Source organism: Rhinolophus hipposideros, assembly GCF_964194185.1.
Source record: "Rhinolophus hipposideros genome assembly, chromosome: 9".
NCBI classification, from domain to species: Eukaryota; Metazoa; Chordata; class Mammalia; order Chiroptera; family Rhinolophidae; genus Rhinolophus; species Rhinolophus hipposideros.
Genome location: NC_138055.1, coordinates 65895514 through 66039692, shown reverse-complemented (window position 1 = coordinate 66039692; position 144179 = coordinate 65895514). Strand labels below are relative to the sequence as shown.

Sequence of the window (144179 nt, the reverse complement as noted above, 5' to 3'; positions counted from 1 at the left end):
GCAGATTAGTTATAAATAACGAGTAGCCATCATTATCATCATTTCTAGGGATAACATCGGGTGGTTGCTCCATGACCATTTGTGGTCACCACTGGCCATGCTAAATATAGAGGCAAAGCACAGTACCTGTTGAGAGACTGGTTATTATTGCACAAATCAACAAAGCAAGGAGAGGACTCAAGATAACAGCCCTTGACATTCACTGTGTAGAAGGTCCAAGGACACTGGCTTCAGTCGTGACTGAGTAGAAGGCAGGGTAGTGACACGGCACCACCAAATAGCTCTGTAGGATGGCCACAGAATAGAACGCTCTTCCATTCCTCTCTTCACTACAGGCATTGGAGGCGGTTAAAGGGTGTGCCAAGACTCCCCCAAACTCAGGACACTTTATCCAGAGAGCAAGGAGGCTGATAGGTTGTTTCTTTTGGACTAGAGTTTTTAAATTTAAAAGGAATGTATGTCTATAGTTTTTTTTTGGTTTTTTTTTTTTAAATCAAACAGTACAAGAGGGTGTAAATAGCATTCCTATAATTCCTACACCTTCAGGCAGATTCCCCAGAGATAATCACTGTTATTTCTTAGATTCTTTTATGCATATACAGGAATGTAGGCATGTTTTTTCACAGATGGTATCATAAAAGTGGTCTGAAACTTGTTTTTTTACCCACTTTATCCTGAACATCTTTGCACATCAATATATGTAGTTTTACCTCATTTTTAACAACTGCTTTATTCATGAATATAATTTAATAAATAAGCCACCAGATCTGGATGGCTTAACACAATGGAAGGTTATTTCTCATTTATCTAAATCCAGGTAGTGATAGGGAGTGTGTGTGTTGGGAGGTGTGAAGTGTTCTGATCCTATCACTTACTAAGGGATCCAGGCTGACCATGGCCCAGCCAACTTCCACATGTGACTTCCATATACTTGGTGGCTTCTAAGGTCACGCTGGGTGTTGATATCCAGCTAGCAGAGAGGGAAAGAGTGTGGAGGAAGGTGAGGTTTGTTTTAAATGAGCCAGGCCTAGATGTGACAAGTATCCCTTCTGCCCACATTCCACTGGCCAGAATTAGACTCCCTGCCCTAGACTGGTAGTAGGAAATGGCCTGGCTGGACAGCTGCTTCCTACAACTCAGCACTTGTGTCAGGGGAAGCACAAACCTTTGATGAGCAGTTAGCTGCGTCTGCGACAGACGTCCTGTAGGAACATACCCTCCTTTATTTCAGCTTTAGGAGGCTGGCTATCCTCTTCTTTTTTTCTGCTTTTCTATTTTTGTCAAAGGCGAAATTTTAAAGTGTGGAAAACTATTACCTGGGAAAAAGGAAGAAATAAGAAAATGGATACCTATAGAGTATGTATATACTGAACCAGGTTAGGTCGGGGGGTAGGCAGGAGACACTGGCAAAGCCTTAAAAGGATGCATCTTTGACCCAGGAACACTTGTTAGGACGTTCCCTGAAGACATTAGTGGATCACTGCTCCCATTGTATGTTCGAAGATATTTATAATAGTGACACACTTATTTAGGTACTCAAAAATAAGACCTGTTTAAATTATGGTGCATCCATAGAATGGAATACTATGCAGGTGTTTATAATTGCGTAGATACCTGCAAACTTAAAAATATGTCCATATGTTGTGATAAAATATAAGACTCCTAAAAGAATGTAATCTTTTTAAAACAAATTGATTACTTATAGCAATGAGGCTAGAGGACATATGTTAAAATGTTTACAGAATTTATCCTTGGGTAGTATGATTATGAGTGTTTTTCATTTTCTTCTTTTACACCTTTATATAACAGCGCAATGTTTTTCATTTGGAAAAACAGTGAAGCTATTTTCAACTTGAAACAGTTTTTAAAATGTAGATCAAGGGCATTGGGGCTTAGGGGATTGAAAGCAAGTAGGAAAAAAACCTTGTGTTTCAGACCTGGCCTCCTGGACCCTGCCTGCCTGCCTATTGGGCCTGTCACCCGACACTCAAATTGCTATCAGAAGACTTTTCTGTGGAAGTGACTGGCTTTTGTCACGCCACCTCCAGGTTATAATGGGAGGGGAGGGCGGGCGACGGAGCAGTCAGCAGCAACCTCCAGCCTCCGCATGGGGAACACCATCAAAGCCCTTGTGGCCTTTATTCCCGCAGAACGCTGCCAGAACTTCGTGGTCGGAGACCTCCGGGAGATGCCGCTGGACAAGATGGTGGATCTGAGTGGGAACCAGCTACGCCACTTCCCTGTGCACGTGTGCTCCTTCCGGGAGCTGGTTAAGCTCTACCTGAGTGACAACCACCTCAGCAGCCTGCCTCTGGAGCTGGGGCAGCTGCAGAACCTGCAGATCCTGGCCCTGGATTTCAACAACTTCAAGGCTCTGCCCCAGGTGGTGTGCACTTTGAAACAGCTTTGCACTCTCTACCTGGGCAACAACAAACTCTGTGATCTCCCCAATGAGCTGAGCCTGCTCCAGAACCTCCGGACCCTGTGGGTTGAGGCCAACTGCCTCACCCAGCTGCCAGACGTGGTCTGCGAGCTCAGTCTCCTGAAGACTCTGCATGCCGGCTCCAACGCCCTGAGTCTGCTGCCAGGCCAGCTCCGGCGCCTCCAGGAGCTGCGGACCATCTGGCTCTCGGGCAACCTGCTGGCTGACTTCCCCCCTGTGCTGCTTCACATGCCCTTCCTGGAGGTGATCGACGTGGACCGAAACAGCATCCGCTACTTCCCCAGCCTGGCCCACCTGTCAAGTCTGAAGCTGGTTATCTATGACCACAATCCTTGCAGGAACGCACCCAAGGTGGCCAAAGGCGTGCGCCGCGTGGGCAGGTGGGCAGAGGAGACGCCGGAGCCCGACCCCAGAAAAGCCAGGCGCTATGCTTTGGTCACGCAGGAAAGCCAGGGGGCACAGGCACCTGCCTCGCCTCCTCCGCGCCCACCTGCCAACTCCTGAGGAGCTTCAGTGGTAGGTCAATGCCAAGAACCCAACGCTAGCGTCTTCTCTACTAGAGTGCAAAAGATTGCTCTGGGACATTTGGGGTGTCTGCCAGCGGGGGTTGATAGAGTCAGATGAAATCCCTAAATCACACCAAGAAAAAGTAGCTGGCAAACATCTCTCCCAAAGGTTAGTTGTGTGCTATAGGTAGCACAACTTCTTTATCAGAAAATTAGCCTCTCCAAGAAGGTATTTTGAAACAATGAAGAGCAAGGGCTGGAACTCTGTGGCATGCTCCACTCTCCAGAAGTGGCTGGTCATGAGGCTCGTGAGCTCCTCCAATAAGGTACCTTGTTAGGCAGCCTGTCTCCAGCCCTTTGCAGGATTTATGTTCTTACTATAAGTGACCACAAACAGCAATTAGTTAAATATTACTAATCCAGGACACTTTAAAAGGACATTTCTACCTAGTCAATCAGACTCACAGACTGTTGTGGCAAAGGCTTAAGATGAAGCTTTTCTGGTGGAGCCCAGCGACCACTTTACACTTGACAGTGGCTCGTGCTGACTTAGCTGTTTCCCTAAAAGATCTGACCCAAGACCTGCTCTCAACTGCTCACTGTCCCTCACAATATTAGAAGTCACCTAGAGAGTAGAACCTCTGGCATTGTGGTCTCATTAAAATCAAGCCTAGTTGTAACCCTGGTTGCTTCTGTGGAGCACAGCCCTTCCCTTCACTCACATTAACGAACCTGAGGTGAACTGAATCCCCTTTCACGGAGAGAAATCACATTTCAGAATCATACCAGGTTAACGGCAGTAGGTGAGAAACCTGTTCCCTTGAAACAAGCATTTGGAAATCTGAACTGCAGGTTGTGGTGTGCATAGGAAGCTTCTGCCTCTAGCCTCAGTGTCTCTGCCTTTGTTCTGATTTTTGTAGATAGGGTCTTTTGATGGTTCGTGTATAAATCTCATATTTTGGCCATTATTTTTTTGAAGTATGTAAACTGGGAACTTTTCTTCTTCCCATGAAGATATCAACTTTAAAGAAACTGCTATTAGTGGGTGATTTAATAGCACAGTCCTTTGTTCTTGAACCTTTTCAGCAATCAAGGATATCGTGCCATCTTAACTAAAACTAGTTAGCTTTTAAAACGTACTTTTGCCATAAAACATAAAAGCATCTTAACCCAGTAGTTTGGTTCTAAAATGACTACACAGCAGACTGTTTTCAAGTGTTTTCCTACGACAAATAACTCTTGCTAAACCAGAGGAAATTTCCTGTCACATAATCTTCCTATCACCACCTCCCAGTCTGTGGAGTATCTGTAAACCACTGATTAGTGTCAAAGGGTCCCTTCAAATCATTAAATGCAATCGTTTGTCAAACATTTAACTCTTTGAGTAATGAGTCCAGATTTCTATTAGACAGCTAGAATTTAGTCTATTTTCTCATTCGTAATGACTGAAACTACACTCAGTTGATACTAAAAACTTTGTGCCAACAGAACTGCTTTCTGCCCCATATCTACAGCCAGCCATGAGGGCTCTGACTTCCTTTTGACCCGGGTCTTCCCCTCCCAAGATTAATCGGCCCAACTTTTCCAGTGTCGCTGCTATAGCCATCAAACAAAGTGAAGCCACATGACCTATCCAGAGTTCTCTCCTAATGAGCTGATGGGTCTGAATCAAATGTCAAATTATAAACATTTTGGCACACAGTAAAGCTGTTTTCTTCTAAAATAATCAATATATAACAAACATTTTTTTTAAACACTATGGTTAAGAATTCAACACTGCTTTTGCTATCCAAAAATGTTTTCACTATAGGGTTTCAATCAACTTTATAAAGTAACTCTGTAAATGCATATTTACATTTCCATTACCTTCTGATGTTTTCTTAAAATTCTGACACAAAGTTAAAAAGAGGAAAATATTAAAGCATCAAACGTAACTTTACTCATGATTTTAAAATGAAACCTAGTGTTACGCATCACAGGAAAATCTCTTCCAGAAATTTGTACAGAATTTTAGCTTCCAGAAATAGAAATGATGCCAACTAAAATATTTAACATAGATTCTATGGAAATGAACCAGTTTTTTTCTTTTGTCCTAAAATACAACACTGTAATTTCACTTCAAAAGTGGGATTGTGCCCTAAAAATCAACTAGATTCAAATGTTAACTAAAAGTACATAGACAGACAATAACCAGCAGGGTAAAATGATTAAGAGCACGCGTGGCCTTCAAACTACCCGAGTTCAAATCCCAGCTTCGCCATTTATTGGTCAGTTACCATCTGTGCGCCTGTTTTCTCATCAGTAAAATACTAAGTTTCTAGCTCTCAGATCACTGTAAGGATTAAACAAATTACTAAAGTACATAGAACAATGCCTGGCAGGTGACAACTAATGTTTACATACCATGTTATTTTACTGTTATACCACGTAGCACAATACTTATATTTACCCTACAGTATAATTCAGTTTGAAGGTAAAAAACATATGGCAATAGAAAAAAGTTTTTCTTTCAATAAAATTTTCAACAACAGTAGCTATAGACCTGAGTATTAAGAAATATAATTGCAATGTGGTCAAATGCTTCTGGCTTACCTAAATAGAAAAACACATACACATGATTACCAAGGATTCATTTAGAATCTAAATGAATATACTTTGCCCTTCCCATTATCTTAGAATCAGCAAAATCACCAAAGTATAGTACGTTCTCAATATTGTCGATGGGTTCTACAACTTGAAGCGAAATGACAACAAAACCAATTTTAACCATAGGTTATTTGATGTAAACACGAGCTAAGTTCCTACACATCTCATTGTTATAAAGAAATGATGTTGAAACATTAGAGGAACTGCTGTAGTCGAAAACATGAGACTATTATTCCCTGACACTAAATCCATGTATGTGAGGGGCAGGAGGCATCAGATGGAAGACGTGGGTTGGGAACATGGGTGTGTTACCTGCTAGACACTTTACTCTGTCTTTCGTCACCGTACAAAAAAAAAAAAAAAAAAGCATACATCTTGTAATCTCACTACTATAGAAAGGGTATCAATGCTATTAAAAACCAACTAAGTTTACATGCTTTTTTTTCCTTTTGGACTGTCCACTTCTGGAAAACAGGAAGCAGGTGATATTTATCTTTGAATCCCCGATGCCTAGAACAAGTCTACCAAGATACCTGAATTTTGGAGATTTTATCACAAGCCCAGACCACAGACAGGGGGAACACCACTGTAGATCAGGTACTTCCCTCAGGGTTTTGCCCAAGTTAATTCACACCTGTTTCCCCAAAAATGAGACCTAGCTGGACCATCAGCTCTAATGTGTCTTTTTTGCTCCAAAAGACGTATTAGAGCTGATGGTCCAGCTAGGTCTCATCTTTGGGGAAACACGGTACAACCTTTCCAATACCCTTTTGAGAGAGGAGTTAGGTACTGCTCACAGTTTAAATGAGGAATCTGAAATCAGGTTTGCTTTATTCTTCATATTGAGAATTTGAAATGTTCTATAGTAATTCTGATTTTAAAAAGGTTAAGTCCTCTTTACATCCTATGTTCTATGGATGACCTAACATATTAGGTACAAGACAAGGCAGACTTTAGAAAAGGAGTCCGTATAAAGAGTATTCTATTTGACTTTTATCAGTATCAGTCAGGGCTCTGGCAAGAAAATGCATTTACCCCACATGGTTTACATAGAGACTTTAACAAAGAACTATTAGTAGACAGGATATTAAGGGTGGGGTGGGGCAGTGTTGAAGTGGTAATACTGACGTACACAAAGGAGCAACAGCAGCAGCTAACGTGCAGCTGAATGAACAAGGAACAGAAATGTTACCCAAATCCAGTAAGAGCTGAGAGCCGTAAGACGGGCTGCCCAGCAAAGCTATAGTGGTACATCTTGCAGGGATATAGCCACTTCCAGAGACAAAAAGAGCAAAGACAAGAAAATACTGACTCCTCCTCCCCATATCCTGTCTGGGCCTTCTCAGTTAACCAGTCCACAGGAAGCTGCGAAGCAGTCATCAAGGGGAAACCCATGGCCTCCAAGTAGGCAAAGAATGCATCTCCTGGCATAAAAGAATAACCAGCACACTCAAAAAAATAAAATACAACTGAAGGCTACTAGGATAGATTTAAAAATTCTGAGCATTTAGACAATTCTCTATGCAGTAACCATTAATGTTATGTTCCAAATCTCTATTTCCATGTCACAAAATTCTTATTAAAGAATAACACTGCTTCATATTTGCTATTTCTTAGTTAACAGAAACTTCACTCTAAAACTCAGAAATTAGAGGCCTAGGTTGGAACTTCATCTCTGAAACTGAAAACATTTTAAAATTTGTTAACTTGGGATATCTAAGGCTATGACAACAAAACCTGTAGAGCTTCGAAGGATATGAATTCAAAGAGGGAAAGAGGCATTGGTGTATTGTTGGATGTAACAATTAAGTTCCCATGTTTGTACCTCTTTTTAGATGAACATTAACTGGTATATCCTTTTTAAGACCTCTGGAGAAAATGTACCCAAGTATACTTTTAAATTCCTACTCCAGGCTATCTAGTCCCTCAGGATAGATGCTTAAACTCATCGCTCCCATTGAAACCTCTGCAGTGTTTCTTGGTCATATCCTTACCTGCTCCACTTGAGCTGTGGGATGAAAACTGTTACCATGTAAGATAAAGTACTTTAAAAAATTACACAGCGAACAGTACTGCTAGTAATGTTTCTAAAAGTGAAATATCAATATAATTGCTTGATCTCAGAAAGATTCTCCTTCATGTGAATGTTTCAGGACATAAAATAGGATCACAACAAAGAAAACCAAATTTTTCCAGTTTTAATAGCTTCTACATAGTAGTATTAAAATGTTAAGGCAAACTTTTAGACAAAAACAAAAAAGGTTGATTTATCAGTTTCTTTGAAAATCCTTTTGCTCTTCTACGGGAATAAAATGTCTTACTATGGTGCTAGCACAACGATACCCAGTAAAAACTTATAACCTATTGCTGGGCTTTCTCATTTTATTCCTTGTGCATTCTGCTATACACTAATGTATAAATAAACCTCCAAATCTAAATTCACCATTAAACTCAGTACATATTTATATCTATCCTCATTCTTTCTCCAGAATCCATTTGTTAAAAACAAAAAAACCCTGTCAATAATCACCAAAAATGCTGGAGTCTAATCCATCTTTTTTAAGAGAACATTACCCTATAAAGCCTCAGAGGTGCTTGAAGAAGCTTTAAAATACATTTAAAATACGACTCTTTCAAACTTGAAGTAACAGAAACCACCATAAGTTTTTCCTATGTAAGAGAGTACTTAGACTACACAAAATGAGTGCTAAAGACTAGGGTACTTTCACTAAGTAAAAAATAAACATTTCATTAATAAAGGTTATGTATAATTGAGAACCAAAAGATTACTGTATGTTTATCATATCTGACTTGGACTTATATTAATCAAGATAATTATTTCGTAAGTGTATAAGGTCCATCAGTAAACTGGAAGAACTCTATACTTAAAGTATAATCATTCATTCCCATTAAATAGAGTTATCAGAGCAAAAATCACTTAGACAGGTAAGAACTAAGTAATTGTTCAATTTTTTATTTTGATGCACAGTGAGAGAAATGGACTTTTCTATCAACTGAATTTTATGGTAAATGAACAGCAAATAAATTAGACCCATGTTAAAATAAAAGGTCAGCTAAATGAGCTAAATGTCCAAACTTAAGGATATAAGAACCATAGATAAACTTCGATTCCATAGTCTTCTTTAAGAAGTTGAAGTCTTTCAAACACAACTTTGCTATGAACTGGTCCAGAGCACAACAGCATACAGGAATGCTTAACAGGGGTGGTGATCAGGGACACGTTTCCTGCAAGGATTACACAACATACACTTCAGAAAAAAGTCAATGGCGAAACTGAAAAGCATAAAGGTTTATATTAAATACAAACATAACTAGAATCCTAATTTTATTAAGATAACCCAATTTTCTATAACAAGATGTTTCTACCTCATTACTAACATCCTTCAATTGTCATTTTATTAGGAAAAGGAAATTACAAAACATGTGGTATATGAAGGCCTGTAATTATTTAGCAGTTCTCAACTTCTCATCCAAATGACCTACTTAAATACATATTCTCCAGAAAACAGTTAATTCATGTTTTCAACTAATATATGTGTCGGGGAATTTTACTAAATTAGTCAGACAGTTTTAAGCAGAAGTTGTAAAATCACAAGGCTCTGGGTCCTCTAGATGTAAGTCTCTGGATCACTATTCTAAGTGAAAAAATCAAATGCCAATAGATAAGCTGGTGATGGGGTACAGTAACTCATTATAAAATATGCCAATAGCACCTCTCACATCTTAGATGCTAAACTTATTCTCTGGTAACCATATAGTGAGTCGCTCAGGAAGGGGGCATGGTAAGGGTACTAGTGCAATTTTTTTACTTAATGCCTGTTCAAGGAGGTAGGGCTTGAGAAACACTGCTTCTAGACGCAAGCACAACAGTTAAGAGAAGCAGAAAAGGCATCAAAACAGACCCAAAGAGTACAGCATACCGGGATCATACAAATAGAAACCCTTTCGACCTCAGTAGCTTATGGGAGTATGACTAAAGGATGCTAAAAGATGTCAATACAGAAAAAGTTACCAAGCAGCTGTCACAGGGCATTGATCTTGAAAACGAGTCCCCTGGAGGTTATATTCACTAGTATGAAAAGAAGTCCACAGCCCATTATATCAGGATTTCTATTATATTTAATAGACACAAGCCTCTATAGTGTTACCAGATCAAATGAGGTATTATAGTGTATATTTCAAAGGTGATTGAGGGTGCTGAATTATTGCGAAGATTTCTGAGAATAAGTGTGGCTATGTAACCTTGACCCCAAGTCAGAAAAGCTTAATTACAGAACTGTTTCCTTTTGCTATCATTCTGCGGAAAGACAATAGAAAATATAACTGCATTTAACCATCTTTGGTGGCACGACGACTTCCAAGAAAACTTTCTGTCAATTTCTCTCTCCTTCCCTCACCCATTTTCCATTCTAAAATGTGAGTGTTCCTCATTACCCTGTCTTCCCTATACCAGGAGCAGAGCAGTCCTCTTTCCACTACACCACAGTAGATTTAAACACCATTTCATCTGTTCTCTCCACATCCAAATCACTATTTTCTACTTTCCTTCCTCTAATAGTATTAGGATAGCTGACACTCAGAGGAAAGCCAATGAAATGAGTACTGCAGGGTTCTGCACACACACAAAAATCCTTTGTAACTGCTAAGTCAATTGAAGGTGTAATTTCCTAGTAGTATTCCTACTTCATGCCTGCTATGAACTCCCTGCGTTCCTGTCTAAAACCAACTCCTGCCCTTGTTATCTCATCTCCCATTCTCTCTCACAGCTACTTAAGTGGACAGCTCTCCTCTTCTGCATCCATCATTCCCTCTCTCTAGGAAATTCCTCACTTAAACAAACTGAAATTTCACAGTAAAAACTACACCTCCTCTAGTTACTACCGTTTCTCTGCTTCCATTCACAAGACTCCCCCCAAAAGCAATATATATACATATATGTACATGTATATACATATATATGCATGTATATGTATATATGTATATATGCGCACACACACACACACACACACACACACACTCACACACTTTCTCCAAGTTCTCTTTTCCTGTGCCATCCACTCCACTAAAACTGCTTGTCAAGATTACCAATGGCTTCCATTATTAAACCCAATTTCGGGGTCAATGTTCAGTCCTTATCGGAACTTGACCTATCTGCATCATTTTGGCAGTTAATCTCTCCTCTTCCCTAAAGCCTTTCTTCATTTGGCTTCTGGACACACATTCCATTGATTTTTCCTCCCCAACCTTTAAAATGTTGTATTATGGAAAATTTCAAATATATTTAAAAGCAGAGATTGTATCATAAATCCTCATGTAACCATCCCTCAGTTTTAATAATTATCCATATTTACATTCCAGTGTCCTTTGCTGGTTCTGAATCTTTCCAAACTTGTAACTGGAATTCTCCAGTACTCAGTCCTTAAAATCACTTCTTTCTTTAGCTACATTCACTCCCTTGGGGACTCAATCAGTCTAATGGCTTTAAATACCACATATATGCTGACAACTCCTAAGTTGGTAACTACAGCTCCAACTTCTCTCCTAACTACAGATTCAACTACCCAAGCCAATTATCAATAGGCATCTCAAATATCCCAAACTAAAATCCCTTTCTTCCCTCCCAAAGCATTTCCCATATCAGATAAGAGAAACATTTCTTTCTACTGACAAAAACTTGGAATTATCCTCAATTGCCTTTCCTCTCACACCTTATATCCAACCTATAATCAAACCCTGCTGGCTCTACCTTCAACATATGTGTCTTTTACCAACACCTTACCACCTTCCCTTCCCTCCCGGTCCAAGCCACCATCCCTTCTCACCTCCCTGAACCACCACTAACAGGTAAAATAAGTGGTTTGGGTAACTACTAATAAGAACAATTAAAATTAACTTTAGCAATTAAAATTTTCAAGTGTTAAGATTTTCTGGCCAGTTAACTGTTTTTGTATGAATGAGTTTTTAAAAAAATTTGACAACTTGGAAAAGCTTAGATATAGGAACATGTACTCTGCTCATTATATGCTTAAGGATGTTCATATGGAAAAGTATACCCAAGACAGAAAATGACTAGAGCCAACCCATCACAGTAAAACAAAAACATCAGTTCTTACTACACACTTCTGTCCCCAAGCTCTCTGGTTTCTGACTTTTCCAAGTCTGACTCTTTATGAGCCCTTTCAATCCTGAGTGCTAACCTGTGTAATCATACCCTACTCCCTTTTCTGTCTTAAATCTAAGAGTTGTGATTGCATATTTTAAGTAACTTGCATAATACTTTTATCTAAGCAAAAATGGCTACACTTTCTATCAACTACCATTATCAAAAATATGCAGCTACCTATTTTTCTGTTTCCGTATTAATAATTTTTTCTAAGAAATGTTTTATGAAGTGCTACAATACCGTGGTGCTGCTTTGATAATATTGTCCACACGCAGAATCACCTCTGCCGCTTCAGCTGCACTCAGAAGAACTTGTCGCTTCACTTGGAAACTTTCTGTTATACCCAGTACTGCCATATCACCAACGGTACCTTCCTTCATATCTAAAAAGAAACAGTAATTTACTAAACAAACATCTAGTTTTAACTGAAATAGAAAAACACCACTAATGACTTATAACAAATAAAACTAATCCTGTTATGAAAAATAAAATTACAATACCTAAACTTAACTCTCACTCAAGAAAAGCCTTTTAGAAAATCAAAAGGTCAACTACTAATTATTTGTATCAATGGACAGCAACTATGTCAAATAATGAAAAATTTATACATAACACTAAATCTTCATCCATATACATATGTAAAATTGTTACAGAAAATTTGCTGATCACTAATTACCATGGATTCTTTTAACTGGAAGAGAGAATTTAGAAGTCATCTATTTCGCCTATGAGAGTTCTACTTCATCTTCTGATTATCCATCGGCTCTTTCTTGCGCAGTGACTGGACTACCTACCCCCTTAAGACTATTCCTATAATATCCCGGACAGTTTACTAGGAAATTCTCCATTCTAAATTAAATCTGCTTTTTTGGCCACTCTTATCTATGTCAGAGATCTGTATTCAAGAATGTCACAAAGTCAGTTTACTGCGAAATTAGGAGTCACTGCTGATTATAAGAGCTATAGAAAATTTTACACTTATTTCAGAATATACTGTATTGTTTATGTAGTTAAATTCTGTATTTATAACAAACGAATTATAAATCTTCTAACTAGATCTACACTCTTTATGGAAGAACAAAGTTTGGCAGTGTGGAGAATATGAAGTTAAAACATTTTCCTAGACTATATAATGGTTACAAAGCAAGGGCCACAGGAGTCTTTTTATATGGTTATTACGAGAATTCATCTTTAAAAAAAAGTAAAGAACTTGGTACAGAGTTATTCTTAACAAGTACAAGTTTCCAGCTGCTCTCTTACCCAGTCCAGCAGTTGTGATGCCTTCGCTATGGGCAGCTCGGAGCTGTGCCACCAAATCTGCACTGTCATAACCTGCATTGTCAGCTATTATAGTTGGCAACTATGAAGTGAAGAAGACAAATGGTAACTATCTATTGTAGTATAATTCATTTACTCCTAACTAGCATAGCTTTTTAAAAGTATACATTTGGAAACACTGTATAATCTGCTTCCTTTTAATTACTGCTCATAAAGAGAATAAACTCCAGCATCAAATTTAAAAGTGGTATGAACCAGTTCTTTTTCTTAAAGCTGAGAAAATAAACATTTTCTGTCCAAGACAGAAAAATATATTCACTTAAAAGCCATTAATACCGACAATGTTTAAGCTCTTATTTTTATAAACTTACCATTCTCAGTGCTTTAGCGTAAGACTCCATTGCAACAGCTTCTTTACCAGGTGTTTTATTGGCAAGCTGTGTCACAGCATGAGCCATCAGCATCTCAGAACAGCCTATGGATTAAAAATCCAATAAAATGTCATTATGCTCGAAAACACTGAATTACTGACTTCCTTTAAGATACATCAAGCATTTTAAAATTAAGGGCAAAGGTAATAAAGTTTCTGTAAGAACTATTAAAACCACTTACAATTTATACCATAAAGAAATGGAATATGTTTAATGTTTTCCAAATGCTTACCTCCTCCATAAACTGTTCTAGAATCCTTCACAGTTTGGGAAAGAACACAAAGAGCATCATGCAAAGATCTTTCTGCTTCATCTAAAATTTGTTGAGTGGCACCACGCAGAACAATAGTGCAAGCCTCACCTAATGTTAAAAAACAATATGTCCCAATGAGCATTTAAGTATAAAACATAAAAATTTGCCTTCTATTATTTATGTAAGTATTGGTTGTTTTATGTGGTTTTGAAACTGGATATGTCGTCCACTGTTACATTCTCTTGGCTAACAATCCATGTTCACAATAGTTCTAAATTATCTAGAAAACTATGTTGAAAATGCACTGTTCATAAAGGCAAGATTAATATAGGGCTGACCTCAAAAAGAGATTAAAATTAATATACGTCATGTTTCACAAGAATTTAGGCACACCATGTACTAGTAACTACAGTAGCTGTTTCTTTCACTTCAGCAGAGCCTAGCAAAGATTTAGGAACCTAAATCAGGATCTACATGACTACTCACCAAGGGCTACCCCAGAAAAGTGAATGAGCTTATCTTCTCCAATCATGACTTCCTCGATAAGCTTGCAACTTCCAAGCTTCACTAGTTCTGGGTGGTCAAAGGTAGAGGCAATTTCACCACCTGTGAACATATAAATACACATTAATTAAATGCACGACAGGTTTAAAATTTGTTTTTTTACCAAGCAGTAATAGACAGGTAACATTTTTTTAAGTTGCTTACTTACTATATGCCAAGCACTCTTTGAAGCACCTCATATGAATTGGCAAATTAGTCTTCACAACAACCCAACGGGATAAGATTCATTATTCCATTTAGAAATGATAAAATTGAGGCAAAGAGATGTTTAGTTTCTTATCCAAGGTTACACAGCTTGAACAAATACAGTGAAACTGGGATTCAAACCCAAACAATCTGGCTTCAGACCTCTATGCACACACTGTATACTACTACCCACCCATAAAGGTCAAAGGTTAAACTGAAATCTCAACCTTTAAGTATGAATTTAAATTCAGATTCTCTTCTGAATCTACTGGTCTAGAAGACCAGTACTTTTATGACCCAATTTCCCAAAACAAAACATGAAAATATTTGACTAGTACTATTATGTCAGCAGATGCAGATTTCAGGAACAGCTTAAAATAGTAAGCACTTGATATCTACTAAGTATCACAGTAACTGACCGCCAGAAAGCCCCAAAAAGGGGAAACTGAGACTTTCCCAGAGCACATTTAATGAGGCGTCAAAAAAAAAAATTCATTTTATTTGTATGTCTTACTTCTCTTCATATTTCTCTTCCATCTTCCATGCTATAAACTGAAAGGGTCAGCCATTTCCTTTCCTGGTCCTTAATTAAGCAAAAGTTAAGTTTCCACTTTAAAATCCTTTTCTCTAGTTCATTACTCTCTCAATAAAGCCGATTCCCTCTATCATCAACCAACCTCTTTCCCTACTCCTGATAAATCTGAATTGATGCTTTATATCTATCTGACGACAAATTTACAAAAAATCTCTGGTCTTCCCAACTCTACTAATTTATATTCACATCTGTATAGCTGAAGTTCTTTTTGGTTGGCAAATTCCTGAAACTGCTTTGGTTTCTAGGTGTGAGACACAACAGATGTTCAGGACATCGTATCCCAAAAATGAGACTAACTGGGCTTTTGAGAATTTTCTCTTATCCAAGAGTTGCTCATCTACATCTGCTTACAAGATATTTCTTGATATCTGCAAGAACCAATTTCACCTATTTTGACAACATAAAAGCTAATAAGGATGGGTGCTATGAGGTCAACTTCAGTTGGTGTGTTTGGTCAGTAAATTTTCTTCTGAGTATGTGGCAATTTCATGTATCAAGTCCTTATGATACCAACTTACCCCACGAATGTGCTATCATTCACATTTCTTATGTCATGTCTTTTAATTTTATTGCATTAAAGGAGGAATTACATAAATACGAGCATCTTAAGTTTTATCATCTTCAGCATCAAGTATGCAGTGCCTTTTGAAGAACACTAATTAGAGCAGGTAAACCCAATTCAAAGTAATTAATGAAAGGAAAACGTATTTTTAGATCAGAAGATTATGTTCTCAGATTAAAAATGGCTTAACAAGCAATTCTGAGATGTTAACCAATTCTACTCTCTGCGTTAATTAGTATCCTTTAATTTTTTTCTACTATGCATGGCAGTTCCAAACTAAATTCAACATCCTGGTGGCTTTACGCCTCCAATCGCCCTCTCCTTAATTTTCAGTGCCGTGTCCCAGACCAACTTTCCAACCTACTCATTCCAAGGACCTGAACTGGAGGACAAAGGTTTTTGTACCTAGTTTTTCATGGGCTACTTAGAGGTTACTTTAACTCGTTACAGCAGAAAGCAAACAAGTTGCACTCAATGTCATTTTGACGCAGACACCTTATTTGTAAACATTATTCCACACAACTGGATTATGTTCCTCATACCTCTACTGAAGGGTGTTAGACTATACTAACTTTTCAGCATGCATCACTGGATTATTTCATACTTATTTCAACATTTATTACTTTCAGAAATTTAAAAATGTTAACAAAAGTAATACTTAAGTAATTGACCCACTCTTTGGCATATAGTAGTTATGTGCTCAGTAAGGGTACCATTATCACCGTACCATACATGGCATTAAGCATTAAACTACTCACTTAGCAGCAGAAACAAATGAATAAACTAGGTAAGACACAATGTTCCTTTTTTTAAGATCTAGTTTATATAGATTTTATGATTAGACAGTGGTCTTACGGATTTGTAAATAATGTAGTATGTATCTTTAAAACAACGTAAGAACAAGAAATCTATACCAATGGCAAACTCAGCCATGTAATTTGGTATTCTAAAAATAATGTAAATAAACTAAAGAAATCCAAAAAGTATAAATCAGCTTTCAGAATAACTTCCGTGTTTAGATTCTAAACTCTTTAATGGGATTTCTTTGCACTTTCAGCAATGAGTTACATACACAGTTGACACCCCAATAACATGGGCTTGAGCTGTGTGAGTCCACTTACAAGTGGGCTTAAAAAAACTACACCTGTCTTCAAACCTGTGTTATTCAAGGGTCAACTTTTTCCATCACAGTTGGGAATCCACTGATGTGGACGATTGACTAGTTTTTATTGGAGTCAAAAGTTGTATGCAGATTGTCAAAAACAAAGGGTGGGGGACTGGTGCTTCTAACCCCCACATTGTTCAAGAAGCAAATGTACAAACAATAAATCCAAGTGTGATTATTATGTTTGTTAGAAATTAATGCCTTTTTCCCATACCTGTGACAAGAGCCAGGCGTTCTACACCTGCAAAATCTGCATGTTCAATAGCCATAACACCCGCAGCACCAAAGAGCTGTTCAGGATAATTATAAATTAATTGCCTGTAAATAAAATCCATAAAAACATTGTTACTTCACAAGATAAAAATACATTAGACTAAAAAAAAACCCACTACCACCCATGGAAATATTTTTACCTCACCAGTAATCAAAGAAATGTGAATTAAAAGATACCATTTTTTAACCTATAATTTACAAATTATAATACTAGTGCAACCATGCTATTATTAAGAACAGATTTTTTTATATTGCTATTTATAGTATAAATTGGAAAACAAGTCAGCAGTAATGCACCAAAAACCGTATCAATGTTCATATGCTTTAGTTCCACTCCTGAGAATCTACAGCAAGAAATTAAATATTAAAAAAATGTAATATTTGTAAGAATTTTTCTATAAAATGAAACTTGCCAATGACCTCAATGTCCAATTACAAATTATGAAAAAAATTTTAATTTTAAGTAAAAATATATACTGTTAGATTTAAAAAGTTACAAAAGTTTATAGCATATGATCACAACTAAGTGAAAAATTAAAACTAGATGGCACATAGACACACAGTCAACACTAACAAAAGAAAGAATTCCTGAGAGGTAAGACCTCGTATTCTGTTTCTTCTTATACTTTTCTATTTTCCAAAATGAGATGTTACTTTTACAATGGGAGTTTAAAAAAGGCATCTGTTTAAAAGCTTTAAGTTAAAAAAAAGTCAAAAAACCCCTTTTTTATAATTAGCATAATGCACAGCTAGGCAAAATGTCTTATCAGATTCACAAATCACATAAAACTTTAGAAACTTACTTTTGAAAAGCCCACAAACATTTGGCCTTAAACAATTTTTCATCAAACATCTCTCAAAGTTAACTACAGTCATTTCATTGAAATGTGCTGTTCCTCTTGGTATTTTCACCATTTAAAACAATCAATAAAAGCCTTTCCTAAATGGGAAAAGTTTACACTTTTTCATACAAATTAAAGAAAAATCACTAAAACTCTTGAATATTTTTCACCTCTTCATTCTTGTTTTATTTCTGTGCTGTTAACTTTTTGCTACTTCAAATGCCCATCATTTAATATGGAATTAACTCTCTCTTCCAAATATGTGTGTACTATAGTCAAAACTAGTAACATAATCTGCCAAATCAGAAAACTTGTACTATTAACATAAAAAGGTTTAGTAAAGTATATTAACATCACTAAAATCATTGTTATGCAAATGAATTACTATACTATTTTTACAATGAAAAAAAATTCTAAATAAGCCACTAATTCAAAAACCTGTTCTTAGAATCGTTCATTATAAATATTGTTAGCACAAGAACACAGACCTGTTAATGAAGCAATTTATCCCATGCTTAAGAATACGTTCAACTTTCTCCTTCATTTTTTCCTTTTCTGCATGTTCTATTTCGGCAACCTTTGCTGTAGAATCAACTCTTACCCTGGAACCAAATATCTAAGACAGACGAAAGCATAAAAATAGTATTTTTATTACTCTTAAGAGTCCCATAGCATATTTAAACATTTTAATGCAAATACACCAAAAAATGTGTTTGTGTATATATTTACATAGTCCAAGCTTTTTAATGTAACTGATTTCCGGCCTGAGTTTATAGCAGCTGGCGATTAGAATTTCAAGAAATTTAAACATACCTTTATTTTGTCTGTATCCATACCAGTATTTGCAATAAGAATTTTAGCATTTTCAATTCTCTTTGGTTGATTTACTCCAATTTTTTTATCCAACAGAAAGCCTACAATATAATGGTAGTATTGTATTAAATACAAAGTTGAGTTAATAAATCTTAAGAAGTTGCCTGTTGTATCAAATTACTTTCAAAGAATGCATTTAAAACTCCTGTAAAGCATTCTACTAAAACAGTAATCATAAAAATCAATTTAGCAGATCATTTAAAAAAATATATGAAATAGAAAATACAAGAGCACAGCACAAATATTAAGAACACAATATTTTGAAACTTTTATTTCAGATACACAATATACTGCATACACAGGTATGTGGGTTGCAATATAATGACGTTAAGTCCACTTTCATAAGCTTAAAACACGAGAAAACAAGCTGTGAGGATTCAGATACACAGGGTATTGCTAGAGATTACTGGACTTTTTAAAGAACTGAGGCTGAGGCTGGTGCTAAAATGAAAAAGCCATGGAGGATGGAGTCAGACACACCTGGCCCCAATCATTCCCCTGCTGCATACAGGCTATGTAAGGAGGCTTAGTTATTCATCTGTAAAGCAGGAATGTAACCAGTGGCAGAGGTATTAGTTACCAGCCTAAGGCCCTGTGGATTTAGAACGATCATGGGGACACAGTACTGCCTCTCTCTCTAGGCTTCTTTTAGATGCGTATGTAACTTATTTTAGTAAGCCAGTATCATCCTGGGTTTTCTGCTCTATTAAGCTGAACCTAATTCTCACCCACTGGGTCAAAATCATAACAAATGAGATTTTAAGTAAAATTCCTATTAGAACCTGGCACAGAACAGACATTCAAAAATAGTAGCAATTCTTGTTTTAATTATCTTTCCCTACCACCAGCCTATTAGAAATGCTACACAGCCCTTGCATATAAATTCAACCAGGAGTATTTTCAGAATTGTTACTGCCTTAAAAAACATAAATGATGCGCAGCAAGACCTAGACTCTTAAATCACTGGTAAAGCAGAAACTGTAAAGCAAAACTTACTTTCTTCCCTTTCTCTATAAAAGATAAAGCCTACACCCCTTTCTATGGGCCATTTTGTGACGTAAGTACAATGTAAAGGTACTTGGAAAATTCCTACTTTATGAACAAAATACACTAGTACTAGGGAAACAGCAGTTGCTAAGACTCATTTATCACTCTTTAAGAACACCAACAAGTGTATCAACATCTGCCAACTAAATGATTTGATTTAACCCAGATCCTCTGGAGAACACATGTAATTCTGGAAAACACGTCGTTTGAAAACAGCTGACTTCCAATTTCTCTTTATTAATGACTGCAACTATCTTCATGGTATAAAGTAAAATCTAGGTATTATCAAAGAAACGCTGGGGTTGTATGAGAAGATGAAGACATTGTCAATATAACAAATGGATTAAAATGACAAAAATGGTTGCAATGTAATTTTTGTCCTTAAAGTTCTGGCTTTGTAAAATTAGTCCCAACTAGTTAAAAATAGGATTCACTGAGTACTTAGCCCTCAACATCCCATCAAAGCTTGCTTTCCCATGTTCAACATATATACACACACACATACCTTCATCTAAATAGGAATCTGCCAGACTTCCTCCTAGTTTCTTGATGATGTGAATTGCCTCCAGATTACCAGATCCTTTCAGTCTGAGAACAGCTTCTACAGCTAGTTTAGTAAAGTGATCTTTGTGATGAGTAAGAAGTTTTGAGGATAATGTTGTTCCTGCAATGTTCATTAAATCTTGGCGGAATTTAACTTCATCAGAACTAAAAAATAATCAAACAAAAAACTTATGACTTTCTAAAAATGAAATGCTTAAATTTGCTTCTTCATTCTCAAAATGCTTCTTCAAAGATATCACCCTATTTTACTTTTCAACATTTATTCAGATACTCATCTGTCAATAGATAATTTCCCCTAAGCCAGTCAGAGCTCATGTGAAAAATTAAACCTCACTACCAGTAAGTAACAAATCCAAATTAGGTACTATTTTTCCCCACCAAACTGGCAAACTATTAAAAAACACAAGCAAACAAGAGTGCCAAATGCTGTTAAGAACATGGTGAAACAGGCACTACTGTTATACAGCTAGTGGAAGTGTAAATTAATAAATTTTTTTCTGGAGAATTACTTGTAAGTAAAAACACCTTTAAAACACACACTTCTCTTTGAACCCAGCAATACTTCTTGAAACATTTTTTTGGGTAACAAGTTTTTACCTTATAAAGCTAAAAACTGTCAAAACACTAATCTCCAACTATAGATAGGTAAATTATACTGCAGTAATATAATCAAATGCATACCTCAATTAGAGAGAATACTGACACCCAGAAATGTGCTTGTCATTCAACTACGTTCAAGAGACTAAAAACCCTCTAAACAATGATACTATTTGTTCTGTTTATTGTGATTATATAAGCAAAAACTGGAAACCCAAACTTGAACTTTAGTGGCTATCTCTGGAGAGTAATGTGAGGTTTTACTGTTGGGGCAGGATGAGAAAGCAGAGTCGTGTTTGTGTATGTTTTTCTTAGTTTCTAGACTTCGTGCACTGAGTACATTTTGGAAAGAATGTTAAATGTTTAAAACAGTAGTATTTTGGTATACCAACCCATGATCGACTGCAGAATTCAAGAGAGCCTGTCTTGCTGCCTTTGTGGCTTCTCTCCAACCAGCTATGATGGTCTGTGGATGAATCTTTCTGGCAATTAAAGATTCTGCTTCCTATTAATAAACAGTGGAAAACACTTGTCAATAGTGAAGATGTAGGAAGGACTTCATTACTTCTGACATTCAAAACTACAGTAGCAAAAACCAATTAATAAAATGAGGTTAGAATTGCTCAGATAGTCTTACCCTTAGCAATTCTGCTGCTAAAACAGTAACAGAGGTAGTGCCATCACCAACTTCATCATCCTGAACCCTTGACATATCTAGAAAAAAAAAGTTAGTTATTAACTCATTTATATCTGATTCTGCCTTTTTAAAATTACTTCTCTGTAGCTAAACTAATTCTCCCACTACCAATACCCACTACCCATGTAAATCTCACTTATCTAGGCTTTTTCACCTGACAAATTCTTTGGAACTTTTCAGTCTGAAATGCAACAATTTTAGTATTAATAATTACACGGCACTCCAGAAGCTTGTATTTTAATGACAATAATCAATTAAAAAATGGACAATAGTTAAAGGAAGTACAGCCAACACAGCTTATTTAAAATATGTTTCAAAATGTTAACAAAAGAGTATCTCCAGACTCACCAACTAAAACTTTAGCCGCTGGATTGTCAACACCAATGTTCTTCAGAATAGTTGCACCATCATTGGTCACCATAAGAGAGGCATCTCGTCCACTGCTTAACAGAATTTTGTCCTAAAAGGAATGTATTTGGTTCAAGTTAAGATCTAGATACACCTTCAAGAACGCCTGGGTCAGTCACTACTCTCGCATATTGTTAATGTGTCAGTACCCTGGATGGCTCTTTGACAGTATCCATTCTAATTTTTGCAATGCATACACCTCACAAGCAAACTCTGGTATCTAACCCTAAAAACACTAGAACAGGGAGACATGAACAGGTTGTCTCAGCACTGTAATAGCCAAAACAATGGAATAAAGTGTCCCTCAACACAGTCATAAATATAAACTATAAAATAATCAGGACGCTGAGTACCATTTGACACTTAGGAGGCAGTTAATCACTTACACTGAATAAAATTTTAACAAAGCAAACTACAGAAAAACTACACATAAATACCTATGCTAAAACAAAATGTTACCAGTATATAAGAAAATACATTAACACGTGAGACACACGTATATTTACGTTAATGAACAAAAATATTGGGAAGATTTACATCCAAACAATAACAGCGGTTGTCAGTGGGGAGGAAAGTCGGACTGGGGATGGGCACTGATTGGGACTTCAGCCGAACGACTACTGTTTTGATTTTCAGTAAAGAGAACACATCCAGGTCTTACCTCCATAGAGTTAAGTTTCAACAATTAAAATGCATCAAAAAAAGTATTTACTATGTACGTTTTCACGAAGGGCTCTAAAACAGTATCAAAACAAAAACTCCCTCTTTTTCTTACCATGCCCTTGGGTCCCAAGGTGCTCTTTACCAAGTCTCCAATAGCGATGGCACCAATAAAAGAAGACTGGAGTGAAAAGCAAAGAAAGGGATTGTCAAAAACCACCTCGAGCCTTAAAATGGTAAAAGTGCGATTTTATCTTTCCCAGAACGAGAACAAGCCTCACCAGACGGGCCGTCTCTGCTCGCTCTTCGTCAGCGCCAGCCTTGAAGATGTTAACGGGTGCAAGGGAAAGGGACGCCTAAAAAAGGAAAAACAAAAAAACGGGTGTGGATACCAACATCCTTTTGACACGTATACTGAGATGCCTTCCGTCAGACTTACAAGTAGCTAGCTACGAGAAAACTGATGTACAGAACAGTGTGCTTTTTCCAAAAAATGAAAAGTCTCCCTCATCAGGGCAGTCATTTAAGGGGGAGGAGGGACTTCTAAAAGCCGTATAGGAAAGCAACCTTGCGTTCTGCATCTACAAGTGCTCCAAGGATAAGAATTATACAGTAACTCTTAAGGACGGCAAGACTCAAGACGACTTGAATCCAAGGCTAGGCAGGCAGGGGCCGGAGGCCACTCGCAGGACAACGGCCAAGCGGCTGAGGCAATGGCAGAGGCCCGGCTTCCAACAGGCCGCCCCAGGCTCCGCCCCGAGAGGGCGGGCGGGGCCTGACTCGCCGACCCGCCCGGAGCCCTGGAAACTTCTCCGCTAAGGGTGAGCCCCGGGTCTCCCGGTTCTGGGGCTTTGGAGACGCCGTGTCAGAAGCCGCTGGCTTGGAGGCCCACCCTCCCCGTGGCCTGCGCCGAGAGCTTCGCCCGCGGCCTGGGCGCAGGCCACACGCCGCGGCCCTCACCATGTGCGGCCGTCCCGGGGCACAGAAACAGGGAGCCCGAGGCGCTGGGAGGACAAGAGGGGGCGGCAGGGCACGGCGGGGTGTGGCGGGGCCCGGGCAGGGCCAGCGGGGCCAGGCTCACCATGGTTCCAAGCAGTTCGGCACACACGCTACTCCTTCACAGCTCGCGCCCGGGACCAGAGGGAAAAGAAGCCGGAAGTGACGCCTCACGCTCTACCGTGAGGGGCGGAGCCTCGGCCGGCGTGGCTCCGGCGTCGCGCGGCTCGCGGAGGAAGGGAGGAAGTGCCATTTTGAGTGGAGCCCTGCGGGTCTTACACGCAGCCGGTCACATTGGAGGGGCGCGGCCTCGGCTTGTGCTCCTCCTCTCCCTGCGGCGCCACCTGCTTGGGGCGAGGAAGCGGGGGGCTGACATCTTGCTTGAGGCCGGCAGTATTGGGAGTAGAACCCCGGAAGAACTAGAGACGCTGCGCCGCGGGGGTTGCCATAGTAGCGGAGTTTCTGCTTGCACGTTTTTTCTGAATCTTTAAAAGTTTGCCTTGAAGTACCACATATACATAAAGTGTTGTGTACTAGTAATGAAAAACATAACTCACCAACTTCATCACGTCCTCTCCCAGAGGCAACCACTCTCAACGTTTCAGCTTTGTTCTGCAGTGGTTATTTACCAACATATTCCTAAATAACATGTTCATTGCCATTTTAATTTTAACTATTTATTGAGTATTACGAGGAAGACATATTTTATTGAATTTTAAAACGCTGTTTTTAATGGGATGTTGACTGTCCAGGACAAGGTGGTGTGAACTGATGGAGACGTTTACTTTATCTTTGCTCTGCTTGCTCATTTTCAGGTTTTCGCGTTTCACGCGTTCCTCCCCTCCCCCACTAGTAGAGATGACTAATATATTCTTACGTAATGCCTTGGTTGAGATCAAGATCAATCCCAAAATTTCAGTTTATCCAAAACAGTTTTCTACTTTCTCTGAATTGACCCCTTAGGACCGTTAAAGCAAAGTTTTGTGCAAAAAAAGGTTGGTTTTCTACCTGCTGATACCCTTTTCTCCGTTTGACTAATGAGTCAGTTAGTAAGTTCTTGGATTTTGGGCAATTGTTAACCCTGGTAGATGTTTTCAATTTTTACATGTTTCTACCTTTCAGATATACTCTAAGAAGGTTGGTTTATACCAGGAGTTGACAAACTAGGGGGAGCCAAATTCCACCTGGGGATTTTGTATGGCTGGAGAGTAAAGAATGGTTTTTACATTTTTAAATGGTTAAAAGAAATAAGACTATTTCATGATACATTAAAATTATGTGAAACTTATATTTTGGTGTCCATAACACTTGGTTGGAATACACGCACACCCATCACTTTTTATACTGTGCAATAAACAACGGAAGTTGAGTATTTATGACAGACTGTATAGCACATAAAGCCCAACATATTTACAACCTGAACCTTTATAGAAAGTTTGCTGACCCTTTTTCACACTATTCCCAGGGCCATCATGAAAAGGGCTATTCAGACTGGACAAATTGCTATTCTAAATCTATCAAGAGTTTTGCATTCTTTGTAAGGAAACTTGCTTTCAGGAAATGCTCTTTAACACTCATATCCCAAATCGCACACTAGAATGATGTTACAACAATGAGAAGCTAAGATACCTGCATGACACTGAAAACTGCTGTATTTATTGTGGGCAAAATCATATACCTGGAAATATGTCCTCTAGCAGGCAAGCCTGAAACTGTGGGTGATGGAGAAACCAACATCCCCTCCCTGCTGGGCTTTGGAGTGGAGGAAACATAGCCAGAGGATTTGGATGGAGACTGGGAAGGCAGGCCCCACCACCTATGGAGCTGAGGCCAGAGACTGCCAAGAGACCCCTATGAGGGAACTCGCATCAATTTCTTCATTGCATGTTATTCTCTTCCTCCTTTAGTGTCACCCTTGTACCACAGGGTTTAAACACTCAGCTTCTGGAACCAGGCTGTGTCGGTTTGAATTTCAACTTTTCCATTTACTAGTTTTGTAATTTGGGGTGGGTTCCGTAGGCCTGCCCACGCTGATCTATAGCAATGTGACAAATAAAATGATTTGTTGCTTGAAGCCACAGTTTGTGTGGTTTGTTGCACAGCAATAAATAACCTAAACACTCCTTTAACAGTGTCTTTGAATAGGCATCTATCCAGTTTTGCTTCCATTTCTCTAAGAGCCTCCTCTTCAGTCTACCTGCTTTATTAAAATGTCCTCTAATGTACCCTCCATGTTAATCTCAGAGCAATCTAAATTATTTGTCCAGTGTTTAAAATCCTTCAAACACTCACCTCATTTAAACAAAGTCCTTAGCATCCTACAGCTCCTTATGGCTCTCATTTCTCGCACCCCATACTCGTCATATGGAACCCCTTGCCACTAATGAACATCATCTTTCTATACCTCTGTGCCTTTGCACATTATTCCTTCTCCCTAAGACGTCCTGTCCCCTCCTTCTTTAACCTACAAAGGTTCTCGTCAAACACCTCAGGGATTACCTCCTCCAAGCTTTTCTTGAAAACCTCCATTGTCAGGCTGCTATATGCCTTTCCCTTGTGTGCAACTTAACACCATTCACACTAAGAGCTGGAGTTACAATTTTGTCAGTTCTCCTAAGGTATATAGCTTTTACCATTCTCACGATATCAGAGAAGTTAAATCATCACATACAATTTATGTCTTAGGGGGGAAGGGGATGGCTCCCAATAAAAGGACTTCTAAACTACCAATGTTTTTGAAGACAAGGATTGCTATCGTTATAACTAGCATAGGGCCTAGTTCATGCTCATTCATTAAATAAGAACATGTGAATAGCTACTGTCTTCAAAGGGATTCAAAAGAAAAATATAGAAATAATCCAAATAAGATTTTCCAAGATTTGGGCTCTGCCACACCTTAACTAATAACGTGTTCCATCGGTCTGCCCCCCATCATTTGTGGACTTCTCTTTCCCCTTCATTGTTTAAATGACCTGCATCTTGAACCTTATCCAAATAGGCTTTACAGCATCACTCAGTGACCCCAAAACAGGTTTGTGGACTCAGAGCTGAGAACTACCAGTCTGAATGACAACACAGATAAAACTGAGAAAGTATGTCTCATACTTCAAATTTCATTTCACTTTGATGAAACATAATCTTTAACCCATTATATGTTCACTTTGAAATGGAGGCAGTGATATGAGACTAAGAAATAAAACCTTTTATCATAGTTTCAAGAAATGTGTGAAATATAAATACAGTAAAACTTTACATAGGTATCCAACCAAACTTTTATTGGGGTTTTATTGCAATCTACTTTAGGCAATAAGGGGAAAGTAACCAGAAGAACTCCGATCAGATTTTATTCAACAAAGCAGTTTTTCATGAATGCTTAAGGTCAGTGTATAGTCAGCTCAACTTCCATTATCAGCTTGAGTAATTCATCACGGAAATTTATGCCAGAATGACAACGGTAAGGCATCGCAAGATCCTAAATCACCTAAGATTAAACCATATTTTACATATAACTTTTAGGACAATATACTAATACTCTATAATAAATAAAGATTTTAAAAATGTGTTGCTTAGCCCTTGTTGAACTGAATTCAATTATCAGCTTATTCTTTAAGTACTCCAGTTAATAAAGGTTTGATTGTACTTCAAGAATTCTGATTTTTCCAAAGATAAAAAATTAGTTCTTATTTGTTATGACAAAAATTAAGCTTAAACGCTCATTCACACTTGTCCTTAAAAGCATGTTTACATCACATATGAGATAACTTCTCATGCCTGAAGACATGGTTCATATGGCAAAAAATCATCTGGAAAGAACAACTAGAGGGCAATCCTCCCATCTCCACATCCTTTCCAAAAAGCCACACTCGGCCTCAGTGTAAAAGTTATATTTTATTGCCATGCTACAAAATGTATGAAGTTGGCACTGATAGGGAGAAATAGAGAACAAACGGTGGGGAGGGACAGAGGGCAAAAGATGTTGTTACATATACACCAAGGTTTTAATCAACAGTGGTAAATTTTGCCAATATTAAAAATGCAAACCAAATTTAAAATGCTGATATGAAACAGCATTAAAATACAATTTATGCATAGTACAGTATCACTTATGTCTTTTATTAGAGAAATATGGAATGTTTATAAAAGAAATTAACCATAGGGGGTAAAATTCATATTTTCATATACAATTTGGCAATGGTAGTCCCACTGTTAGACAATTTTCTATAAAAGAAAAAAATTAAAAATCTAATAAGCTACCTTTATACAAAGTTGCTATATTTATGCCTTTATGTAGGAAAAAACATTTATAATGCAAATTAGGACATACAATGTTACATATCATACAACGTAATGAAAATAAAAACATAACACAAAATTTGTCCTTTATAAAATGTATACTTTGCATTTACTAATGCAAATGTGGCACACCGGTGACTACTGTACTATTAATACCAGTCCGTTTCCATGCTATCATTATCTAATTGTCATAGAATTGCAATTGTAATGATGCTACAAAGAATTGTGTTACACCCCCCAACAATGAGGAAGGAGTAATGGGGAGAGGGTTGTAAATAAGAGGAAATACAGATATGGTGCTGGTTTGGACAGAGTATATTGTGATAGGTCACAGAAGTTAAATTTTCAAGCCAAAAACATTTTCTATACATTCTGTAATTTCGTACCAATGCCTTTATTCAAATTTGGCAAACATCAGGGAAAGGTAATTAGTACCATATATCTCACATATCAGAAATATGAATGAGATGCCAATATATCAGTTACTTCTGAATGTTGTCTCTGATGGTATATCTATTTCAGGGATATATATATATATATATGTATATATATATGTATATACATATATACATATACATTTACACATACACGCATACTACACATTGCACAAAACACTCAGGCATTAAGGGTTAGGAACAGCACAGGGGGAAGTGGGAAGTACTTTTTAGCTTGTTAAAACCTTTACCTTGAGGCAAAAATATGGTGGCACATTATTGGGAAATTATAAAAACCTAAGGCCCCTGTCCCATTTTTAATAGAACATTATTGAGGTACACTTTTATATATTGTGCCACAGATTTCTTTCGGGGGGTGAGAAACACTAGTTTGACTTGTAACATTGAACTGTGGGGTCAACATCAATATCTACAAAAACAAAGACTGCTTGGCAAATTTTCATAAGTCCCAAATGTGATCTATTCTGGATATACTGGGAAGTGAAAAGCTTTTTGCTGAGTCTTCAAGAGTAAAGTGCATATCTCATCACTCCACAGCAGCAGTAAATAAAAGGAACTATTTGCCAATCTTCCTGGAGGGAGAGAAGGCACCATATTTCATTTTTAAAAGAAGATGAAATTGGGAAATAAAACACTAAGAAAAAACACAGGTAATACCCATATCAGTTTCCAACCCTGGTCTGGGATAAAAGTTGTTACGATCTGTATGAATAAAAGACGATTTTACTTGGGGGGAACAAAAAGAAACATATGAACAATGATTATATTTCCAAAACTGAAAAGTAGGATCACATGGTCTATCAACAGAATAAAATATCTAAAATTAGGTCTGTCTCAGAAAATCTGAAACATATGGCCACAATTATATTCCAACAAAATATCTCATTCTAAAATGTACCTAATAATAGGTACATTCTTCCAGGATAGAGCTTAATGCCCATTACTAGACTACTGCAAAAGACAAGTAGTGTTCTACATTACTTTTTATTAAATAGGAACACAGGTGATTTCCAGAGACACCTAGAAATTAACACCAGTTGTATGCATACATCTTCCTAATACTCATAGTACCTAAAATCAAATTCTTAGCAGACAAATTGGTCCCATTTTCATTTTTAAAGCACACAGTATTTAAAGCATAAACTGCAATGATTATATCGGAGTTACCTAAAAAATATAAAAGCTCATTAGAATCTGGAAAAAATGAAAAGAATGAGAAAAAGAAAGAAAATAAAGTATGCAACCTCCAAAATGAATAAATAGGTCAGCCCTTCCATTTGGAGGTTAATGTTCTGTCTTGACTGCTTATTTCAGAGAAAACCGTGTGTACTAATTCTGTCACAATTCTTATTCCACATTACAAAAATCATCACATAAATTTGGCACGATTAGCAATCTACTCAGAAGAAAACATAAATGCAACAATATATTAAAAATGGACACTGCAGACCTACACCACTGCTCTCTTTTTAGAGAACAGTGAACACTTTAGTAAGCACCAAGTTCACATGAAAAAAAAAAAAGAAATTCTGCTATGCACATAAACCAATGGCACTGAAAATGATAAAGACACTTAATAATTTATTTTCTTTATAATGGTCCCACTCTATTATTTTGCTAATCCATTCACTGCCTTGTAATTGGTTATTTATTGAACAGGTTAGACGCTACACGACTGAAAAACGTTTTCATGCGAAATTAACCTTAGTTACATCTGGCAGAGCCAGACCATAATCTCAAACTTCCTCATATTTAGAGAAAACGGTAAAATATTTTGCAAGGTTACCTAACCTTCTTTCCACTCTACTTTCTCTTGTCTTCTCTAGTGTCTGGGAAACAGGAACATTTTTGACTTTACAAGAGTTACATATGACTTCTTGTCAGTTTATATAAGCTTCAATTCATTTTAAATCCTAAATTATGACACATTCTCATTGCTACAAGACGTCCACTGTACCTGCTATGCCGGCACCAATCATAACATTCTATTGAAATCAAGGGATAATCAAAGATCCAGCTACAAGTGAAAGGACAGCAGAGCAGAAGAGCACGACAGTGGGCAAAGTACATCTGCAGCCGTGTGACGGGGGGAATCACCGCTAAAGTGCTGGGGAGGGTGCCCACAGAGAAAACACAGTACCTTTAGGGAACTTTGCATGTTAAAAGTAGTTTCCTTTTCTTTCTCAGCTGCTAAAGAGATCACCTATGGGCCCAAGTAAATTTTAAAATTGAGAGAATTCTTTTATCAACTTGAAAAGTAAACAGCATATAAATAAATACTGGACAAGGGCAACCCTGTTATAGAATAACAGTAAGTTCCAAATGAACCTTCAAAACCACAATTTGACAAAAATGCAAACTAAACAACAATAAACACATAGTCCAATTTCAAAACTATATACAACTGGGAACATTTTAAATTGAAAAAGACATTAAGCAACAAAATGAGACATCCCAAATACCAAAGGAAAAAAGCTGAAGGTAAATGGCGATCTAATGGCACAAATGCCTCCAGAAAACATTATTGTTAATAATCCATAGGAGAGACACTTTCAAGAGATCATGGTTCAGATTTTCAAATGTTTTCGGGTAAAGTGACCTGAGACTGCTTCTTGAGCCTATTGTAATTCCGATTAAGATATCTGGGCATGCTCTTCAAATCACATCATGAGATGAGTAATAGAAAACATTGTCTCTTTCCTGCCTTTCAACACACCAACAGCAAACCATATTCACGGACACGGGACTCTTTCTAGTAACGCTGAAGGCAAAGGAACTGACTGGTATATAAGCAGGTGTGGTACTTCTATTTCCTTTCCATATGTTTTGGCTCAAGTCAAAAAGCCTACAATTAATGAAATAAAGGATTCCTCATGTTACATGCTGGACGCCACATACCAAGAATAGTGAATCTACAAATATTACTTTCAAAGTCTAGAGTTATCTGTTAGCAATGCACATTATCAAGAGGCTTTATAGTGTTTTAAATGCCAACCATGATTTAGACATGAATGATACGCGTAAGTCCAGAATATTGATAAGAACCAACCAGCATGTCACTCACTTCAACTCAGTTTAAATAGGCACTGTGAAAATGGGAATGCTGCTGTACAGTAATGAGTAGTATATAATGAAATTAGTGTTCTTTAATGAGGACCTGCTCTACATTAATTCCCTTTAGTTAAAGAAGCACATGAAATATTCAAAAAAATCTTTTTATCAGTCTATAAAAGGAGTTAGTGTTTAGAAATGAAAATGAAGCACTTGCATCTTCATTTTTTAAAACTTCACAAAGGTGCAAACAATGTGATGCTATCCAGGCTCACATGGGCAGGTCAGTACTGTTGTGTCTAGTTTTCCTAGATGTACCATCATCGCGTGGCAGTGCTTTCTGCAGACTGGACATAGCAGCAGTTCTCTCGATGTCTATCACAGCATACAGCTCGGTGCGCCTGGTAGGGGTCTGCGGAAGGGGAGTCGTAGGCGTTTTTGGAGTCTGAGGGTTGTCAGAGTCACTGCCACCTTCCAAGTCAACCTGTATATAATTGAGCTGCCTGTGTTCTAAACTTGGGCGTCTGATATCAAAGTTAAAGACCGTCGGTGTACAGTCCCGACGCCTCGAATATTCTATTTTGTGAGCACTTGCCGGCACTGTTACATTCTCTGTATTTACGTAGTTATGCATTGGATCTAGATTATTATGGTAGCCATTCAGAGATGGGGTCTTTGGTCCTACATTGTCATCTTCATCCCTACTTAGCTTGCGGGCTTCCCAAACAGGAGGCAAAGATGGTAAATTTTCATAGTTTAATAATGCAGTTCTTCTCTGAGCTGAGTTGTTGATATTCTGGGTGTCTGAGGTACTGGCGGATGTCAGACGACCTCTCCTGACCCCTGAGGCACTAGGAGTACACAACCCATTTATATTTTCATACACCAGTTTGTTAACAGAGGGCGCCTCTCTTCGTTCATCACTGTCATATCCAGTGTCCCATTCCGTGTTATTGGCACCACTTCCACTGACTTGATCTCTCCCAAGTTTCTCTAGTTTCTCTTTTTCCATTAATTGCTTTTGAACAGGGGTTGGTCCTAAGACAAATCTGACACCTTCGGGTTCAAGAAAAATCTGAGGGTCCCTGTCCTCAACACTACTTGGTTCTTCTTTTGGCGTGTTGCTCTCAGCATTAGAAATCCTCGCCTCCAATGGGACGTGCACACTTGTGCAATTTTTCCGCTCTTCTTGCACACCTGTAGTGTTGACATAGGTATGTATCTAAACCAAACCAGGAAAAGTGAATCAGTAACTTGATGTAAAAAATAAAATTAAAAAAGTCTGACCATATCAGTTAATTAACTTTCTCTTCAAAAATACTTATTTTGAAGCTTTTGTACTTGTTTTTTTACTAATATAAAGGGGTGAGGAGGGATACAGAAATGTTATCTTCCTAACTTAATAAAGGAATAACTAACATTCAACATTATACATAATAGGAAAAGAAGCATTCTGTAAAAAACAAAAATCAGGAACAAATAGGGATTATCATTTTGATGTTCTAGAAATTCTCATGAATGCATTAAAACATGATTCACAAATAAGAAATAACAGTATTAGAAAGAGACAAATTTACCATTATTTACAGATGATCTGACTACATAAAGAGATAAACCTTATCAGATTTAATAAGTTCCGTAAAATGCATAGATATAAAAGTAAACACCACCTATTAAGAAATAATCACTAAAATGATAATGAAAAGCTCAATGGTATTTTGGGGGGACGATATAAAGTCTATAGATAAAATATGAAGAACTCAAAAAAAAGTCAAAATTGAGGGAAATGTAATTACAGTGAGAACTCATATACAATGTAAAGAACACAAAGAAATGAATTTAGAATGATAAAAATTTCCTAATGATAAACGACCATATGGTTTACAAAAGATAAGAATAACTAATACATAACAATGTTTACCAGATACTTCGTTCTTCAAAGGAAAAGTAGAATAGTCAGGAATATTAAACAGCTCTATCAAAACACTGACAACAAAACCTATCTTCCTGCTAGTAATCCACTAATTATAAAAACTAATATCAGAAGCATCATGAATTCCTTATCCACTGGAGGTTATTATAACAGGAATTGCCATTAGTTATTTCTCTTTATATATAGATAAACCTCTCCTGTGAACTCACAAACTACTATAATTCTAAGTTTCCCTAAACACATGTACATATTTCAGCATATGTCATCAAATATATGCTGTTTTCTCTGATTCTTCACCACAAAAGTCATACATAAACAGTAAAAGCTAAAATTCAAACTGACTGAAATCTTCAACTCCATACTTGAAGCTACACATGCTGTTATCCTGACACAGACAGCACTTACTTGTTCCTCAGCCACAAGCAAAGGGTGTGTAGATTCTTCGCCTACGGAAGGCAGGCGTGCACTCCCCACAGAAGGGTGTCTGCTTGAAGGATGGGATGAAGCATCTCCAAACGAGGGGTATCGGGGATATCCATTAGGTAAGTTCTGAGCAGCAAACCCCGGAGCTGAGGTTTTGTTTGTTTATTGGTTTAAGAAAAACAGGATACAGGGGCAGGGGAGAGAGAATAGAAATAAGTGAGACCCAATTTGCACTGAGGATTAAAGAAGGTGTTCCTGCTAAGACATGGCAGAAATCAGAGCACAAATAGTGCCTTCTCTACGCCAACTTTCCATTCACATTTTAAGTTAATATGTAACATTTAATGTTATCTTATTAAAATTATTAAAAATCATTATAATTATAGCTAACAGTTTTTAAAAACTGCCAACCAGTATACTTATGTTAGCCAATGCTGATGTCTAACATTTTATAGACTAAATATCCATAGTGTACAGTTTATAAATGTCTGCTATTAAAAATACAAGAGGGAAAATGGGTACATACTTGTAGGTGTCCGAGGTGTTCTGGGGACTTCCAATTCTGTCTGATGAGTATTCCTTTCAACAACTGGCTCTTCCACCACATTTATACTATTATTTTGCATAATCTCTTGCAACATGTTAAATAATTCTTCTGCACGAGCACACTTAAAGGCAAAGATTCCTACAAATACAAACCACAAGGGAGCAATGGTTACCACACCTTTTAAAAAGAGATAGATGCACCTGTCAAAGAACAAAATTGTAAAATAAGCATTCTGTGTACCAAGAGTAAGAAAGGCCTTTTAAATAAGTGTCTGATAAATTAATGATACCCTCTGTTTCAAAATATAAACACAAAAGGAAGTTCACAGAATACTTTTCATTTATCTAAGGGAGATGGCTCAAAATAAAGGCAGACAAAAACAAGATTTGCACATACTTCAGTCTGCCTTTTAACAGCAGGGGGCGCCCAACTCACCATTACTAAGGTGATCCTCCACCATTTGACAAACCTTGGTCTGTTACCATGTTTAACTATGGTAATAATTCTGTAAGGTAGGAATTGCCATTCACCTCTGATAGAGAAAAACTTTGATGCTCAACAGAAGTAACTTGCCCAAGGCCTCCCAAGTAGTAGCAAAAAAAAATCAAACTCTACTGTTTAACTCTAAAGTTTAGGTTCTTTTCTCAATAAGTTATAACAGTAAAAACACAAAGTCAATTTATTGGCACTAATCATTTACTGAAAATCTTAAAGATAATGTGAGTCAAAATCCTGGACATCGAGAACGTGCTTAATAAATGCTTGATAAGTGAATATATAGTTAACGATATCTCTTTTCTTAACAATGCACTTATTTGGGTTATTTTTTCTATCAGGATAAAGTAAAATATTCAACAATATATACAGAATAACTGAAAGTTATTTCACGTACTTCAAGTGATGTTTGGAAGGGGAAAAAAGGCTCTACCTACCTTGTCCAGTTTGACACCGTCGACCACTTTCAAAAGAAAAGAGATTCGAATCATAGCCATAGCGTCGCAGGCAGAGGTAGTGCCATTTTACCGAGTCACGTTTGCGAGTATATAAAATCAGTTCTGTGTCTGTAAGTTCCATTATACCAGAACCTAACTCATTCCCATCATCATCCACATTAATGACCTAAAAAAGAAAGTTTAATTAGTGCTACCTAATGCCCCTCCTTGACAGACGTACACATATTTCACCAATTTGTGAGGAAAACACATTGTTGCCAATTGGTTCAGTTACTGGTTCCTATGTTAGTTCATGCACAACCAATGTGTGTGGGGGGCATGGGCTACGCAGCAGTGGAATACCTGGTTCATATATGTGAGAACATACATTCCCACTGGGGAAATATGATACACAAACAAACTGCACACCACAAAACTGTATGTGATTGACAAATGAGTACAACGGAGGCTACAAAAGGCAGGAACTGCGGCCTCAGGTTGTTGGAGAAGCCTTCACATAAGAAGAGGAGGGACTTTAGCTGGGTCTCGGGTATAATTAAATTTAGATAGGAAATGAAGTGAAGAGGGATGGCTGGTGGGTCAGGATTTGTAGGGCATATCCTCAAGATGCAGTTACAGCAGAGACAAAGAAGGTATGTGTCAGAGAGACCAAGACAAGACTGGCACAGAGTTGATGTTAAGGGAAGGCCTTACACTACTGAGTTTCAGAAAAGGGGCAGAGACTATGAAAAATAGACAACACTTAAGGAGAACTTACTATACCCCTGGAACTGGGCAAAGCGCTTTACATGTATTTTTCCCATTTAATTCTCATAACACTCCTAAACTGCAGGTACTACTATTTTCTCCATCCTACAAAAATGAAACAAAGAGTGATCATGTAACCTGTCCCAAGGTCACAAAGCTACGAAGCAACAGGATTGTGACCTACACCTAAGTTTGTGTGATCCACAGGCTGTGCTTCATAGCAGATGGAAGTCAGACTACAAGAAACACTAAATGGCTGTGGATGATTAAGGAATGGAGCATTTAGCCGCTGGTAACAGAATACCACAGAAATCTCAGAATGGTGAAAGAGGAAGATTAATTTGATGTCAACTGCAGAACGGATCAGAGGTGACTCAAGATAGAGTCCTGTTAAGAAATTATCGAGGCATGAGGCAATGACTGGAGGTGGTGACAGGACTAAAAAGGAACCCATAAAACGGCATTTTGAAGAATGTAATACCAGAACTGTGTGGCTAATTGAATACAGAGGGACAAAGGGGACCAAAGGGAAAGTCAAAAAAGGATTCCACACTGTCAGTAAGAAAATATCATCATCATTTGTTCAAATAAGAAAAAGCAGAGTGGACAAAAAAGGAAATGAAAGGGTTTGGAGAAAAAAGTGAGAAAGTAAGATACATTAAGTCAAGTAAAAGAATATCGAAGTAGGCAGTGAGAGATGTAACTCAACCAGTTTTACTGACCTTAAACTTGTTCCGATGGTTATCTGGGACAGTGTCTTTATCTGGACAGCTACAACAGCTACCCATGGCTTCTTTCAGAAGACCATGTGAGCACTACATGAAAGATAATTTGGAAAAAATTATTAGATGTAGGATACAGAAATCATAGAATAGAAAAAGATTTTAGAAATCATCTAATACAGCCATGCTTTATTTTGATGAGGAAAATTAAGCCCAAGAAGATATATGGCTGGCGCTAAATTTAACGTAAATAGCTGGTGAATTTTGCTCAGTGACAAGAATAATTTTGTGAGGCAGACTTCATAGACCTCAAATTTCCAGTTAATTTGCAAAGGTCTGCCTATTTTAAAATTATCTTTAAAAACAAACCAATTTAAGATCTTACATGTAACTATTTAAACAAAGTCATTCACAGAATTAACCTTTTATGCCTTATCAGGAATTTCATGTCCCTCTTTTAAGAAATATCGAAAGGCAGGATAGATTTCTGGCCTGGCAGAAAAAATGATTTTATTACTCATTGTAGCATCTTTTTTTGTACTCCACCAGACAAGAGTTCATTGGTAAACAGAACACAAATTTGGAACAGTTCATTAAGATGGAAAGACAACTCAAAATTCAAGCAGTAACGTAATAGCGAACATTGGCAAAACTGAAACAGCATATCTATCCAATCCTTCTTTCTCACAGAAGATTACAGATATGAGATTATAGGTGATTATAGGTGACATTAAGTGTTCACCTTGGAACACTTTGTTGGAGTGAACACTCCAAACAAAGGAAAAATTCAAAACATCACTTACAAACAAAGAATCAGAATGAATATGACAATATTTGAAAAAAGGGGAGGAAAGAATCACAAGCTACTAAACATTAAAAACATAAATCTGATTAAAACTTGCTTAAAATTCTTCGGTGGATCTTTACTACCTTCAGGGGAAAATTCCAAGCTTGTCAATACGACATGAGGTCCTTCCCATCTGGTTCCTATCTACTGATCTAGGTTATGCTAACCTCCTTCTCGCTGCTTTGTCCCCAACACAGTTTCCCCAGAGCATCTTGTTCTTTCACACCCTTCCATGCTGCTCCTCGTCTGCTGCTTTTTATTCCTCACGATTGAACCCTGAGTGCAGGGCCTTCAGGAAGCCTTCTCTGCCTCCAACCAACTGGGCGAGTTATACTTCTTATGTATCCTCTCAAAGCACCCTGGGCTTCCCAATATCATAGTGTCTTTCAACTGCTTACTTAGTGGAAATTGTGGAAGATTATCTGTTTACTTATCTATCTTCTTCTATCACTTTTGATTTTTATTACTCGGGGATGAACCTTATTCAGTTTTGCATTTGCTATGCCTAACACATCACCTAGCACATACTAGCACACAGTAGGTGCTCTCAGTCTCTTGTGAGCTTAATGAACTGTACTAAACAAAGGTAAAGCATGTCTGACAGGTGTTAATATTAAGAAGATGGAAAAAGCATCCTAGTGTGTAAACCAAAAAGTGATAAAATAGTAAAATTAATTATGATTCATTTTAGTATTTTGCTAAGTATCGTGGTGTACAGATGATTTAAGTCACAGTATGTACCTCTGAAGAGTCATGAGTCCAAAGGGAGAGGCAGAGATGAAAATAGATGATACATTGTGATATACCTTATATTAGAATATGCGAAGAGTTCTGTGCGCACAGAGAAGGGAGCAACTAACTCCATGGGTTAGGCAGGGAGGAAGCACCACTTGAGCTGGTACTTAAAAAGTTGAGCAGAAATGGTGTGCTGGGCAAAAAATAGAAATAAGTACTTGAGAAGTGTGTGCAAAGACAGGTCATGAAAGGCTGCACCGCATTCAGGAGCAAGTGAGGCACCCAGTACAACTGGAGTACAGGGTACGCTGTAACACAAGCAGGGCCCAAACCACAGCATCCTGAACAGCGAGGCAGGGATCTGAGATTCCAACCACCCGGAAGCTAGCTGCCTCCAATGTCCCCACAGCGAAACGGACACGGCTCCATCACGGCATTCACCACGTTCCATTGTAATATTTCTGTCTCACTACCCACTTCACTTCTCCTGAAGAGACAAACCTTGTCTTCTAAATTTTCTAGGGCACTAAGCAGACTGCTTGAGGTAGCACACGCGCCATAGTATTTAATTTTTAAAAATTAATAAATCCTTAATAAATTATAGGATGCGGAGGCAAAAGGACATTTTAAAAACTTTTTTAAAGCAGAAGGATAACTGATAAACAGAAAAAGTATTCTCAAAATTACATGTCCATCCTCACTGTTCACCTCCTTGTGAACATAAAGAGCTAAAAGATTACTACGGTGTGGCTTTGGCCTCAAAACATGGTGCCTCAAAGGAATGTTTTTAAACTAATTCTCAAAAGGAGTAGAAAAATTATTCTTCTGCTAGCCACCTTCACAAGCTACCCGTTCAAGCAGCACCTCCTGTGCTGGGATGGTTATGTGAGGGGTGGTGCAACCTACTTGGGGATTGTATGCATACACACTGAATTTTAATTTTAGTTCACTACAATAACTAATGTAAAGCCTAACATGGGATACAAAAGCCGTGTACACCAGACCAAGGAGAACAGATTTTATCCTACACATGATGGAAAGCCACTGAAGAATTTTAAGCAGGAAAGTGAGATGGTCAGACTTCATTTTCAATATATCCATCTGCAGGAAAATTTAAGTGGGGGTTTAGCTTAGAGGAAGGGAAACCAGTTAGACTATTGAAAAAAGAAATATGCTAAAAACTTAAAACCAGAGCAATGATAGTGGGGATAAAGATGAAGAAGATGAATTTAATAAATATTTCCAAAGACAAGTCAGCAGCACTGAGTGACGTGAGGTGTAAGGGAAGGCAAAGGCAGTCTCCAATGCAGGCAGTTTCCTATGCTGGCTCCATCATCTGATAGGAAAAAATGGTGGTCTTCCAGTGGAAGTGGTGGTGAGCAGTTCAGTTATAGACGTGTTAAACAGAGATTTCAGAGAACAATAAAATGGAGATATACAATAGAAAGCTAAGTACATGAGTAGGGGTTTGAAGGAGGTAAAATATTGGAATGCATGTGGTACTTAAGGCTATAAAACAGAAGACTGACCAAGGACAGTATAAAGAGTGATCTGAGGTTGAAATCCTGAGGAACACAAATGTGTAAGCACTGGAATAGAGAGAAACAACTGAAAAAGAAAAAAGATCAGACTACTACAAACTAAGAAAAGAAAGTGTCAAGAAGGAAGGTTCCATCCATGGAGTGGTAGAGGCAGAAACCAAACTGCAGTGAGCAAATGGAAGATAAGGAAGTGGCCCTCCAGAGAGTGGAAAGTGCACTTTCAGTAACAGGCTGAGGAAGTAAAACGAACAGCACTAGGGTATGGGTAGACATGGGTTCAAAAGAAAATATGATGACTGGGTTATTTACTGTTTTGAGATGACATAGATTTATGCAGGTTTGTTATCAGTAGGTCAGGAAAGGTTTGAAAATATAGGGGGGCAGAAAAAGGAAAGAAAAGGGTTCTTGATGGATCAAGAGAGAGGGGAAGACGAAAGAAGATGTTCCAGGGCCCAGACTCAGAAGTCTGAGTCTGATGAACAGGAGGAGAAATTCTCATCCTCTGAGGAGACAGGGAAGAAAATAAGGACATGTAGAGAGTACAGTGGAGAAGCTAAAGTAGATTAACATCTATTACCCTAAATATCCTTTGTAAAACAGGAGGCAGGTATGCAAAACAAGTAGAATGATGGGAGTATTTGCTGAGGAGTGACCCAAGAAAGGTAGCAGGGTTATCAAGTAGGTTGCACTAAAATCTCAGCAGAGGCTGGGAAGTAAAACTATGCTGTTTCTCTAGCTGTGCTCAGCAGTCCAGTAGGCAGACTGCTCACCTGACCTAGTGTCAAAGGGTCAGAGGACAAAAAAATTAAAAGATACTGCAATACGAGGGGGGCAGAGTTGAAGTGATGCTCATCAGGTCTTGTCAGGAAAGAAGAAGGCTGGCAGAATGGGACAAAGTGCAGGCAAAAAGAAACAGGGGGCCTCAGTAAGGTTCAATAGGCTTAATTAGTATGAGACAGAAAATGAAAGAACTGGAACAACGGGCAGTTGTGATCAATTTCCAATATAGAAGGAGACTTTTCATCCACATCTCCGACTCCTCTGCCCGAACCACAAACTTCTAGGCAAGGAGAAAGGCAAGATACTAGATACTCCACATTTATGACCACCAGACTAATATTTGGAGACCACATCTGAGTTATATAGACCTAATATGATGCACTAATACTGTAAACACTTGATGAGAAACCAAATGATCTCATGATCTTATAGCACCAAGTTCATAACTCAGCAAAAACACAAATAAACTCATGATTCTCCCTTAATAAAGCAACTTAGGAAAGTAACTAGAGTACATTCAAGAACAAAAGGTAGCTACTTTGGTATGATCAATATTGCAGCAATATAAAAATATTTGCTGAGTATTTTTAATTAGTAAACACCATCTTAGTTTAATTAAAGCCATTTGTCCTTATTCTTTGGAGGTGGGAGGTAATTGCAAATCAGGAGGCAAAATGAATGCATCCAAGAAAACATTATTAGATTTCCAGGCAAAATCATGGCTTAAGTGAATGCTGTATTTCCTCTCAAGACCACATCAAAATCACAACTAAAGTACAGAACAACCATCACTGAGAATCTCCAGAAGTCTAGCAGAACCGAAGTCCTACAACTAAGGACATACAGTAGAAGCCACCTTGAGACTGGCAGGAGGGGCTGAGACGAGGACAAACTGACCCCACACCCACGTGTGACCATTAAAAATAGTGAGGGATATTTTGGCTGCAGAGGGGGCTTGCTCCCAGAGGAGCAAGGGGTGCCAGCCTTACAACAGGTTCAGTGCCAGGGAGAGAAGGCCCCATAATTTCTGGCTGTGAAAACCAGTAGAGATTGTGGCTGAGTGAGACGACGAGGGCTGCTGGAGTCCCAGGTGCTCCTCTTAGAGGGCCTGTACATAGACTTATCGCTGACGAACACACTAGCTCTCAGCTCCAGCACTGGGGCAGCAGCTAGAAAGGCTCCAGGGACATACAGAGAGGAACTGAACTGTCTGGCTTTAGGGTGAGGGCTGAAGATGCATCTTTCTCACAGACAGAGGAGCTGGTGGAAGTCATTCTTTGTTGAGCCCTAGCCCCTCCTGGTGTGCAGGCACAGGTGACCACCATACCTGAGCGTCCATCAACTTGGCTAATACTGTTCGTTCATTCTCCCCGCCCTGGTAATTCCCTGAAACCTTGCCCTACCCAACGTTTGGGCACACCTAATCCGCTTCCAGATGTTTTTCTGTACAAAAGGACTGTTTTGTGTCATGCGTCACTTTCCTAAAATCTCTTAAAGGTTCACAAAACCCAGAAAAGCAGCATCTGGCTTCAGTGTGTCCTGTACCTCTGGCTGAACAACCCTAAGCCCAGCAGTAGCGACAGTCAGCCTTGGTTTGTGGCTTGGCCTCTCAAGGCACCTCCAAGCCCAACGTGGGTGGTGGCCATCTGTGGATTACTTTGTGGCTCAAGCCAGTGGCCCCTGGCAGGGCACCAGGTGTAGCTAACCTTGTTCTGCAGTGGGTCCCCTCACAAAAGGTTCCAGGGCTGGTATGCCCAGTGGACAGCTTTGGACCAAGCTGGAGCATCACCAGGCCACCTCCAAGGAGGACACACCCAAAGGGCAGACTAAGCAGGTACCAGAACCCTGCTAAAGCAAATTTTCCTCTGTAGGGTCAGCACCTGCACAACAGCTCCTCCACTGTAGTCATAGCCAGTCCTTACAACCAATCAGCCCGAGGATCAATCCCTCCCAATGATGTGCAAATAAGCAACAGCAACCAAGGTTCAACTACAAGAGGAGGGCACACACATCCCACACAAAAGACATACCGGGAACAACCGATCTTGGTGACCAGGCAGACTGTACCATTGGGCCCCATAGCACACCTATTACATAAGGCCACTCTACTAAGACTGGGAGGCATAGCAGTCCTACCTAATACATAGAAGTAAACACAGGCAAAACAGGGAGATGAAGAAACATGTCCTAAATTAAAGAACAGAACAAGGCTCCAAAAAAAGGAACTAAACAAAATGGAGACAAGCAATCTACCAGATGCAGAGTTCAAAACCCTGGTTATAAGGATGCTCAATGATCTCAGGAAGAACTTCAACAGAGAGACAGGAAACATAAAACTAGAAATAGACCACATTAAAAAAAAAAGTCAGAAATAAAGAATACAATAACTGAAATGAAGAATACAGAGGAAATCAACAGATTAGATGAAGCAGAGGATCGAATCAGTGATTTGGAAGATATGGTAGCAGGAAACACCAAACCAGAACAGCAAAACAAAAAAAGAACCCCAAAACATGAGAATAGTTTAAGGGGCCTCTGGGACAACATCAAGTGTATCAACATTCACATTACAGAGGTACCAGTAGGAGAGAGAGAGCAAGAAATTGAAAACCTATTTCAAGAAATAACGGAAAACTTCCATAACCTGGTGAAGGAAATAGACACGTCAGTCCAGAGAGTCCCAAAGTACAGAAAGTCCCACACAAGATGAACTCAAAGGAGGTCCACACCAAGATACATCATAATTAAAACACCAAAGGTTAAAGACAAAGAAAGAATCCTAAAAGCAACAAGAGAAAAGAAGTTAGTTACCTACAAGGGAGCTCCCATAAGACTATCAGCTGATTTCTCAACAGAAATTTTGCAGGTCAGAAGGAATTGGCAGGAAATAGTCAAAGTGTTGAAAAGCCAGGACCCACAACCAATACTGCTCTATGCAGCAAAACTATCACTTAGAATTGAAGGACAGATGAACAGCTTCCCAGACAAGAAAAATCTAAAGGAGTCCATCACTACCAAATCAGTATTACAAGGAATCTTAGAGGGACTACTTAAAGACGGGGAAAAAATATAATAAAATATATGAATAATAAAATGGCAATAACCACACACTATCAAAAATTACTCTAAATGTAAATGGATTAAATGTTCCAATCAACATATAAGGTGGCCAAATGGATAAGAACACAAGATCGTTACATATGCTGCCTATAAGAGTCTCACTTCAGATCAAAAGACACATGTACACTGTAGGTAAAGAGATGGGGAAAACATATTTCATGAAAATGAAAACAAAAGAAAAAAAGCTGGTGCAGCAATACTTATATCAGACAATATAGACTTTAAAACAAAGGCGATAACAAGAGACAAAGCAGGACGCAGTAATCTCATTTCTGGGTATTTATCTGAAGAAACCCAAAATGCTACTTCGAGGAGATATGTGTATCCATATTATTCATTGCAGCACTGTTTACAATGGCCAAGATGTGGAGGCAGCCTGGGTGTCTGTCAATGGAAGAACGGATATAGAGAAGGTGTTACATGTATACAAAGGAATATTGATCGGCCCTGAAGGGTATTGTGCTGAGTGGAGTATGTCAGACAGAGAAAGACAGATGCAATGTGACTTTGCTAATACGTGGAATCTAAAGAACAAAATAAACAAACAAACAAAACAGAAACAAACTCAGATACAGAGAACATTTTGATGACTGCCAGATGGGAGGGGGGTTGGGAGTTGGTCAAAAAGGGGAACGGATTAAGAAATACAAATTGGTTGTTATACAGCAGTCATGGGGATGTAATGTACAGCATGGGAAATATAGTCAGTAATACTGTGACAGCGTGGTACAGTGTCAGATGGCTGGACTTATCATGGTGATCACTTCTTTAGGTTTATAAATGTTGAATAACTATGATGTACCCCTGAAACTAATATAATGTTGTATGTCAGCTATATTTTAATAAAAATCTTTAAAAAAAATAAAAATTAAATTGTATACATTAAAAAAAAGAAACATTAAAATCTCTTGTTTAAAAAATATAATTGTGAACTTAATGATTTTTTTAAAGGTAAAATTCAACTTACCCAGATGTGGCCATTAATATTCTTAGCCTCTGCTGCAGCATCAGGAGTTGACTCATACTTCAAAATACCATGTTTTCTTTGTTTGATGACTTAGCCTAGAAACAGTAGAAAAAAGTCGACAATTTCTTACTTCTTTTAAAATAATTTTCCTTATGAGACATCAGGCAACACTGTTAGTTCAATTCTCTATTTAAACTCAAACCTGTAAAAATTTAATTAAAACTATTTAATATATAAGACGTATTTTTTAAATAAGTATAATGTATAGACGTTATCTTTAACATGGCCTTTTCAAAAGAAAAAGTGAAAATGCAATAGTCTGAGTTCTATGATGTTTGGATATTAGGACCTTTAGAAGCCACTGATTCTAGCTTCTCCACTATAGTTATGACACTGGACAAACCACCTGTCTATATGTAATCTCCTCAGCCATAAAAATGAGGTTAGACTAAATAACCTACAAAAGTTCCTCTCCAGCTCTAAAACCCTCTTTTAGCCAGTGGCAGGCTAACCCACCTCCAGTCACTTTTCTTAAACCTCACCATCACTCCTCCAAGAGGTGACTCTCTTTAGAATCCCCCCTCTGTATTTTCCTACTCTACAAGATGCCTCACATCCAAATCAAGGAGTCAGTGATCAGAAAACAGTCCATAGGAATAAGCATACCACAGTCACAGTACAACAGAAATTACAGCAATCGATTACAACCTAGAGTTTCAAGAGATTTCAATATCTTTTTGAAATTTTTCTGTCAATTTATTCACTTTTTACAAGCACAGGAAAAAGTCAAACTCACTCAAACACAGGCACTAACATTTACTGAATAGCTACACCATATCAGGCAGTATGTTAGGGATTTTGTAAATAGTCTCATTTTAATCTATATGTTAACTAGAGTTAACAAACACGATTGATATCCAGAACAAATATTTCCAAAACCATGAACATGTATTCAATCAAAAATTTCAATTTTGGATTTCAAGCCTATCTATAAAATCAGTGGTTCAGCTGGGTATTTGCTTATGTCCCTCATAAGCTGCTGCTACACCGCACATTACGGTGGGCAGCAACCCAATGTCTCTTCCTTCACATACCCTTCTTTCCTCTAGAAGCTTAACACACATCATGCTTTGTCTCTAGCTTGTAAAACTGTCCAGCTAATTGTATCACAATCCATTTCTCTTATATGAATACATATTGTTTTCCTATTCCTCTCTTTTAAGAGATTTTAGTCAATTACCTCAGGAAAATCTCTCTTCCTCTCTTTATTCATTCCACTTACAAGCATCCCACAACTCCCATCCCAAAATTAGTTCAATCATAGATTAATCATAGTAAAAACGATTAAGAGAAAGAGAGTAATCCATCCAAAACGTTATATCAAGGAAAAGTCCTAAGTTTTGAAATGAAATACATTAAAGAATCAATGTACCAACCTATAAAGCTCTTGAAAATATTAAAAAGCCTCCATTGGAATCCCTAGAAACTTTTTATTCTGTCCCACCTTCTTTTTTTCCTTTTTCCTATTTTTTTATTGTAGTAAAATAAACATAACATAAAATTTACGGTCTTTTAAGTATAATTTCAGTATTGTTAAATAGATTCAATATTGTTGCGTATCCAATATCCAGAACATCTTCATCTTGCAAAATTCAAACTGTATACCCATTAAACAACTCACTTTCCCGCTCCCCAAATCTTGGCGACCCCCATTCTACTTTGTTTGTATAAGTCTGACTACGCTAGATCCCTCACACAAGTGAGATCACACAATATTTATCTTTTTGTACCTGCCTTAACTTAGCATAATGACCTTAAAGTTCATTCATGTTGTAGCATGTGTCAGAATTTTTCCTTTTTAAGGCTGAATAATATTCCACTGTATGAGGTGTGATAAAAAAAATTATGGTGAATGCTGCTGCCAAGTGCCATCCAACAGAAAGGCAGGGGTTTGCAATACAGGAAGTGGCCTGTCAACCCTTAGTAACAGTGACAAGTTTCATCTTGTTCCTGTCAGTCAGGTGTAAGCTGAGAGAAGTTGAGAAGGTGTTTTAAAGTGTGCCATAAAATCATCCTCCATCGTGACAATGCTCTGTATCACACATCGCTTCATGGCCATTTCTGTCAAATAAAACATTAAGGTGTGTCCTCAACCACCTTATTCACCAGATCTGGCACCATGTGACTTCTGGCTCTTCCCCAAAGTCAAAATGACCATGAAAGGTAAACATTTTAAACCAATTCAGGACATTGAAGCAGCCATGACAGTGCAACTAAAAACACTCACGAACAAGGACTTCCAGAACTGCTTCATAAAATGGCAAGAACGATGGGACAAGTGTGTTTGAAGCGAGGGCGAGTATTTTGAGGGGGATTAATGGCAATGTGTCTTTTACTGTAATAATTTTTTTTTATTTAAACATTCACCATATTTTATCACACCATGTATGTATATACCAAATTTTGCTTATCCATTCATCTGTTGTTGGACATTTATCCACGTTTTGGTTGTTGTGAATAATGCTGCTACAAATACGGACGTACATATATTTCTTCGAGACCTCTTTTCAGTTATTTTGGACATAGACTCAGAAGTGGTATTTTACTGTATCATATGGTAATTCTATTAATAATTTTTTGAGGAACTGCCACACTGTTTTCTGCAGCAGCCATGCCATTTTCATTCCCACCAGCAATGCAAAAGGGTTCCAATTTCTTCACATCCTTGCTAACATTTGTTGTTTTCTGGGGCTTCTTGTTTGTTTGTTTGTTATTAGCCATCCTAATGGGTGTGAGGCGGTATCTCATTGTAGTTTTGATTGCATTTCCCTAATGATTAGTGATGTTGAGCATCTTTCCATGTGCTTATTGGCCATTTATTTATCTTCCTTAGAAAAATGTCTATTCAAGTCTTTGGCCCATTTTTGAAATCAGGTTCTTCTGTGGTTGAATTTTAGAAGTTCTTTATATATGCTGGGTATTAACCCTTATCAAATATGATTTGCAAATATTTTCTCCATTCTGTGAGTTGACTTTTGCACTCCGTTGATAGTGTCTTTTGATGTACACATTTTTTTTATTTTTCATGAGGTCCAATTTATTTATTTTAGCCTTTATTGCCTGTGCTTTTAGGGTCATATCTAAGAAAGCATTGTCATATCCAAAGTTGAGAAACTTTTGTCCTTTGTGTTCTTCTAAGAATTTCATTGTTTTATGCCTTACATTTAGATCTTTGATGCATTGTAATTTTTGTATGTGGTAATAGGTAAAGATTAAAGTTCATTCTTTTACCTGTGGATATCCAGTTTTCTCATCACCATTTGGTGAAAAGACTGTACTTTCCCCCATTGAATGGTCTTGGCAACATTGTCAAAACTTATTTGACCATGAGGGTTTTGACCATGAGGATTTTGAGCTTATTTCTGGGTTCTCTATTCTATTCCATTGATCTATAAGTCTATCTTTATGCTACCATACTGTTTTGATTACTATGGCTTTGTAGTACATTTTCAAATAGGAAGTGTGAGTTGTGCAGTTTTGCTCTTCTTTTTCAAGATTGTTTTGGCTACTCATGGTCCCTTTGAGATTCCATATGAATTTTGGATGGGTTGTTCTATTTTGGGGGGAAAAAAAGCAAATCATTGGCTGTTGGTAGTGATTGCATTGAACTTGTAGATCTCTTTGGATAGCAGACATTTTAAAAATATTACATCTTCTATACCCAGGAACATAGAATATGTTTATTTTGAATTTCTTTCAGCAATATTTTAGTTTTCATTGCACAAGCTTTCTCCTCCTTGGTTAACTTAATTCCTCAGTATTTTATTCTTTTTGATGCTACTATATAAGAAATTGTTCTCCTAATTTTCTTTTTAGATTATTCATTGTGTATGGAAATGCAACTAATTTTTCATGTTGACTTTATATCCTGCTACTTTAATTAATTTTAGTTCTAAAAAATTGTTTTGTGGAATCTTTAAGGTTTTCCACATATAAGATCATATCATCTGCAAACAGATACTTTTACTTCTTCCTTTCCAGTTTGGATGCCTTCTATTTCTTTTTCTTGCCTAACTGGGCTGGCTAGAATTTCCAGTACTATGTTTTTTAGAAAGGTGGTGAAAGTGGGCATCCTTACCTTGTTCCTGATCTTAACAAAAAAGCTTTCAGTCTTTTACTACTAAGTGAGATGTTCATTATGAGTTTTTCATATATGGCTTTTATTACATTGAGGTAGATTCCTTCTATTCCTAGTTTTTTTTAGTGTTTTCATGATGAAAAGGTGTTGAATTTTTGTCAAATGCTTTTTCTGCATCAATTGAGATAATCGGTAGTGATGTCCCCACTTACATTTCTGATTTAAATAATTTGAGTCTTTCCTCTTTTTCTTCACAGTTCATCTAGCCAAATATCTGTCAACATTGTTGAATTTTTTGAAGAATGAACTTTTGGTTTCATTGATTTTCTCTTATTTTTCTATGCTCTATTTCATTTATCTCTGCTCTAAATTTTTTTATTTCCTTACTTCTGCTAGCTTTGGTTTTAGTTTGTTCTTTTTCTAGTTCCTTATGTTATAAAGTTAGGTTGCTGATTTGAAATCTTTCTTGTTTTTTTAATACATACCTAAGCATTTATAGCTATATATTTCCCCCTTAGCACTGCTTTCTCTGTGTCCCTTAAGTTTTTGCATATTTTGTTTTCATTTTCATTTATCACTATATAATTGTCTAATTTCCCTTGTGATTTCTTCTTTGATCCACTGGTTATTTAAAAGTATATTGTTTAATTTCCACAATTTTGTGAAGTTCTTTCTGCTTTGATTTCTAACTTCCTCCCCTTATGGTTGGAGAAGATACTTTGTATAATTATCTACCTTTTAAAATCTATTAAGACTTAATTCATAGCCTAACATAAGGTCTATCCTGGAAAATGTCTCAGGTGCACTTGAGAAAAATGTATACGTTATTATTGTTGGATAGAGTGTTTTCTGTATGTCTTTAGATCTAGTTGGTCCACTGGGTTAAGTTCTCTGTTGCGTTACTTATCTCCTGTTTGGTTAGTCTATCCATTATTGTGAGTAGAGTATTAAAGCCTCCAACTATTACTGCAAAACTATTTCTCCCTTTGGGTTAGTTTTTGCTTTCTATATTTTGATGATCTGTCATTACGTATGTAAACGTTTATAGCTATTATATCTTCTTGCTCTACTAAACACTTTATTAATATATAATGTTCTTTGTCTCTTGCAACCTTTTTTAAAGTCTATCTTGTCTGATATTAGTATAGCTACCCCTGCCCTGTTTTGGTTATTATTTCCATGTGATATATTTTTCTGTATTTTAACTTTCAATCTATTTGTGTCTCTGGATCTCAACTGAGTCTCTTGTGGACAACATATCGATGGATCATTAAGTTTTTATCCATTCTGTCAATCTTGCCTTTTGATCGGAGAGTTTAATCTATTAAATTTAATAGATTTTATAATTCTATTAAATTTAATAGTAATTACTGAAGGAAGGACTTCTGTCATTTTGCTGTTTTCTATGTGCCTTAAGCTTTTTTTTGTCCCTCCTTTTCTTCCCTGCCTTTCTTTTTGTTTAATTTTTTTGTTGTGTTTAAATTCCTTTCTTATTTCCTCTTGACTTTATGCCAGCTTAACATCAATAGCATTAAAAAACTCTGTTCCTTTCCCCACTCCTTTCAATTATTAACACAAAACTATACCTTTATACAGTGTGCCACAAAACACAAAGAATTGTTTTAAATGTATTAATCCAAATTATACAGAAAACAAAAAGAGTTACAAACCAGAGTTATAACGCTAGCTTTCAGTTAAGGCTTTTTCTTTAAATGTACTTTAATTTTTTAAAACATTAAGTCAGAAAACAAAAAGTGCTGTTACAGACCTTTCTTATAATAGTACTAGCTTTCAGAATTCCCCTTATGTTTACCTGTAGTGATATCTTCATTTTTCCATTATGGCTTCAAGTTACTGTCTAGTGTCCTTTTGTTACACTTTGCAGGACTCCCTTGTACATTTCTTATAGGGCAGGTCTAGTGGTAATAAACTCCCTCATCTTTTGTTTATATGGGAATGTCTTCATTTCTCCTACACTCTTTTTTTAAATTGGGGAACAGTGTGTTTTTCCAGAACCCATCAGCTCCAAGTCAAGTTGTTGTTTTCAATCTAGTTGTGGAGGGCGCAGCTCACAGGCCCATACGGGAATCGAATCAGCGACCTTGGTGTTATGAGCACTGGGCTCTAACCAACTGAGCCAACTGGCCACCCTCTCCCTCACTTCTGAAGGATAGTTTTGCCAGACACAGGATTCTTGGTAGACAAAAATTTTTTTTTTTAGCACTTTCAATATATACCATGTCCACTGCCATCTGGCCTCCAAAGTTTCTGATGGGCAATTTGGTGATGATCTAATTGAAGATCCCTTGTAGGTACAATATATATAGAAGAATGATTTGCTTTTCTCTTACTGCTTTCAAGATTGCTGGTCTTTGGCTTTTCGAAGTTGGACTGTAATGTGTCTTTGTATCATGGCTTTCATCGAGTTCTCTCTCTCTCTCCCTCTCTCCCTCCCTCCCTCCCTTCCTCCCCTCATTGTAGGACTCCAGCAATAAGTATGTTAGACTACTTGATGGTGTCCCATAGATCCCTCAGGCTATGTTTTGTTTTTTTAATCTGTTTTCTTTCTGTTCCGCAGACTTGATCATTTCCATTGTCCTATTTTCAACTTTGCTTATTCCTTGTTCTGCCCATTCACATTAGACTGAATTCTTCTACTGAATTTTTCATTTCAGTTATTGTACTTTTCAGATCCAGAATTTCTATTTGGTTTCTTTTTATGTTTTCTATCTTTTCACTAATATTTCTTTTGTTCATACTGTCTTTTCTTGATTTTTTTTCCACATCTTCCTTTAACTCTCTGAGCATCTTTAAGACAATTGTTTTAAACTTTTTGTGTAATATATCTGCCATCAGGTCTTTTTCAGGAGCACTTTTTACTGAGTCTTTTCCCCTTTGAATGGGACATACCTTCTTATTTCATTGTAGGCTTTCTGACATTTCTTGTTGTTGTTGAAAACTGGAAATCAGACTCTCCCCAGGGTTCGCTGTTTTATTCATGTTTTTTGTTTGTTTGTTTGTTTTTTAATGCTTGTAGGCTGTCTCTGTGCAACCATCGGCCTGAGGTGTAAACTTAAGGTGTTCTCAGATCTTTCCTGAGCCTTTCCCTGAGTGCACATGGTCAGTTTCTAGTTTCTCCTGTATATGCAATTGTTTTTGAATGTCCTGGTATTTAGTTTCTGGCTTCCAAAAAGGGGCAAAGGAGAAAAATGAATATGAATGAGGCAAAAGAGGGAGCGAGCCCTGTACATATCCTGGAAGTCACTCCAGCCGGAGGGGGAGGGGCTGGAACAGTGGGGAGGAACAACAACAATGGTTGCCCACCTGTTTGTCTACTCCTCTGTTATCAAAGGCAGCAATCAGTGATCCAAGTGCAGATCCCTGGTATTTGAAGGAGAAGGTCCTTTTTTCCTACCCTGGCTCCCACAAGCTGTGTAAACTGCACAGGGCTGGGAGTAGAGGATGGGTAGCTTCTACTGGTCTAAGAGCTGAAATTGACGGAAATTAATCACAATTTACATTCAAGCCCTTTCCTGGCAGTTGTAAGTCTTCAGTAGCTCCAGAGTTCCAGAATAAATTACATAAGATTCTGCCAGTGCAACTGTTATCTAGCTGGGGAGACAGATTCCTGAGTTTTCCTACTTCACCATCTTTCCAGAATCTTCTCCAGACCTTTCTAAAGATCAATATATATATTCAGTTTTATCATTTTAGTTAATTTGATTATTAGCACTGCCAAAATACTGTGGAGTTTTTGCTTGTTTTTACTTTTTTCAGTGTAAATATCCAGCATGTCATTTATATCACAGATTTAAAGACTTTATGTGCCTCATTGTAAAGGATACTTTATGTAAGAAAATACATTCTGAGTTCCAAATAACTGATATATCACAGCACTCCTGGAATGAATATAACCCAGTGGACTCCAGGTCCTGCCATTGATTTTGGAACATGAATGCCTTAGATATTTTCTGTGACTCCTTAAATCTATTCTGTTTCTTCCCACTAGCAGAAGGCTTAGAACCGAAAAGTAATTGGGAGATAGTGAAAGGTAAGAGGTAGTTATAGCCACTATATAGAGCTATAATCTTGCAATATGGATGGTTTTCTATAAAATGGGTATATACAGCAGAATCATATAACTATGATCCTATATTCAAGAAGAATACAATGGTTTTACCGGGAAAATTATCAGGAAGCTAAAAATTAACCCAAATACTGTCTACTAACATTGTATTTTTCAACAGCAAACTGATTTTAAAGCCCTCACTGCATGCCAGACACAGATACATTTGGATTATCTCAATCCATACAACCACCTTATGATGTAGGTACACTATTTCTGTGTTCCAAATGAGGAAACCAAGGCATGAAGAAGTTCAGTAGCTTTCCCAAGGTTAGTAGCTGATAGGAGGAAGAGCCAAAATTAAATCCAGGTGAGTCCAAAGTCCAAGGTTTTAATAATTAATATATGTAATAAGCTTAAAACAGTGCCTGGCATATAATAATCACTTAGTAAATGCCAGCTACTGAAATAATAACAATGATTTATTTTAAAACAATGTTGTATGCTTTTGGCAGTTGGTCAACCTTTCTGTGCCTCCATTTCCTCATTTACAAGATTAAGACACCTATTTTTCAGAGGTATTGTGAAAAGAAAGTAAATTCTGGGCTATAAAGACATTTAGAAAAATATATAGTGTTTAAAAAGACAATGCAGAGGCTTTCCAGTTTTGGGTACCCCCTCCCGCTCAGCAGCTACAACCTATTCTCCTGCCTCTAATAAACTATCTTCCTTTACAAAAAAAAAAAAAAAAGAGACAATGCATTATTATATCACCACTACCGGTAAAATCCTGTCTCTTGGATCACAAAGGAGCCTTTTGCACTGTGAGCACAAATCCTAGAACTTAAGCACCATCCTCATAACAAGAGTTACATTAATAAATTTAGTAAAGCTGTCCTAAATTATTCCAATATGATTCTTGCAGACTGACAAGCAGAGAGAACACTGAACTCTATTCATGAGTGTGATTATAAATTTGGTGCTCAGGAAGGTATATTTGCTCTTTCAGTTCACTAGCACTGAGGGTGAATTTGGCCTACACTACAGTAGTTCTGTTCAAATATAGCCAGGACAGACTATCTATAGTTAGAAGCACAGCAATATAACTCGAATGTTGGGCACAGTCAACTGCTATATTTAATTACATTAAAACAATCAAGAGAATGGCATTCAAAAACCTTATTCTTTGTGTCAATGGTCTGGCTGTGTTGTTTTTAAACTATTCAGTAGGTCTTCATTGGTACACATTAGTTTTCTGTTTATTCTTAACACTGCTAAAGATTTTTCATTATTTACATTATTATACAAATAATATATAGAAGAGTTTAAAAAAAAAAAGCTAAGGAGGGAGATTTCTCAGTACATTCTGCTAGTCACCTAGACTGGAGCCATCCTGTGAAAAGTAAGGACACCTGCAATATAGTTTTCTTGTTAGCTGAACATTTAAAATACAAATGTACACACAAAACCCAAAAAGTACCCAACTATTTTTACGCATATATTCATCAATATGGTTGTACTTGCATATTCCTTAATAGATTTTTCTCTCTTTAGGTTCTTTACTAAGAGCAATGTTTGTGATACAGTTTGCAATTCATAACCCTCCATCCATTTTTTTTTTACTCAAAAAAAAAATCAACTACATTGCTTATAAATCACTTCAGTATCTCTACTTTATTTTTCTAGAAACTCTTTACATCTAATCTAAATTCCTTGTACTGCAATTTAAACCAGATTCCTCTCATTTCTGTTTTCTCTGTAAGAGACAATTAAAAGCAGGATAATCAAGAAAGATTAAGTACATGCTTATGTTTATTTAAACTGCCATCAATTCATTTTCTTATGGATAAATCTAAAATATTAATAAAGTAACATTTCTATATTTAAGACACAATTGTTTGAATTAAACTAACAAAAGGTTACTTAGTAGATAAAAATGATTTATAAAAGCTATCAATATTAAGGAGAATAAAAAATGAGTTCATTCATTTCTCTATCTACACATTGAAGCATTCAACCAGGATTTCCTGAGCACCAACTCTCTTTGCCAGGCACTGAGTTAAATGTTAGAAATAAAGATAACAAACACAGTCCCTGATTCCAAGGAACTTACTGTTTAGAGAGGGAGACAGATGGGAAAATGAATACATGACAGAGTTGAAGACCTCTGTGCCAGTGCCATCAGAACATTTAACTCAGAGCAGAAGGAAAGAGAGAAGTGACAACAGAGACTTCTTGGGAATGGTGACCTCTAGGTCAAGTCCTAAAAGATGGATGGGAGTTTGCTAGCACAAGGGCAATCGAGATCAAGAAGAGTGCATGCAGAAGCACAGAGGTCTGAAAGAACAGGGCCCGTTGCAAAAGCAGAAGTGGTTCCTTATACTTGGAATGTAGTGTATGCGTGGGAAAACATTAGGAGATAAGTGGGAAGGTAGGCTCGTGCCATTTCGTGACGGGCCAGTTTGCACTACTGAGGGCAATTCATTTTTTCCTTTATGGTCTTAAACCTACTACTAATGTCCTACCAAAATACTTTGTTATAGAGTCAGAAAATCTATAGTATATATAAGAACTTCTAATTCCAAGGAATAAAATTAATGGTGTTTTACTATCTATGATGCCCAAAGTCTAACCTGTAAGTCACAGCATCCATCTATAAATACAAACATTCTCCCAACAGCATATGGATCTGCAGTGAGTGTCCCTGTAGGACGATGACTTAATACCCCTTCCAGACCTAAAAAAAAGTCACCCACTTTAACCTCGTATTTCACAATGAATTTCACAAAATCACTTTCAATCATGCATTTTGGCTTTTAGGAACAGAAATAAAAGAATCCATATCTGTATCTAAATCTTTATCTACCATCTAACAATCTATCAATCAACAATTGTGTGTACTTAGCAAATACTGAGAAAATCGTGCTAAATGGCTTGCTAAAAATAAAACAAGAGAAAACTTGGAAGATGACATAAAACACAACTCTACCTTTAATAATAATACTTGTCATAATTCAATCTTAGAATCACCTATAACCTTGGAACACACTTATACCCAGAAACACTGGTGATGCAATTTACACAATTAAGTCAGAGTGCCCATAATCTCTGCCCTAGGATAGAAAAGCACATCTACAGATGTGCAAACCCAGCAGATGAGGCACTCTGCCTTCGCTAATTCAATAATGTAATCAGTACCAATGGCAACAATCCCGGCACCTTCAATCCCAGGGAAAAATATCATCAGCCTTGGGAACTCTCAAAGAAACTCTTAGTTTAGTGCTTTATGTTGCAATATAAAAATATGTACAAGGAAAACAAATACCCTCCTCCAGTAACAAAGTGACGAGCATTCTTTTAGTGTGTGTGTGATGGACATCCTGTCGGACAGATCACCGAGCTCTCTCCACTAAAAATTTACAGAGTGCACCATAAAAAGAAGAAAAGTGATTTTAAGACAGCAGAAAAGTACAAGCATTCTCCAGAAAGCATTTATCATTAACTCCTAAAATTGGAATGAGTATATTCAATCTTATGAAAAGAGTGCATTCCATTTTCTGTATTATACATTAGAATCCCATGTTTGTATTCTTAACTCAGTTATTACTTCTATACATTAATCCATATAATTGTGTCAAATTAACAAATGATTGCTTATCCCCTCATAATAAAGCTCTAGTTATAAATTTACTAAGAGACACTAGTCCACTAGCAAGGACTGAACTCTAGTATAATTAATATTTAACTTGTAAGATTTTAATAAACTGAGCAACAGTAAGAAGTAAAACCCAAGAATAAATTTTACAGTATTTTCCTTAGTATGGCACACCTAATACACATAGTTCTTGAAAAGCATTTGGCTTCATGGCTTTATTCTTTTTTTATTCCCCCCCTTCTTCCGCCTCCCCGCCCCCCACTCCGGTTCAGGCCCGTTGTTTCTTAGCCTAGTTGTGTAGGACACAGCTCCCTGGCCCAGGCTGGGATTAGGAGCCTTGCGCTCCCCCCACCCTCGGCTGAGGCTGTCGGTCAGTCGCCGGTCGTTGGTCATCCACTTACAGCAGCTCACAGCAGCTCTCACGGGCTGCTGGCCACTCACACTGGCCACACCAACAGCTCCTGGCAGCAACCGGTAGCCCACAGCAGCACACAGCAGCCCATAGCAGCCCAGCCCCAGGGAGAGCTTTTGTTCACAATCTCAGCTGTAGAGGGTGCAGCTCATTGGCCCATGTGGGAATTGAACCAGCAACTCCGCGTTAGGAGCACCGTGCTCCAAATGCTCCAACCACCTGAGCCACTGGTTGGTCCTGGCTTTATTCTTTAAAACAACGAAATACTAAACCAAGCCACTCTAACCTTACACTTCATGTTAAATATACAACTAATTCAATATCAGTCAAACTATAACAATCAACAAAACAATACAGGACATGCAAGAAAATCTCTAAGCATCTTCGCTTTTTATATAATATGCTTAACTTAGAACTAAATAAACATTAATTTAGGATAATAGAAACTTAAAAGAATAATTTTCAAAACTTAACATACAAGTGTATAAGAAGAATAAATCTGTATTTCCAAACTCAGGTGATTATCATGCTAATTGCTAGATTTGTACTAAAAGCCTATATAAATACTGACTGTGTAGACATATGTACAAATGCACACACGCACACACAAAATCTGCACAAAATAAGTGAAGCCAAATGCCAAGCAACTCTAAATAACCCTCAAAACAAATTGCTTCATAAATAGCTCATCAGTTGTTGCATTTAACTCAATCTAAAATGTTCTTAAACATACCCTCAAAGGAAAATAAACTTGATTGTTTATTACTTTTAAAGCAATGCATTCAAAATTACTGTTACAATCTAGCATTAAACTCACCTAATTCAAATACACCACTAATAAAAATGTTTGACGTATGTATGTGTTTTCCAATACTCCCCACCCTCACAAAATGCCAAAATAAATAAAGTTAACCAGAAATAGTTACATCAGAGTACATCTATCTATCCATTTGATGTATCTTTATGGGCCATTAAAAAGCATTGTTTAAAGAATATTTAATGATAAAGAAAAATGTTCATGATATAAAGTTAAACAGAAAAAAAGGACAAAACTGTTCTTTTAGAATGCAACATGGTATCCTGGATTGGATCCTGGAACAGAAAAAGAACATCAGTGGAAAAACTGGCAAAAATCCAAATAAGGCCTGTAGTTTAGTTAATAATATCGTACCAGCGTTAATTTCTTAGTTTTGAAAAATATATCATAGTTATATAAAATTAGCATTAGAAAAAACTGAGTAAAGGGTATATGAGAACCTCTGTACAATCTTTCCAACTTTTCTGTGGTTCTAAAATTGTTTCGAAAGGAAAATTTTAAAAATTACTTAGTGACCAGTAGCAAATTTGAAAGGATTCTCATTAAAAGAAAAAAATAATCTTCACACTTATTTCTCTTCCACCCCTACACAAAATACATAAACCCAGGGGGAAAAAACTAGACTAAAACACACTAAAATGCTTGGTGGTAGGATGAAAATAATTTTTCTCTTTGTATTTTCTATAGAATGTGAATTGCTTTTATAATCAACAATAAATTATTAACTAAAGAATACACATACCAATACTTTATTAAAGGCTTCTTTAGAATGAAAAGATATAAATTTCTGAGCAGAGCCCAAAGGCAGACTACAGACAAAACAAGTTAGGGCAGAGTGTGAAGAACACAGTGGCCAAGGGAAATTACCAGGAGAATTTAAGTAGGTAAAACCTAATTAGTAAATGCTGGAAATCTGCCAATACACAGAACTTAACACCCACTCTTAGGCTAAAGGTGCTCACAGCCAGCTAAATTATTCTCAGAATTCACATGTCTTAGGGAATGTCCCGAAAGGCCCCTTCTAATACTAAGAATTTATGGATATACCGTGTTTCCCCGAAAATAAGACCTAGCCAGACAATCAGCTCTAATGCATCTTTTGCAACAAAAATTAATATAGGACCCGGTATCATATCATATCATACCATTCCATACCATACCAATTATATAAGACCCAGTCTTATAGTAAAATATGACCGGGTCCTATATTAATTTTTGCTCCAAACGACACATTAGAGCTGATTATCCGGTGAGGTCTTATTTTCGGGGAAACACGGTACATAGCCTGGGTTTATTCCAAACAAAAATAATGCAGTCGGCCACCTGGTGCACAACTGCCCACTGAGAGCTTCTAGAAACACTGCAGTACCAGTGTGTTCTCTAAGGTTTTGTCCTCTGCTACCTCTTTCCTAACACCTTCCTACATCCTATGCCCAGTCCTTAGCCCTAAGGTGTAAAAATGGCACTCTGCACTTAGCAACACGGGTAGAATGATCAGGGTCCAGAGACCACTGAGATAATAGAATCAAATCCTACTGCAGATATCAGGTAAGTATCACAAAAGAGTGGGGGGGGGGTGGCGCTTAATACTTTCAGGGAAACTCCATTAAGCAACTCCATTAAAGCCATAGAGGGGAAAATTAATCAACAACAAATGTTCTTCAATCAAAATGAAAAAATAAAATACATTTTGTCCCTTAAAGAAAGGGCTAGTGGAATCAGACAGACTGCATTTAGATAAAGAATCTTTCCCGAGCTGTAATTAGGGTGATTTAAATGTGTTAGGCTGTCTGCCCTTACTGAAATAGGGCTATGTGGCCAGTTCTGGGTCTTGTGGTTTTTTTAAAAAAATAGTTTTTCACACAATGGGATTTATAGACGATGTAATACAGAATTGTACACCTGAAATCTATGTAAATTTACTAACAATTGTCACCCCAATAAAATTAATTAAAAAAAAAATAGTTTTTAATTCCTACTTTGTTGGTCACCCTCATTCTCAGCTGGTAGTATAGCAGATACTAGAACTGTCACTTAATAAACATGCACTTTTTGTGTGTGTGGTGTTTTTTTTTAGTTTACTCTTTTGAATCTTTGTGGACTCTGTAATCAAATACCCAAGCCTATTAAAACTAGGTGAGAAATAAGGCCCTAGATTCAGAGACAAAGGAACACTGTATGTTAAAGTGCATAATCTAATTTTATGAACTTCCATAACAGCAATTTAAAGCATCAGAAACCCTTTTTGCTTACTTTCCAGTTTATGGTCATGTTTAAGAAAATGGACGCTTCTCAAAAAAAGTGACCTTCAGGTATTGTTTTTGTTACTATTTGAATACTAATGGAGATAGATACTGTTTTTCATCAAAGCTGAGAGACAAATGATTTTAAGGCCGATATTTTATATACCACTAAGGAAAAAAAGATGCCAATTAAACCATGGCACGGCACTAACTGATGGTAAGATACACTCAAATTTCACTGAATAAAACTGGAAAATGTTTCTTAGATCAATGAAATATACTATACAGTCAATGAAAACTATCAACTCATTACAAATAACACTAATGAAAGGATGTTAAAAAAATTCTTTTTCCTTGCTCTTTCTCAGACGTTTGTAAAATAGTTATTATGCAACTAAGTGCTAGGATTTCGGAGAATTTCTGAGCCGTGATAAATATTTGTCTAGAAAACAACCTTGTAGTGTAGTGGGGAAATGAAATGGAAAAATTCATCAAAATTTTACTGGAAGCCAAATTTAGAATTTTTAGTTTGCATGTTTACTGCTTTAACAAAGACAATCTGCACTCGTCCCCTAAAGTTTTCATGGTTTGTTTTCCTTTACATTTATCTTGATTTTAAACATACGATATCAATCATCCATATTGAAGGTAATTCTGAAGAGCTATAATCAACAGTACAATAAGGTCACTGGAACTAGTCCCTCTGAGCACAACTTATGATAAAATATAATTTGAAAGCAACAGTGAGAATATTTCCTTCTTTTTCTTTTTTAAAAGACAAATGTCTACAGAAGAAAATAAATCTACAGAAAACAGCCTGAATTTCTAAGAAATTTTACTCTGTCCCACTTTCAAATTGTTTCTTTACCAGTAGTGGCTGAAAAGCTATCTACTTTAAATCCCCTTAAAAAAAAAATCTGTGAAATTTATTAGGTAATTTCACAGTCGTGTACAAAGACTATCAGTCTCATAAAGTTACGTACATAAAATATTTTTGTCAAAGACTTAAAAATTTTAATTTTCCATGTACAAATTCCAAATTTTAGTTCTCTGAAACTATTAACCCTGCTAAATAGAAGGTGGGATGTGGCCAAGGCAAGATTTTAATTATTATATAATTGATAAATGGACTGTAATAGCTCTGGATCCAAATGTATTTCAAAACAGCACATTAGAATCTAAAATAAAAGGCTTTGTTTTTAGCATTCTAAATTCTTCCAGTAGACGGCAGTATCAATTTCTAATAATGCCATCAAGGCAGCACGATATAGTGACAATATCATGGGCTTCAGGGCTAGAGAGAGCGGAGTTCTTATCTAACCTCTCCGAATCTGTTTCCTCAAAGGTAAATAAGTTAAAGATACCACTACCACTACCTACTTCATATGGTTGTTAAATTTGGAGGTTACTGTAGTAATAATAGTGGGGGGGGGGGTCGGTGTCTGAATTAGGGTAGTGAATTAGAGAAAAGAGGGTGGATTAGAGTAATATTTAGAAGTTAGCATCAAGAATACCCGATATTAATTAGACTGGCAAGAAAAGCAGGCGTCAAGGAACATACCCACATTTTCCATTTAAGTGACAGTGCATTTATTGAGCTGGGGAAGAACACAGAAAGGACACAAGGTTTAGAGAAGCACATACATTCATTCAGGTTTGAACGTACTGTGGTGCCTATAAGATGATATCTAAGTAGAAATGGTCAACAGGCAAACAGAAATACAAGTGTGGGGGTGGGGGAAAGATTTGAGTTGGAGATAGGGATCTGAGGGTCATCAGCTTATGGATGCAAGTCATGGGACAGGGTGAGATTGCCTAGTGACAAGTAAAGTAAGACCTACAGAAATTCCAACATTTACGGGAACTGCAGAGGAAGAGAAGCCCACAAAGGAAACTAAATAGGCACTGTCCAAGAAGCAGGAATAAAATCTTCAGGAGTGTAGTACCACAGAAGCCTAGCGAAGAGTGAGTTAAAGTGAGATAGGATAAGAACAGTGCCGAATCAGTACGGTAAGATTGCAGAAGCAATGGAAAGTTTAGTTTGGAGAAAATAATATTTAACAATAAGGAAAAGTACAGCAAAGGTGGTTAGCTACCTACAAATTTGTTTTATGGAATAACAGACTTGGCCTGCTCCTGAAACAGAAGTTGGACCAAACCATGGAAGTCTATGAGAATAAAACAGACTTCCATCTATGTAACAGAAACTTGAGTTCCTGTTAAATGTTGAGTTCCCATTCACTAGCAATGTTCATTAGATTCCACTACAGGTTAAGAAACTGGATGAAATGACGAGTTTTCTTTCAATTGAAGTAAATTTCAAGAACCAAACTAAATCTGAAATACTTTGCATTAAAAAGAACAAAGGGAAAAAGACACAACAACAAAGCTTTTAAATACTTAGAAATATGAAGTAATGGTTCTGTGACGTTTTAAAAATTAGACTCAATTAATTCTAAGTAAAACACATAAAAAAGATAAAGGCATTTTTATAACTTTGTGAGTCCAAAGTAAAGCACTTAACATGATATAAAAACTTTTATGGTTCATTTTCGCTGTAATTCTTCTGTTTAATGTCATTAAAACCTAACCAACTGAGTTTTTATAACTTTTTACTACTGAAAAATTATGTTCTTTCTTTTCTTTGTTTTAAACTTCAGGCACATCGGTTTGCTTATTTCTTTTTATGTGTATTTGTTTGCTTGTTTGTTTTTATTTGTTTTATGGCAGACTTTATACAAATTATTTGCAGTGCTGGATTATTTTCCATTTGACTCTTCACAGCCACCCTGCTCTGTGCCCTAGCAGCCTGACTTGCATGGAGCACTGGCAGGCCAGATTAGCTGTGGCTCCATTCCCTACTGAAGTTTCTCTACTGATGGCTCCTATCAGGCAACCCTCTCCTATACCAGCTCTTGCTGGTTCAAGTGATCATTCCCTTCCCCTGTCCCTTTTAAAAGGAGGTGGTAACAGTTTTCTGCTGTTGCTAGCTAGCCTGGTCATCGCTGGTTGCAGGTTTCCTTTAACCTGCCTACACTTTGCAAATAACTCCTTCATTAAATTCTTTTCTATTAACACTGTCAGTGCTGTTTCCTGCCAGAACCCTGATTGATACAGTTGTTAAATACAGTAATTTTACAATGCACTATAACCACTAGGGAAAATACCTCATAAGAAAAGAGCCATGAACACCAGCTTTTACATTTCTTAGTCAAACTAACTAAATTCCTCTCTAAGAATAGGAAATAAAAATTACCAACCTAAAAATGGTTAAAAGGAAGGAATTACTTATAAATATTACTAAGATTAATACACCCAAATTTTGTAGTCATCCTTGACACCTTACTCTCACATCCCACATCCAATCTATCAATCCTTTCAGGTCTATCTCCAAATTTTATTCCAAGTTCAACAGCTGCTTATCATCTCCACCACTATTTCTCCGGTTTAAGTTACCATCATTTCTTGTATGAATTTTTACAATAGCCTTTCTCATTGATTGAAGGCTTCTTTCTACCTCTGCTCTTGTCCTACTCCAGTCTTTTCTGAACACAGCAATCAGAATGTTTCTGTTGAAAAGTGTTACTGGATATATTTTTTATCAAGAAAATCATGATTCTTATAAACAGTAAAATGAACATATTGTCAAAGATATTTAACTGACGAGGGAACCATTAAGATGTTACGACTGGTTCAAAGAAAAGTTCTAAGCACCACACATATGTAGAGAATGAGGAATTCTGAAATGAATTTACAAATACATGTAAAATAGTTCTTATTCACAGGGCAATAATCAATAACTGCAGTCCACCAGACACAATTTGCACTTCCATGGATAAGACTTATGCAGTTTTAATATTTTTGACAATTTAGAATACAATATCAAGAAAAAAATAACACATTCCTTAATATCGCTCCTCATCCGACCAGAAAAGCCTATCTGAGAAGCTGTAAAATTCACAATATTAAATACAAGTTTTCCAAAATTGTAAATTTCACTTGAAAACTTGTTTTTTTTTCTTTTATTATTGACTACAAATATAGCTGCTTTTCTCAAAGAGTTAGGCTCACTTAATTCATTTTTGAGAAAAACAAATGTCAAATACCTAAGTTCGAATAACCAAGCTTTGCCTGTCCTGTTCTTTCAAAACAAACAAATTAAAAAAAAAAAAAAAAAGGTGTTGCAGAAAAAAGCAGCTAGTTCAGCTCGCAACTCAACTGAACAGGTCTTTTTTTTTAAAATTAAGTATTGTGCATCAGTGTGCAGCAGAAGTGCTTTATAAATCCTTCCCATGTTGTCTCTTAAAATATTAAAGAGATATATATATACTCAAAGTCAAGATCTAACGAAATTAATATTTTTACTGCTCCAATAAGGACATTCTTAATTGAAATTGGATAATTAAAAAAAAAAACCATTACGAATGCAGGGCAATGAAGAGCACAATAGTTCAGTTTGGTGCCACTGCCTTAATTTCTGCTAAGGTGTTAGCAGTTTTACCCACCATTGCTTTTGCAGCATCACTGCAAATGTCAGCACAGTGAAAAAGACAAACACACACATATATATATATATATATGTATATATATATATATATACTATGAAAATAGTTTTGAGCTCCCAGACCACCTACCTGGTCTCTGGGATCCACATAGGTCAACAGAACTATTTTGAAAACTGCTCAAAATTAGACATTCCAAAGATTAAGATAATGTTAAAATATCATACCAAAAGATGAGAGTGATTTTAGATGAAATAAATTCCTAGAAAAATTAACTTATCAGATCTTATTCAAGAAGAAACAAAAATATGAATAGTCTTAAAAAATTCAACTAGGAATTACAAGATCCTCCCACCAAGAAATTCTAGGCCCAGATGGCTTCACAGATGAATTCTGTCTAACATGCAAGAAAGAAATAATTTTACACAACGTTTTCCAAAGAAGAGCTAAAGAAAAAAACCTTCTCTGCCTGATTCTGAGACTAGTATACCTTGATATCAAACACCAAAAAGGACAGTACAATACAAGTTAAAATTATAGGCTAAGGTCCTTCATGAACATTGGTGCAAAATTCTTAAAATGCCAGCAAACTGAGTCCAGTAACATATTAAGCCTTCAAAGGTTGGTTTAACATTAGAAAAACTAAAGTAATTCTCCACATTAATAAACAAAAGAAAAAAATCATATCCTTATTAATAGATTCAGAGAAGAGGTATCTTTTCAGAGCTTTTTCTTTCAATGGATGAAGAAAGCTTTAAGGCCGTTTGGGGGAGATTCAATAGACTGAAAGGACTAACTCTCTGCATTCAAGGAAAACTCAAGCTGCAGTACTCAAGGTAAGAGTCCTCCACACATCACAAAGGTGCTGCCACTATCACTTTTTCCAAAAGAAAGAAAATAAGCATCAAGACTTATAACCAAGTTTTTCGTTTATGTTTCACATTCAATGAATGCAGCCATGTTTGGTGTTGTCCTCACATATCTGTTCTGACAGTCTAGTAACAAACTTCTTAAAATAACCGGTAAGACAGAGATGGCCTGTAACGTTGCCCTCCAACTTACCACTTATCATCTGCATTAAAGGGAAGATGAACGGTACAATTATTCTTTTACCATTATTCAGAAAATCTGGGTGTAATTAATTTTTCCCCCTATCTTGTTGCTACCCACACACGGCCTCCCGTCCTAAAGGAAGCACTACTGTTTCCATTGGTGCAGATACTGAGCAAGTAGAGTAAAACACATCTAATCCAATTCAAAACAGATCTGAAGTTAATTGGTTAAATCAGGAAATTAAATACGTGTGTGTATACCTTAAACATTTTATTTTAGCTTAAATATAAAAAAAGGAATTATCCAAACAGAGTCAGTGACTTTTTTTTTTTTTAAATAGGGGGGGCGCCTGCTGATTGGAATTCTGTGCCATATTTCTTACATATACCTTAACTAAACTGTATGTTTATTTGAAATAGATCAAGGATTTCCATTTCTGGCAACATGGTAGGTTAGATGGCCCAGATTCTGGCTCTATTGCCTGAATCTAAAATGTTGAATAAATTATTTTAAAAATATTTTTAAACTTCTTAATTTGACACAAATGTACAGAGAAGCTCTGGGAGATGGCTCTCGACTTTAAGGTAACCTCTCAATGCTGCTTTGAAAAATACAGAGTGCTGGAGATAGGCTATATATACTGAGGCTATATTTCCCCAATATGGAAAATGCAAGCAAAGAACCTTGCATATGGATGAAAATCCAAAAGGCTAAACCTTACACCTGCAAAGTATATGTGAATGAGTAGTACATCTACCTAGCAGAAGGTGACAGTAAGCAAATCTGCCTGCCTGACTGGTAGAAGAAAGAGAAAACTTCTCCTGTGAGAATTTATAACTACAGACCAGCTCTTAAATGAGTTTCTGGGGAAGGAAAAAAATGAAAAAGGTGAGAAAAATAGATTAAGAAGGTCTGATTAGAGTAACAGAGTCCCCACCTCTAAGATGACCAAGAAAAGAAACAATGGCTGTGCCAAAAAGGGCCACAGCCTCCATACAGCCTATTTACTGCACTAACTGCATCCAATGTGTGCCCATGGACAGGCCATTAAGAAGTTCCTCACTGGAAACAATAGAGGCTTCAGACACACTTCCAAAGCAAGTGTCTTCAATGACTATGTGGTTCCCAAACTGCATACGGAACTACATTACTCTGAGTTGTACACTTCACAACAAAGAGTCACGAATCATTCACACGAAGCACGGAAGGACCAAACAACCCCACCCTGATTTAGACGTGCAGGTACCATTCCATGACCTCCGCCAAAGCCCATGTAAGGAAAGAGCTGGGTCCTTGAAGACTGAAGAAAAACTGTCCTCTCAGAAGGGGGAAAAAAGGGAGAAAATAATAGGCATTATTCAGAGAGATAATGGTCAAGAATTTAATATAATTCTTCAAAGATAGCCTCAGATCCAGGAAGCCCAAATAATCCCAAGTAGAATTACAAATAATAAAATAAAATGAAATAGAAAAAAGGAACACCTCAATATGTTACATAAAATTGTAGAACATCAAAGGGAGAAAAACAGGCTTGAAAATAATCAAATAAAAGACAGATTATTTACAAAGGAAGGGCAATTTTACTCTCCACAGCAGCAATGGTAGTCAAAAGACTGGAATCATGTCTTCAATGTGATGACAAAACTTAGGATTCTATATACAGAGAAATCATCTTTCAAGAATGGGGACGAAATAAAGACATATTCAGATAAACAAACAAACAAAAAGAACTGTCTTTTTCAACAAAATCTTTCACTAAAGGACATTCTAAAGGATGTAGTTTAGATAGAAAAAAATTATCTCATATGGAAGGTCTCATGCAAAACGTGATAATCAGCCAAGGAAATAGTAAATAATGTAAACAAAGACTGACTACCTAAAACAATAATTTGTATCAATCTGTATGTATGTAGGACAGAAATATGCTAAAATTAAATAATATGTGATGGTGTTATAGGTTGGGAGGAAGACAATCAGAGCATTTTGTTATTATATTATTCAGGAATAGGTTAAAGATACTGATTAATTTAGACTTTTCCTCTTAAAAAGGATACATTGAAATAGCTGGAGTAACCACTGAAAGAATATATTAATTTACAACCAAGTGTGCATGACTACAGAGTTTTGGGGGTAATAAAATGAGAAAAAAACATGCCTACATGAAGGCTTCATACACGTAACTCAACACAAAAGACTGGAAGATTGGGAGGGAGGGTGAGTACAAGAAACCGAAAGATCACATACAAAGGCAGAAATAAATCTAAATCCACCAGTAATCAAAACTGACTAAAATTCTCCAGGTGAAAAATAAAGATTGTCATTCAGAACAGAAACACACCCTCAACTATACTCTGTTTACAAAACACAAACCGCAATATAGGATCAACGAAAATTAAAAAATGGAAAATACTATTAACCAAAAGAAAGCTAGAAGAGTTATATTAATCCAAGAAAGCAGCCAACAAAAACAAAACTATAAGGCTAAAAAGTTTTTTTTAGAGAGAAAGCCTTTTCACAATGATACATGTCTTTCTCAGCAGAGAAACTGACAGAGCAGTTCCAAACTAAAACCAAACCCAAATCCAAAACAAAACATAGACAAACAAAAATGCGTATTTGAATAGAACAATTAATAAGCTCATGGAATATATGTAGCACTGTACTAAACATGGGAGAATTTACATTCTTTCCAAAAACACATAGAACATTTATGAAAACTAGCCATAGGTTAGGTCTTAAAGTTAGTCTACAAATTACAATATTATGGTCTCTGATCATAATGAAATTAACTTGAAACTGTATAACAAAACATTTAAAAGTTATATATTTGAAATTAGGTGTACATTTCTAAATAATTCATGGAACAAATAAGAATTCTTTTTTAAATGAGCAAAACCATGAATATTATATATCAAAATTTGTGAGGAGGCAGCCAAGATAGCACTGAGAGGCAAATTTAAAGACTAGAATCCAAATTTAAAAGTTTTTATTTTTTGGGCCGGCCCGGTGGCTCAGGCGGTTGGAGCTCCATGCTCCTGACTCCGAAGGCTGCCAGTTCGATTCCCACATGGGCCAGTGGGCTCTCAACCACAAGGTTGTCAGTTCAATTCCTCGAGTCCCACAAGGGATGGTGGGCTCCGCCCCCTGCAACTAAGATTGAACACGGCACCTTGAGCTGAGCTGCCGCTGAGCTCCCGGATGGCTTTGGTTGGAGAGTATCCTCTCAACCACAAGGTTGCCGGTTCAACTCCCACAAGGGATGGTGGGCTGTGCCCCCTGCAACTAACAACGGGACCTGCAGCTGAGATGCGCCCTCCACAACTAAGACTGAAAGAACAACTTGAAGCTGAACAACACCCTCCACAACTAAGACTGAAAGGACAACAACTTGACTTAGAAAAAACTCCTGGAAGTACACACTATTCCCCAATAAAGCCCTGCTCCTCTTCCCCAAAAAAATCTTTAAAAAAAAAAAAAAAGTTTTTATTTTTTTAAAGGACAGCACAAAAAGCCCTAAAAGTTCTGAGAAAAGTAGAAAGAAATAATAAATAGCAGGACTTAAAAGGACAGAAAACATTTACAACAGAGATGATGAACAGAGTCAATAGTTCATTCTTTGAAAGAGTAATTAGAATGATATACCTCCGGAAAAACTAATCAAGAAAAAGAAGAAACAGACAAATGAAAAGGGGACATCATTACAGGTGTTGTAGGGATTGATGGACAATTTTATGGTAATAAATTTGAAAACTTTTCAGAAAATACAATCTATTAAAAATGATTCAAAAAGAAAAAGGACTCACACTTCCCAGTTTCAAAACTTACTACAAAGCTAACCATCATCAAGCATCAAATCATCACGTGTGGTATTGGCATAAGGAGAGACATATAGATCCAATGGAAAAGAACTGAGAATCCAAAAATAAATCCATACATTTTATAGTCAATTGACTATCAATAAATGTGCCTATACAACTCATTGTGGAAAGAACAGACTCTTCAACAAATGGTGGTGGGACTAGATTTCCAATTGTAAAATAATGAAGTGGGACTTCTACCTAATACTACATACAAAAATTAACTCAAAATGGATCAAAGACCTCAATCTAAGAGCTAAAACCATAAAACTTGTAGAGGAAAACATAAGTCTTCATTACATTGAATTAGGCAAAAGTTTTCTTTAGTATGATACCAAACTCACACGCAATAAAAGAAAAACATAAAAACGACTTTATCAAAATAAGAAACATTTGTGTTTCAAAGACACTATCAAAAAAGTAAAATGACAATCCAAAGAATGGGGGAAAATAGTTGGAAACTATGTATCTGAAGAGTTTAGTATCTACAATATATTTAAAAAAAACTCTTACAACTCAACAATAAAAAGACAAATGACCCAATTTTTAAGTGGACAGAAGATGTGAACAGACATTTCTCCACAAAAGATAGTATAAATGACGAGTAAGCACATGAAATGATGATCAATAACACTAGTCATGAGGAAAATGCAATTCAAAACCACAGATTCCACTTCACAGTCACTAGGATGGCTATAATAAAGAACACGGACAACAGCAAGTGTTGGCAAGGATGTGGAGAAACTGGAACCCTCATAGACTGTTCGTGGGAATGTATAATGGTGCAACTGCTTTGGAAAACAGCTTGGCAGACCCTAAAAAGGTTAAATTTTTAATACAGCATTACCATATGACCCCAGTAATTCCACTCCTTGGTATATATCCAAGAGAAGTGAAAACATATATGCACACAAAAACTTGTACATAAAAGTTCATAGCAGCATTATTCATAACAGCTAAGAATGGAAACAATCGAAATGTGCATCAACTGATTAATGTATAAACAAAATGTGGTATTATCTACATTCTGGAATAATATTCCACTATAAAAAGAAATGAAATACTGATACCGTGTTTCTCTGAAAATAAGACCTAGCCAGACCATCAGTTCTAATGTGCCTTTTGGAGCAAAAATTAATATAAGACCTAGTATTTATATTATATTATATTGCATTATGCTATATTATATTATTACTATGCTATACTATACTATATTATATTATACCCAGTCTTATATTATAGTAAAATAAGACTGGGTCTTCTATTAATTTTTGCTCCAAAAGATACATTAGACCTGATGGTCCCACTAGGTCTTATTTTCGGGGAAACACGGTACTAGCTATAGCAGGAATGAACTTTAAAAACATTACAGTAAGTGAAAGATGCCAGACAAAAAGACCATATATTATGATTTTATTTATAAGAAATGCTCAGAATAGGCAAATCTATATAGAGAGAAAGATTACTGGTTGTCAGGGGATGAGAAAAGGGGAATGAGGAGTGACTGCTAATCTGTCCACGGTTTCTTTTTGGGATAATGAAAATGTTCTGGAATTAGTGGTAATGGTTTTACAACTTTGGAAATGTTTTTTAAAAACCTGAATTTTACACTTTAAAGGGGTGAATTTTATGGTATGTGAGTAATATATCTGAACAGATTAATACTTATTGAAGAAATGGAATAGCAGCTGTTTAAAGTCTTTTGACTAAAAAATTATCAAGCCCAGACAGTCTTACAGGTAAGTCCTACCAAACAGTCAAGGAACAACGAATAATTACAAATTCTTAAACAAATTCTTCTAGAGAACAGTAAAAAAAAAGAAAAAGAAAAAAAAAGAGGAAAATACTTTCAAAGAGGGGAAAGACAGTCTTTTCAACATATGGTGCTGGGAAAACCGGATATCCACATGCAAAAGAGTGAACTTGGACCCTTACCTTACATCTGTACAAAAATTAACTCAAAACGAATTTAGGTCAAAAGACCTAAAGCTATAAAATTCTTAGAAGAAGACATAGGGATGGAAATCTTCATGACATTGAATTAGACAATGATTTCTTGGATATGACACCAAAACCACAGGCAACAAAAGTGAAAACAGATAAATTGGACTACATCAAAATTAAAAACTTCTGTGCATCAAAGGAAACAATTAACAGAGTGAAAAGGCAACCCGTGGAAAGGGAGAAAATGTTTGCAAATCCTATATCTGATAAAAGGTTAATATCCAGAACATATAAAGAACTCCTACAACTCAGCAATAATAACAACAAAATCAAATAAACTGATTTTAAAAGGGGCAAAGGACTTGAACAGATAGTTCTCCAAAGAAAATAGATGGACAACAAGACTATGAGAAGCACTCAACATCAACAGTCATGAGGGAAATAAATGGAAGTCAAAACTACAATGAGATACCACCTCACACCCCAAACAAGACACAACAAAACCAAAACAACCAGAAAACAAATGTTAGAGAGGAAATTGGAACCCTAGTACATTGCTGGTGGGAACGTAAGTGGTGCAGCCACTGTGTTTTAAAACAGTATGACGGTTCCTCAAAATATTACAAACAGAATTACCAAATGATCCAGCAATACCACTTCTGGATCTATAACCAAAATAATTGAAAGCAGGGTCTCAAAGAGACCCTTTTCATCTATGTTCATAGCAACATTATTCACAATACCCAAAAGATGAAAGTAAATAACTGTCCACTGACAGATGAATGGATAACAAAACGTTTATACATACAATGGTATATTATTCTGCCTTAAAAGGCAAATTTTGACACATGCTACGCGGATGAACTTTGAAAATATAGTGCTAAGTGAAATAAGCCAGGTACAAAAAGTTATCTTTTTGTATAATCTCACTTACATGAGGTTTCTAGAGTAATCAAACTCATAAAAACAAAAAGTAGAATGGTGGTTGCCAAGGGCTGTAGGGAGGGAGAGGAGGAGTTGTTCTGGAAACTGACTGCACAATAATGTGAATATAATTAACATTACTTAACTGTAAACTTAAAAACTGGGTGAGGTGGTAAATTTTATGTTAGTTGTATTTCGCTACAATTAAAATATTTTTAATCATTAAAAAGAGATTTTGTTTTAAGACCCAACCAACCAGGACACCATGAAAAAAAAATTACAAGCCCATCTGAGTCATGAACATTGATGCAAAAATCCTAAGCAAAATGTAAGTAAACCAAATCCACTAATTTATTTATATATACATATATATATATATATATATATATATATATATATATATATATATATATATATATATAAAGATAATCCATCATGACTAAATTGGTTTTCCCAGGAATGCTCAGTTAGTCAAATTTGAAAGTCAATGTAACTGACCACATTAACAGACCAAGGAGAATTTTGATCATTGCTCGTTATACAAAAGCCTTTTTTGACAGAGTTCAATGTCTGTTTATGATTTTAAGCAAACATGACTTAAAACTCCTAGCAAGGTAATATTGGAAAAAAAGACCTTTAACTTGGTAAAGGCCATCTAAAAAAATCTACAAGTATCATTTTAAATGGCGAAAATTGAAAGCATTTCTTCTGATGCCATGAACAAGAAACAAAACTGAGTATCTGCAGATCTAAGATAGCATAGTAATGATTCAGGGGTAGAAAAATAGACCAATGGTACAGAGATTACAGAAATAAAACTACCCATATATAAAAACTTGATTTATGACAGGGAATTGTACTTATCAGGGAGGATTATTTATTCATTTCAATAGTGATAGGATAACCCATTATCCACATGGAGTGAATTTATATCCTGTACCTCTCACAAAAATCAATTACTAGGAGATTTAAGAATTAAATGTAAAAAGCAAAACCATGAAGCTTTTAGTTGATAGCCAGTGCCATCAGAAGTTATCAAGGGTACAGATGAGAAATGCCAAATAATCAACTGAATTCAAAGATGAAACTATTTTAATCTTTTAATTTCCCTCTATATTTTGTGAATTAATCAAATAGCAATCATGTCAAAGCAAGTAGACTATCTGATTAAGAAAAAATAATGTTAATGTAATGCAGAGCTGCCAATATTCCAACTACTTCACATCTTAAATATATTAAATATTCCTTCATTTAAGATCAGCACATTATTGTAGGAATTTGTTAACAAGGATAAAAAAACATCAAAAACTTCTTGTTTCAGAAAGTGTCTATATCAATGTGTCTATATCTCATTTCAAATATTAGAAACAATGCCCATGGTAAAATCTAAATATTGTTTCAGGTAAGTAGGGGTGTTGGTTTGACCCTTCCCATTGCTTCTTGAATATTATTTTACTAAAAGCCAGAATGTATCTTTGGATGCTTCAGGGAAGAAACATCTAATGTATTAAGATCATTTCTATTACTCACTGGAAAGAGTAAGGACTTTAAAAAAAAAAAAGGCAAGAAAATGGAGCAAACAGACAGCATATTCTTAGGACTTTGAAATAATTCTAAAATTCAAAGTGCCAAAGAAATAAGCGCAATACATCATTCACTTGGAAAACTATTAACACGGTATATATGGCTGAATGGGGTGAATTGGAAAGAGCATTTATCCCAAGGATATTTTTTTTTACAATATGAAAGCACATGTCCATCAAGCAAAATAAATTCATACTCATTCCATCCACCACCAAAACATCCTTCCCATTACCAAAAAACGCACATACATACAAGGTAGATGTGTTCAATCTAAACTGTAAGCCTCTAGCTCACATGAAAACAAAATGATTTTAACCACACAAGTCGCAGCACTCAGACTTGGAGTCCAGCACTCAGACTTGGAGTTTCTCCACGCTGCTTACACAGCCCGTGAGCATGATAGAAGGAACGAGGCACAATCACACCACATTCCTTCCCTCAGCTCACACATCAAGAACTTGCCCTCTCAGCTGCATTCTTCTCCAAACAGCCATGGTCACCCTAGCAACCCTCTGCTCCTAATATGGACAGCTGGTCCATTTAAAGTCAGCCTTTCTTGGCAGGGAAAATGCTTGTTCTTCAAATTGGGGGAGAGAGGAGAGGTTTTCCTTTCAATACACATTACAGGGGTTGATTCAACTTGATCAGCACTTTTGTTCTGTGGCAGCAAGTTGTGTCGAGTTTCAACCTATTCCGAGTTTGGTTTTTTGGTTTGTTGTTTTTTTTTTAATCTAAAAGCAAGTGGCTAAAAAAATAAAATAAAGGCAGCTAAGATGGATTCTAAGGCAGAGTAGAACATGAAACATAAAGGTTATCTGAAATAACCGTATTCTTTCATAAAACGATTAAGCTATCCACATTTTTGAAAGTTCAAATTTACTTAAACTAAACTGTAACATCTGAAACCTTAATACACAATACGAAATCAGAAGACCTGTCTTTTTAACATCAGAACCTATTTCTGAACAACAAAAACATTGCTAAACTTCAAAGTCCTATAACTCCAATCTACTCAACAGACTGAGTCAATGGATTTATCCATACAACACCTACATGTGAAATCTATCACAATCTTCCCACACACTCAAATGTAAATTAGGTATTGAAACCAAATGGCTAGTATATCTGAAGATTCTCCAGACACAGAATGACCTAGGATAGCACTGGATTACTCAAAACCAAATTTGATATTATGCTTATACCACTAAAGATGGGCCTGAATCAAATTAAGTCTCTTGGGATAACAGATACAGGTTTGTAATACAGTTTGCCTGATTTTCATACTAGGAACAAATAATCTGGGGGGCGGGGAAGGGATTACCACATTCTGAAGTATGTGAGATCAAATTGCTTGTTCCATACTCACAAAGGGATTCTCATCTACCCATCAAAATCAGACATCTAATCTTTAAAGAAAGTATATTGGCATGTTTAACACTAAAAAGCATCTAAATTTATGACACTAATTCTAAGTTGGAAATATTTATGAAATTATTTTCTATGTAACAGTGTTAAACAAAATCCATATTAATTTAATAAATGCTTAATAAATAAAAAATAAGTGTTTTAGTGAACCTTAAGGTTAAGTGACTACCACCTACATTATACATTGGTTATATTTTTGTTTGTATATGTGTTTTTTAAACTTCTCAGGCTATAAGATTCTTCCTGGCTAGAAACATTTTTTTCACGTTAAAACTAATTACAGTAATTACATTTTCTATACAGAACAAATTATCAGTTGACAAGGTAGCAGTATAGATTAGTACAAAGAATCTAAAGCTAATTCCACTAGTGGTTTCATCATTTGTAAAATGAGAATACTATCTATTTTGCTTATGCCATGTGTTAACATAATGCGAGAATAATGAAATTACTATGCCATACAAAGTACTCCAAAATTAAAGAAACTAGAGAAAGGGACTAATGTTACCTGATGTTTAATTCTCTGATTTGTTATTTTTAAAAAGAGTGGGGGGAGTGTTTAACAATGCATGGGATACCAAATCAGTATCAACTTCAAGAGTTGCTTGTCTTCCCACCAAAGACCTTATAAAAAAGTGTTGACATATAAATGACGACTTCTTTCAAAAAGTCTCAACCCTGGCTTCACTTTTAGCAGAAGTGAATTCCCTTCCCCTTCCCCATTCCACTACTGAATCGGTTCCACATTCCTCCTAGCCCCCAGAACTAAATGCCCCTAAGATCCTCCTCTCATACAAAGAAGCTGCTCTCAATAAGGTAACTTTAGCTTTTCTACCTGGTGGAAGCCCAGTGCTGCTGTGATCACTGCTTTTATTACCCACCTCCTAAAGTCATGGCCGACCCCCCCCCCCACCCTCTCACAGGAGTCTCTCCCCCTCTCTCCTCTTCACTAGTGGCACCACAGACTTGGAGCTTCTGAAGTTCCCACTCTGACAATTTCTAGTTAGGGGATCGAAGAGAAGTTGCTTTGCTACTATTAGATGAAACTGCTTTTGCACCCCAAACTTGGAATCCTGCATTTGTACTGTTCTTAATGTGTCAGATTGTAATAGAGATTCACAGAATATGGTTCTACTTCAAGAAAGCGATAGAAAAAAATAAATGAATGTTCAAATGTAATACAATATAGAAATTAATAAGTAATAGATAATGCAAATGTTCCATAATATTACTAGTATCCTTCAACTATTCAATTTTTGTGGGCTAACACGGAGACCTAAGCATTTTAATACATTGTTTCTAGAAGAAAACATGCTTTTGTCAGATCCCACAATTCTTTCCTTTGCTTGTTCTAACAGACTCTAAGAGTCTAACAGACAGCCTTCTAAACAGATGTTTATATTTCCACTAATATTCCACAGCATCTAATTCACACTCTTTAACTTCAATTCCAATATAAAGAAACACAAGTTGGCCCTTTCTTAAATGCTTTAATGTGCCTTGTACATTTAAGGAATTTAACAGCTTTGTTTTAATAAACAACCTAGAATACAATGCACTAGTAGGACGAAACAAATTAGATGAACACTCAGCAACATGGCCAGATACGGTGTTTCCCTGAAAATAAGATCTAGCCGGCCATCCAAAAGACATCTAATCCAAAAGACATCTAATATGTCTTTTAGAGCAAAAATTAATATAAGTTCCAGTCTTCTTTTACTATAAGACCCGAACTTTATAATATAATAAATATAATATATAAATATAAATATAAATATAATATAATATAATATAAGATTGGGTCTTACATTAATTTTTGCTCCAAAAGATGCATTAGAGCTGATTGTCTGGCTAGGACTTATTTTGGGGGAAACACAGTATTAGGAAAAAAAGGAGGGGGGGAAGTGGAGGGGACTAAAAGAATTAGATTTAAGACCTAGTGTATAATTAAAATACCGGCAAATAAAATAATAAAGTCTTTTATAAGACACAAACAAAAGAATACATATCAAACACATGAAAAAATCACTTATATGGGGACTAGTTATAGAAGAAAACAGAAAACAGTCTTTTAATGAACCAATGATGATGTATATGACACAAACCGAGGAACACCGTTAATACTCTTGTACTTGAGTTTGAAAACTGGTATTTCAGAGAAAGCCTACTACCACATATACCAAAAAGTTCCTGAGAAAATTTAACCAATGTAACTTCTTAAGGCTGCCAAGCAATTGATTTTAAGTTCCTGGTACAGGGTAAGCACACCGATAAGGAGATTTTACTATCTACTCACAAACATTTCATCCTTCAGAACTCTAAAAGAGTATAATAACATACATCATTGATGATCCATTGTAAAAGTCATCATTCAGTTTTGGTTTTTTTTAAATACTAGATGTTACTCAATCTTGTACTAAGTACCTGGTAAAAAGCATTTCACTTTTTAAACTAAATATAGGAGTTATACAATTTCCTTATGTGGAAGCATAGCTAAATAATTTCCTTTAACTTAAAGCCCTAAGAGAGCTTCTATGAAAACGCTACTCCTCATTTAGGTAACATCCACTAAGGTAAAAGGGTGAATGGGCCCCCATGGAAAAAGAGAACTTTTTTCCAAAAATGGACAAACCCACTCCTAAGGATACTAGGAATAAGCTCTAACCATGAAAAGGAGTATTTGTGTTTCAATACCCTTTATCATACCCTTTTAATCCTAACTTGCTAGCAAATTCTGAGGTAGTAAAGGTTTGCTAACAAATTTGTGAGAATCTTGTAATAATCAAAAGACATGAAATAAATATGGGGCAACAGATTTTTTTTTAAATCAAGAGCAATCAAGACTATATTCAAGTATATTTGTTTCATTACTATATTAACAATTTCTTACCTTGTGGAATTCTCTTCTGAGAAAAACAGACACAATTTTGTTCCTAAAAAAATTTCAAGTAGAAAAGTTGAAATGTTAGTTTCAAAACAGAAAGTCTCTTGAAAATGAAGTTACAAAATGCTAACATAGCACAGAGTATTATGACATTTGGTATTACCAAAGTTTAAGAGACAGTTAAGACTCTAATAATAAAAGTACTTTATTGTTTTTATAAAAATATTTACTATAAAATGTATTGTTTTTATCATTACAAAAATATTATTCGGGGATGCCGATTAGGTCAGTTGGTTAGAGCGCGATGCTCATAACAGCAAGGTCGCTGGTTCAATTCCAGCCTGGGCCACTGTGAGCTACAGCCTTCACAACTAGGTTGAAACAACTACTTGACTTGGAGCTTAAAATTAATCAAAGTTAAAAAATATATATTATTCTACCTATCAAATCATTTTTGCTAGGTATATAATAATGTGTGGCCCAGTTTCATATTCTAAAACATCAGTACTCAATTGGGTTCTACTCTAGTCAAGATTTGATATTCTGAAGGGTACTAAATTTTACATATCACCCACAAGTTGTAAAATTCATCCTTTTAACATGTAAAATTCAGGTTTTTTCCTATGTTCACAAAGTTATGTAACCATCACCACCATCTAATTCCAGAATATTTTTGTCACCCCAATAAGAAACCCTATACTGAAGCCTATGTACATTTTTTTCCCCAGGGAGAAACATCTGAAAGAAATTTAATTTTAAAAGATATACAAGAAAGATACTCTTTACAACACTATGATCAAAACTGTTGTTTTGCTTTTTTAATGTGTAGAACAAAGACTGGTAGGAAAAACAAATAACCAAAAATTATAAGAGTAGCTGTGTTTGGATAGTGATATTACAGTGACTCTTTTACATGTATTTCCTCTAAAGCTATTTTATAATATTACCTTTATGTTTCTTAAAAGGTACAGCACACACATCATACATTTTCTAGAGCTATATGCTAAAATTTGTACTATAATCCACAGTAAAAACAGAAATACAAGTTGACACTTTAAAAAATGTCCACTACATTTCTTATTAAATGTTTTTAAAAGTAGATAAAATAAGTATAAAGTTAAAAAAAAATGTTGGCCGCACTTACTAATCTGGTTGAAAAGCCACAGCTGCATCTTACTTTATGACAAATTGACTGTTTCATCACTTTTGCATCTGGGCATCTACTTCTTAATGGTCATTTCTGAAATAAAGATATAGTAATTAAGAATATAGTATTATAACAAAAACATAAAATCTTTAAGGACAATTATCTAAATTTTAGTGACTAGAGGGAACTATGAAAACAGTTCTCGAGTAATTTCTAATAAAAAAAAACTGTAACAGGGCTCAGAGTAAGGTGGGAGGGATGGAATACAGGCCCACAGGACCGGAATTCCAGTTATGTTAGACGTACTGAGTATAAAAATCTATAACCTCTTCAGTCCTCAATCTCTTTCACCCACAGGGTCTTGCATTTCCTAAAAATGCCATTTACAGATCAGAAAAAGAAAAAAGGAAGAGAGAGAAGAGAAGCCCTGAAATTGCATATTTGAAAACAACTTACTTGCTTAATTTGTTATGCTTGTTTGTCTATTTCTTCCTCACAGATATAGAAAGTAAGCTCCAAAGATTTTTGTCGATTTTATTCACTGATACCTTTCAAGTACCTAAGACAATGACTGCCATGTAGTAAGTGCACAGTAAATATTTACTGAAAGAATGAATAAATTGATTATTTAACTTTAATTGATCAAATATTTAACCTATTTCTAAATGGCAAAGTGTCAAAATGCCATTTCTTCCACACATACACCACTGATGTTAATGCCAACATCTTTATTGTTTTGTTCCCCCACAAACAAAGCCCATAATTAAAAGATAATCAAAACATGATGCCAACCTTCAAGGAACAGCACAGAGGCACATGTCACTTTGTAATTCGGTTAGAGCAACCTTTGGGAAAGACTCCTGGAAGGGGAACTGCTGGATATGCAGTTATTGCCAAAAAGATATGCAATATTGCCAAATGGTTTGTATGTGTGTGTAGGGGGGGTGTCTTTTTCTTTTTTAAATACGGCTGTTCTTTGAGGTGCTGAATGTGAATAGAGCTAAGAATATAAGAGAAAATCTTTCATAAGGAGTGAAAAATTGACAGGTCTCAAGAATAACCCTCAAGGAACCCAAGAAGTTCCCTACTTCTCCAGTAGCTTAAATCAGTATCCCACAAGATGCTATTCTTTTTATGAAAAATTGGGGAAATACAAATATTAATAGACTTTTTTTCTTTCAAAAAGAAGCAATAGAAGGATAAGCCAAAACCATTTATAAATGGTTATCTATAGAAAAGAGAAAGCAGGGTGGAAGCCAAAAGGAAGTCAGACTTCTCAGAATATACCTTGCTTTATAGTTTTTACTTTGGAGGCATGTTTTAAGATCAAGTGAACATTAAATGATGACATTTTGAGTATCAAAAACTGATAATGATTATCATTGACTGAAACATTAAATATATTTTAAAAATTGTCATCTTTTTGGAAGTTTCTAGGGTAGGACCTTATTATCTGAAAATTGAGACAGAGAAATAATCAAGCATTTGTCCTGGCTTTCTTATGTGAAAAATACCTTGGGGTAACAAAGCAGTCAATAAATGAAAGCTCTTTTTATAGGATTCCAAACAAAAAATGTAGAAAAATGCTAGGCTTAGAAAATCACTATCTTGTAACCCCTAGTGAAATAATGGATCTAAAAAAATGATCAATGGTTGTTAAAACCATTAGGTAAAAGGTTGACGGGAAACTTTATAATGGATATATCAGGTTGACAAAACTTGAACCCAGTGATTAATCTTAACATCATTAAAAACGGGTCAACCAGAAATTATTTACAGAAGTATTCATCACTATCCATTAAGTGTTCGTCCTGGGAGCTCCAGTTTCAAATAATACCCACAATATTACCACTTTATCACTTCCACGCCCAGCACTGTGGCCCAAGCCACCTTATTTCTCACCTGCATTACTGTAATAATTCCCTATCTGATCTCCCAGCCTCTCCCCTTGCTCACTTCGACAAGTCAGTCAGATTCGTCCTTTTCAAAAGCAAGGTCATGTCATTCTTCTGCTCAAACCCTCTGAGTCCACTTCACTAGTCTAAAAGCCAAAGTCCTTACAAAGGCCATTCAGGACCATGATCTGACATTTCTGTTCCCCATCTTTCTAATCTCATTTCCTACCACTCTCCCTCTTGTTCACTCCATTCTAGCCACTTTGGTCTTTTTCCTTAAACACATCAAGCATGTTCTCGGGGCCTTGGGACTTGTTTTTCCCTTTGCCTGGGACATCAGATAGTGCTCTGGCTAATTCCTCCTCCCCTTTCTTTAGGACTCAGTTTTTAACTCATCAACGAGATACGCCCTGGTGCCTACCCTAGGCAAGCCCAAAACATCTGCCTCTGATTTTCCTATCTGGCAGAGAATGTGCTAGAAATAAGTCATAAATTTCAGAGATGACAATCATTGGAAACATAAAAGTCATCAATTTTTATATCTTTGTGTCTAAATCACTATAGGACTATACTGTCCATTTTAAAGGATTCTAATGGTCCCAACTTCAAAGAATTAATGAAGATATAACTACCATAGTGTGGGTTTGGTGTGTTTTTTCCATTTTTGTTTTGTTTTTAAATCATATATATCATATCACTAGAAAGAAATGGTTAGAGAGTTGAATTAAATGAGTCCCATTAAAAAAAAAAAACTAGAAAAATATATGGCATTCCCTTTCCTCCCACTCCTTTAAGAATTTCTTTGGAAATTATAAAGTTCCAAGTAATCTCAGGCAAAGTTTAACTACTTTCCAATGTATCTGTTACCTTTAGGCACCATGACCACCAGAAGGAATCGAAAGAACTCACTAACTCTAACATGACCAGACTAGCTACGACATGGTAGGGATGTGTGAACTTAATCATTTTTCTTTCAATAAACAAACTCCCCCTGGGTTAAGGCCTGCTCTGTGTTTTAATCATTCTGTGGCTGGCAAGCTTCAGGGTCTTAAGAGAGATCGCCAGGGGACAGAGAAAAAAGCAAGTATGACTCAGTGATCACATTTAATAGTCTCTGAAGACCAAAACAAAGATACCAGTTCTGGCAAGAGTTCTCTAGAATTGCCCCAAAACTGACTTATCCACATACCTTTCATCTGAACAATTTATTTTCACTTAGTTTAAGGTTCACAAAGCACTTGTTATGTGCCTATCAGACCTCAGGCACAAAAATAAACCAAGAGTACAATGAAAACAATCACCAGAGGTTCTAAGAGTTGGGTGATGAAACTTAATGTTAGAATCTGCTTTGTTTTGGGAGGGGGACAAAAAGAACTCGTATTTTTTGCCAAAATGCCCCCACTCATTTGGAAATCAGACTTCAGCAGGTTCAACCACTTGAAAAAAAGGCTAGTGATAATACAGTAACCTTTACTGAGCACCAGATATTTATATTAGCTCACTTAATTCTCAGAACTTCCCTATGGGAAAGGGATTAACAAAGCAGAGTGGTTAAATAACTTGTCCAAACCAGATAGAGTGCTCCAGGAAGCAAAATCTCACTTTTTCTTTTTCACTATTATAATCTGCAGTAAACTGGAATTATTAGTCACAAATATCACATTTGTACCAGAGGAGTAACATATGTTGCCATGTATTATCCATACTTTTATGCCCGAATTTGTGAGGGAAAAATAAGGATGCGCATTATATATGGGCAGAACTAATTCCGTAACTATATAAATGTTTTTAAATCTTTTACTTTGCTTATGAGTAGAAATCAATAACGATATCTGTATGCAAAATAATACCCTGGAAGATGATAATTGGTTTTGTTGAACTTACGAGAGACAACGATGAAGACTTCTTGGTCTCCTATGATGTATAAATATAGTAAATTTGTTACCGGTACATAAAATTTATTGTACCTTGTATCTGTTCTTGTGTTTTGTAATTATTTGTTACATAAGATTTCTTATACCATAATATGTTTAAAAATGCTAAAATTATAATACAAAACACAAGTAGCTAAAGGTAAACAAATAAAAAATTGAATTAAAAAATTAAAATGAAAGATTTTTTGCCCTGAAAGTTTGGGCCAAAAGTGTGGGTGCACATTATACACGGCAACATATGGTAAATCCAGGCTGCTCATTTAAGAAATTTGTTCCATTCTTCAAAGTTATCTCAGATAAGAGGACAAAGGGGGAAGGTTCACTGCTATACATTAATAAGAAAACTGGCACGTTAAGGGATCAATCAGAAGAATATGCTACATTTGGTCTAAGAGAACTGAATAAGAGTAAGCTAAGCATAGCACAGCTTATTAATTAGCATTCATTCATGATTAACCTAAATCACCTCAAGTGACGGCTATTTCATATACACTGAGAAGTCAGGGAAGAAATGTTAAGATTTAATAGACTAAATACACGGGTGTTTATCAAAATAGTTTCTGTACTTTTTCTGGATGTTTGAAATTCTCTCTCTCCCCCTCGATAATATAGACATAGACAAATACACATACATACATTAAAGCATTCCATTAATTTCTTAAAATTTACAACAAAATTATTAGAGTTGGAATTACTAATTTTCCTTTTCTGGAAAATACTTTAATTTGGAACACTTTAGTTCCTGACACTATGGAATAAAACTTATTAACCTCGGTTCTTTATACTCAAGAGCATCTGATTTTTAACATGTCATTAATCAGAAAATATTTTGTAGGAATATTTTCTTTCTAAATTGCAAAGTTATCGATCCCCACAATGCCTATCGCACAGTAAAAGTAATATACTTACTGTAAAATAAAAAGGGAATCACTTAACTATCAGTACACATTACCCAGGAAATGTGGCCTTGCTACATTAATGTCCTCAGTTATTTAGAGAAAGTGAAAATTCCCTGGAAGAAATTATCCCCAAGGACTAAAAACATGCCTTACTGCTTTATGGAGGAGAGACTCAAAAGACTGATTTCAAGTTTCCCAAAGGTCTAAATACACGTACATAGACTAGTCTTCTAAGTAAAAGCATACCCTACTTTTTTGAAAGTTCATGTTACACCATTCATTTTTTACTAAAGACCTGCTTTAGTATACTAAGTCCTCCCTTAACATTGCAGATAGGTTCTTGGAAATGTGATGAAACTACATGGAACAAACCAGTTTTACCACAGGCTAATTGATATAAACGAGAGTTGTGTTCCTACAGCATCTCATCAATGTTACAATGAAATGACATTGAACAAAACAACATTCAAGGACCTGCTGTACCTGTTTGCTAATCAAAAGAAATTGAAGAGGATTTTCACTTTTACAAAAAGAGACAGAAAAGTAAAACTAGCACGCAGCATTTGTTTTGCAATGAGCTGTCACAGAGGCAGCGTGCACCCTGAGCAGTGAGAGTGGCCCCGCCACGCTCCTTCCCGGAAACCACACTCAGCATCTCAGGATCAAGCTGCCGTAGCTTTGACCTGTGTCTGTGAGCATCTGTGCTTTATCTCCATTTATTTTGAGCATCCGTTAGCAAGATGTGCCCTATGGTTTCAAAACAGCCTAAGAGATCTTTTGTAAGGGTGTTACACTTAACCATAAAACTGCACATATTAAGCGTTTCAACCGCAGTGAATGAAACAAAGACAGTGTGTACGCATTGGACTTGCCTGCATCCACCATTCACACTACATACGCTCAGGCAAAAAGAATCTTGAAAGCTGCCTAAGTAACTATTGGCTCTGCTAGTAGAAAAGCGGTCTCTTCTAGTCGGCATCCAGTAATGGATAAAATGGAAAGACTCTTGCTTGAGTGGACTAATAGGTGTGCAAAGCATGGAGTAGTAATTATATCATTCCTGCTTTTATTGCATGTTAGTGTTATTTTAGGTTTTGTGTGTTACTTGCTATAATTTGACAGGTTATTTTTGGGGGGGTCTAAGAAATTTTTTTCCACATAAGTTGATGGTAATTGCCTCTTTGCTTTACATGTTTTCATCATACAAAAGGTTTCATGGAAACACTCTACTTTCAGATAGTGGGGGAAACCTGTACTCGGTTGTGTCCTGGGAATTTTCGGCATAAATTAACACTTATCAAAAAAAAAAATCTACCTCACAATTTTAATTCCTTGCACTGATGGTTAAGAATGATTAGCGAAGCAGAAGGAAAGGGAAGACATACTCTCCCAGGACATCAATTATAAATAATACAGCCTTATTTAAAAAAAAAAAAAACCTTTAGAATTTCGATGGTTCTTTCTCGACAACAAAACACTGTGTGCTATCATTAAGACTCTATAAATAGGCTGGTCTGTATGGTTTTTTAAATCAACATTGGGGCATTACAATCTATGGCATCTGCTGTTTTGTTTTTTATTTTAACAAAATAGAAGTGCACAGCCTATGGAGTATGTATTGTTTCTAGAAACTTTATCACACACACAATTTCTCCCTAGAGTTAGTGCTTCTCCCTCCCCCCACCCCACTTCCTCTTGTATACACTCCCACACTATATTGAGTAATAGTAATTTTTTTAAAAATTTTGTTTTGTATACAAACATGCTACTCACATTCTGGCCATGACATAAAATGTATTTCTAAGTAAGAAACTATATGATACCTTAACATGTGACTCTACCTAGAACACCAAGGTAAATATTTCCAAAGTTAGTTTTTTTCTGTTTTCAACATTATACATAAGGAAGCGATATATACAAATCTAAACATCACGATCTGTGGCTTTATTATTTTTCATGAATTCGAATACAACCATAGTAAAATATTCACTATGGAGGGTGGCTTGGTATTAAAGCTTTCCCTCTGATACTATTCCAGGGAGTTGAATTACTTGAATACCAAAAGACCTCAGTATTTGATAGGCTCTTCTTCACGATGCTGTCATGATATATACGCACCCCAGAGACTGTCACCCAACTCTATTAAGTTCCTCAAAAGTGAAAACAATTTTTATAAAGCTCACTTCAGCCCTTTTATTTTCTAGGGGATAATCCATAACTTTAAAAATAGAAGTCAACCAAGAAGAGTTAACAATTTTTTTAAAAAATTCCTCCTTTATCTTCTAGGACGGAAATCCTATCTTCATTCTTTAGTAGTTCTGGTAGGCTCTAAATTTTTTCAGCAATGTAACAAAGACAATTTTTCCCCACAATCAAACTCTAAATTAATTTCTCTTGGTAGGCATTGTATAAGGGATAATGAAAGAAGGAATGACCAGTGTCTCCAATCAGTTTCCACCAAATTGAAAAGTAGAATTCATGTCTCATGAAAAAAACCTTCAATAAATCCATATCCCAAATACTCAATACAAGCTATGCTTGTTTCCTGTGAACTATGAAATACTGTTTCTCCTAATGTCCACAAAACTTTTAGGTACAGCCATCAGATTATTCAGAGAACTCAGTGGTCCTTTATAATTTGTGCTTCCTTCGTTATACTCAGATATATAGAACTTGATTAATATTCTATATTTAAATAGCGTATCAGGGAAAAAGGCTAGGAAGTGGGATGAGAAAGACAAACCTCATAAATTGACCACATTAGAAATAGCAGAACAGATTTTGAGAGTTGGGGTGGTGGGGGAAACCTGTGAAATCATTTTATGTTTTACAGGTGAAGAAACTGAAGCAGCTTATTAGCAAGAACTGAAGGTCACATTACAAATGGTATTTTCCTCCAGAATTACTAATTCCAACAAATCTATAATAGGTATTTTAGCTTTATACATACATATGTAACCAGAACAGACTGCAATGTTGGAGAGTTTAAAAGAATGCATGAATTCGGAGTGTGTAATGAATGAGTTAAGGGAAATTAGAAATGGCCACATGTCCTTTAGGAATGACAGAATTCCAGTAAGTAACCTGTTTCCTTGGTGTAGCTCTTTAGGACAGTCTGGGCTAGATGGATCACGGCTCTGGCCCAGCAAGGCACTTCTTATATAGAAGACTAATTAAATTCATCATTAGTTAATGTCCATAAACATAACAAACTGCATAGATGCCAACATCCTGTTTTCAACATAGTAGCTTAATAAAACGACTATTGCCCATTTGAGGATTGCTGGCCCACTAAAACAGTTCATAAAAGAGGCATTAATCTCAAGTAAAGTAATGGAATAGCAGAGTATATAACATCAATTGCATTTCTACAAAAATCTTTGGTCTACAGCCTGCATTGGACCAAAAACAAAAATTCACAGAGAAATAAGAGTTCTCAAATTAAAATCTATATCCTAGGAAAGATCAGGTAGAGGTAAGGACAAAAAGCACAGTATATGCAATATTTAAAACGTAATATCGAAAGAGGACAAAACTCACCTTTAATTTCATGGACATTTACCTTATATCAAGTATTTCTCTAGTACCCGACCCACATTTAGACTGTCTACAAGAGTGGAGTGTGGAAGGACACTTGATCTACTCACTTTCCCAAAAATTACAGCTGCACATTTAGTCCCCAAAGCACATGTGACTAAAATAACATTATTCTCAAGTGCTGCTTTGGTAACATAGAAAAATCTGCAGGACAGACAAACTTGTACTAAAGGAATAATTAACAAGAGCTGTGGTTTATGAAGAAATACTCCACCTTAGTTGACATCATAGCAGCTATGGGAGTTTGTCTTTATAATTTTCTCCCCCAAAACCAAGTTGAATATGTCCCAAGTTAAATAACAGCTCCTGTTTATTACTACTAGATATCACATACTTTTTTAGCTTTAAAATAGAAGTACATAAGTCAATTTAAAAAGAAAACTGGTACAGAGACTTAAAACTTACTGTTTATTCTAGAGATAGCAATGATGCTAACCTTAAGGGGGGGGTGCTTTAATGACTTTCCTAAAGTGGAGGGGGAGTTTCATTGTTTTTCAACCTATCATTACAAATAACAAAGAATTTAAAGAATGCTGCTTTGTTGGATAACATGTGTGTGTTCCCATTCCTTCCATATGTATTTGTCCCTGCCTCTCCTGATGTGTGTGATGGTGTGTGGTGGGGGGGGGGGGGGTTCTGGCTCCCTGTGCCCCCTCTTGATGTTAACCTGTCTCTCTTACAGTCAATAACTGGTTTCCAAGCACTGATACTCATTTTGTCAGGCTGTAGCCTATGGCAAAGTGAATTACAATAATAGCAAAAACAAGAAAAAGAATCAGAAGTTATTCAATTAGATAAAAATAGATAAAATTAAAGCCACACATTTTCAACTTCCTTTAAATTGCCTAAATACATATGTGTACCATACATCAGATTTTAATAAACTTAGTGGAGTCAAGCTAACAGATTTATTCACAGGATTGAGCTAAATATATCAGGGGGGGAAATAGTAAGAGTCAGTTTAACTAATACAGAGGTTCTGAGCAAAGGCTTTGGAATCCTAGCTCTGAGTTTGTGTCCCCGTTCTGCACTAACTGTCTGATCTTGGGTAGGTTACCTATCTCTCTTGGCCTATTCTCTCCTGTCTCATGCTGTGAGAATGACCTGCGATAATGCTTGTAAGACACTTAGCATGGTGTCTAGCACATAGTGAAGGCTCAACACATATTACATCTAAAACATCTGATGCAGGGAACTCCTACTGTTCCTTTTGTCTGCCTAGCATCTGAACTTTCCCTTCTTAAGTTTGGGGACTTCCCCACTTGATGACTTCAGAAGATCAAACAGTTTTCCACATCTTAAATTTGAGAATTTCCCCTCATCTTATGATTTCAAAAGGTCAAACACTTTTCCGCATACACCACACATCTAGGACATGGGTTCTGCCAAACATACACACCCAACCCAGACCAGGAATGGGCAACTAGTGTGTGGGAAAAGTAGAGACCAGAAGGAACTCTCTGTGACACTAGTAAGAGTGGAGTGATAGCAAGAAGGTCAAGTCTAGGGCAGAGGTGGCAGCATGTAGAGTCATCCAGAGCTAGTGTCACTGGGGCAGGCCGTGGCGTCTGTCAGTCTGTCTCTAGATGGTTCTGGCATCCTCCTGGGAATCATTGTGCAATGTGATTTTGGGCATTGTTTCTGGCTGCTTAGTCCTGAATCTGGTTCTCTAACCCTTGCAACAATTTGATGAACCACTGAGCTCTATCCAATATCCTTTTAAAATACACAGTATGCTTTAATTGTTTTTTACTGCCACCAAGAATTCTCACTGACACACCAAGTAGAGGTAACATTTATTCTTACCTGCCCAAACCCCACAGGGAAAAAAACATTATTTTTAATCTCTCCATAGAAACACAAAAGTACTGTTCACTTTCAACCAATAGATTCATCCTGTGAGGTCTTGGAAAACAAAATTTTTGTAATTTTTCCTAAGTTAGAATATGACGAATGTCTAATTTTAAATTTATTTCAAGGAACACAGTAAAGGAGGAGTGATGTCACAAAAAAATGCCTATATGCAAAGAGTAACTATCAATTGAGGTAAAAGAAATTATTCCAACATGCCTAAAACCACCCTCTCTGTATTCCCAACAGGAGCTTTTCACTTGAGGTTCTCTAACAAAGGAGTTCCCTCTGTTTCTTTTAAGATCATTTTAAGATCAAAAAAGGGTCATTTTAAGATCAAAAAAATTTTAATTATCAAAAAGCCTTAAATATTCCTCTTATGTTTGAACAAATAATTTAAAAAGTACCTATGTAAATTTATGTATGCAGATATCCACATATATCCACATTCATCTGTAAATAGGAATAATAGAGCATTTACTGTGGTACAATTTTGTGAAGACTAGATAAAAAACACAGAAAGTTAACATTATAAGTGCTTGTAATAAATATCACTTATTAATAAAAAAATAATTAAAAAGTACCTATGTAACAAAATTATTCAATTCTCTGTTAAAACAGTGCATAGGTAGTCAATGCCCGATTGCTATAGGCTAATTTTTTAGTATATAAAATAAACTCCTCTTCCTCTGCCAGATTTCTCTTGAGAGCTATTTTATAATTTAGCAATGTTTTTTCCAATGCCTAGAATGTTAAAGTTCAAATACGTTAATTGTATTGCTTGTCAATATAAACGCGATACAAGGTTTCTGGGGAGGGTGAAAGTGGAGGATTAAATGTTTTTTTTTCTAAATCTCAGGAGGGAGTTACCACAGAGCTGAAACTATGTTTTAATAAATAAAAAAACAATCTTCACACACACACTCCCATAGAATATTAGCCTTAAAAAAAACAAAGAACAATCTAAACAAAACCAAATATAGCCTTTTTCAAAAAGTGACAATCTTTTCGTATTAATATTTAAGAAATAAAAATCAAGCACTGGAAATGTAGTATATTGACGTCTAATATATGAGGTCTGACAATGAAGTTCCCGAACATTTTTGATATCAGAGGGATTATTCATTATGAATTTGTACCAACTGGACAAACAGTTAACCAAGTTTACTATTTCAAGCTGAAAAGGCTGCATGAAAAAGTTAGACTACCTGAACTTTTCGCCAACAATTCATGGCTCTTGCTCACGACAATGCACCAGCTCACAGGGCACTGTCTGTGAGGGAGTCTTTAGCCAGTAAACAAATAACTGTATAGGAACACCCTCCTACTCACCTGATCTGGCCCCCAATGACTTCTTTCTTTACCCAAAGATAAAGGAAATATTGAAAGGAAGACATTTTGATAATATTCAAGACATCAAGGGTAATACGATGACAGCGCTGATGGCCATTCCAGAAAAAGAGTTCCAAAATAGCTTTGAAGGGTAGACTAAGCACTGGCGTCGGTGCATAGCTTCCAAAGCGGAGTACTTGGAAGGTGACCATAGCGATATTTAGCAATGAGGTATGTAGCACTTTTTCTAGAATGAGTTCTCAAACTTAATCATGCGACCTCATATACTTAATTTTAAAAATTTAACAGAAAAAACCATGAATTTTGGCAGAAATTTCATGGGGGGGGGGGAAGGTCTTCAAGTTTTAGGGCTCATAACAATCATGCATTAGAGCTATGTTACAGGACATAAGTAGTCCAGGCCCTGAGAGTAAAGCAACTTACCCAAGGAACCTATTTCTGGTTTCTAACTGGATCATGTCACTAAAACATCTTCAGGTTGTCCTTTAAATTGAGTCAAAATAAAGTTAATTGAACACCATATGGCATTAATTCCTGGATTTAAAATAACAAAAAGAAATACTAAATTAAATCCAAGGCAACCAACTTCAAGATCCAACTGTTAATACTCTTTAATGTTAATCAAATTCTGATTTATGATAATTGATAAATACCCTAGGCTTATCAATGCAGATAGCCATCAAGAAAAGTACAAACTTTGTATGGTGTCCATACGTTCATTTCATATAATACCCAAAATGTGTTATAAAGTAAGACCATTTTTGGCTATGTGCTAAAGACTATTTCATTAATTACTAATTATAATTTATTGGCTGTTATTTACTGCATGCCCTCAGAACATAACTTATACCTAAACACCATAAATTTAAATTTATGCCATTTAGCAAAAAAAAAAAAAAAATTGTTTTGGTCATAATTTATCTCCCCTAAAAGGATACCATAAATCCTTATGGAAAAGTTCCTTTGCATTTGGTTACCTTATACTAAAATAGTGGAAGCTTTCTACTCAGAGAGTAACAAGAAAAAGTTCACACAAAATCTAACTCTTCTTTAAATGAGGCATGGCCAAGCTAACCTTACAAACTAGCTATATTTGCATTTTATGAGAGGCCTAGAAGCAGCATGGCTAAAAAGGACCTAAGGCTAGCTCTGGGTTACTACCCTATTATGCAGAGTAATTTATGCTCTGACACAGCAAGAGGAACAGCCAATGCATTTTAAAAAAGAAAAAAAAGCTAACAGTCTCCTATCAAATAAGGTATAAGAACAAAAGGTACATGAAACCCAGAAGAGAACAGAGGAAACAAGTGTATAAAGAGACAAAGCGTTTACAGCAAGCATGAATGACAACCGCAAGGCACATGCACTGCTATTTCTTCTCTTTCAAAGCTGGCCAGGCACTGGGAGCAGGTGACAGCTCTATCTTGGCAAAGGTAGAAACCTCTAGGTGGCTGTTGCAAAGCAATGGGAGTTGTCAGACCAAACAAACCATCTCCGTTCCTGGTTTATTTAGATGGATGGGAGGAAGGTTCCGGAGAAAGACCATTTTAAGGAGGGAATGGGTACAAGGAGAAACAGTAAAAGCCACAAATATTTATTGAGCTATTCCTTGTATTTCTAGGTTACATATACTCTTCTATTTAATCCTCACAACAAACTTCATAACTACTATTATTATGCCCATTCTATATATAGGGGAAAAAACCCTGAGGTTTACAGAATTGTAAACACCCAACTTTCCAGAGTCATACACACAATTGGTGGAACTGGTTCTCTGACACAGACACAAGCACTTGACCACTCCTTTCAGCTGATCATGGAATTTAGCAGCTGAGCTAGCCCTCTATCTATCCTCCCACATAAATCTACCAGAACAGTTTTTTTTAAATAAAATTTTAATTATTTCAGTAATAACATGTTTCTAATTGAAAGTCTGGAAAATATAATGATGTACTAAAATTCATCTCTTTATTGCTTTTATAATTCATGTTTTAATGAACACCTTGTACATATAAATCTCTGTGCACATTTTTATTCCATTTATAAAGTTATTATAAATGGAATTCTGGGTCAAAGAGTTGTGAATACATTCTGCCAGAACATCTGATTTTAATATTACTGAAATGATGAAGAGACGATGGTTCCTTGAAAGAAACAACCATGCCTTATTCTCCCTTGTATCCATAATGCCTGGGTACATGAGCGTGTTCAATGACTGCTGAATGAATGTCTGAAGGGACAATTACATAGAACTAAAGTCTCCCCAATTAGAAGACAACACTCATGCCAAATATGAAGTTCACTAACCGGCTACACAAAGCTCTTCTTAGGGAAAGGAGGGCATGAATACTGACACCGCCATTCAATACATTTCCATGTGTTTAAAAGAGTTTAAAAGAATTACATTTAAAAATATACTACCGTAGTAGGCATACAATAAACTGAAGACATTATTTCTCCCAGTTTAAGGTATTATCTAAATGCGATAACCTGTTATGGTCCGTGAAGCTCATTTAAGAACATGTTCATATACAAATGTAAAGAGCTAAATATCTTAATAGCTAGATCTGTCATTTTACTTAATTTTCTATCAGAAATCATCATCTCTTGTAAGCAGGCTCTAATGCTATCATAGAAGGCACTGCCTCCATGAAGACGAAGATTCACTACAGTACAATGGGCCAGGCACTGCTCTAGCACTTTAGATGTGTTCATTTAATCCTCACGTTCCATGGTAGCTATTATTAGTATCGCTATTTTACAGGCAAAGAAACTGGAGCACAGAGAGGTGAAGAAACTTGTTTGTTTCTTTGAACCCTTGTTTCTGGCCACACTTCAAATCACTACACAGAACTGACTCCCAGTAACAAGCAAAAAGCACTGAAGAGTTTCTGGCACACACAGCTTTCAGTGGACACTGGTGATGAAGGCACAATGACAGTATGCTTGCTAGAAACCAGAAACATCAATCAATCCAGGTAGATTATTCATTTAGTAAATAATTATTTATACCTATTGTGGACCAAAAACGGTTATCAGAGTGTAGGAGTGTTCTCCGAACCTTGACAAACACTAGGTCTAAGAAAGAAAGACGAAGATATATCATATAATACAGATATCTAGTGTAGATAGACAGATAGGTGTAACAGAATAAAATAGAATTATTCACAGGTGTCGTGGCACAGAAAGAGTAACTAAGAGTAACTAACTCTGCCTCAGAGGAGCTGACCTGTGCTGGAAAGATTTAGGTACTGGAAGCATGATGAAGACAGAAACCCAGGGCAGGGCTGGAAACCAGATGACTGCCTGAAAGTTCATCGAAGTGGGTGCAACCTGAAAACCAATCTTATTCCCATCTCTGATGAAAGTCTAGAGATGCCATTTCTGAAGTGAGTGGCCCAGAGACCCTGAACTCAGGAAAACAAGTCACCTGAAAGAAAAGACAAAATGCCTTACTGAAAAAAGAGTTATGTGAAAGTGCATTCTAAACAGGATGCAGAAGGCATGGAAGAAGAAAATGGAACTGACAGATTGATTACCTGATGTGTCCAACCATACTGAAAGGCATTTTAGATTTGTCAGAGAATTGCAAATGAATTAATAACAGGCACAAAACACACAAAATTTTAAACCTGAATAATTATTTGGAAAAACGACGTAAGTTGTACAATAAAGAAAATACATTCATAATGAACTTTCTGACTCGGCTTTGAAAAATATCTGCATCGTCATAATTTAAATACTAAACAATTTATCACAAAAATCTGGTATCCTATAAAAGGAAGATGAGAGAAAGGGAACCATGTGTAAATGTTTGCAGGGGATAGAAAAATTAAGATGACTAATCCTCCTTTTTCTTAGAAGGAAGTCAGCAGCTACTGTCTAAAATGAAAATCCAACGAAAAGCAGAACTGACTTAGAAGCATAAAGGCACTCTTATCAGAACAAATAGCTAAAAAAAAAAATTGAAGCTGACTGCCTCTAAAGATTGGGAATCGGAGGTGAGAAGAGATAGGGAAATGCTGGTTTTATAAGCCTTGAAATAGTATTTGACTTTTAAAACTACGTATGCACAAATATAACTTTAATTTTAAAATAAATAAAATTTAAAGAGGTAAAGCAGATTTTGTCATGATGTTTAAAAAATCTAAAATTGTCTAAATTGAGTAAGCATCATTTTTTCCAAACTATTATATTGATTTCTGTTAATTCTAAGAATTTTCAGTAGTATTGAGGTGGTCGATAGTACTCACTACTTGTAACGCAATTCATGAACTGATACAGTATGCAATTCACTGGAGAAATACTTTGGGCATGTAGCAATTCTAAAGCCCAACTGTTTAAAACCACTCCATAAACACAGCATTTTATTTATTCTTTTCCCCCAAGAACATATATTTAGATGTATTTATATAAAAGCTTATATTATTTGCAACTCTTGGGTCAAATCCAAATTTTGACATTTTGAATGACTAGCAATTGTAAGCACCAGTGACGGTAGACTTGAACTTATAATCTGAATGTCAAGCTACACAAATGGACAAACTAAAAAGCTCCCTTACGGAAAAATATACAAAGTACTAAGTATGCAAAAGAAAACAGGAAACAATCTTATCTGCAAAAACTGTAGCAACTTGCAACTTTTTAAAAATCATATTCTTGTGGGCACAAATTAACCAACTAAATATAATCTAATTAACATTTCTTCTATACAGTCAAAACCAAGAACCTCATTCCAGAAAAAAGACACTTCAAAGCACAAGATTAAAACCATGAGCAACTACATCAGAATCTATTGAATTTTTTTAATTAATGAAGTTCTTTTCATGTAAAGATAAAAATTATGAGGCTTAGTTTGCTTTTCCAGAAGTACTAATGGCCTGTGCTGGTATTTCACATATCGACTATGTTCAAACTTACAAATATTAAGACTATTACAAAAGCTTAAGAGCATTAAAATCATATCGTTATTTTACATTGCACATATAATGAAACATGACTCTATTCGACTCAGGGATACAGTAACCAAAGAAAACCTCAAGTGTTTTTCACTAAGTGCCCACATGTCAGGGAACATGAGAGAGAGAAATGCATAGGAGACCAGACTCCTGCACTCGGGCCAGACTCCTGCACTCGGGGAGTCTGAAATTTAACAGTGCAGGAGAGGGGGTACGAAGTGTGTAGTGGTAGGGCTGCTACTAAGATATGAAAAAAATTCATGAGCAACATAAAACAATGAAATGGCTATTAAACTATAAAATATAAAGGATAATTATAAATTTAGAGAAGAGGAAGATAATACTGGGCTTGGAAAAGGAAGGAGGCATTGAACTGGGTGGTCCTCAAAGACTTAGAAAAGCATTTGAAGAGATAAGGGAAAAAGATCAATGCCACTCCCTCCCTCTAGATTTTGCTGTATACTTACAATTTTTTCATAATGAAATTCTGTCGGCAGATGTATGTAAAATCAAAATGGAAAATAATCTGAAAGAGAACTGACCCAAAAAAGGGAAAATAAATGAAGTAGTAAAAAGAGGGGAAATTATCCACAACTTCAAAAAATTAAAAACAAAGGAGGAAAAAAATGAACCATGTAGCCTGCATATAGATAAATGTTCACGTTATTTCAATTAGCCTCATTCCATTATTTGAGCGAGAATAAGAAAGAGCAAGAGCATTATAATCCCATTTCCACAATGAAACTGACAGTTTTGTTTAGCAACAAAACTACGTAACGACGTAACGACAGCTGAGATGTCCTGGTTTCCAGTCCTGTAATCTATCCATTATCCTACACACTGCTTTACACATTATTTTAAACTAGACTTACTTCATTATCAACTTCAATTTCCCATAAAAACCAAAAACATTAGGATGCTGTAGCTACTATTTAAAAAAAGATGCCATTTTAAAGTAAGTGTACTGTAATCCATAAGAGCCAAATGGGTCTCATTTAAACCACAAAACTTTTATTACCAGAACTGTGTGGCCTTTCCAGTAAATTGAGATGTTATTATTCCAGCATGTCCTCCAGCCAACAGGATACTCTAACGGTCAGAAGGTGAGAGGGTGACATTCAGGCGAACTTCAGAGCTAAAGTCATAGTTCCAAGGAATTCACATACAAAACTTTTTCAATGTTTTATCTAAATTACTTTGGTTGTATGCTGACAGCTATATAAATAAGGACTGAAAAGCAAAGAAAAATCTGTACTAACTGTATCTAAATGAAACACTACGAGATGTGATCAAAAGATACGGAGAATGTGTAAATTAAAATTGATTACAGTAAAAGACACATTGCCATTAATCCCCCTCGCTTCAAATACACTTATCCCATTGTTCTTGCCACTTTCTGAAGCAGTTCTGGAAGTCCTCTTTCATGAGCATCTTTAGTTTTGCTGTCATGGCTGTCTCGATGTCCTGAATCATTTTGACTTTGAGGAAGAGCCAGAAGTTGCACGGTGCCAGATTTGCTGAATAAGGTGAATGAGGACACACCATAATGTCTTTATTTGGCAGAAATTGCCATATAGCAGAAGTGAAGTGTGACACGGAGCGCTGTCATGATGGAGGATGATGTATATAGCACACTTTAAAACACACCTTCTCTCAACTGTAGCTCACACCTGACTGACTGCACCAAAGAAGCTGAAACTTGTCACACACCACACTCTTACGAAGGTCCGACACGTCACTTCCGGCATTGAAGATCCCTGCCTTTCTGTTGGATGGCACTTGGCAGCAGCTGTCACTGTATTTTGTGATTGCAACGAAAGGCTCTGTGTCACACACCACTTCTGGTACAGCAATTTCTGTCAAATAAAAATATCACGGTGTGTCCTCATTCACCCGATCTGGCACTGTGTGACTTCTGGTTCTTCCCCAAAGTCAAAATGACCACTAAAGGTAAACGTTTTGAATCGATTCAGGACACCGAGGCAGCCACGACAGTGCAACTAAAGACACTCACGAAAGAGGACGTCCAGAACTGCCTCAGAAAGTGGGGAGAATGATGGGATAAGTGTGTTCAAAGTGAGGGGAAGTTTTAAGGGGGATTAATGGCAATGTGTCTTTTACTGTAATCAATTTTATTTAAACATTCACCATATTTCTTGATCACACCTCATATAAGACAATCACATTTGTGAAGTCCATAAGTTATTATGCCATAAGGGTATTAGTCACAAACTTATTACAAGCTTTCTCAGGTATTACGATTAATATTACTTTTCACACCTAAATTTTTCTCCTCTCTAAATTGACAAGACCTTATTAGTGTTCCCACATTTACAAACAGCATCTATGTTTATTAACTGGTATATGCCAAACTATATTACCACTCACCACAGACTGCAATACACTCACTGGGCTCACTTCCTTCTCTGTTTTCCCACACTCAAAAGCAGAAGAGTCTCATGCTCTCCTACTACACTCCCACCTGAAACACCCCTGAGCAGTAGCCAGGTGCTCCCCCCCCCTCCCATAGAGATCCACTACTGAATTAATCGATCCCATTTACTCAGCATACAGAAGGGTGGTAACTAAGTTTCCTTCCCATATTGTCACACGTCTATATGTAACTGGAAGGAGCACGGAAAAGGAGTTTTGAATGGAGGCACAAAAGAAGCAAAGACGACCTTTAGCCCTCTACAGCAGCTGTGGCATAATACAAACAGCAAAGTACCACTTGGGGTGGAGGGACAGAGTCTTATTCCAGCTCTGCCACTGTACTTGCTTAGTTGAGTGACCTTCCTTCACTTAGCATTACAACTTGCCATGTTCAGCCTCCAAGGGCATGTCTAAGAAACTACCTTAACTTAGCTGAGTCTTTGCTAATAGCCATGTTCTTAATCACGCCACTGAACAGCAACGTAGCTGTAGGTGGGTCACTATTTTTACTTACCTCTAGATATATTGTGCGATTTTTAGCACACATATTCCTGATTATGTCTGTCTTAGATTAGCATTTAAAATTATATTATGAGCCTATCAACAAGGAAATAATTATAGATGGTATCAAGAGCATACCAGAAACTAGAATCAGTGTTTTATCAATCATATTCAGAAAATCAATAACGAATAGGAACATACGCTAAAGTACTTCATTAGCCATGCAGGAATTTTTATTTTTAATTCTCTGAAAATGCATCAGTTCATGAGTGCGCGCGCACTCACACACACACACACACACACAGACACTGAACATGGACTATTATGTATTAAATTATTAATCTGTTTCAATGATCATGTATTAGACTAGTTAAATATTCAACCAACAAAATATACCCTCTAATGGACAGTTAGATACCATGTAACTTTAGTTACATTTTACTGATAACTGTAAAAAAGGCTATACAAATTTCTATAGCTTATCAAAAAATTATACCATACAATTTTTATTGATGCCACAACAAAGTTTTATCTGTTGAATAGACTATTAACGTTTATTAGTCTCCTTAAATATTTTGAATTGTTATTAATAGTATTAATATTTTATTTAAATTATTTCACCTAAAAAATACATATTAGTACTTTCCCAATTTATCAGCATTAATTGTATTTGTAGTACAATTCTAAAATATTGGGTAAATGACAATGAAGACTAAAAGTTAATCAGAACTTTTTGAAAGGTCTAGGATCGAACCAAATGATATAGAATCTAATTAAAACAACAAAATATGTTCTTTAGGGATATAGGATCAAACACCAGACTTCTGGAAGTCTTATTAACATTAAGACAATAAACTAAATTTTGAAACAATTCCCAGAAGTGTTATGCTAGAAGTGACTCTTCTACGTGAAGAGAAATTTATGCAAAATAAGCACATCTTAAAAGCCAACACAAACAGTGTTAGAGTGAAAATAAAAGACATATGAAGACAATTTTACTGTCCCATAATTTTTAAAAGCACTAGGAGAAGATTTAAGGTTAAAGTAGGGTGTAAAAACATCAATTAAAAAAATGATGATAAATATAAGAGAAGAAAAATTAATGAAACACTTCTGGAACAGAAGGGGGAGTGGGATTCTAATTAACTCAAGATGAAAATTTTTAAAAAGACAAGGAACTCGTGTACAGAAACATTTTTGGAATTTGCTTTGGAAATTAATCATACAGAGTAATTATCATAAAATATGAGGTCCCATCTACTGTGCTGAAGCATAGAGCTTATATCATTTTTCCATACACACTCAATGTAGGCTTTCCCTCCACCATAAATAACACAAAAGGTTTTTGTTGGTACAATTCACTACGCCTATTCTCAGCCCTAGGATATTTCTGTACCCAATCTCAAATTAGAAATGAGATGCTATCTGTCCTCAAAATGTTGAGTTATTGGCAGAAACATAGTTCCATGTCTAATAGAACTTTTATGCTCCACTACACGTCTTTTAAGTGGTATTCTTAATTAGATGTAACTAAGGCCACCTGTATATTATAAAATAGAAATCAAAACTTATGGGATACATTGCTCACTGATAGAACCTAATACGAGAATTCCCTAATATGAGAATAAGGTCTTAGTACTTTTTTATCACTAAAGCTTATCATTAAATAGATTAATTCATATTATGTATGTGCTTCATTTTATGGAATTAGTTTTCCAAGGTTAGCTTAGCTGTAACAGTGAAACCTACTTTCCCACCACTGTAAAAGCAGAGAAATGTTCCTACAGAAACAGACTCTAAAAACAGTAAGCCAAAAACCAATTACTACCAAAGAGTTGATTCTTCCTTTGCTTCCATTTCCTCATTGGTAATATAAGGTATTATGTGATATCCAGTACTTTTTAGGAACACAGAGTGGGATGTAGTAAGAATTAGAAGATTTCTACAACCAGATGCACAATTGTGAGCAACTTAAAAAGTGTGTAATTGAAACTCTTTGTCTGTTTACTCCCATCAGTCTCTGTGATTATACTTTGAGGAAGAAGGAAAAATTGCGTGCATGTTTTTAAAGTTGTAATAATGTATTAAACAAAAAAGGACATTACTACATTATAAGACTCTTTCTATCTGAAAAATATTTTATAATGGGAAGTAATTGCTAAGATGGTAGATGTTGGTTATTTTCCTCTATAATTTATACTTTGTTTCATTGGTCTTCCTAAACAAACTATCATTTCAACCTCCCAGAGAGCTATGCTTTAAATTGCCTTACAAGCTTTGTATTTTTTTTAAAAATCTGTAAAAACATTTAAAACTAATTATCATTGTGGAGGTGTGAGCATCAGCGTTCAGTTCTATAACCAGGTAAACTCTGGGCCCCAGGGGTGAAGGAGCACTTCAGAACCTACCTTTCTACTCTTTCTCCCCTGAACCACCATTCCACATCTCAACTCTAGCCCTGAAAGGGAAAATGTAGACACCACTCTACCACTTGGGCTGTTTACTACTACTGCCCAAACCCCTCTTAGAAGAGAGCCCACAGGGAAATAAATCTGTCACCACTGCTGCAGAAGCGCGTGATCTCTGGCCATAGATAAATGGACTCACGAGGGCTGCCGATAGTCCTCTTCACACACAACAGAGGCCATGACTGGCAGCCATGCAGTGGGGATTGTGTGGGAGGCAAAATTCTAAGATTCAGGATCCCTGCTCCCGGGTATATACACAGCGCAAAACCCTGGGAATTTGATAGGATTTCACACTCGTGATGAGGTTAGCTTTAAGAAAGGAAGGTTATCTCGATGTGCCTACACTAACCCCAGAAATCCTTTATGTCTATACAAGATATAGATATAAGAGACAGAAGTGAGGGAGATTGGAAGATACCAGAGATTGGACATGAAGGATATTCTCCATCGCTGCCTTTGATGACAGAGGGGGCCACGTAGCAACGAATACAAGCCATATCTATGAGCTGAGGGTGGCTCCCAATCGATAATCAGCAAGGAAATGGGATCTCAGTCGTACAGCTGTGAAGAACAGAGTTCTGCCAATAATGTGAATGAGCTTTGGAAGTGAAGCTCAGGAAGGGCCTCCAGACAAAAACTGGGCTCAGCTGACGCTGATTTCTGACGTGTGATACCCTGAGCAGAGAACCCAGCCAGTGTCCAGACTTCTGACATACAAATCTGTGAGCTAATGAATTGGTGTTCTTTTAAACCACTAAGTTTGGGGTAAAATGTTACACAGCAGTAGAAAACGAATATAGGGACTCCTTGCAGGGAAAGGCTGGAAGGAGGCTACCACGGTAGCAGCAGGTTTTCTGTTAGCAACAGCAATACCACAACGGGAAGACCTGATACAGAATATAAATTTGCCAGAAAACTAAAGAGTCACCATAATGGGAACATACTCGGAAACTGCCCTGCTTTCATCTCCTTCACATCTGTCATTACCAGACTGTATATATCGTTTGCTGCTTGTTTCATTCACTGGAATGAAAGCTCCATCTGAACAGGGATATATGGCTCTCATTCTTCGGTGAATACTCAGCACCTTAAAAAAAAAATGTCTGGCACACAAGCATGCAATAAATATTTCCTGAATGAATAGTCAATGACCAAACATCACAGTAAATTGTTATATATCTGAGGTTTCTTAAAATAAGGAAACGAAATAACTACATTATCAACTGGACATGCTATATCCGACAAAGTCCATCCTAACAAATAATCTCCCTTATTAAACAAAACAGATACATGTTTTCCTTACATAATTGTTTCTCTTTTTGTTTTTTGTATCTTGTCAAATGCTTTTTCTGCATCTATTGATATAATCATGTGATTTTTGTCCTTCATTTTGTTTATGACGTAGTTGTTTCATACACGACTTTTATAAATGCCTACACTGACGCCATCCATTAAAGAATGCTTGTAACCTGGCAAATATATCAACAATACTACAATGGTGTTTTAGTGAACAACATAATGAAATCCCAACATAAAACTAATTAAGATGCGGAATTTATTTTCAGTTGATGGAACCAATTCAAGCCATTGCCTCTACCCCACACCCTGCAGAGCTACAGAATCCTAATATGCTTGAAGAAACTAGAATCAGAAAAATATCCAGATGAGGAATACAGCATATTTCTGCAGAATGGATCACGTTTACATCAAGTTTCTTTGTTGTGCTAAATCTACTGTTGCTCAAAAACAGTTTAGAATCTTTAATATAATATAAAAGAAATATTATTAATTATACCTTCTCCTAGATACAGAGTACAAACTCAGGCACTTTCAAGTGCAGATAATGGCAAAAGAGATATCCAATTCTCTTTTAACACATCTCTTTTTCTGCCAGAACCAATTATTGCTACAGCAGTTCCCAACTTAAACATAGTACATTCCAAAAACAGTTTGCTGGGCCATTGCTTGGGAGCCATGACTACTTTCTTGCCCCACAGCACCAGTTATAAATGGTGGTTAGGTGATGCCGTACAGTACTGTACTTCGAGTACATTACAGCATTTTGTAGCCTGGCAACCAACCGCCACTATGTATTTCATATATTTATAATATACTGTCGTATTCGTTAAAAATGGGGGAAGGGATTGAGTCTGAAACATCATATGTAGCAATTTAATGATTATTTTTTAAGTACTGCAATTTCTAAATAGTCTTTTTTAATTGAAAAAGGTTAACCTTAGATTGGGACCACCTAAATTGGGACCACCAGCTTGAAAATAAGGTATGGAAAGCATGTGTTCTTAGATAATCTTTAAAATGAATTTTATAATGCAGAGAACAACAAAGTACTGTTATTCACAGAAAAGTAGAATGATTTTATCACCATAAATTAAAAGAACTTCTACAAAATATGTTCTGAGTTCAGGGACAAATTTTCATTCTGAAGGTACAAAAATGCAAGTAAATAGTTAATGCACTCATTCCACCCACCCACCAAAAGTAGAAAGAACTTCACAACTGTGGCCAGTATTGCTTCATACCCTGGCGTATGACTCAGAGACAAAAACTGTGCATAACTATTCTTCAAAATTATTCCTATCCCTATGAAGATGTACAATCAAATTTCTTCAAAGTAGGATCTAAACAGGGGGCGGGGCTCCTTTCTCTTCAGAGAAACACTAATTATGTGTATATGTGTGTGTATGTGTGTATACACGTATGTTTGTGCATATATGGCAGCCTAACTCATGTTTATGCTTAGACCTACAAATTTCATTTACTGAATTATTATTGAATTACCTAGTCCTGCTAAGTCTCAATCATAAGAATAAGAACATGACCAAAAGAATGTTCTAACAGTTACTTATTTGAAAGCCAGGAATGCATTTTCCTCATCCTCATCATGTGTCTTCATTTATATTTCAGATAACACATGTTAACACATCAAGAAAGTATTTTATCCATTCCTCTATGTTGATCAATGAGAAATGGCTGAATCGAAACCCACATATGAGAATCAACAGAACGCAGCAACTCCTCGGTGAGTCTCACCACGTCTTGATACGCAAGTCATCACAAACCTTTCCCTGAATTTTCAACAGCATCACACATACCTTTTTGAAACTCCCACCTCCCTAAGGCTTCTAGGACATCATCACTCTTGGTTCTCATTTGTCTGATCACTAGCTGCCTCTCTTTCCACAGCACATTATCTCTGCCACAATTCAGTGTTTCTGAAAGCACGGGATATATACATACATACTTTAGGTGGCACATATATAATAATGAATCGTGTCAGAAGCAAGTGATTATTAGCTTGTCAAGCCCTCAGGCCTTATATTACAAAGTCTTACTGTTTTTTCATTTCCTTTTGGGTTTTTTTTTATTTAAACTGAGTAGACTCTGACTCAAAGGATGTACCAGACAACAGTATCCAGCTAAAATTCAATACTATTATTTTGTTGTCATTGCTTTAATTTTCCATTGCCAACTATTTAAAGCAAGTGATTTTAATTTCCACTTATAGTACCAATATGAAGTTTCCCTTTAAAATAAACATATTTAAGTAAGAGTCATTTAAAGAAAAATATTAAGGAAATATTTAAAGAAGATGCTGCATTTTGGAGTGGTCCTCAAAAACTGGATGTCAGAAACACTGCTCTGACCAGAACTGTGGCTATTTTTAAACTCAATTCTTTCTCCACATTTGTCACTTCTGTGATAACCCCGAATTCTCAGATAAACTCCAGATTTCAATTTAGCATATTGTACAAGCACATTTAATTCAATACGCCAAATAAAACCCATCCTCTTCTGGATCACGCGACCACCACCACCACTTCCATCCCAGCATTCAAAAGCCAGTGAAATTGTCCTTTACTGCCATTCACACAATCTCAAAATCTAGGCATTATCTTTGACTCATCCCTCTCTATTCACTGTTTTGTTTGTTTGTTTATTCCAGCAGTTACCAATTCATTCACTCCACAAACATCTGTTGGATTCCTACTGCATATGAATAAAATTGTGTCATTTAAAAAAGCCATTTCTTTAAAAACTTTATAATCTATGAGAAGAGAAATGTAGCCTTGTGGACTATATCTCAAAAATTTGGGGGACGGGCAGAAACAGTGGGACATAAAATGGGACAGGGCTGAAAAGGAATGCCTGTGAGAATTAATGGTGGTTATACTTCTAATTGGCAGAAATAAAGATAAGTACCATCTTCTTCACATTTTTCTGTATTTTATACATTTTCTCTATATTTTTAACAATCAAGAAAACACGCATTCCAAAAAAATGTTCCCATCCACTCGTTTCTCCACTCCTATTCAAGCATCCTAGTTCAGATTCTCAGTATATCCTCCTACCTGGCCTCTCAACTGACCTTTGTGAAGGTCACTGCCCAATACATTATACATATAGTTGCCAGAAAAATATTTCTGAAAAGTTACCTTTACTAAATTACTCTTCTATGTAACAATCTTTAATGGCTCTCTACTGCTTATAATAATTAGAGCTGCCTACTCTACCTGCTTTTCAGGGACTTTTATAATCTACCCCAGTCCTACCAACATAAAAATAAAATTAAAAAATTAATAGTTACTATCACAAGTTAAATAGTAATGCTTTATCAAAAATTTAATGTAAGCTGAAACTATTTAAGCCTCAAAATCTGGGATGCTATTAATAATTTTCTTAGGAACTATTTCATTTTTTTTTTTTTAACATTTTATTGGGGAAGGGGAACAGGACTTTATTGGGGAACAGTGTGTACTTCCAGGCCTTTTTTCCAAGTCAAGTTGTTGTCCTTTCAATCTCAGTTGTAGAGCGCGCAGCTCAGCTCCAGGTCCAGTTGCCGTTTTCTAGTTGCAGGGGGCGTAGCCCACCATCCCTTGTGGGAGTCAAACCGGCAACCTTGTGGTTGAGCCATCCAACTGAGCCATCCAGGAGGCAGCTCAGCTCAAGGTGCCCTGTTCAATCTTAGTTGCAGGGGGCAGAGCCCACCGTCCCTTGCGGAATTCGAGGAGTTGAACAGGCAACCGAGGAGTTGAATGGGCAACCTTGTGGTTGAGAGCGCACTGACCGATGTGGGAATCAAACGGGCAGCCTTAGGAGTTAGGAGCATGGAGCTCTAACCGCATGAGCACAGGGCCGGCCCAGGAACTATTTCTTAATACTCCTAAAATTCAGGTTATTATTATATATCCATATTTCAAAGACTCCATTCTACACAACCAACCTAGATTGTATTTAGGGTGCAAGCTACAATCCAGTTAATCAAAAGATATTAGATGGATGTCTCCAGACAAGGATATACTTATACTCAAATGGAGACATGGGAAAATAACTGAGAATTCCAGCGCTATAACTTATTAGCTAAGTGACATTCAGCAAATTCCGTATATAACCTCTCAAAGACAGTTTCCTCACGTATAAAATGGATAACATGGTAATGTTGAAGGATTTAGGAAGAAAAACTGATACAGAAGCCTTTAGACCCTCTACAAACATTAGTTTCCATTCTTTAGAGTAAGTACAAAATTCTTCTCTATCAGAGGTAGAGCTCTGGCCCTTTCAAAGATAATTTCAAAATATGAATTACACATGGTACTATAATTGATTTACTTCCTGAATCTCCTATCAAAGTCTAAGCAACTTGAAGGCAGAGTCCTTACCTTATTGGACTTTGTATCCTCAGCCTCTAGAACAAAGTAACCATTGGATAAGTATCTTTTAAATGTCCAAATGGGCAAATAAGCTCTCAATACATGCCCACTACAACAAAGCATTCATTGCATTGCATTGTGGAGAATACAAAGAATATAAGAAAACATTACTCTTCTCCTGGAGAAATTTTAAAATAGTAAGAGATGCCTAATAACTAAACAAAATACACAGGTAGATTTAACACATGTAGACACTCAGAAACAAAGCTCACAGATTTATGGGTAAAATTCATATCAACAGCAGAAGTCAATACTAATGGGATACACGCAAAAGTTAGAATTAATTATTTAAAGAGGGGGAGGCCTATTTTTAATTAGTATAGTCCTTCAGAGTGCATGCAGCTAATATATGCCAAAGGCAATGAAACAGTACACTTAAAGAACAAACATCAAAATGACATTTGTCATTTTAGCAATAACTCTGCTAAATTTCATCATTCAGATGATGGTAGCATATTTTAATAGGTTCAAAGGCCATTTTAAGCAATTTTTTAAACCACATTCAATATTAATGGAAGCTTATCAAATTTCTGACATCCATAATCCATCTTAATTATCTTAAATGGTCTGAGACAGAATAAGACCAAAAGGGCTGATGCTCAAATGTCTGAATACTTTGCTGAAAGGCTGAGCTCAAGCAAACTCAAAATGTGTTAGAAGCAACTTTTAAAATGCACAAATATAACAATTATTTTTAAACCAACAATTTTAGAAAAATAGTAGTTCCTAGCTAAAGCTTATATAAATGTAAGACACTAAGTTTGCAAATGTCAGCAGAGTTTTAAGATCCCTTTCTAAAGTAATAGTCTCCTTCTGTTTTGCTTGGTATCTTAATTTGCCTTTGGTTTCAAAACTAAACTTGCCAACACTATTCCTCTCAAAACCTCAGGAATTCCATTACTAGTTTTAAGCTAAATTAAAGGAAAAGAGACGCATTCAACCCATGGCAGAAGTATGCACAAAGTGTTTGTTGATGCTCATAAATAGACTGAGAAATTTAGACATGTCTGAAGGACAACGGTTGTATAGTGAACTCGGTTTTGCTCCACCGTGGAACTGAATAGAAAGAGAATTATTGCTACTACTTCAACTGAGCCCAGCACAGAGAGCTTTAAACCAAGCAGGATATGACAGACAGAACACTCTATTTAAGTCAGAGTTCTTTGTGTGTTTTCACTTCAGGGAAGAAAGGTTAGAGAACCCTTTAGAAAAAAATCCACATGGAGCCAAGATCTTACTGTCCTCTCCCCCCAAAACAATGCTTAAAATGCCCTCAACACTGCCCACCTAGTTGCCTCCAAAAAAATAAAAGATTTAAAAAAAAAGAACTATAAATGTCTAACATACAGACAGATGGTTCTCTGTGTTATCACCAGAAATATTTTCCATTCCGTTTCCCAATTCTCAGACTCTATCAACCTTCCTGATAGCTACAGACATCGTTTGTCTTCATCCCTCTCCATCACCTCTGACAAGCTCTAATTCATCTCAGCTCACCTGAATCCCAGGTACTGGGCTCCCCTGAATGAAACTAGTCAAGAGGAAAGTTACTATGAAAGAAAAGGAAGGAAAAACTCCCATCTTTTCCATTTCCCTGCTCCCTCCCTTCCCCTGTCCCAGCACTGCAGAGTAGCAACAAATGGAAGGAATAAACCACCTTAAGTTCGTTCTATTGCTATTTCTCACTGGTTACCCTTAACTCACTCACTGTCCTTCTAAACATTCTGCTCCTTGGGCATTACCCTGTGTAGCCCCTACTCCCCTACCCCAGGTAATGGAAGTCACAGCCGAGGGCCTAAATTTTGGGTAGACCCAGTTCCCTAAGACAGGGATTCCCTGGAACTGGGTTTCCAACCATAGCAGTGTTACATAAGGGTGGTTCGAATATACTGCGATATAATGGGTTACATCATTTTTATTGCCTGACCTGGTAATCTAAACACCATTGTTATGACTTGCTAGAAAAATAGGCTCCTAATTCCAAATTCCTCTTTATAACTCACAATTTCCCCGACCCCCAGCCAAAATCTATTTTAAACAATTCATTTACAAGATAGAGGATACCTAGTAAGAGTAAAATTACAGTGACTGCTATTAATTAAAACGATACATTTTTTTTTTTTTTTTTTTTTAGGAAAGAGCCTTCTTTTTCTTTTTTCTTTTTTTTTTAAGGTTTTATTGGGAAAGGAAACAGGACTTTATTGGGGGAACAGTGTGTACTTCCGGCACTTTTTTTTTTTCCCAAGTCAAGTTGTCCTTTCGATCTCAGTTGTGGAGGGTGCCATTCAGCTTCAAGTTGTCCTTTCAGTCTTAGTTGTGGAGGGCGCAGCTCAGCTCCAGGTCCAGTTGCCGTTACTAGTTGCAGGGGGCGCAGCCCACCATCCCTTGTGGGACTTGAGGAATCCAACTGGCAACCTTGTGGTTGAGAGGATGTGCTCCAACCAACTGAGCCATCTGGGAGGCAGCTCAGCTCAAGGTGCCGTGTTCAATCTTAGTTGCAGGGGGCGGAGCCCACCATCCCTTGCGGGACTTGAGGAATTGAACTGGCAACCTTGTGGTTGAGAGCCCATTGGCCCATGTGGGAATCGAACCGGCAACCTTCGAACCGGCAACCTTTGAACTGGCAACCTTCGGATTTAGGAGCACAGAGCTCTAACCGTCTGAGCCACCGGGCCGGCCCAAAGCAATACATTTTTGACAAAGGAACAAGTGGATGCCAATAGCTTTTGTAACATAAATGATCCATGCTTGCAACAACATAATTAATAAAAATAAATCCAGTTATAAACAGCACAGAACCAACTAGTGATCATACTTTTGCAAAAGTACCTTATAAAACTAACATTCTAACTTTCGAAATGAATACACCAGGAACAATTTGGCGAAATCTAGCAAAAATTTTAATGCATGTATCCATTGGCACAGAAATTCTACCTCTAAAATGTAAAGTACTAATATATTTGCACAGGTGTGAAATATGTATACAACACTCATTACTGCATTATTTATAGAAGCGAAAGATAGGAAACAAGCTTAATGTCCATCAAAATGGGAATTTATGGTACATTCAATACAATGGCTACTATGCAGCCAATAAAAAGAGTGGATATGGTTGTAAATGTAGGAAGCAAATTTGCTATAAATAGCAATTGCCTCAGGGGAGGAGACCTAGGACACAGGGAGGAAAGAAAAGAGACTTGCTTTTCAAAAAATAAACCTTTTTGTACATTTAAATTGTGGGTCATGTACACACGTTACACTTTTGTTAAAAATGAATTAAGTTAAAAACTTGTTAAAGAATTTAGATCATTTTCTCCAATCCTCTGATACATAAATAGTTCTATTCTCATCTGTAAGCGATTTTCATTGGGACTGAGAATCTAGGCTACTAGAGATTACCAATAACCAATATACTGGGGTAGAGGGCTCATCTCGCGAGAAGAGGTACAGCTTTGGCAACTGCATCAATCAAACCAAAGTATAATAGGTGAAGAAATAGGGGAAGAATTTGCCTTACCCAAAGCAACCATTATTACAGAAATAAAATTGGATGCAATGTGATTTTGTCAGCACTCTAAACACTGATTCACCAAAACTATGGCTGGCAATTTCTGGTTAGGGTCTAGAACTCAATGATTACATGCACCAGAAATACTTTGTAAAGAACCTAAGGCGTGCTCAAATCATCTGAATCCAGGGTAAGAGGAGGACAGTCACAGGCCATCAGTTTCAACTGCCAAAAGAACAAACTTGTAAGATACCACTTTTCTGACAGAATTTTCTCTTTATCTCTTCGATTCCAAGTAGGATTGAACACAGCAGTGCCTCAGTAATTAAAACTCAAAAAAATTAAAAGAAACAATTCAAACTCTTTTTCAAGCTAATTTTTAAATGTTGCTATTTCATATGATTTTTTGTTTTGCTACTAGATAAAGAGATTAATACAACAGCAGCTAATACTAATCTGGTTCCCTTCTTCCTCTGATTCAAAAATTTATTACAATCTGACTGATTATAAAACCAGAAAACAAGGAAAAAAAAATCTTGAAGAGAAGTACATAACATGGTAACATTTAGGAAGAGGATCATATTTTTTTTTTTTTTTTTAAATATCCTAGTATTGGGTCTCTTGGTGACAACATGGCTTGTAAGCACACTGCTCTATGCACAACTTTTAATTTGACAAACTTAATGACCTGTTTTAAAAAGAAGACAAACTATACAGCCCAAAGGTTTGTTGTCATAATCAACTACAGTCTCATGAGGTCTAGAATATACCTCAGTGAATGCAAGATGCTAGCTGGCATATCAAAAATTCAGTACATTCCTTTGCCAGATTCAAACACTCAGGCCAATGCCAAAAAACACAAACAAACAAACTGAACCTCATGAAATAAAGGTACACTTAAGAAAGCAGGAGGTAAAAAGTGCCTCAGGATTAATATTATATATCTTGACATAAAGAAAAAAGGACAAGAATGTTAATTCAACTGATAATTTTCATTTTTATTCTAATTATTTTATATTTATTAATAAACCACTATGGCTCGAGAGTATGAGGTACTTGTACAGAATAATGTTAACCATAGTATTAATTATAATCATATCAAAGTCAGGGATTAACAACTACACACATGAACATTTCAATTCATATCAATGGTTTCCAAACCTGAGTCCAGGACCACCTAAGGTAGGAACTGAGAGTTCCTTAAGCTATTTTCAAAATTTAAAAATAGCCTAATAGCCTCATATACTGGGTGAAATAGAGCTTTGTACTCTAACATAACCAAATTTCATCTTGGGGGCTGGAATTAAAACTCAGTGTGGTGATACCAATTATTTCAGTGATCAGCTCTGGTTATAGTTATAGTCTTCAATAATAAAAATAGAAAACCCAATGAATAATTATGTAATAAATGTATTTTATTTTGTGGAAAAACTTCCTTGAATTTTAATAACTGAAAAGTAATAGAAATAGAGTAGTTTAGTGTTTTTTAATGTTCCAGAAAAGCAAAATGCAAACTAAATATACACACCAGACCCTAAGTAATGACAAAAGGTTTATCAGGAAAAGGTTTGTGTGTGCTAGGTGAGGACAGAAGACACCTATGAATTACAAAACAGTATATACTCTTTTCTTTAAAAGAGTATTCTGATGGCTCAATTGATGCTTTGCAAAATAACAAGTAATGACGTGGATAAAAATGAGTGATCAGATCCCAAACTATGAAAGAAATAGAACAAGAGGAAGAGTCTGTGTTCTCCATTTTTCCCCTTTACACTCTTCTATTTCACAATTACCTCAGCAGTTACAACACTGCAAGATCTTAGCCACAGTTCTCACACATATATAGCCAACGTAAAATAAAACAAATGGTTATAAGCCTAATTTTCACCTTGGAATGCACCCTCATTTTTTACACAGCGTTAGTACAAAAGAAACACTAAGGAGTAAAATGAAAATAGGACCCAACGTGTGGGGTAAGTACAAGAACTCTACCCCCAAACATGAGAGCTTAACGACTGGGGAAACCAGACACCACGAAAGGCATCCAGCACATGCTGTACCAGAATCTATGCAGGTCTAGATACAAATCCTGGGGCTCCAGCACTTATTACCTGCCTGACCCTGGGAATGTTACTCTCTGATGCCTCAGTTTTCTCATCTATAAAATGGAAACAAGAACAATTCAGCAGAAACTCTTTCAACAGAACTCACTTTATCCACGTATAGAAATATAGCTCTCCCATCCCTCCAAGAAATCATTTCCGGATGCCCACCACAGGGTGATCACTCGCACCTGAGGGCAAGTGAGTCTTCCACACAGTCTTCTAAGTCGACCACTTTTTCCTTAATGTCCCCACCCTTCTGCTCTCACCAAATGAACTGGACACTTACGAGCCAGCTGTTTATTCCCAAACCAGTTTATGCCAACTGTACTTGTTATTGTAATTATGTAATTTAAGATTATGTAAACTGATGGATTATGAGTGTGAAAGGGGTTGTTTCTCTGAAATTATGTTGGCAAGTTCAAAAAGATTCAAAAGCAATTTTTTTAAGTTATTATGAAATTAGGTGTATGTAAAAGCTTTAAAAGAATAGGAGAAAAGCATAAAAATGTAGGAGGATTTTACATAACACACAAAATGTCTTTTAATTCTTCTATAAAAAAGGGGAGTGGCATACTATTAGGATAGTTAACAGACAATGCCTTATTATGGTGTGGATTATGCTAAAAAGACAATCCAGAACTCTAATGAAAAGACCCATACACACACACACACACACACACACAACCTTGGCCCTACAGAAGGGCAAAATGGTGAAGCAATGTATATTCAAGTTAAAATTAAAAATACACATCTTTATTTTCCTGCTATTTCCCTGCTAACCAACTTTTCAACTACCTACTCAATATCCCACATGAAATCTTCATATGCAGCTACCTCAAAAATTTATAGGAATATTGTAAAGACTAAATAAAATAAAATACTTGAGCACATGCCTGGAATTTAGTAATACTCAATTAGAAACTTATGCTTGGGGGAGAGGGGTTATCACTTTGTGAGGGGTGTAAGTGTCTAACTATTACATTGTTTTGAACACATGAAATTAATAAAAAGATAGACAGATAGACAGACAGACAGAAAGAAAGAAACTTATGCTTTACTTTAAAGGTTTCGTTACTACCCTGATGGGTCTACGGCTCTGAGAATACAGCACGACTGTCTTCCAGGAGGGTACGTGCACAAAGTCCTCATTATTCTGTTATTTTTTGTATTTATGTACATTACTTATACCCCACACATTATTAGCCATATAACTTCTGTGGTGGTTATTAAAAAAGTGAAGACATCCAGTAGTGCTGCGAGCCCCAGGAGAGTGTAGTCTCCCAGGGAAATACCTAACTCTCAGGCAACATTACAGCAATGCCTTAACGTGTCAGCATGAGCTGACAGGAACAGTGGAAAAACGGAGGAGGTGCTGGTGTGGTACCAGTGGAGGGAGCAGCAGCTCTGTGAACAGGGAACAGATGCAGGAAAAGGTCAAGGATCCAGAGGAGGTAGTACATGAGGAGAGTAACGAGGAGATAATGGCAGACACCAGAGAGAAGCAATGTAGAAACTGGCAATCATTGTGCAGGTAACAAACCTGTAAACTAAAGAGGTTACAGCTAAAGTAAAGGGAAGCATCTGGTGATTCAACCTCTTGCTCAGAACTGTTGAACACCGACACACATATTAAAATGCTTTTCCAAATTACTTAAAAGCTAAATCACATTTTCAGTTCTTGTCATTGTGACATTACAATCAATTTTACTCTTCATGAAAAATGGTTACATAAAGAAATGCATTCTAAAATTGGAACAATGAAGTACCTTTTTCACCTATTAAATCAGTGGGGTGGGGGCCTGTGGGAGCAACACTATTATCCAGTTTAACAAGGATATGGTGAAATAGTACTAGTAATAGCATCCTTTTGAGAAGCAATTTGACCAAATGTTTCAAGGCTAGTAATATCCTTTGGCTCAGTATCATACATCTGGGAATCTGACCTAAGGAAATAACTAAAAGTATAAAGAAATCCATTTGCTCAAAGGTGTTTTCTGTAACATTTCTTACAATAGCAAAAATTAAGTATGATAGTGACACAAAACATAATACGTTCAGTCAGGAAAAAAAGCAACAAACGAAATTGAGCATATACTGTAACTATGACATAAAACGTTATATGAAAAGGGCTGTAAAAAACTCCAAAATGATAACTGTATTAGAGTAGTGGATTCAAAAAAATTTTTTTCTATTGTCTAAGCTTTCTGAATGTTATTTTACTTTCAGAATTAAAACAAATTATATTTTAAAACATGCATTTCTAAAAGTTACACACTGTATGATTTCATTCCTATAACATCCACTAAATGACAAAACTGGTGGTGGGGGTATGTGTGGATATACAGAGGTAACACTACGAACTTCTTTTGTGGTGAAGGAATAGTTCTGTATCTTAATTACGGTAGTAGTTACACAAAACCATACATGGGATAAAATTGCACAGAACTATACACCCACACCCACAGAAATGCAGGTTTAAAAACTGGTAAAATCTGTATGTGGTCTGCAGTCCAGTTAACAGTAATATACCAATATCAATTTCCTGGTTTTCATATTGCATGGCAGCTATTTAAAATGTCACCATTGGGGAAACTGAACGAAGAGTACCAGTTTCGGAGAAGGTGTTTCCCCAAAAATAAGACCTAACCAGAAAATAAGCCCCAGCATGATTTTCCAGGATGACATCCCCTGAACATAAGCCCTGATGCATCTCTTGGAGCAAAACTTCATATAAGACCCGGCTTATTTTCGGGGAAACACGGTACACAGGACCCTACTATTTTTGCAACTTCCTCTGCATCTCTGCCTCAAAATTAAACAACAACAACAACAACAACATGTGCTTGCATGTATAATACTGAGTTGGGGGTGGTTTTTTGAGTGGGTGGGAGATAAGGGTAAAATGAGCTATGTAATATATAACTTCCAAAGCACTACTACCTACTAACTAGTCACAAAAAAAAACCTATAGGAAGCAGATGGCAGTCTTTAGATTAAACATAATCTACCTATGTCAGGCTTTAATAAATGGTTTCAATTTAAATGAAAGTATCAGTCAATTTTCAGAATATGCTTAACTTAATAGTTTTGAATCTCAAACCATATACCTACATAATCCATTAAGCAATAGCCCTCAGAATTTTCTCTTGCTAGAAATATTTTTTAAAATATAAATAAGATTTCCTTACGTACATTTCACGTAAGTGACTAATACAGACAAAGGAGATAACAGTTCATTACCTCTGGATTGTGCTACATGACAGCAACCACATGTATCTTAATTCACAATTTTAACCTCAGTGCCTTCGTGGTTCTTAATACCTAGCAGGCTCGCCATAATCAACTGGTCAATGGATGAATTCATGTTCTAGTCATGATTTAATAGCCAAGTTCATTCAGCTTTAACTGAGAATGGGAAGTAGAACGTAGGGGGTAAAAGAAAACAAGGAGCACATTTGGATAGGGCCCAGCTTCTATCAATTCACTAACCAGGTCAAAAGATTACCTTACCTCACATTACCTCCTCGTTATCAATGTAAAAGTTGACCTGAGAAAAACCTTACATCATTTCTCCTGATCACCCAAATCTTAAAGACTTCTTTAATAACTAGAAAAAGTTAGTCAGAAAAAAGTTGTCATAAAATCTGCCTCACTAATCTTTACTGCCTAATGCTTTCAAGAAAGCCCAATTTTCTTTGCTATGCGCAAATCCATCAACTTTTTAATTTGAAATGTCTTAGTTTGCAAAGCATCAAAAACCCATTCAAATATATGGTGATGGAAGGAGAACTGACTCTGGGTGGTGATCACACAATGGGATTTATAGACGATGTAATACAGAACTGTACACCTGAAATCTATGTAAATTTACTAACAATTGTCACCCCAATAAAATTAATTTAAAAAAAAAAAAAACCATTCCTGGGGCAGCCGATTAGCTCAGTTGGTTAGAGCGCAGTGCTCTTAACAAGGCTGCTGGTTTGATCCCCACATGGGCCACTGTGAGCTGCGCCCTCCACAACTAGACTGAAACAACTACTTGACTTGGAGCTGATGAGTCCTGGAAAAACTCACTTAAATAAATAAAAGTTAAAGAGAAAAAAACCATTCCACACAAGCTTTAAGCTCTCAGCGATTTTATACATATATATATATATATACATATATATAATATTTATATATATATTTATTTTATATATAATTCTTATACATTATATATTTATGTCTATATTCATATATAAATGTAAATATATAAATAATACAATTACACTGGAACTACCTTATAAAGACTCTTAAGTCAGATAGCAACTCATCTCTGTGTTATTTATTCATTTAACAGTCCAAGGTACTAACAATGTAATAGTAAACAAGACACCATGCCCTAAGTTTAGTCTAATTTAGTAACTTAAAAGGCAACTATAGCTAGTAAGAAGAATCTTAAATGAAAAAAAACACCAGGGTTTGAATTCCAATGCTACCTCTTATTAGCTATGTCTCTGAGTCTTAGTTTCCAGAATTGTAAGTAGATACTATAGTCATGATGATTAAAATAAAATCATAAAATTAAAAATGGTTGGCAATCTAGAAAGCCCTATACAAATGTAAGGTATATTATTACTGTACTTAGCTTTTCATCAAGAAAAAGCAAAACACTAGGATACCTCCTGGTAGATGGCTTATTAGTTGCAAGGGAAAAAGTAGTAACTATATAATGAATAAACCAGATAACACCTTGACCAAACTTAAAATCACTAACGAGGAGCAAATGGACAACATGTATATGCAGATGTGATATCCCGAGAGAGACACATCACTTTCGTAGTAGTCTGACTGAAGATAAATAACCTGAATCAAATCACGAGGCAAATCAGATCAAATCAGACAAACCCAAATTGAAAAACTTACTATAAAATACAAGTGACCTGTATTGCATAAAAGACAAAAGGAAGGCTAAAGAACTTTTCCAAATTAAAGGAGACTAAAGAGAAATGACAACTAAATGCAATACATGATCAAATTGACAGAACTGGAATATAAAGTGTAAAGTATCAATGTTAAATTTCTGAAATTTGATAACACTACTGTTACTACATAAGAGAATATCCTTATTCTTAGGTAATATACCCTGAGGTATTAATATTAAGCCGTAAAAAGGCATGCAACCTATTCTTCAAGGGTTCACAAAAATAAATAATGTGTGTACGCCTTAAGACAAATATGGCAAAATGTTAATAATTGATGAATATGGGTTAAACATACACAAGCATCTACTGTATCACTCTTGCAACTTTTTATAAGTTTGAAATTATTTAAAAATAAAATGTTTAAGAAAACAGGACACTAACCTCCAGGGGTTCACTTTCAAGCTCTAAGTTACACAATTTTAAAGATCTATTGAAAATCACTCTGCAAAATTAATACATATAAAGTTCTAAGAAAGTTCACAATTACTAAACAGGTAAGAAAGCATGGCACCATGAGCAAGAGCCAGCAAACCAAACAGCAGAATTGTACCTGCAAAGATACTGGAATTATGGGACACAAAGTATAAAATAAATATGTATATTTAACAGGTCTTTAAGAAAAAAATCCTGATAACATCATCAAGAAAAGGAATAAGACTACCAAAAAGCAGTTAAAGCAGTCTTTAAAAGGATCTACATAAAACTTCTAAGAGACAAAATAAATACAATACGTGAAATTTTTAAAAACGTATCAATGAACATGCTACAACATGGAGGAACCTTAAAGACACTATACTAAGTGAAACAGGTCAGACACAAAGGACAAATAGTGTATGATCCACCTATATCAGGTACCTGGAATAGTCAAATTCACAGAGACAGACAGTAAAAAAGTTGCCAGGGTTGGGGGATGGAGGAATGGGGAATTATTGTTTAATGGCTACAGATTTCCGTTTGTGAACATGAAGAAAAGCCCTGAAGATGAATAGTGGTGATGGTTGCACCAAAATGTGAATGTACTTAATGCCACTAAACTGTACACTTTAAAATGCTTAAAATAGTAAATTCTGTATGTATATTTTACAATAAAAAAATGGATGTATAGTTAAAATAAAGTAGAAAAAAACTTTAAAAATTCAATGAGCTAGCTGAACACAGCTGAAGCAAGAAATGGCTAACTGGAAGACACTAACTATCCAGAACACAACACAAAAAGATAAAGAAATAAAAAATATTTAGGGTTAAGAGACATGGAGGGTAGAGCAAGGATATTAACATACTTCAAATATAAGTTCCAGATAGAAAATATGGGAGATAAAAATTGAGGAGAAAATTGGCCAAATATTCTCTAAAATTGTTGAAACTTACCAATTTTCAGATTCCAAACCCTAGTGAATTCCAAGCATGATAAATAAAAAGAAATCAGCTTCTAGATATATCAAAATGAAAGTGTAAAGAACCAAGGACAAAGGTTCAAAAACTAGACATAATGAAACAACAGATAATTAAAAGGGAATGACAATTACATGGATTACAGATTTTTCAACAGCCATAAAAGGCAGAAGAAAATAGAATAATATCAAAAACGAACAAAGAAAAAAATAACTGCTAGCATAGAATGCACACTTTTAGAAAAACCATCTTCAGGAATGAAACTAAGATAAAGATATTTCAAACAAAAAGTTTTCCAACAGACTCTCGCTAGAGAATATTCTAAAAGATGTATTTCAGGCAGAGAGAAAAATGATCTCATATCTCATACAGGAGGTCTAAGATGCAAATGGAAACGATGAGCAAAGACACTTGTAAATATACAGGTATATCAAAGCAACAGTGTTTCAAACAACAGTAACATCTAATTTGTTGGGAAACAGGGAAAACTACACAGAATTTAATTCCCAAACTTGAAGCGAGAGGGAAATGGAATTTTAAAATATACAGTCATTAATATTAAAAAGAAAGCCAGGGAATGATTAACACAAGATGGTTACTTAGGAAGCATCTCAGAGAACACAAGATGTGAGAAGTATAAAGAGGATTCAAAGGGGCCGACAGTGTTCTATTTTCTAAGCTAAGTAGCGATACATGGTAGTACATTTTATAATTAAATTGTTCATTTATTACACTGTATGCTTTTGTAATAAAAGTAAATTTTATAAATCAGCACAAGACAAAAATCAAGTGACCAGCGATCACTCCCTACAAAATCTAGAATACTTCACAAAACTTGGTCTTTAAAATTGAAACAATGAAGATTCATTGTTTCATTCAACAAACACTTACTCCAGTGCCTAATCCTTGCCTATAACTGCGCTTCGGGGTGGCATGAAGATTTCTAACCTCACTTCTCCTTCTTGTCTTCCTAACCCTAGAAAGCTACACTGTCTAATACATTAAACACCAGGCACATGTGACTATTCACATTTAAACTAATTAAAATTAAGTAAATTTTTAAAATTTAGTTCCTCAGTTAACACTAGATACATTTTAAGTGCTCAGTACATAAAAGCCATTAAATTGAAAAGCACAGATAATAGAACATTTCCATAATTGCAGAAAGTTCTATTAGTGCTGCTATATTTTTATAACACTAGAAATATATTCATAATTGACTCACCTTAAATATGAAAGAACATCTTAAAATTGATTAAATCTCCTTTTAAAGTCATTTTATTTCTATGAAACTACAGCTTCTTAGTAATATTTTTAAAAGTTTGTGGCTTGTTAAAAATATATAGAAAGTGTCAGGAATTGTTCACCATCCCCTGTGTTCCACCAAAAACCATGAGAACAAAGGATTTTTTTTTAAAGTGCAAAATTAAATAGTTAAGCCCAGTGCTACTAAACTGTAATATAAGCCATGTCACAGGAACACAGAAATCCACAGGATGAACGAGTATCATCCCTTCTTGGAGGCACCAATTTTAGTTGACAGTACTTTTAAAACACTGTTTACATACATGTAAAATAGCAAAGTGCAAAATTCATATGAATTTTTAAAAATAAAACCCTGCAGGCATCATGAAATGTTCTACTTATGTAACTGTAGGATCAGCTCAAACTGGTCCTATCCTGTTTCTAACAAGACCTGGAATCGCTTTAGATATTAAGATATTAAGGAACCAAAGTTTAAACCTTGGATACACACTTACGAGTAACACCCATGAACCCTTAATTGCTCCCCTTCCCCCAGAACCACTGGACCGGGACATCAGAACCTGAATGAGGAACCCTTTGAGAAGTGAAGGGTCCGTTGTCCAGAAAGATCCAGTGCCAAAACCCCTCAAATCTTGCCCCGAACCCAGGATCTGGGAAGACAGATCTGAGCCTTGCCTCCAGTCTCCTTGCCAGTGGACCTGCTTTTCTCAAAAGCCAGGTGCCATAGTATTGGCTTCTACAGCAGGACACTTCGGGCTGTAGCTCTAGACTTCTGAGCATATCATTCATTCCTGCCATTAGGAGTGTTTTGTAGAAAAAATTTAAGCATTGTTAAAATAAATGAATTCTATGATTTTCTTTATTTACCAGAAACAATGATACAAACAAAACTATAAAACAATAACATCCTTGATACTAAAGCAGTGGAGGTTTCCACTCCTATTTAAAAGTAAAGGACAGAGGGCCTAAGTTACTTCAACCTAACATAAACATTTTGCTTTAGGCATTCTAACACACATTTCTATATATTTCTATAGTACTCCCAATTTTTTAAATTACTTAACCAAAAACACTCAAAGGAAACAAATGTTAAGCCTTAATTTACAGTCACTTAGGCTAGGTGTGCACCTTAATTCCCATCCCACGTCCCCCACCACAAGCACATACACACACTAAGTGAACCAGGGAGTAGATAAGCTTCCAATCTAGACAACTGAATGCGATTTCAATATACGCTTATGCTAATAATTGGTTTGTGTCCCCCAAGAGGACTTCTGTGGCTCCACTTACATAACCCATTATGCAAAGTGCTGAACTATTCTTTCTCTAGAAAGCATTCTGAACACTGGTATTTGTACAAGGTTTACTTGCTATATTAAATAAAACAGCTTTTCTCGCTCTAACTTCCAGGATCTTTCCTGCAGAAGAGGTGAAAAGGAAAGCCGATTTCTACTACTTCACTATTGTCAAAGGCGAGTTATTTATCTTGCTGGCTAATCAACAATGACTTACAGCAGCACCCCCAGACAGCCCCCACAGTTTGCCAGTTTCCTCCTGGGAATCCAGTGGAGAAACAGCCTCAAACAAGTAATTTGGAGCAACTTGTTCGAACTCAACTGAAAACAATCTGAACTGCTCCTTGAAATGTACTGTAAATATTAATATAAAATGTGACAAAATTAAATCCAGTGGTGGTGAGAATCACAGTGCCGCCCCTGGAGGGTAATAGAAGGGTAGAATGTACCACAAACCTAACCTGAATATGCATAAAAATGTTGGATGAGTACTCTCCCTCAATCCCCTGGTTCTATTTAAGTCAAGATTATCAGATTTCACAGAACCATAATCTTAAAAAAAAAAAAAATTTGAGGGACCAGCATAGAGCTATCACCTTTTATTATGCCAAAGACATTTAAAAAGAAAATAACTATCAATTACCATCACCATTATTTCATTAAAAAAAACTAATATGTTTTACACCAAAAATGGTAACAAGATAATGTTCTAATATTATCTTTTAAATTGAATAGATTGAGCTTTATGAAAAGCTAACTCATTCTCATTTCACTTCAGACAAGTGACAACTCTGTCACAGACTGACACCACTCCACAGGCAAAGCATTTGGGAACCACAGATCTAAGCAACTAACTCCCACGTGGAAAAAGAAAGCAACCGTGGGGCATGCCCAAACCAAATATTAACCTACTCAATAATGAGGAAATAGAGGCTGGGAGGGGCTTAGGGCCTCTCCCAAGGTCGCAGACCAAGCATTTTGACACAGGTCTGTGTAACTCCCGAGTCAGCGTTCCTAACCATTAGACTAAGCTTCCTCTAATATTCTTCCAGTGCTGTAAAGATCCGCCCTAATCCAGTCACCTCTGTGACCAATGACAACCGAGGAATTTCCAAGACAGCTGGCGGGAGTGCGAGGTGTACTCCCTGGCCCTCATTCAGACTGGAGCTAAATGGAACTCCTGACCTTTGCCTCATTAATACCGGGCTCACTGCAACTGAGCCAAGCAGCCCAGACAAAGCACACACAAACCCCCTGCCTCCAACACTGACACAGGACTCCTAAGACATGCCAAGTGCTGTGATAGTGTGAAAAACATATTCCTGAAAAACAAATTGAATGTATTAATTTCAGAAAGGAAATAAACACTTCCATGGAAACTCAGTCTAAAATTAATAAACTTGCCCTCAAAAGTTATAACTCTAAGCCTCATTCTGCAAACTATTACAATCTTTTACACATTAATACAGATTCCCCCTACTTAAATATCTAAACAGAAAAACACATGAAATTCTATATATCTATAGTTCTTATTTCCCAAATTAAAATACATCGTTTTTATATATGTGTCATTATATATATAATGGTTAAAAAGTATCTTATTCTATCCCTCTAGTGTGCGCAAAACATTAGAGACAAAACTACATATGTTAATCAAAAGTACTTAGAAGAAAAACATGTAATTAAATACCATTTTCTATGAAAGGCACTATCAGTAGCCAGTAGTAATACGAGGCACAAAAATTACCTTTGAATATTTAGAGGTTCTTGATGTTGAAACCAAAATTGAAAGTTATACATATAAATAAATAGAATACTGTATCAGAGATTTGCTTCCAAACCCTCACATATCATTTGCCAGCAAATGTCCAAATGAAACAACCAAACAGCTCTTAAGTAAAAAAAGTCTGACAGTCTGGACCCAATGAGTCTGAAATAGTTCATCCTCCCTGAAATAGGGCAATGATAGACAGCATAGTATTCTTGCTAGCAATGGCAAGAAAATTTTATTCCCAATTGGATTTTTAATGGTAGATTCTACCCCATCTGAATCTGCAATGTGAGGGAGTAGTACACAGACTATCAACTTTTTACCCACTATATAATGCCTTTTCCTTTTCCTATTTAGTGCCTTTTCCTTGTTTTTAAACAGATGCCATCTATGAGTAAAATGAAGGTTTTTCTTTTTCTTTTGCCTCTAAACTCTCCCTTCATTCTTTCATGTCTATACAGATTCAATTAGTGTTATCTATTTGTATTATTGTCTACACCATGTTTAATATGTGCCTAGCACTGCCATCTCTCATGAACTACAAACCCACATTTCCAAAAGCCTCTGGACATTTCCAGTGTTTGGCAAGTATATAAAAAAAGCACTCAACATATTCAACACTGATCTCATGATGTACCTCCTTGCCCATATTTCTAGTAAAAGCACCACCATCGCCATCACCCACACTTAAAATGAGTGTAGCCTTCAACTTTCACTTCCTCCAAACCTTTCCCAACAATCCCTCCTCCCACCCACCTACTAAATCATCCCAATGCCATGGCACTTGCACGGTGTTTACACTATAGTTGACCCCTATGCAATGTGGGGGTTAAGGGCATCGACCCCCTACACAGTCGAAAAATCCATGTGTAACTTTTGACTCCCCCAAAACTTAATAGCCTACTGCTGGCCTGAGGCCTTACTGATAAAATGAACAATCGATTAACATATTGTGTATGTCATATGTATTATATGCTATATTCTTACAATCAAGTAAACTTACAATTAACAATGTTATTAAAATGATAAAGAAAATACATTTACAGTACTGCATGTATTTATTGAAAAAAATTCATGTATAAGTGGCCCCACTCAGTTCTAACCTGTGTTGTTTTCTATATTGAAAGTTAGCTTTCTACAACAAATCATTCTACACACTACACTATTAAGACTTTAAGTCTCTCACTACCTCCCAAATGTTGAACTCCTAAATACAGGAGTTCAAAATAAATTTCCAAATTTATTTTGGAGTCCAAATTAAATTTCAAACTTCACCTTATTCCCCAAAGTGAACCCTATTTTCTAGGTAACCTGGTCCACTAACTTTTCTTCGAATACACAATGAGCTTTGCCACCTCCACACTTGTGCTCACACCATTCCTTTTATTCAAAAAGCCTTCTTCATTCTCCTCCTCCCAATCCCCACATTTTTGTCTTAGAAAATGTCTTACTCTCTGAAATGTTGAACTCAGGTTCCCAGTTTATTGGGAGGTCACATGACATAGTGGAAACACACAGGCTTTGGCACCAGGCAGATCTGGATTCAAAATCGGATTCAGTTACCTGCTAGCCATATAGTCCCGGCAAGTTATTTAACATATTTGGCCTCATTATTAAGAAAGATGCTTATATGTTGTTGTGAAGCTTAGAAAATGTATGTTAACACGACTAGCAGAGCGCATGGTGCTCACAAAGTGCTCAATAAATAATAGCTTTAGAGCTGACTTCATTAAGTATTACTACTTCCACCACTTTCCATTATTATTCTAGCTAAAAATGAACACATTTCCCTTTCATACAACTCCAAACTTTAGGTCAAACCACTCATGTGTAAGTATTTACATATATTTGTTTATATTGTAAATTTTTATGCAAATGTCTTATATCCCTTCTAGATTTCAAATTCCTGAAGACAAAAGACTTAATCGTTGTATCCTCTAAAGTCTAACAGTGCTTTTCATGTAGCACACACCACCACATCCAACTAGAAAAATTTTTGAATATGATTGAACAATACAATTTACCTCTTCATGACTTGTGTCACATTGTAGAAAATGATTGCCAAAATGTGAATCTTAGTTGTTAGGGTTGTATCTTTATTTGCTCCTACAAGGTTGCCTAATATAGCAAATGTTCAATATTTGTTGAATTGACTTGAATAACGTAACTTAGAAAGCAATTGTTCAATATCCATTGGACTGACATGAATATAATAAAATTTACAACGCCTAAGGGTATCTGATTTTCCCCAAGTACCTTTTTCTGCTGTTACAATTCTTGAAATATTTCCCTTCAAAACACATTAACCACCACAAGTACGGGTCCATAACCTTATCTCACTTGATTCCTTTTCCAGATTCTCTCAATTCCAATATTCCAACCATAGGCTCTAAACAATTAACCACTTCAAATGGCTAAGAATCTACAGTTTCTATCTAAATGTAAATTTCAGGCAAGTAATCTTCCCTCCACAATCTTTTCCAGGGACCTTCTGCCTGTTGAAGATCAACAACCTTGAAATAAATTTTCTTTTGCATAGGAGAGCTCACTGAACTTGTCACTTCAGTCTATTTTCTCTAATTCATGGTATTACCTCCCCTGCCAGTGGTGGGAGGAGAATGAGGTAAGTACCAAAAAAACTACAGTAGAAGTCCTAATATAAGCACATGATGAGAAGTGCAGGAAAATGTCTCTGGTTTCACAAAGATGGTTCGTGTACACTTGACGCTGCAAAAACGATGGTCATCTGCTGACAGTCATAATCTGCAGTAACTGCATTCCCTTACGATAATTCCCTCGTGATAAGGGAAAACCCTTATTTCCTAGAAATCTTTCAGCAGTAACTTATTACCTAAAATCTCATCACTAAAAATGCCTACATTACTTTCTCCTCCTGGAAACTCAATTTATCCGAGGTAAACACTTTATAGGTTAAAAAAAAATAATACTAAACCAAATCACCTCCGCCCACCCGTGTGAACCTCTAGCATCACAGCAACAGCTGTAACAAAAGATGAAGGAACTCTCAGGAGGTACCTCGAACAATTTTTCTTTAAAAGTTCAGGAAAATGACAGTTTCAAACACGAAGGTGTGCAGACTTCGGGGAAGAGGAGGTGTGAGAATCCTCCAGCCCCCTGCAATCAATTCGTGCAACCGCAGACTTGCACTCGTCAAGGAACTGCGACTTCACATGGCCACAGGAATTCGGAATACGGATTAGAGCAGAGCGTCATTTCTTACGTCTGCGAGAAAACTTATCTGCACCACTGATTTTCTTCGAGCAAGTTGTTTGTTTTTAAGAAGTGACTTCACCGAGAGCTTGAGCAAGCTCCCCAGTGAGTAAAGCCCAGGGAGGCGCGCTGGTGCCCCCCTCAGCGACGCCTCCGGACCCGGTGCCCAGAGCAGCCCAAGTCGGTCCCGGGCAACCCCGACACGCGTCTGCACGGAAAGCTTTCCGAAAGATCCCCGGCGTGTCCGCACTCACCGCCCGGCCCTGGGACTGAGGAGACGACACCCTGGGGACCCGGGCTGATCACGGAGCCTGCGGACAGACCCAGAGAACGCGACAGTCGGCAACTGGAGCCCAAGACTGAGTCTCGCGTCCAGGTTCCCGGCCACAGGTCGGACACAGAAAACCACATCCCGGAGGCAGCCCGAAGACTTGGGGGAGCAGAAAAGAGGGGATCGGATAGACCGCGGCCCAGCCCATCCCCACTCTCGAGTCCCAACAGCAACAACAGCTCCGGGAACCCCATCCCCGGCTCCGCCCCGCCCACCCCACGGCGCCGCCGCCCGCTCCTTCCCGCCCCGCGGGTTCCGCAAAGACCGCGGCGGTCGACAACCCGCCTCCCCGAACCGCGACAGCCCAGCCCGCAGCCCGGAGTGGGTAGCGGGGGCCCGAGAGCGCTAGCTCCGATGCGGCCCGCAGCCGTCCCAGTCCGCTCCCCAGGCCACTCACCGTCGGCCCGGGCGCTGGGAGGGCTCAGGGCGCGGGTCGGTGGGCGCGGACCCCCGAGCTCCGATCCCGGCAGGAGCCCCTACTCTGAGCCGATGGAGCTTCAGCGGCTGTGCCTACAAGGCCTCTCTCTCCAGCCCGAACCTTGGAAAAGCACTTCCGGGGGAGCGGGGGAGGGAAGGGCCTTGGCACCGGAACTGCTCGCGGGCTGGGGCGCTAGGACCTCCCAGGCGGGGCGGGGCGGGGCCTCCCCAGCGGGGCGCCAGCGAAGCCGCCCCCCGGCTGGAGGAGAAGCCTTTCTGCCTCGCCGCCCCTCGGGTCCCCAGGCCACCGCTGCCTTTCGGGTGGTTCCGTTCCAACCACCCACTTTTACAGACGGGGAAACCGAAGCTCGGGGAATGTAGGGACCGGGGCTCCAGCCCCAACATCCGGCCTCCCGTCGCTCTTCAGTGTGCTCTCCATTCCAATCTGCCCCCTTCAAAAATAAAAGTTAACATTTACTGAACGCTTGCTACGTGGTAGGCACCGTATTAAGTGCTTAACTCAGTTACTCATCCCCAAGCGCTTTGAGATGGGCGCTGTTATGTCCATCTGGAAAAGGAGGAACCCCGTCAAAGACACCAAACCCCGCACCACGAACGTTGGCTCTTGATTTTAACTGGTGGTGTGTGTATAAATCTCATCCACCCCTAACAAGATTTTTTAATTCTTTTAAGGACAGGGAGCAAATTATGTTCCTATGGTCCATCATCACTTGGAATTTCAAGAAGGCCGAGACTGGGGGCTCTGGAATCTTACTGCCTGGATCCTGTTATCTGTTACTTACTTTTTCTTTCTCACCCTTGGCAAGTTGCTTTACCTTTCTAAGCCTCAGTTTCATCATTTGTAATATATTTGGGGTGTGTGTGTGTGTGTGTGTGTGTGTGTGTGTGTGTGTGTGTGTACATATAAACATATATACCGGTAATCTCTGGATTGTTGTAGGAATTCAAAATGAAAATGCATGATAAACTAGTAAAATGCATGATAAACTACACTAGTACCTATGTTGGTACTAGTGTACCTACTAGTACCAACATAGGACCGAGTGAAAATCAACAATTCTCATACTCCATCATCACTAGAAATGATTTTTCTTCCAGTGGAGTCACTCCAGCAGGGGGTAATTTGAAAAACCGTGAATTAGCATGAGGCAATAGCAAAGGTTAGTTAAGAAAATAAAGGAAGAGTAGAGGTTTTTTCAGTGGGAAAAATTAAGACAGGTGAGACAAAGAATGTCCTGGGGGCCAGCCTGGGTACTTTTAAGACTGTGAGCCAACACCTGTATGAGGACCCTCACGGGCAGCTGCCAGGCAGGGAAAGGAAGCGGGGAAAGGGATTCCTCAGCCACAAAATCAGGAAGGCACCAAACATCTGAGGTAGATTCTGTATCTCAGGCCAGATACAGGAGACTCTGTCAAACAAATTTACAAGCATTTCTGAAAACTGGGAGGTGAGGAAGATTTAAAAATTTGTCCACTTAGGAAGGGGCAATGGAAATGGTTCAGAACCCGTTATTACGAATTTAAGAATGCAAACAGTGCCTCTGCTATTGGCTCTATCTTGTCAATTTTTGTGAACACAGAAGTGTTTGTAAATATTTCCTTAATACCCCCAAGTTAAGCAGCCTTTAGTACCTTGGAGTGTGAAGGAGTGAAACACAGGGCCTGGGTTGGCAGAACTCTCTAACTTCTCTTTCCACCAAGGGTTTAGAGAGAAAGTGGGAGGAATCCTGAATCTCAGACATTATCAGGCTCCCAGAGAGAGGCAGAGTGCTAAATGTTTGTCATTGAGCCTGGTCATCTAACTGGTAAACGATGCAGCCAGCAACTGAATGTGGGTCTGTCTCCTCAGACACTTTTCACCACTATGCCACTGTTTCTCAAACCTGAGAGTGCATCAGAGTTACCTGGAGGTCTCAGTAAACCACAGATTGCGGGGCTCCACCCCCAGAATTATACTTTACCAGGCTAGTGCTTCTCTGAGGTCTAGTCTCTGGACTGGAAGCGTCAACATCATCTGTGAACTTGTTACAAATGCAAATTATTAGGCCCCACTCCAGACCTTGTGAATCAGAAATTCTGGGGTGGGGCCCAGAAATCTGTTTTTGTAGCCTTCCAGGTGGTTCTGCTACATTCTCAAGTTTTAGAACCGCTGCACTCTACCATTTTATCTTCTACATTTTCCTCTTTTTTTTCTAATTGCTCCCAACAGGAATAACCCTACTGAAGCAAAAGTTTTTCCGTTGAATTAAATGATGTATTGAGCATTTTTATTCATGGTTTGCTCTCAGTGGAAGATGAGGCTAGAAAAAAGTTAGTATTAATGTAGGATTTTTTTTTTTTTATTACTTCAAATTTGTGGTGAAATTTACCCAGATAATACGAGATTGCAGGTAGAACTAATCTCCTTTGAGAACTACTCTGTGACAGGGCTTTTACATGCATTCACTAAATTAATCTTCACTACTATGAGGTTTTATGGTCTTATTTTTACAGAAGAGAAAAACTGAGACTTAGATGAAGTAATTGACTTAAGGCCACATTCTTAATTTAAGGGCCAGAAATCAGGATTGTTCAAACAAAGATCCCTCTAATTCCAAAACTTATGATCTTTCCATTTCATGGCAGGAGCTTGGAGAACCAAATTCCAGTGTGGGTTCCACCACCCCAACTATGCAGCATTGAGTAAGCGATTTAATTTCTGTTTCAATTTCTCCATCTATAAATAATGTTATCATAAATCTGCCCCTCCCACACTGGAATGTTAGAAAAAATGAGGAAATAAAAGTGTAAGCGCTTTGAGCTTTTTAAAGAAAAACAGTAAAGAAGCAAGTTATTATAGTATTTTATGATTAGCCAAGTGTTGCTAGGTGAGCCTAAGTATTGAATCTTTCCTGGTTATCTCCTAATTCATTCACAAGAGTTTCAAAGGTTATACTTGATGCCAAAGAAAAAGTTGTTTGATTTGTCAGTGTCTTCTAGAGGTTAGAGAAATTGACAGAGGATTTTATGTCTCTTTTCAAAATTACGGGAAATTTCTCACCAGGTTCATAGGCTCCAGGTAGTTGCCAAGTTGCTGGCTCATCCTCCTCCTAGAGATGTTTTCTCCAAAACCTTTTCTTCTCCTGATTACAGGCACCCCTCCACCTTCCAATCTCTGTCCACTAGGTGAAGACTTAAAATTCCTCTTACTTTATTATGTAGAAGGATTTAGTTCTCAATCCTCCTCTCAGGCCAGACTCCAGGACTACTTTTATTGACAGAATCAACCGGGTTGCACAATTCCAGGGGGTACCATTTACAAAGAATACAACCTGAATGGTGCTCAAGGGGGTGCCAATTGCACAGGCCCCAATAGGAATGGTTCCCCTGGAACTGCAAGGCTGTGGCCCAGTCTTTGCATAGCTCCCACCCCAAATCCATTAAGGTGTTTTGTTAAACAAAAGAACCATCTACTAGGGTGTCCACAATTTGCCAAACTTTCAAATAATGAGGTTCCTTATTTTTAGTGTTTTTACAATGGGCCTGATCAAATACTTAAGCTACCAAGCTCAAGTCCTGGTTCTACACTCTGCTATGGCATTTTTCACTCTCTTTTGTGACATTATTGCCTATCTCTCCACCAGGCTTGTGCATTTCGTGAAGACTGTCATATGTTGTCTTCCTCACCTTGTATTTGTGCCTTGGCACAAGTGTTTGAAAAGCATTTGCTGATATGAATAACAGCACAATGAATGTACTTGTATGTAGGTACTAGTATAATTGGCAGAGAAACGTATTTCTTCGTACCAAGAAATACATTGAACCAAAAAAATTTAAATTGAGAAATGTCACATTAAAAAAAATAATCCCAGTTTCTGGGGTCTCTTGAAAATTTCCACACTGGCAGACTAGGCATCCATCTCACAACGCATCAGTATCTTTAGCTCAGATGCAGCAGCTTTATTCAGGTAATACAGTGAGTTGGACTCACATGTGAAATCTTCATGGGTTTGGAGCCACTGGGTGTGGGATCATAAGGATGTTTTTGAGAAACAAATGTAAAATTCTGCCTTATAAGTTTTACATGTGCTTATCATTATTTATTCCAATGTATTTTGAGGTCATTTTACATTGTTTTTCTGGGATAGAAAATTGTGGGGTACCATGTTGTACCATTTCTAAACAATCCAGGCAAGTGCAGACATCAAATTATAAATATCATTACCACCAACATTTAATGGAGTTCTAGTGAATGTTATTTGTCAATTGCCTTAGAAATAGAAAAAACAAATAATAGCAAATACTTGAGTAAATTGAATTTCTTAATAATTAACTTTATGGAGTGTGATCCTCCTTTTTTTTCCCCCCTTCTGGATTGTGAAACATAGCACAGGTAGTTCAGGTAACTAGCAAGTAATGGAGCCAGGACTGGAACCCAGGCAGTCCGTCTCCACAGACATGGTATTAACCACTAAATTAATATTTATTGAGCCTTTCCCATGTGCTATGGTCGTGACTGCCTCTTAACTAAAAGCGACTACCAGGTTTATGGATGACTGCATGTATTTCTTCCCAGCCTTTTATGGGGTGCTGTAATAAACCCACAGTGGTCCTTCTCGTCTCGCTCCTTCTCCCACCCCAAGTCATATTGACATGTTTCTAATCTTCAGTTTTGAAGTATACAAAGTACCAGACATCTAAGACTTCCTTTAATTCCAATATAATTCTTGCATAAAGTTTGTTTTTATTACGAGTTATTATGAAGAGTCCCATGCATGTGGTGAACAAAAGGCATCTTTTAAAGACAACGGAAGCAGTTTGAAGCAATATAATATTGACACTGAAAACCAGTATCTGTAGTCAAATTGTGCTTGTGTGGAGAAATGGGAGATAGCAAGGTTGAATTTGAGCAAAAATGTCACATTGACATGAATGAAGTAAAAGCTCCAAAATAGATAATCTAAAAGGAAATGATCATCAATTTTTAGCATATTTTACATTTAATTTGTAATTAAATATTGAGGAAAAATATTGGAACTGACACTTTCCTTTAAAAGGTTTAAAGAATTAAATTTCTGTTGTTCAGAATGTGCTGTTTATGGAGTGTCAGGAATTTAAGAGGTTGCATTCCACCTTCACTCTTTCTTATGAAGATGTGGCTCATCTTACTCTGCCTCAGTTTCTCTTTCTGCAAAATATGCATGATAAGTGTATCTTTACATCATAGAGATGTTGTGAGTCATAGCTAATAAATGATTATAAAGCACCGTTCTTTGAAGTATAAAGCACGCATAATTACTAAATGCTATAATAATCATCCTCATAATAATAGTAATTTTCAACCAACACATCAACCAGACCCAGCTGCCTGTAGTCAGCTCCCAATTAGACAAAAATGTATATGCCAACTATGAAATAAAGTAAAAATCTCGAACCACAGACTAGTTCCACTCCCTTCTTTCCTGTGCAGAATATGGAGTCAGTCTGCCAGAGGCGCGTCTCAGGGCCATCATTTGCTAGCTGTGTGACCTTGCTTGCACAACATAGTCAACTTTCCAGCCTCTATTTCTTCAACTGTAAAATGACAGTAATAAGAATTCCACCTCACAGGATTGTTCTGTTAATACACATAGAGATCTCTACCAGTGCCTGGCAAACTGTAAGAGCTCAATGAATGTTAGTGGTGATAATGACTAGCAGCAATATCTGGGGGAAAAAACTAATCGTGGGCAGCTATCTACTATGTCATTGAATGAAAGAGGAAGAAAAATCAATACACTCAATTTGGAGGATGATTTGAGCTTCCCTCTAGATTACATTGACATTTATCAAATATAAGCACTGTAATATTAAACTTTGATAGAAAAAGAAAAGGTGAAGAATTTTACTTTCCAGTGTGTTTATGTCTTTGATTTTAATAATTATGCATGAAATAAATGACTACATTTTGGTTATAGATGATTAGGGGGAAAAATAGAGTAAAATGGAAAAGCACAATGCTCCCCATTTCCCCACCCACTGCTCTCCACAGGTGTAACCATTGTTAATGACTTGGTATGTTCCTTTCCGAACCTATTTCTGTGCATTTACCTTCACATAAACGAAACAGAATGACTCAATAGGCAGAGGAAGTTTGTACTGAAGACACAGAAAAAAGGAACGAAAAGAAATTTTTATAAAGAGTTTGACATGTTTACAAATGCCTAGACGTAAAAAAAAATCAGAATTTTGGGGGGCTTCCTTATACTTATTTAATTTTAACATGGTTTTAATCTTAAAGTAAATAATAGGATATTGCTTCAGATGCACTGTAAGCTACTCAGTGCTCAGGACTGTTCTGAAGATCTTAATTCAAGATTTCTTTCTAAGTATATATACACCCATATTTTTTAGAACATAAATATAATCATATTGTTTTGTAACTTGCTTTCTTTGTGATTTTAAACATAGTGATATTTATTTAGCAGGAGTCTAAATAAAGAAGGAACTTTCACCATTTTACTCCACTAAGAACTATCCCTGTAGAAGGGTCCTATTGGAACAATTTGAGTTTCAAATGCTTCCTTTCTTCATAAAGCAAATTTCATTTCCATCACATTTTCAAGCCAATGTAATACAATCCTTTTTTAATCTCCACAGAGTGTATGATGGAGAGAAATCCTGCCGACCAGGAGCTTTCTAAATGGTGACTATGGAGAGATGCCAAGGAAACTGAATGGTGCCAAATGCAAAATCCTCAAGTTGCTCTCCAAACCAACAGAAATTCATTTGGGAGCTAGATTTCACTGAGGCAGGAAGTATTTCACCTACAAAGATAGAGCACATGTGGAGATTATATTTGGGACCAGGTAATAAGGAAGAAAAGTAAAGCTACATTGTATTTCAGGAGACAATAAGAAGAGAATATTCCCTGAAGAGAAGACCAATGACCTTTTGTGAAGGAAGAAAGAATGCTTAAGCAACAGTTTGTAACTACGTGTATTTAAATGATTCCCTTTTAGTAAATAATTGCTCAAATTTTATTATTCTTTCAATAAGCTCAATGCACTTAGAAGATACAAACATATATTAAAGAGAAAGATCCAGAGTTATCCCATACATATATATCTCCCTGGATCTAAACTACTGCAAATGTTTATGACACACTTACTGTGAACAAAACGTGGAATCGGGGGATACCAAAAACATACATGTAGAACTCTGTACCAGTGCCCAGTATTGTTATACAATCATTTTTTAATGTCCACACAGTGTGACTCTAAGTCACAGAACTTGTCCTCTAAGAATTGAAATGCCAATTGGGGAGATAGAAAAGGAACCATAACAATGCAAAGCATCCTGTGTTAAATGCTGAATGATTAACAGAGACACTAATCTTTGGAGACCTCTTCCATTACTCATGGTCTTAGGACCAAGTAAGAGGTGGAACTCCAATAATGTCTTCAAGGATTTGTAGAAATTATAGAAAAAAGAGGGAAATTAAAAGGATCCCAGCTTTCAGAAAAAGTATAGAAGTAGGAAAGTACGGAGCACTCCAGAAGACCATGAACAGATTCTTTGAACTGAAACAGAGTTTGGGCCTCTCATCTGAAGGGTCTTGACTACCAAATTAAGACATTTGGACATTACCTTTTTAGGCAGCAAAAAAATCAAAGCTGGTTTCCTGTCTGTGAAGCAACCTAAATAAAGTACAACTTTAGAAAAACTTTTCTTCATAAAGGAAATTTGCAAAACACAGAAAAGCATAGAAAATAAAATGAAAGTTACCTGGAAACCTACCATCTAGAAATGCTACATTTTTGATGGATAAACTTATAGAATTTGTTTCTGGTCATATATTTGGGTGGGGGAGGGTATGTACATGTTTGTGTATAAACAGGGATTATGCTTTATTCACTCAACATTATTTTGCAAGTATTTCCTTATTTAAAATCATAATTGCACTGCATTTCATCAAATAAATGCAATATATTGTGCTTACCTGATTTTCTATTTTTCTTCCAGGCACAAACAACTAAAATTAATCCAAGTTTAACTTAAGCAGTATGTACAATGGATTCGAGTGAGGGTGAACAAAGAATAGGAGGAATAGTTACAAGAAGCTTTTGGTAGAGGGCTGCTTATATAAACTAGGGTACATTCACACAGAATAGAATAGTTTACAACTATCATATTACAATATAACTATTATTTCAAAGAAGTATGCTGCTCCCTGCGTACTATTATGGAATGATCTCCCAAATCTATTTTCTCTTCTCCCCAATCTCTTAAATTTGGAGTGCTCTAGAACTTAGTCCTTTGTCTTCTCCTCCAACTACATTTCCTCTCTCGATGATCTCATCTAGTCCCAAGGGATCTAAGTATTGTCTACCTGATGATGGCCTGTGGAAAGAAAGAGTATTCTGTATGCAGAGGTGGACACAAGTTTTCTGAAAAAGAATTCAAAATTGTAAGTAAAAAAAAAATAAAAATAAAAAATAAAAAATGCCTGCTGCACTTCAATGCTATTCAATAGAAGAACCTACGAATACAAAATCCCAGTGTCCTGTTTTGGGAGGGGTCTTTGGAAATGAGGGGCCGTGAAGCTGGGTGTATTCTACAGCTTAAGCAAGGGCCTGGAGACAGGAGTAGAATGATAAGATGAAGGCATCAGTAAAGGGGCATCACTATTTCTGTCAGGGGATGGGATGGGTGGGGAAAAACACCCATCAATTTGCATAATTTGCTCTTTGACCTCTGTGCATTCCAATGTTTGCAGTATGACAACCTGAAAACATTATTTGTTTTGGGTTTCTAAAAAAAATGGTACACAACTCATTGTGAAAGTGGGGCGAGGGAGAAAGTCTCTGTGGGCTAATTAACAAAACAACACTCCTGAGATAGAAAGCAAATGTACATGAGTCTTCATTTCCAATACCTTCTTCACATTAAAGTTTGTCTCATTTCTATGACAAGCTCTGCTTTTCACCTAATATCAACTAAAATGTGCCAAGAATTCTTTCTTTTCATATTGAAAAGGCCTGGCTACTTTGATATGACTGTAGTTTGTCCCCCATCACATGTGAGTACAAACATGTAAAAATATTTATACATCTCTCCAATCTATAGAAAACCATTCTGGGGTCTTGAAAACAGTCTCTTTCCAGATGGGGAGAATGTGAGAGAAATGCCCTCCGTGGGCTGGCTAAAAACTGCAATGTCTGCCCAGCACTGTGCCTCCTCTCAAAGCAGGGGATGCTCTGCTGAATGAGCCCTTGTATGTCAAGATTCAAACAGTACTTGTTTGCTCTGGTTGAACAAAGCTCTCACAGACAGTGGGATCTGCAGGGTAGCCACCAAGTGTGTTAAACTAATGTTCCCTCCACCGCATTGCCGAATAGTTTATCGTAATGGCAGTTCTCACCTTCATGTATAGAGGCCGGTGTTCGCCTTGCCGCCCTACACAGAGCTCCCACTGACTTCAAAGGAAATGACATAGAACAGAACCCCATGGTGTAAGGAGAAACAAGCAGCATCTGATCAGAATCAGGCCATATTTTTTTCATTCTCTCTGTATAACTGGCTAAATTTATATACAGAATATCTAAAGGCCACCTTTCACTTCAGCAGTTTATGAATTGTCAGACGTACATACGCTTATTGGGGAGCTCGACACTGAACTGCTTTTTATGTAGGAGGAAAAGGGAGGGGGTTGTGTTGTGGAGAAATCCATCCCAGCCCCACGTTTTTCTTGGTCTACAAGATCCCCAAGAGACCCAAGTGATTGGGGCTAGCTTAGTGGCTCGTTTTACTTAAAGCTGGCCTTGAGACAGGGAGGAGAAAAAAGGAGAAGGAGAAAGAGAAGGAAGGAGAGCAAGAGAAAAACGGAAAATATAAGTGTATGTTTATTAAATCAATGGATAGGGGAAATCTCTTTCTAAGCTTAAAAGCAAGGGGAGGCGTCATTAAAGTAAAGATTAGTAAATTTACTAAAAAAGAAAATGTCTACATGTCAAAATCAAAATAAGCTAGATTTAAATGGCAAATAAAAAGCTGGAAAAAATATTGGTGACAGCTTTGATAGGTAAAGATTAATATTCTTAGAATTTTCTACAGGTTGGCTAAAAATGTAATAAAATAAGTTCCAGATGGACAAAGAAATGTTTAATAAAATTTCTAGGAATGTTTAACAAAAATGTTCAACAAAATTTCTAAAAATGGAAAATTTCTGAAAATCTTTAATAAAAATATAGGTGACCTCTGGAGAAGGAAACAAATTTGAAGCTGAAAAATAATTAGGAAATGATCAACATACTTGGCCATATAATAAATTAAAATTCTGAAAATTTTTAAAAACTGAAGAAAATTAAAAAAAAATAATTTGGAAAATATTTTCAACAAATAGACAATTATTCTCCTGAATCTATAAATAACTCAAGAAAGTTGATTTTTAAAATAAGTACTAAGATTACCATAGGAAAAAAACAAAGGATTCATACAATTCACAGAAACAAATTCAAATGGCTAATAAACATTTGAAAATGCTCATTGTTACTAGTAACCAATAAAAGCAATGAAATAAAAACAATTTCTTTATATTGGCCAATATAAAAAAATGAAATATATATTGTAGCCTTTTCAAGTGTAAACTATAAACAGAAAATGAATTTATTAAAAACAACACCTTTTCAAAATAGCAACAAAACAAATAAAATACCAAAGAGACACATAGTAAGATGTGTAGAACCAAATAAAGAAAATAGAATAGCTTTCCTTCCTTCCTGATCAGAAGAGCCTCATAAGGGCGGGAACTTGCGCACAGAGGGTGTTCTAGCAAGGTGGCAACCTGAAGGTGTCAGGAGATGGCTACCCACAAAAAATCAAGCAAATTAGTAGAATATTGAGGATAATGATGGTCAAGTTTTTCACCGTGAGAGAAAAGAGGTATACATATAGATGGAGGAAAGCTCAAATAAGCTCTGTGGTTATGGATTGGAATGGAACATGTCAGTGTGAACTCATGGTTTTCAACATAGATATAGAAATAAATATAGATGTAAATGTGTATATATGTATATAAATATATGTGTGTAAATACGTTGGTATGTGTATACATATATGCACACATATGAGTATATTTCTAGCTCAGTCCAGTGAGAAGGCCTGGGAGAAGGGACATCCCTAGTAACAGATCTAGTACCCAGATTTTGGTTTCTAAACACCGCCTTCTCGTCTCCACATAGACTTTGTTTTGAGGGGAGCTCATCCATTCCTAAGGCTTCACGCTGATGACACCTACATTTATATGTCAAGACTATACCTTTTATCTGAGCTCCAGATTAATATATTCAACCTACTTATCTGACATCTTTCCTTTGTTGTCTCACAAACATTTCAAACTTAACATAGTCAAAATAGAATGTTTGAGTTCCCTGAGACCTCCCCAAGCCATTCCTCCTCATTCTCCCCAATCTTTACCAATAGTAACACTATTCACTTAGGCACTGAAGTCAGACGCCTTGGAGACATCCTAGTCGCCTCCTGTTCCCTCATCTTTCATAGTCGACAAGTCCAAATTGTCCTACCTTCAAAATATATCTTGAATTCATTCACTTGTCCCCGTCTCCACTTGTGACTATGCTAGTTGAAATCACCATTCTCCCTCTCCTGGATTACTGCAATAGCTTTCGAACTGGTTCCTTTACTTCCATGGTCACCTCCTTGCATTCCATTATCAACACAGCCAGATGAACTCTTAAAATGTAATTGGAGAATGTCGTTCTCCTCCTTAAAACCCTTCTATGATTTTCCAGCCTGTGAGAACAAATCCAAGTGCCCGGTGATGGCCCAAAAGACTCAGCATGAGCTGGCCACCTGCCTAAGGCCGCCAACTTCATACCATGCACTTTATCCCACCAGTTTCAACTCTGCAGTCAAAGATCCTAGAACACATCAAGCTCTTACCTGTTTCAGGAATTTTGTATGTGCTCTTCTTTCAGCTTTTCACGTGATTGGCTCCTTCCTATTCTTTAGTTCTTAGCTTAAATGTCTGTTCCTCAAGCAGAGTTTCTAGGCCATCCTGTACAAGTAGGACCCTCTGTTATTCTTTATCACAGCCAGCTGTTTATATCCTTCTTAACACAAGTTGCAGTTGTTTTATTTATTTCCTTGTTTGTCTTATTGTCTCTCTTTCTCTCTCTCACTAGAGAATAAGTTGTGTGAGGGGCGTCATTTTATTTTTCTTGTTTTCGCATAGCCCCCTACAGTGTCTGCTATATCTCATGTAGTTGAAACATTTTTTATTGAATTCAAAAACCATTTGTAGAAATCTACTATATGTTAGGTACTAGGGTCTCAGAAGCAGAACACAAAATTCCCTCAAATGTCTTGTAATGTAGAAGGGAGGTAAATAGGACAGTAAGAAATTGCAATTCTGCACGATTTGTGCTGTAATGAAGAAAGTATCATATAGGAGAAGCCCCTAATCTAGGAAGATCACCAAAGGCTTGTTGGGGAATGTGACATCGTCATGAAACCTGCAGTATAGATGAGTGAGTCATCAACGATACTGCGGGGTAGGGTGGAGGCCAAGATGAGTACGTGCCTGGAAATAAGGCAGAGCATAGCATATTCAGGAGGCTAAACCCCTTAGGGGTGGACAGTGGGGGTGAGGGTGAGGAAGATGAATGGCAAGAGATGAAGCTACAGAAATAAACTGATAGCATGGTGGACCTCATTAAACAGTTTGTACTTCATCTTGAGGGAATGGGATGGTCACTAGAAGGTTTTATGCAGGGAGTAACAGGGTCAGTTTTGTGTTACACAATGGTCATTTTTTCTGCAGGCTGTATAAGGGATTGAAGTCTAGGAATTAGGAGACTATGGCAGTAAGCTACATGAAAATTGGCAGGATGACAGTAACCTCAACGAGGGCCGTAACAATGGAAATATAAGAATAAAACAGATTTGAAGGCTATTTGAAAGGTAGTAGTGGCAGAAATTAGCAAGTCAATAAACAATTTGATAAATGATGCGGGTGAAAATGGTTAGCTAATTGGAGAAGAGTTAGATCCTTACTTCAGAATTATTATCACAATAAACCAGTTCAATGAAAGATATAGATGTTTTTAAAAAACAAAATTATAAAACTATCAAACGATTTCTGATTAAGATGACACTTTGATATAGCTCATCTCTTCCAAATCTACAGTCCACCCACTTATAAGAGGCTGCAACTGAGTGTATACTGCTGTATACTCGGAGAGCTGTGGGCCTGTGGAGGTAGAAGGCCAAAAGCACAGCAACTGGGGACTGAACAACGCTGGCCACTGTTTCAGTGACTGGGTCCGCAACATCCCTGATATCCCGAAGTTCTAACAGGAACTTTCCTGTCATATGGACAGGAAATGTCCCTCGAGGACATGATTTGGAACTGAGGGAACAGAGTCCGAACGAGCAGAGGCAGCCACAAAACTGCTAGATGAGGAGCAGTGAGGACAGGAAATGGGGGAACAAAATAAGCAAACAAACAAAAAACCTCCTACGCAAAAGGAGTCTGAAAACCTAAATTCTGAAACACATGAAAACGAAACTAAGGCTTAGGGAAAAAAAGTACATAACAATTGGTACATGAATTCACTATAACTGAAATTAATTTTATAGAACATGATGATTGTTTTACAATAAATGTTTTAGGATGTTCAAAGATATAAATAAAGGAATAACTTCCATTAAAATGAATAAGAATTGATGAAGAAATAAGCATAAATAAAATTTTAAACAACTGGATATAAAAAAGATGCAACTAGAGACCATTAGAATTTGCAAATGTTTATAGCCATTAAAAACTTAATAATGGGATAAACTCTAGACTAGATACAGAGAACAAGTACCAAATTGGAAGATAGTGCTGAGAGATACGTCTAGAGTACAGCATAGAGAGCCAAAGAGATTATATACATGAAAGAGCAGTTGATATAGAAACATGGAAAACTGAATGAGAGGCTCCAAACCACGTTCAATAAAAGCTCCAAAAGAATGGAGGAAATGGTGGAGAAAAAATATTTAAAGGACTAATAACCAGGTAATTGCAGAATCGAAATGGGCGCACACACACACCAAGTACCATACAGAATAAATCAGTATAAATCTACAACTACATACGTTATAATAAAATGATAACCATCTGGAATAAAGAGCTAATTTCAAAAGCTATTAGAGGGGCCAGCCCGGTGGCTCAGGTGGTTAGAGCTCCGTGCTCCTACCTCCAAAGGCTGTTGGTTCGATTCCCACATGGGCCAGTGGGCTCTCAACCACAAGGTTGCCAGTTCAGCTCCTCGAGTCCCGCAAGGGATGGTGCGGAGACTGAAGGGACAACAACTTGAAGCTGAATGGCACCCTCCACAACTGGGATTGAAGGGACAACAATTTGACTTGGTGAAAGAGTCCTGGAAGTACACACTGTATCCCAATAAAGTTCTGTTCCCCTTCCCCAGTAAAAAAAAAAATCTTTTAAAAAAAGCGAAATTAATATGATGCTGGTAACACTGTAAAAACAGTGGATTTTAATAACTTGTGCTTCAGAAATTAGATTATGTGAAAAAAATTTGTTTTCTGATACCATACATAAAAATAAATTTAAGAAGAATTAAAAACTTAAACGTGACAAGCAAACTTACAACACTTTTAGAAGAAAATATAAAAAATGTATTTATGACCTTGTGGTAGGAAGAGATTTCTTAATTAAGATACAAAATGAGAATCATAAAATAAAAGATGAATAAACTTTTCAAATTTTAGAAGTGAAACCTCATCAAAAGACACCATAAATAAGTGGTAAGACAATCCACAAACTTCTCTTTGCAATGAAAGAAGATATTTTGAAACCATATATTACACCATTAGACCTAGATAAGCAGTAGGTATCTTCCTTGCATTGTTAAACTTTCCCCTTTCTTCCTTCCTAAAACCTTCTGGGGTTTTTGTTTTGTTTTGTTTTAAAAACACTTTTCTTTTTTAAAAAAATTTATTGGAGAATAGCGTGTTTCTCCAGGGCCTATCATGGAAGCAGCCCACCATCCCATGGTGGGAATTGAACTGGCAACCTTGTTGTTGAGAGCTCGTGCTCTAACCAACTGAGCTATCTGGCCACTCCTAAAACCTTCTGTTTTGATTAATGTGTTACCTGATTATGCCACTTTCTTTGCTCCTTGTTATACCCATCCTCCTATGCAGAGACTCATCTTTCTTTAAGGATTTTAGCTGGTACTTCACTCTTCAATATTAGTCTTTCACAATTCTTGGTGATTTCAACATCCAGTTAATGATACAGTCTTCCAATAACCTAGCTTCTAAAGTTTTTGGCCTCTTCTTCTCCAAAAATGTTGTCTTCCATCTTGGCCACTCACTAACGTGGACCACACTGTCCAATATGGTAACTACCAGCTTCATGTTGCTTTTAATTTACAATTTATTAAAATTAAATACAATTTAAATTTCATTTTCTTAGTCGGTCCATTTCCAATGATCAGTACCACTAGTGGCAACCATATTAGATAGTGGATATAGAACATTCCCATCATCACAAAAAGTTCTGTTGGATAGCGCTGCTCTAAATCTTGTCATTACCCATAACCACAATTCTTCCATAATGTCAATATTAAGCATCACACTCTCTGACCAAGACCTTCTATTTTTTAAGCTTATTCTTGACTCCAACAATTTGTCAAATTTACCTGAATAATCTATTGATTCTTCTACTATTTTATTGTTCCCAATCTGTGTCATGATCTACTTCCATTATGATCCAACCATAATCAACCATTGTGAGCCTTCCTTTGCAGACATCTTAAACTACCTTGTCCCTCTTGCTCTTTTTCTTTTAACTTGACAAATTCTGGTTAAACCTAACGTTCTGACTGTTACCTGGTTAAATCCAGTTCTCCACTTAACTCTGTACCCCTACCACTGCAGTTGATTGTGTTTAGAGAAGAAAAACATACAACCATTCTATTCTCAAGTAGGGCTCTAATGCTACTACCAATCATTAGTGTTCCCAGTGCATTCAGTCTCCCATTCTTCTAGACCACTCATGCTTTCTTCTAACTGTCAAACCTCCAACAACTTCTCCCTATTCTCACTCTCAGTTGATGACTTGCATCTTATTTTGCTGAAAAACAGAAGAAATCAGAAAAGCAATTTCACATGCTAGCACCATCATATCTACTCACCTACTGCGCTTGTGTCCACATGCTCTGCCTTCTCACCCATTATTATGAGTGAACTCTCTATACTCCTAATGAAGACCAATCCTCCACTGTGCACTAGATCCCACCCCTCCAGCCTATTCAGGGGCGTCAGTATACCACAATTCTCTGCTTTCTCTGTGGCATCACCAGTTTTTCCCTCTCTACTGGATCTTTTCTATCATCACAAAACCACAGTTTTATTTCTTCCATCTTAACAAACAAACAAACAAAAAAACTACTATTGACCTCACTTTTCCCTCCAATTACTCCTCCATTTCCTTCCCTTTCCTTTTTGCAAAAGTCCTTAAAAGAGCAGTCTGCCTATGCCCACTATCTCTAACTTTTCTCCTCCCACTGTCTTGAATCCACATTGATCAAGTTTTTGCCCCATATCATGTCGTCAACTCTCTTGTCAAGATCACTAACGATTTCCACGTGGCTACTTCTAATGGTCAATATCAGTCTTCATTTTTCTTGACTTATTAACATGTGACACAGTTGATACATTCTTTCTTCTTGA

General features: G+C 36.7%; 3 protein-coding genes across 3 annotated transcripts; 1 reads left to right on the top strand and 2 right to left on the bottom strand.

The window, feature by feature from the left end:
* Nucleotides 1–496: 496 nt before the first annotated feature.
* On the top strand, nt 497–6020 carry LRRC10 (leucine rich repeat containing 10). Its single transcript, XM_081059002.1, has one exon. The coding sequence runs from the start codon at nt 2108–2110 to the stop codon at nt 2945–2947; it is 840 nt and encodes a 279-aa protein (XP_080915128.1). The 5' UTR covers nt 497–2107; the 3' UTR covers nt 2948–6020.
* Nucleotides 6021–7772: 1752 nt separating this feature from the next.
* CCT2 (chaperonin containing TCP1 subunit 2) lies at nt 7773–23961 on the bottom strand. The gene is made up of 16 exons (XM_081059001.1): nt 23856–23961; nt 23056–23130; nt 22890–22955; nt 22055–22166; nt 21647–21723; nt 21402–21514; nt 20354–20556; nt 18742–18842; nt 18417–18544; nt 17028–17131; nt 14228–14347; nt 13721–13849; nt 13429–13532; nt 13040–13139; nt 12020–12161; nt 7773–8841 (listed from the first exon to the last, which is right to left on the bottom strand). Exons 1-16 carry the CDS (start codon nt 23856–23858, stop codon nt 8811–8813), a joined length of 1608 nt encoding a protein of 535 aa, XP_080915127.1. The 5' UTR covers nt 23859–23961; the 3' UTR covers nt 7773–8810.
* Nucleotides 23962–27639: 3678 nt separating this feature from the next.
* FRS2 (fibroblast growth factor receptor substrate 2) lies at nt 27640–127540 on the bottom strand. The gene is made up of 7 exons (XM_081061067.1): nt 127414–127540; nt 44885–44979; nt 36895–36987; nt 35405–35591; nt 34452–34610; nt 33908–34071; nt 27640–32791 (listed from the first exon to the last, which is right to left on the bottom strand). The coding sequence occupies exons 3-7, from the start codon at nt 36958–36960 to the stop codon at nt 31841–31843; spliced, it is 1527 nt and encodes a 508-aa protein (XP_080917193.1). The 5' UTR covers nt 36961–36987; nt 44885–44979; nt 127414–127540; the 3' UTR covers nt 27640–31840.
* Nucleotides 127541–144179: the final 16639 nt, after the last annotated feature.

What these genes read in the sequence shown, in the direction of transcription:
- CCT2 (XM_081059001.1), bottom strand. An exon ending in CCTTGGGACCCAAGGGCATG is followed by an intron (nt 22,167 to 22,889) that starts GTAAGAAAAAGA and finishes CATTCCTTTTAG; the next exon opens with GACAAAATTCTGTTAAGCAG. An exon ending in AATTCTGCAGTCGATCATGG is followed by an intron (nt 20,557 to 21,401) that starts GTTGGTATACCA and finishes ATTATTTTTTAG; the next exon opens with TTCTGATGAAGTTAAATTCC.
- FRS2 (XM_081061067.1), bottom strand. Translation starts at nt 36,960, where the DNA reads ATGGGTAGCTGTTGTAGCTGTCCAGATAAAGACACTGTCCCAGATAAC. An exon ending in ACCATCGGAACAAGTTTAAG is followed by an intron (nt 35,592 to 36,894) that starts GTCAGTAAAACT and finishes TTTCTTTTTTAG; the next exon opens with GTCATTAATGTGGATGATGA. An exon ending in ACGGTGTCAAACTGGACAAG is followed by an intron (nt 34,611 to 35,404) that starts GTAGGTAGAGCC and finishes TTGTATTTGTAG; the next exon opens with GAATCTTTGCCTTTAAGTGT.
- LRRC10 (XM_081059002.1), top strand. Translation starts at nt 2,108, where the DNA reads ATGGGGAACACCATCAAAGCCCTTGTGGCCTTTATTCCCGCAGAACGC.